This window comes from Pseudopipra pipra, chromosome 1 (assembly GCF_036250125.1).
Source record: "Pseudopipra pipra isolate bDixPip1 chromosome 1, bDixPip1.hap1, whole genome shotgun sequence".
Classification (NCBI taxonomy): domain Eukaryota; kingdom Metazoa; phylum Chordata; class Aves; order Passeriformes; family Pipridae; genus Pseudopipra; species Pseudopipra pipra.
Window position 1 is genome coordinate 23589847 of NC_087549.1, and position 122487 is coordinate 23712333.

Sequence of the window (122487 nt, forward strand, 5' to 3'; positions counted from 1 at the left end):
CTCAAGGGAAGGCCAGTTTCTGACTCAGCTTTTGCATCTAGCAAGCCCCAGACTTACTGTATTTTTTTTGCTGTCTGAGGGCCTGATCTAACAACCATTAGAATCAATAGAAAGGCTAATTGATTTGAAAGACTTTGGATAAAGCCACAACCCCCACCACGACAATCACCAGAAAATTTATCATTGACCTCAGTAAGTGCAGGATGAAATACCTGGGCTCTTGGTCAGCAGGTATTTGAGTCCACACACATAATTTATTTCATTGTAAACAATTTATATACCTAAGTGCTAGTCAGATATGGAACAAAAGCATGCTGGTTGCCAGGCTGAGAAGAGGGGTAGCTTTTAGATCTGCCTTTTCCTGCCAATGTTATTTGGAGGAAAAAATAAGCAAGTTCATTGTTTCCACCATTTTGTGGTGATAGAGAATTAAGAAATAAGTGAGATGAAAAAGAAAGATATTGAGAGCAACACTACAGAAAGAGGAGAGGTTCTATCCCTTCAATTACTCCTCAGGGGACTTTCAAAAATATAAAGAGTGACTTTTTAACTTCATGAGAAGTCTGTGTCTCAAATACAACCCAAGCTTTCCTAAGGCTTGCCTATACTGGAAAAATACATTATGTTAATTGATTAACACTTAGTGCTTAATATAACAGTCAGTATAAACAAAGACTACCACTTTAACATTTTTTGTTGTTGTTGACCTGAGGTAACCCAGCTGCCAAACATGACAGTTCTTGTCTACACTAAGTGGTTTGTATTGCCTTAATTAACGTGCTCTAACACAATGTAGTTTTGCAATACAGATTAATCCTTTGGGGCATTTATTCTACACATTTAATTTTCTGTCGCCTATCTTGAATTTGCAGACATGCGCTGCTTCTGCCATCTCCCCTCCCCTTTTTATGCTGGAGCCACTATCATTGAAAACTGAAGAGACTTTGTAGTTGTTCTCGTTTGTTGTTTCAACTTATAAACTGAAAGTTCAATCAAACATACAATCAGTTTATGCCCCTTGATAATGCTGTCATTGTAAAAATAAAGTTGATCTCATAATTCAGGAAAGATTAGTTCAGCCTAGAAAAGTATCATCAAATACCAAACATTTGAAGTTTTTGCAAAAATATTGCAGACTGTACAGCTAGGCAGTTTCTCGGTCAACTTACATAGCCTATTCCCAGCCAATAGGAAGGCACTTTGCAGCGTTTTCCCAAAATTTACTTTCCCCATTTTGTTTTACATAGAAAAGCTTTGTCCTTACAAGAAAATGAAGAAGAAACACTAAAGAAAGAGAGAAAAAAAGTGGACAAAAAAAGATAATTTTAACACTGAGGTTAAAAGCCCAAGAGGTTTATCTGGACTCCAGCAACCATAATACTCTCATGCTGCACACCTTGTATTTTAGTACAAAATGTTATTTTTTTGCAATAAGTTATTCCTCGGCACTACTGAAACCATGAAAAATCCTTAATTGTTATGGCTAGACATCACTGATTCATTTCACCATCTTCTGAAGGACGCAGATATTTGCCTGGCCAGCATTCACTGCAGTCTGAAGCGACTATTAGCTGTCTGATATATTCAGAGTTGTATTAAGTGACTGAAGGTGTGCAGCACGGCCACACCAGCTCTCCTGGGCAGTAACTTCACTGCCTGGAAATTCCTTTCAGAGAGATGTGCAGCTAAAAGGAAAAGTGCTGCATTTACATTCATTGCCTCTTCTTTTTTCGTAAAAGAAAAGAAGGGGGTAAGTGACCTAATGCACAAGTTTTCTAGGGCTTCAGGTGTGTGACTTGGAAACTTTACAGCCCAGTTAAGGTGCTTCAGCCTTACAAATGTTGAGGGAGGTGATTCTTTTCCTCTATTCTGCTCCTGTGAGACCCCACCTGGAGTGCTGCGTCCAGTCCTCAGAACAGGAAGGACATGAACCTCATAAGAGAGATATGGAACTCCTGGAGAAAGTCCAGCAGAGAGCTACAAAGTTGATCAAGGGACTGGATCATCTCTGTTACAAGGACAAGCTGAGGCAACTGGGCCTGTTCAACCTCAGAAAGAGACAGCTGAGAGGGAATCTCATCAATGTCTGTAAGCATCTGAAGGGAGCATGTCAAGAGGAAGGACCCAGGCTCTACTCGTGGTGCCAAGCAATAGGACAAGGGGCTAAGGGCAGAAACTGATGCATGGGGAGTTCCACCTGAACATGAGGAAGAACTTCTTTACTGTGCAGGTGACCACACAATGGAATAGATTGCTCAGAGAGGTTGTGGAGTCTCCCTAACTGGAGATATTCAAGAACTGTCTGGATGCAATCCTGTGCCATGTGCTCTAGGATGACCTGCTTGAGCCGAGAGGTTGGACCAGATGCCCCATTGTGGTCCCTTCCAACCTGACCAATTCTGTCATTCTGTGACCTGTTGGAGTGGCTCCAGAGGAGGGACACCAAGAGGATTAGTAGGATGGAACACTTCCTGTGAGGAAAGTGTGAGAGGGCTGGGGTCGTTCAGCCTGGAGAAGGCTCCAAGGAGACCTTATAGATTTTCACAATGAGGGTAGCAAGGCACTGGAACAGGTTACCCAGAGAAGCTGTGGATGCCCCATTGCTGGACATGTTTATGTTGAAAGGAGCTCTGAGCAGCCTGGTCTAGTGGAAGGTGTCCCCGCCCAGGGCAAGGCTTGGAATGGGATGGTCTTTAGAGTCCCTTCCATCCCGAGCCCTCAGCGCGGGGGCGGGGCCGGGCGGGCGGAGGGCGGGTCTGGGCGGGCTGGCCCCGCCCCCTCCGCTGCCCACCCGCCCGTCACGTGCGTTAGCGACAGGCGGTGGCGGCGCCCATTGGTGGAGGCGCGGGGGGCGTGGCCGGCGGCCGGTCCGTCAGCGGCGCCGCGGCCGTGACAACAAAGGGCTCCGGAGGCGCCGGGGACGCGGAGCGGGGGAGCTGCGGTCCGGTGAGTTCGCTGTGGGGGCGCCGCCGGCACCGGGCACTGCCGCTGACCCGGCTGTGATGGTGTCCTGCGCTCTGAGCGCTGAAAACCAGTAGCAACAGCGGAGCTCCCGTTTCCCTGTGCGTCCATCCCGGCTTCTCTCTGCCGGGAAGGCGCCGGGGCCGGGAAGTGTTTGGCGTTTTCCCGGCTGTGGAGCAGCGGCAGTGCCTTCCGTGCCTCCCGCCCAGCCCCGGAGCGCGGCCGGGAAGGTGCGCAGCTGCTGCGGGCGCTGCCGGGTCACCCCCGGCGCCGCTCGGAGCGGCTTTTTGGAGCCTCCTGGTGGTGGTGGAAGAGCTGTGAGGTGGGGCACGGGGGGATCAGGGTTCGGCTCGCTCTGGCAGAGAACTGCACAGTGGCTTGGGGATGTAATTTTTGGGTTTTGTTTGATTTTTGCTTAGCACGTACCGCACCTCCTTTGTTAGGTTAGGAAAAAAAAGGAAAAAGATACTTCTTTTTAGTGCAGCGATACTTTATTGTTGACATTCATTGGATATGTTATCTGTAACAGCCTCTTAATCATTGCTACAGCTGACTCAGTTCTTCCCAGCCTTATGTTTTCCTGCAGCTGATAGTTCCTGCCTAAGAACTTGAAAATCTCTCTCGGTCTCTGTCCCGTTTTCCTCCCCGAACGGTGGCCCTGGATAACAGTGTAACTTCTTGGTCGCCTTCTGACTTGCACAATAGCACATGAGCGTGGCCTTTTTAAAGGCACTTGTCCAAAAGGATGTCAAAACATCAACCGGTATCTGAATGATTCAGATGTTTTTTTGGATCCTCCTTGGGGTGGGGGAAGGGGAAAATGGGGCAAACTGCTTTTGATCTATAGAAAGACAGTTGTGGGTCAAAAGCTGATGTTTGTTTAGCTTATGTTCTCAGGAACAGTGATCTCTGCTTGTTAGAAGGTAATTACTTGATGCTGCTGTGATGCCTCGAGACTTAATATAGGAGTGTCAGCTCTCATCTTTCTACACTCTGCAACAACAAAAAGACGGCCTCTGCCTGAAGGTACCTTCAGGCTTGATCTAGGAAGGAGGCAGCACATGTGTGTGGGAGTACAGGGAGAGCCAGTGCTGATCAGCAGCTGTGCGGTGGCTTGCTAGTTAGCCTAAAAAAAAACAAACTCTTTTCTTCATAGGCCTTGTGCCAGGAGAGTGTTAGGGAAAGAAGTGGAAGGTAGCTGGAAAGCTACAGACTTCAAGCATTCACTCAGAGTTCATTTCCGTATCCGTGGTAAGCTCTGCCTATAATTGAAGTACTCAAACCTTCTCAAGAAGGTGCTTAGGAACACTGTGGGCATTTGGCATTTCCTTAGGTAACCCATCCAGGGCTTAGCAACCTTAATGGTTAAAAGTGTTTCCTGCCAGTAACCACTGAAAGCTGAACTTTACTGCAGTTTAAAGTCACTTCTGCTTGCTCTGAGTGTAGAAGGTGGCAATAAATGTTTGCCTCTTTCTTCACATAATTTAGTACTGTTGTAATTTTTGCCTTCCCTCTGTTAAGCCTTTCCATTTTTAAAATTTTGTCAGTTTTCTTTAGACTTCTGATCATTTTTGTAGCTGTCATAAAGAGAGCCCTGACGTTTCATTTTTAAGTGTGGTCCTTAAAAATAGACTTTTTTCACAACTGCAGCTGAGCCAGTTGTTTCTGGTTTTGTTTTTTCCTGTAGTTGATAGTTTCTGTTGAGGAACTAGTGTGCATAACTTCTTGAGTTTTGCTGTACCTTTCCATATTGCTGCTGAAGACTACTTTAAATTCTACTCCTATTCTTTTGTGCTATTTGAATAAGGAGGAAGCTGCATAAATGTGTACAGAAGCAGTACTGTATGGAGCAGGTGCTTGTCCTTGCATTGAAAAAGTAGGTGATGGGGTCTGGTGTCCTGGGATAAGATGACACAGGAGGCCCAAATGACCCTTTAGTGTGGCCTGAAAGTTCTAGGGTGACACAGGGATTACTGGCCTTAAATAATAATCTTAATGGGTTGTATCTTCTTTTAATGGTTGAGTTTGTCTAGTGTAGTGTGTTTTCTCTCTCTTTCTGAATGCAGGCAGTTATACTGTCTTACCTGCATATATTCTTCTCTGTTAAATTATCAAACAGGTATTTAATCTGTAATGATTCTGACATGCTGTGATGATTCAAATATTACTATGGCAAAATTAACTTGTAGTGAAATCAGTGGATATATTTCCCATAGTCTTCACTTTTTTAGCTACTTTAATGGCTTCTCCTTATTGGCTCATTTATAAATATCAAAGGCTGTAAGCATGCTGATCTGAGGTGTTTGAACATTCAGCTTCTTGGTACTAATGGGATTTTTCATCTTAATTGCCAAATGCAGAGTTCAGGCTTATGGTGACCAGTTACATGTAGATTTAGGGAAATGTATTGAGAAATAAACATTGGGTTTAGTTAGCATACATGATACTTTTCCATGCTCCTTAGACTTACCATACATGACTAGTTGGGTGGTTGCTGTGAAAACGATCCCACTGGTAACTGGTGCACTTTGAACCTGAAGACAGGATGTGCCTTCCTACTTTGTTAATTTGTAGGCAGTGGCCCTGAACTGAGTGTGATGGGAGAGAGAAGAAACGCTGCCTTAAGCTTCCTTGAGAGCCCTCACAGGGGCTTCTCTTTGTCAACAAAGGAGATGAGTTGTCTGGAGCAGAAAATATGCACTTGCCTTTCACATCCCCCTCTGACCCGGAGGAAGACAGGCAGGGAGCTGGGAGAGCACCTTGCTGAGCATAGACACAAGGCTCCCGTACAAGAGTCCTCCCCTCTCTTAGGAGAAGGTGAGACTGACAACTGAACAGACCTTTCCATGGGGAGGAGGATTGAGGGGAAGGCAATCAGCTCCCACGGGAGACCTTTTTGGTGTTGTTGGTTTTTGGTGTTTTGTTTGGGTTTTTTTATACATATCTAGCTGGGAGGGGATTGTGAATACCAGTGAACCTGCCTCTCCTCTTTGAGGAAAATATTCACTGGTAGCTCCGACTACACTAGCAAGGGGGCTTTTAACTTGTTCCCCCGGGGTTGTTACTTGTTGCTTTGTCATTAAGACCCTTGTCATCATTTTTTGCAGGTTCACATAAACTGTTTACAAGTCATGCCTCTGCATGTCCCATACCTAAGCTGATAAAGCATCTATGCACTTTAATCTCAAGTCTGTGCCACTCTGCTAGTAACAGTGTTAGCTGTGCCTTGAACCTTGGATGTAACGACCTACCAGCCAAAGTCTTGTTCCTGCCTTAGTAATGTTTCAGAGGTTAAATAACATGCTCATGGGAGAGATTGATAGCTTGTCCAGCCAAGAGCCAGAGTTCAGTGAGAAAGAAGACGACGAGTGGATTCTAGTTGACTTTATAGGTAAGATGTCTGTCAGACATAAGCTCTGCCTTTGTCATGCTCTGGCTTTTGTTTGTCTTACTTCCAGGTGAACAAACCAGTAGCTTGGAGAACCTTTATCTAAGTAAAACCAGTGTGGGATTAGAGTGTAGGGTGTCTTCCAAACAAATGTACTAAAATATGTTGAGTAAACTGGTGAGAAGAATGATGTCAGGTTTATAAGCCTGACACAGATTCAGCAGAACCACCTGTACAGATAAAGTATATTTGACTTATTACGCAATTATATAGCTTTACTGATAACAGTTGCTTCACATGTCTAACATGGCTTGCCTTTTTTCCTCTCTTGCTTTATAAAGTAAAAACTTCAGTATGTGCTAATAAGAGGTTTATTTCTGTTTTTTTCTTGTTTTTTTTTTTTCTTTTCATATTCTGTTTTTGACTACGTGCAACCTTGTTGTTTTTGACCTCCTGTGATCACCAACATCCATGGGTTCCTCTCCACTGACTAATGGTCACCTACAGCAGACACTTGCACTAATTGTTCTGTGGAGGAAGCAGACATTGTTGAAGAATCAGCCACGGATGGCTCACCCGTCTTCTCTTGTTTATCGTCTCCCTTGGAACACTTGCCGGAGGCCAGCGAGTCTTGCTTCATCCAGTTTGAGTCATGTCCTATGGAGGAGAGCTGGTTTATTACCCCTCCCCCATGTTTTACTGCAGGTGGATTGACCACTATCAAGGTGGAAACCAGTCCGATGGAGAACCTCCTAATAGAGCATCCCAGCATGTCTGTGTATGCTGTCCATAATGCCTGTCACAGCCTTAATGAGACTGGATGTGGAGATGAGGAGTTTCACAGCCCAGGTAGTCCCAGGTATGTGTGAATTCTCTTGTCAAGCAGCTCTGTTCCTGAAAATATCTGGTTTCTACTTGATCAACTTAGACACTTAATACTGAATTTTCCAGCGTATTTCAGAGCAGGTGAATAAAGCATGAATACTACACAAGGTGGTCAGGGCTGCCTACCTGCTTAGAAAAATGTTAATACAAGATGACTGTGTCAGGAAACAGCTGGGTATGCTATTTTGATACTACAATGAATATTGATGGAGCCTAATTACTCCCTTGCAGAATGTGTCCCAATCGTGTTGAACTGCTGGCAGTTCACTGTATATCCAGTAATGTACATATGAAAGCACATTGCCCCCTTCACAGCTCTATGTTTTTTTCATAACTGCTGATTAATACCTATTCACCTTGTGAGATGAAATCTAGGGACTTGGGTTTTGGGTGGGTTTTTTGGTTTTTTGGGTGTTTTTTGTTCCTCAACATAATGATAGATAAGGATAGGATTAAATTTTTCCACAAGCAGCTTGTGAAACAAAAGCAACCCAAAATATTTCACAAAACTTTGTGCTGTAAACTTTTGCTTTTAGCAAAATAAGATCAACTTGACTTGTGTGTACAGCTATACAAATATAGTATACGTAGATGTATACAAATACTGTTTCTTTGCCATTATGACCCCTCATGTGCCCATGCATTCATTGATTTTGAAATAATTGTGTTTTGTGAATCCCAGTTAATACAAAGACTGACTTTTCATCCCAGCTTATTTTTGCTTATGTCTAGAAGCAATAATAAAAAAGAGAACAAAACAAACAGAGAAAAATAAAAAGAGAAAAGATTATAGTATACTAAGTTTTGATATACAGGAAGAAATGAGTGTAGGGTGAAGTTGCTGCAGGTAGATGCCTATTGACTTCTCTGATCAGCTCCTTGCTGTATTTTAAGTTCTTAGTTCAAAGAAACATATGACTTTGAGATGATGTGCTGCTGTATAATATTGAAGTATAGTGCTGATACTATTGGTCTTTGGGTGGAGGATTTGTATAATTGGGGAGAGCAGTTTATGATGTTAAGCATCAGGGGTCTAGCTTAACTTAAACAGGGAGAAACTATGAGCACACAGCACCTTTAAAGTGAGGGTCTGAAGTAATCTGCAGAAGAACTGGAGGCTGCAAGTCATGCCCTGGAAAAAGACAGTAAACCAGTTTATCTAAAATACCAATTTGCAGTGTAACACTCAAAGTTTGGATACTGACTTTTCAGTGACTTGAACTAGGGATACTGGTATAAATTCTTCTGGAGAATAATCCTGTCTCAACAGTACAGTTAAGCTGCTTTAATGTGGGGGGAAGCTAAAGGTATGATGATCTTCAGCTGGCATGTAATTAAGTTTCTTCACACTGAATTCTGTGCTGTTGCTTTGTCAGAAGATCTAGGCTCTTATATTGGTTACTTTGGGTGGCAGAACTGGGACAAGAAAAGTCTAAAGCTGAGGTAGACTGCAGAAACTGGGAACATTGATTACACTGATTTTACAGTAAGTTTCAAAAGCTGTTTTGAAGTCTCTAGTGGTTTAATGGTTGGCCATTTAACATTATAGGGCCAAGAAAAGCTGCTTAAGGCACACTGGCACAGTAAGTACTACTGTTTTGGGACAGTGCTTTTTGTTTGATCAGGCTGCTAGCAACACTGCTTCCTCTAGAGCCTTGTCTGCCAAAGCAATACTGGTTTTAGGACTAACCTTTGTGCCAAATGATGTTACTTGATCAAGCCTAACTACATCTGCTTTAACAAGCCAAAATGCTAAGTGCAGAAAAATTACTGAAATATTAATTGGGGTGGGGTCTGAAGCCTTTAATGTTTCTTGTGAGGTCTGGCTCTATAGTGCAATTAGCAGAACACTTCTGCTTTCTAGCAGAATAGATGGTGGGAGTGCAGCAGTGAATGTATATAGTGATGGTCTGGCTTAAGACACAGCCCCTCTAAAATTCTATTTTGACAATATCAATGGAGACTTGTCAGCCTTATTCTCTCAGTGCATAGGGCTTGCTAGTGCCAGGCTACCAAAGGCAACTAAGGTACCAAAATGCTACATTTTGGAAGAGCGTGTGGCCTTTTAGCCAATTCAAACCACCTGTGCTATCCCAGTTTCACTTTATGTTGACAAATAGAAGAGTATTAGTTTGCAAACCAGTGCTGGAAGGGTATTTGATAAGCTTAAGTATCTTCCACCTGCAAGTTTAAACCAGTTTTTCTCCTTTTGTGGAGGAAATCTATTTTCTCATTTTAAATTCCTTTCAAAGCAAAAGGATGTTGTATAAACTTCCCCCTGTTTGTCAGATTAGTCATATTTTTCCATAACAAAACCACAACAGTTTGTATTAGCAGTTGCTGCCCTTTGCTAGTTTAAGAGTTTGCTTAGGAAATATGGGTTGCAATAATTGTGCTGTGGCTTCCTGGCTCCTTACAGCTTTCCCCAGAACAGCTTCGCTTGAAGTTCCACCTCCAGCACTGTTGATTGTGCTAAGGGATTGCCCCATATAGAAAATAGTAGCCCCATATTTGCAGGTACCCTCATCTGTATTAACCTGGTGTAATCCACATAGAACATATTTACAGTGCACTGCGAATTGATTGGTGCTGTGTTATTCACTTATTTCTTGATTGATATTTTAAGTGCTAGGTTTAGGACAATATCCAGTGAATAAATGGGAAAATCAGCATGTCATATTTGGCTGTTCTGCTGTGTCTAGCCTTCAGTCAGTCATATCTAGCTACCCAAGGATCTAAAAGCAAGATTAGGATATTTAAAATAAAAAAAAAAAAGGTAGAAGGCAGGGAGTATTCCCTTGCTGACAAGGAGTAATTCCCTCCAGTGTGGAGTGGTGGGAGGCAGAGGAGATCACTTCTGTGTCAGCCCCCCAAGAGTAAGGCTGCAAAGGGCATACCATGGACATGGCAGACCCGATTTACATCTACAGAGACTGCCTACAATAAATGCAATTTAAGCCCTTCCAGAAGAGTCATGGTAGTGCCGAAAAACAGACTTCCCAAGAGACCTCTTGCTCATGCCTGAGCAAGTTCCTGGTCTTGCAGACATCTTTCCTGAGCACACTCGCCAGTTGACAGCTGGTTGTTGGGTCCTGGGTGGGAAGAGAGAAGGCAAGCAGCTCTGATGCCACTGGTCTTGCACCAGCTGTAGCACTCAGATTTGGGTTTTGCTTTGCTAAAATGGCCAGGCTATTTTTAACTTTACTTTTGAAGTTTCAGGAAGTGCCAGTGATTGTTCTTTCAAGTAGGGAAGTCCTTTTTCAATATGTCAGTCCCTGCTTGCATAGGCTGCTGGTTTGTTTTTCACTGTTGCATGATGAAGGAAGGGTTTGCCAAAACTGCTGACTCTCTGCTCACGAAATTTAGAGGGCTGGTTGAGGAACAATCCTTCTAAGTTATTTCCTGTGTGTGTCACAACTGATCTATCTTTCCCATTCCTCTGCATGAACATTGTTTGGATTTACTTGTGTGGCTGGCAGTTGAAATGCACTTTCATTAGTGTGCTTCTGTTTTCAGGCTGAACCACCTATGTTCAAGATGATTTAAAACCAAACTTTGCCTGATGGATAACTCCAAGTCTTCTAAAGCTGGAGCAGTGTGACACACATTGCCTTGTGTTTCTGATGTGTATTGCATCTCGGGCTTAGGGAGCTGGGGTGGGTAAGGAGGAGCACGATAGTGTAAGTGGTGGAAGTCCAAAGGCTGTTGTGGAGCCCTCACACAGAAAGTGAATTGGCAGCACTACTCATTACTTACCAGCGTGGTAAGTGGCTTGACCTTGCCTCAGCCCAAATCTATGTCCAGTAGAATAAGGCTGCCCTTTTGAAATGCTAGGTGTTGATCTCCACGTTCTACCCTTTATTTTACTTGTCTCTCCAGTGCACCTCCTTAACGACTGATATCTGTTGTTACATTTCTAGACTGGAGGCCCGAAATGAAACAGGACAGCGTGTTCACTGCTATGTCACGGCTCTTGCTACTCGTTCAACTTTTCTGGAAAAAAACAAGAGCTTTCGTCCTACCCACTGGATAAAAGAACATAATGAAAGACACTGTCTCAGTAGAAACAGTCTCCGTCGCCAAAATCTTACCAGGGATTGCCACTCTCGGCAAATCAAGCACAACGGACTGTTTGTTCACCAGCCTTGCCAGCGTCAGTTCAATTACTGATGGTTCTTGTGGTTTTAATCTAGGGTCTAATTGTTTTTTAGGTTGCTCTTGTTTTCATGTGTAGGTAAGTGTAGTCAATCTGAAGCTGATTGTCAATCCCTCAAACACAATCATAACTAGTGTTGCATTGTTTTGAAAAGACACATAAATCTCCAAACGTCTTGCAGCGAGTTATGAATGTTGATGTTAAATATCAATGTCTTGGAAGCCTATCAGTACAATAGTTTGTGTGCTGTTTTATAAACTATGATGTATAGATGGGTTCTTAGTTAGTATTTTAAAGAAACTTAACTGAGATGGAAATCAGTTACATTTTGCATTACTCAAAATGGAGTTAGAAAAATTGAGGTTAGCCGTATGCTTTAATGACCAGTACTTGACAGCTTGTGTATCTGTCTGTATTCAGCATATATGATTACTTTCTAATGAGGAAATTCTATAGCTGCCAGTGGATATTACATAGCTGTGCTGAGCTGTTGCAAGAAGGACATCTCATCTAAATTGCCTAGTACCTACTTGTGTTAGTGGAGTCTGTGCAGGTGTGTTGGGTACTTGATATGGATATTGGAAGAGGGTTAAATGTCCCCCCAATATTGTTGCAGTATGATATGGCACCGGTGTTACAGATGTAGTACCTCACAGTGGAGTGGAAAGATAAGTGGACCTATGGGTAAAGTGCAGATGCACAACACAGAGAACTGAACTGGGTTTTACTTGGTACAGTTTGAGTTCTTACTCCTTTCTCTAACTATTTCTGTCTTTGATACATGTATTTCCCCCACCCTGTCTCATTTAATCTCTAGTCTAGTTAAAGAAAAAAGATGGTGGCTTGACTGTTCTTTTAGTCCCATCAGTAGCTGACTGCTGATGGACAGCTATTTCTGAGCTACAAGTTGCTGTTAGATTGTCTTGATATTTACAGATTGAGAGTAGCCCAAAAATAGCTAGAAGGAGGCTTTCATTAGAAGTTCTCCTAATTTTCTCTCTTTCTCTCTGTGAAAATGAAGTCCAAGTTAATGGGGACTTGAAATGAAGGGCAGTGTGAGGCAGGGAGAAGCAGATGCTGGAAAACAGTCTTAGAGAACTGAACACGGCGATAACAGGGTGTGTAAAAATTGATCAGCAGTGGTGGTTCTCCTAGCCCATTGGAGGCAGGACTGGGGCCAACAAGAAAGAAAAGCCATTGAAAACTAACAAGTAGTTTTCTTAAGAACACTGTGCAAGATGTTTTGGAAGTTGGCAGGCACTGCTAACTACAACTACAGGTGAAGTAAAGTTCACCTGTAAACAAAAACTGTGTTCCACAGCAGCCATACAGCGTGCTGAACCCTGATAGATCAGTCTGGGAAGTGGATTAAATGAGCATGGAGGTGAGGAAGAAGAAATCTGCACTGAAAGAAGGGAGGAATGATAAGTAACTTTATCCTCCTTTCTTTCAGTGCTTAATGTGACTTACTGTGTTTTCCCTTGTGTTTAGTGCCTAGGGCATTAAAGTGTTAACATTACACTCAACTGTGTCTTCCAGTAGTCCTTATACAGAAGTTGGTATAAGGAGTCACATGGGGAGTCTTTGAAATCAGGTGAGGTCGATAATGTGAATTATTCCAGACCTATGAAGTATTTTAAATTCAGCCAAATGCTTCAATTTCACTGAAGCAAAACCCCAACAATTCAGATTGACCTTGATATAGTGGTACTGTTGCACATTCTGCAGCTGGAATTGTAGTGGAACCTACTTGGCATACAGGAAACAGCATTTATAACCTCTGTTTCACTGCAGATGTGCTGCTTCACTGAAACTAGTTAGGAGTGTTGCAAAGGCATGTTGAAAAATAGTTAAATGTATAAAAGCAAGAGGTGCTTTCCTGGACACACTAGTCTTTTTTTTTTTTTTTTTTTTTTACACATTGAATTCACATGGACACTGAAAGAAAATAAAATTAGTCACATCTTGAGTTTCCAAAACAGAAATTTTGTTACTGTTCTTTTCAGCAGTATGTGCCCATGTCTATACAACAATTCTGTTCTGGTCCAAATACTCTGGTTTATCTGCAGATAGCTGTAGTTTCACCAGTCTCTTACCTGTTCACAAGTACTCTTACTTGCCCTCAGATTATCTACCTTTATCACTCCAGCTTTTTGTCTGGCTTAAACTTCCATCTCCTCACTGCCAACTTTCTAGCTCAGGAAAATTCTTTGCTTTCCTGTATTACTTTTCTTTATATAAGGTAAATACTTTCCTTCAGCTTTAATTTTCTTAAAGTGAAATGAAGGAAGATGGAGTCTCCACCTCCCTATGTTGGAAGGAGTAAGTAATCCCTTAGCTCTTAACAGGGAGATGGAGTTGAGGGCATAAGGCTCCCAGGCATTACAATGAGAGCCTTGGTCTGTTCTTCTCAGTAGGCAAATAAATGCAACTTTAGACTGCTCCTAGAATTGGGAGATACTGATCTTTTTATACTACATTACTAGATGACTTTCTGGTGATGAAAACCTATATCTTTCAGGATATAAACTATTTTGTTGCACAAAGCTGTGCTTCTCAATTTGTAGTATTGGAAACCATATTATTGTGTGAGATAGTACTGCATTAATGGCTTTTTGTTAATTTGTTTTACATATTTATGTTGGTCTAGCCCTGTTTTGTGCCTGGAGCTATTGGGCAATTAGATTTGTTTGGGTTTTCTGTTTTAATAGTGAGCTGTGTGGCTTTTTATATGGTTTTTTAAGTTGTATTAAAGTGTGGGGTTTTTTCTTGTAAAAGTGGAGGCCTTGCACTGTCTCATACTGATTGATATTCATGAATTTTGCTGAAATTGTGTTTTCACACGTATTGGTCAATGGACAGAATTGCATTTTAAACTGTGCCTTCTACGCAGCAAACTTGAAGATTCAAAAGGGACATTTCAGTTAGGATTGATACTGTACATCAGTCTATGCATATATGGCAGCTTCTCTCCAGAGCCACTTCTCTATTTGTAGCAGTCCTTTTGATATGGAAGAATGTCTGGCTCTTATTTTTAATAGTTTAACACAAGCTGAAAACAGACAAAATATAGCACTTTGCCAAAAAGTAGCATTGCTTAACCAGTGTGTATTTACTAAAGTGATCTTCTGTATTTTGTTTTCATCGTGCATCCTGTGCACCATGGGGAAACATGATCTTAACTCTCAATAAAAAATGGCCTATTAAAAATTGTCAGTCTGTTCTTTAATATTAGAGGTTGGTCAAAATCCAAATGCCTGAGCACCCCATTCAGGTAGCAGGCACAACTACTGAGTGTCTCAATGTGTGCTCTAGTACAGAAGTTACTCTGGGAATGGGTTTGCATTGCTGATCAAGTGATAACGTGCATCTGAGCGCTGTTACACATCTCTGCCAACTGCTGTGTTTCCTGATCAGCAGGTGGGAGCTCTGTAGGAGAACAGAACAGACGTAAAAACACATGAAGCAGGCATGGGGTGGGTGGAAGGTTTTTCCTGCCATGCACCACCATGAAAAAGTCTGTGTGGAAGGCTGCTGGTACATCCCCTGCTGTGAGGGATGTAGAGATCCTGTGTAAATGTCCAGGGATGGGGCTAGGGAAGCCAAAGCAGATCCACCTAGCTGAACCTGGCAAGGGATGTGGAGGACAACGGGTGTTGCAGCTGCAAATGGAACATTAGAGGAAGTGTGGGCCTGCTGCCAAGCAGGACAGGAATCTACATGACAAAGGACATGGAGAAGGCTGAGGTACTTATATCTTCTTTGCCTTGGTCTCTAGTGGTAAGACCAGCCTTTGGGATTGCAGGCCCCTGAGGCCAGTGGAAAATGCTACAGCAAGGAAGAATAACCCTTGGATGAGAAGGTAAGATCAAGGTAAGAGTGTCTTGTAGATCCCCCTGTTCTTCATGTCTGTCTTTAAGATAGGAAAGACACTTGTTTTCTTCCATCACTCAGGAATCCTGTCCATTGCTATAACCTTTTAGATAATTAAGAACAGCTTCACCATGACGTCAGCCAACTCCTTCAGCAGTCATGGATGTGTGCCATAGATCTGTGTATGGCCCACCTCTTCAAGCATTTCTTACCTTGATCTCTGGGCAGGTACTGGAGCAAATAGTCCTGGAAACCAAAGATGAACAATAAGGTAATTAGTAGTAGCCAGAATAGATTTATGGAAGGGGAAGGCATGCCTGGCAACCTGACAGCCTTAACAGTTAGATGACTGGCTCAGTGGATGAGGGGAGAGCACTGGATATTGTTTATCTTGACTTCAAGGCTTTTAACACTGTCCTCCGTAACATCCTCCCAAACTGATGAGTTATGGACTGTAAAGTAGATGGTGAGCAGGTGTATTGAGAGCTGGCTGAACTGCTGTGCTCAAAGTCGAAGCCTAGCCGAAAGCTTTTTTTTTTTCATTGGTGCTCCCTATCAGTACAGGTTCTTACACATTAAAAACCTTCATTAAGAACCTGGCTCATAGGGCAGAGTTGTTTATGCACTGAAGGGCTGTGCTGTCATTCAGAAGGACCTTAAGAGACTGAAGAAATGAGCTCACAGAAACCTTGTGGAGTTCAACAAGGGAAAATATGAAGTCTTCTACCTGGAGCAATAATAACCCCAGGCACCAAGCCAAATGGCTGAAAAGCATGTTGGCAGAAAAGCCCCTGGAGGTCCCGGTGAACACCAAGTTGAGTGTGTTGCCAGCAGTGCACCCTCGTGGCCTCAAAAACTCAGACTCCTGGGCTGCATCAAGCTGAGTGTTGCCATCAGGTGGAGAGAAGTGATCCTGCTGGTCCAGCCTGAGCTGGTGAGACACATCTGAAGGCCATGTCCAGTGCTGAGCTCCCCAGTACAAGAGAGACATGGACATACTAGAGAGTATCCAGCACGAGGCCAAGGAGATGATAATAGGATAGAAGACTGAAATAAGGGGGAGAGGATGAGAGTTAGTGTTTAGGCTGGAGAAGAAAAGTCTCGGGGGATCTTGTCAAGGTGTATAACCTGACAGGGTGTAAAAGACAACAGAGCCAGGACCTTCTCTAGCGGTGCCTGACAAATGGCAATGGATTCAAGCTGAAATACAGGAAATTCCACTTGAATGGAAGAAATAAGCTCAGTGATCTACAGGTTGTTATCTGGGCTTTTTCTGAAACTGTATGTGAATGTTTTTTTTTTCCCTCCAGTCATCAGGGATCCTTGATCTCTGTGGCTTTCCAAAAATCATGGAGAGTGGCCTTGCAAGGACATCAGCCAGCTCTCTCAGCATACTGGATACAAGTTTCTGCACTGCATGGATTTGTATGGGCTCAGTTGTTGCAAGTAGTTCCTAACTCACCCACTGAAAAAACTGGGTGGCAAAATGATCTATTTAACTGACAGCAGTGAAAAGGAATTTGTGCAACAAAGCATCCATCTTCCCAGAGTAAGCACTGAGTAAAATCTTTCCTTTTCAAATGTAGGTTTTGTCCCGTACATTTATCAAAACACCAAATCTGTGCTAAGAGCCTTACAGTATTCTGCAGAAGAAAGTTTGATCAATTATGCTTGTATAACAGTATCCGTGCAGATAACCTAACACAACTAAGTTGATACTGTTCCTCTTGAGGGTTCTTAGTTCAGGCCTAATGCAGCTTTTTAAATTTAGCTTGGACACTCTCCAACACACCGTGAACTAGTGTTTTTCAAAACTTCTTTGTGCCAAGACAAAAATGCTCGTATAAAGGGTCATATCAATGTAACTCTATCGGTTAAAGTTCTCACTTCACATTCTAGCTTTCCTGTTTATATAACTTCTTGTATGTCTCTGATGAAGATAATGTGGTAATTATGGTTCTCTCTAACATTTAACACTAATGAAGTCACTCTTTTTCCTCATCAAGTTGTTCAGTATCTGCTTTCTTTGTCTCATTGACTTCTGGTGCATGTTTATAACCAAAAAATGTTGTGACTTCTGTTATTGCATGATACTTGCAAGGAAGGTTCAGGCTTTTTGACACATGTAGAAATGATTCATCAAAAGAATATGTTGGTGCTGCTGTGGCACTGTTGTGGCACTGTTGTTCCCATAGTGTGGTCATGATATATCAGTCTTAGAGTAAATGAAACTGAACTGAGACTTAACAGATGTGTATAACATTTTGTTTCTCAGCTAGCCTTTTTCTTTATGAAAATCCTGTCCTGGAATTACTGCTGTATAACTAGTACTTCAAAAGTTCATCTCTTGACTTGTTTGAAAGTTTTGTGGACAGATTGATATTTGAACACTCAAATATCTTAATGAGGCAGATAACTATACCTTAACTTCACGAGCAAGCTAAGGAAAAGGAATAATAGCAAAAAAAAAAAAAAAAACAAACAAACCAAACAACAAAAAAACCCCAAACCAAAACAGATAAGAGTAACAAAAGTAGGTTAGTGGCCAGAAGCAGGCTTCAGATCTCAACTTGCAGACATGGGCTGTGCCATAAGTCTACATTTCTCCTGTATGGACTTCAAATTGTTGTGTCCAAGCAAGATGACCTAGTTAGACAGTATAATAAAAAATATCACTATGCCCAAAAATAAGTCTGAGTGCTAAAAGAATTGTAGATTCCCTGAAACAGGGTTCTGTAGAGAATTAGTAGCAGCAGAGAAAGGTGGGAAAGAGGAGGGAGGCCTCAGGCTTTGGGTGTTTGTGGGTATTGGCCAACAGTTGTCAATTTTTGCAAGGTGAATAAAGAAGATGAGATTAAGACAGGGGGGACTGATATGGGCAGAGGTATCCCCTTGTCTAGTCCTAGCAGTGAATTTCAGCTCTAGCTCTTCTGTCTGTGGTGTGAGTCTGAGAATGATTCATGGGCCAAGGCAAAAGGTATGAGGTTGGATACGGTGAAAAGCTGGGTCCTTCACTTGGGCCACAACAACCCCATGCAGCACTACAGGCTGGAGGAAGAGTGGCTGAAAAGCTGCCTGGAGGAAAAGGACCTCGGGGTGCTGTTTGACATGGCTGGATGGTTACAGGCTGTTTAGGAGGGACAGACAGGGCAGAAGAGGTGGAAGCATGGCATTGTATGTACAATTACATTGTATGTAATGAAGGGGCTGGAATGTATGGAGCTTACAGCTGGCAATGGCACAGTTGAGAGCCTCCGGGAAAGAATCAAGGGGCAAACAAATAATGCCATTGTCATTGTGGGAGTCTGCTATAGACCCCCCAGCCAAGACAATGATGCCAATGAATTATTCTCTGAGGAATTAAGGGACACTTCAAAGTCAACTGCCCTTGTCCTTCTGGGGGACTTTAAATTGCCAGAAATTAGCTGGGAGCATCACACAGCTGGTACAACCTGGGCCAAGAGATTCCTAAAAAACCTGGATGACAACTTTATGGAACAGGTCCTAAGGAAGCAGACTTGGAAAGATGCCCTCCTTGATCTGCTGCTTGTCAACAGAGCAGATCTCGTGAGCAAAGTGGAGACTAGTGGCTGTCTTGGCCACAGTGACCATGAAATGATCAAGTTTAAAATCTCTGATGGGAGGAAAAGTGCCAACAAAACTTCAACCCTGGACATGAGAAGAGCAGACTTCAGGCTCCTCAGGGAACTAGTAATTAAGGTCCCCTGGAAAAATGTAATTGCAGGAGCTGGGGTCCACCAGTGCTGGTAACTTTTTAAACATCGCCTGCACAGGAGCAGGCAATTCCCAAATGCTGGAAGTCAAGCGGGTGAGACAGAAGGTCAGCTTGGCTGAATAGGAATTTTCTCTTGGAGATAAGGCAAAAAAAGAAGGTCTATGCCCAGTGGAAGCAAGGCCAGGTGACATGGGAAGAATACAGAGATGCTGCTTGCCAGGGAGATGCTGCCTGTAGGGAGAAAATTTGTGCAGCTAAAGCTTAATTGGAGTTGAAGCTGCCAGAAATGTGAGTGTTTAATGCATTCTTCTCTGTCTTCAACATGGATGATAGACTGAGGGGTCTCAGTGCCCTGTGCTGGAAGGCAGTTGACCATGAACTTGTGTGGGATCTACTGCTCCAGCTGGTTCCTTGTAAATCTATGGGGCCTGATGGGATTCATCAAAGAATCCTCAAAGAACTAGCTGATGTCGTTGCAAACCTTCTCTCTTTCTGAGAGGTCTTAGGAATCTGGAGAGGTCCCAGCTGACTGGAAGCTGGTAAACGTTGTCCCGATTTTCAAGCAGGAGGACCCTGAAACTACAGGCCTGTCAGTCTCACTTTAGTACCCAGTAAAATCATAGAAGAGATTATTCTGGGAGGTATTGGAAAGCACCTGTAGTACAACACAGTCATTGGTCACAGCCAGCACACCTTCATGAGGGGAAAAACCTGACTTTCTTCTACAACAGTGTAACCCACCTAGCTAATCTAGTAAAGCCAGTAGATGTAATCTTTTTGGACTTCAGCAAAGCTTTTGATACTGTCTCTCACAGTATCCTTCTGGATAAAATGTCCAGCACATAGCTGGATAACTATGTTACACAATAGGTGAGCAACTGGCTCACAGGTTGGGTACGAAGAATTATAGTGAGTGGGGTAACATCAGACTGGTGACCGGTCACTAGTGGGGTTGCCCAGGGCTCCATCTTAGGCCCCGTGCTCTTCAACATCTTCATTAATGATCTGGATGCAGGACTCAAAAGGATACTATGTAAGTTTGCAAATGCCATAAATCAAGAGAAGCTGTTGACTCCTTCGAGGGCAGAGAGGCCCTGCAGAGAGACCTTGACAAATTAGAGATGGGCAATCAACAACCATACGAAGTTTAGCAAGGGCAAGTGCTGGATTCTGTACCTGGGATGGGACAACCCGGGATGTATGTACAGACAGTGGAATGAGATGCTGGAGAGCCATGCCGTGGAAAGGGACCTGGGGTCCTGATCGATGGCAAGTTGAATATGAGTCAGCAGTGCCCTGGCAGCCAGGAGGGCCAACTGTGTCCTGGGGGGCATCAGGCAAAGCATTGCCAGCCAGTCAAGGGAGGGGATTGTCCCATTCTGCTCTGCACTGGTGCAGCCTCACCTTGAATATTGTGTGCAGTTTTGGGTACTGCAATATAGGAAAGATATTAAGCCATTAGAGAGCATCCAAAGGAGGGCAACGAGGATGGTGAAGGGTCTGGAGGGGAAGCCATATGAGGAGTAGCTGAGGCCACTTGATTTGTTCAGTCTGGAGGAGACTGAGGGGAGACCTCATTGTGATCTTCAACATCCTCACAAGGGGAAGCAGAGGGACAATTACCATTCTCTTCACTCTTGTGACCAATGACAGGATTTGAGGAAATGGCATGAAGCTGAGTCAGGGAGGTTTAGGTTAAATATCATGAAAAGGTTTTTCACTAGAGGATGGCTGAGCACTGAAACAGCCTCCCTAGAGCAGTGGTTCCAGCACCAAGCCTGACAGAATTCAAGAAGCTTTTGGACAACACTCTCAGGCACATGGTATGACTCTCGGAGAAGAGCAGTATTGAGCACAGTCAGTAGCTGGATTGATCCTCATGGCTTCATGATCTTCATTTGTGCTTTATAGATCCTTGGTAGATTCCAAGCTCCTTGAAATAGATCCATAAAAGGATAATCAAGGAAACTGACATCAGCTGTGTAAACTTTTAAGGAAGGCCTTCACACCTTATCTGGAATATATATAGAAGTGGTGATTAGGAAAAAAAAAAAAAAGAAAACCACTGGACTAATCTAAAAGGATTTGCCAGATCCCAGCACAAATACTGCCCAGCAGTTGTAGTGTACTGCCAGAAGCTTAAAAAAAAAAAAATCTTCTCTCTTTTATGCTCATCCCTGCTAAGGAGGCATCCATTCTCTTCTCTTACCCTTTAAAATGGCAAAGCTACAAGAAAATAAGACCTGGTTATTGTGCTTAATTACTGTAATCTGGAGGTGAAAACTATGTTTGCTCTTTAATAGTGTTACACTTGGGAAAAGAAAAAACAGAAGTGAAAAAAAGATGATGAAAGTGTGGATTTACTTGAAGGCAGCCATGGCTTCTCTTTGTGCTGTTTTGCAGCAGGTGCACTCTGCACTGCGAGAAAGTACCAGTTTTTCCTCATCAGCAAAATGGCTGCAGGTGCCCTATCCTGGGTGTTTTAAAGAAAAATGTGTGCTTGAAGCATTGTTAAGTGTATGGTGCTGTGGGGTTTGGTTGCTTTTGGGGTAGTGTGGATTTTTTTTTTTTTTAGGATATTTGTTACAAAAACTCCAAGCAACTCTTGAGTGATGTTAGCAGTGACTGGAAGGCATGCCTGGCACTGAGGGTAATTTCCAGCATTGTCTTCTGCTGGAGAAGGGCATTGCAGGGTGAGTGCTCCCACGGTGGGCACTGCAGCCTTGGGGCTGGGTGGGACCCCAAGGTGCAGTGGTGGGCCTGGCTGGCAGTTGTGGAAAGCTGCTGGGCAGGGGAAAGAGTTCGTCCATGGGAGACCATGGAAGCTGTGCTCAGGAGAGGCCTGTGTTCTGCCAGGATGAATTTCTCTGTGGTTAAACACAGTGGAAAAATGGGAAGGGGAGAGAAGGGACCTTGGGGAAATCTTTTGGACAAGAAGGTCTAGGCCTATGGGGGCAAAGCCCAGGCCCCTGGGAGCACAGTGGGGTGAAGGCTACCGTTCACACAGTCACAGAATTACAGAATCAATCAGGTTGGAAAAGACCTCTCAGATCATTGAGTCTAACCTCTGACTGAACACCGCCATGTCAGCTAGACTGTGCCACTCAGTGCCACATCCCGTCTTTCCTTAAACATGTCTAGGGATAGTGACTCCACCACCTCCCTGGCCAGCCCATTGCAGTGTATAATAACCCCTTCTGTGAAGAAATTTTTCCTTATGTCCAACCAGAACCTCCCCTGGTGCAGCTTAAGACCACGTCCTCTCGTCCTGTTGCTGGTTGCCTGGGAGAAGAGGTCGACCCCCGCTTGGCTACACCCTCCTTTCAGGCAGCTGTAGAGAGTGACGAGGTCACCCCTGAGCCTCCTCTTCAGCCCACCCGTGTGCGGTGGGATGTGACAGCTGGCAGGGTGTCAGGGTGCCGGTTCCACAGCAGCGGGGTGGTGTGCGGGGGGCAGGCGGCCGGTGCCGCGGTGCCTGACAGCCGCGCCGGCGGGGCGGGCGCGGGGCGGGGCGGGGCCGTGTTTACATCCGTGCCCGCCGCACGCTGCCGCCGCTCCGCGCGCTCCCATTGGCGGCCCCGCCGCGGCCCCGCCCCGGGGCGGGCAGGCCGAGCCCCGCGGGGCGCGCGCGGCCGCCGGCGGAGCCGCCGCCGTCCCGGCGGGACGCGGGGCCGGTGGAGCGGAGCGGGGCGATGGTGCCGGGTGTGCCCTGGGAGACGGAGAGGTGCCAGGGCAGGGGGAGGCAGCGGGCGGCAGCGGGCGGCGGCAGCGGTGGCAGCGCTCCTCCCGGCGCTGCCTGCCGCTCTCTCGGGACGCTTCTGCCGGGAGAGACGGGGCGGGCGAGCGGGACGCGGAGTGTCCCGGGGGCTGCGGGGGTCGGCGCGGCCCCGCGGCCCAGGGGCGGCGCTGGGGCGAGCGGGGCGCGGGCGGGCAGGGGAGCCGCCTGCCGCCCTCGCACATGCGCAGCGCGGGCCCGGCGCGCTATATAGCGGGTTGGCGCCGGCGCCAGCTGAGCAGTGCGGCCCGGGCGGCAGCGGCAGAGGTGCGCGGGGTACTGTCGGGAGGGACGGGGGGTGGCTGGCGTGGCGATAATAATGGTAGTGATGCTAACGCTGATGGTGGTGGTTAGAATGGTGGTGATGATGGTAGTAGTGGTGGTGGCGGTACCGGCAGACCCGGTGCCGGTGTTGGGGGATGTCAGGGGCGCACTGGCGGCGGCGCGGGGCAGTGACTGGGATCGATGAGGCGGGAGCGGTGAGGCGGGAGCAGTGACCGGGAGCAGTAAGGCGGGCTGCCTGCCCGCCCGCCCGCCCGGGCAGCGTTTTGGAGGGAGAGTGTCTGAGGAGAGCGGGCTGGGGGAGGATGTCCCCACGAGCGGCCCCATCCGCAGGGGGCTGTGAGCGGTGATGGCCCGGGCGAGTGCACCCGGCGGGAGCAGCGCGGGGTGCCGGCGGGAGCAGCGCGGGGTGCCGGCGGGATCCCGCCATCGGCTGCCCCGCGCCCTTCTTGGAGAGCCCCGCGGGGGGCGGGCTGCCCGGTTTTGGAGGGAGCCGGGCGCGCTGGGGGCGGGGATGCCGGCCGAGCCGAGCCGCTTGGCGGGCTGACCCCGACCGCCGCCCGCGCTGCACCCTGCTGGTCCCCGCTCCCCCGCCTCGGCCCTCGGAGTGGGGTGCCCGTGGGGACACCCCCTCACAGCCCCAGTCCCTGCCTCGGAGGGTCCCTGTGAGGGGTGTCTTGGCAGGGGGTGGGTGTCCCGCGTGTGAGGCGCCGTCCCGGCAGCCCCTTCCTTCCCCCTCAGGTTTTGGAGGGAGCCGCACTCGCCGTCAGGCGGGAGCGCGGGGGGGCGGGGCGGTGGCCCTGTCCCCTCACACTCTCAGGAGCGGGTGGGTGCCGGATCGGCCCCGCGGGAGGGGGAGCGCAGGAGGGCGGCGGTGCCCCTCGCCCAGCCTGATCCCGGCAAGGCCGCCGCCGCCTCCCCGCTCGCTGGAAATTGGCGCGGAACCGGCGCGGCGGGAGCGCGGGCGGCGCCCGGCCCGGCCCGTCCCAGCGCGGCACCGCCAACCCGGCAGGTGTGGGGGGGAATCCACCCGGGGGAGCGGCAGCACCGGCAGAACCTGTGTCTGTGGAGGTACCTGGAATGGAGGGTGGGGAGGAGTGGAGGGGGTCACAGCCCCGTGGACCCCCCACATCCTCTTGTGTGGGAGATGTCCCTTTACAACTTCCTCCACACCCCCATCCAGCCTGAGTCACACTGGCCACTGGCACACCTGGGCACCCTGCAGCAGGACATGGAGCCGTGTGTGGTTATATACCACAGTCATCCTCTGCTCAGGGGTTCCTGAGGCCGGTAGAGTGCTTGTGCCCTTCTGTTTGAGCTGTGTAAACCATGTTGCTTTTTGTGATGAGTTCATGATGCAAAGTAGGGAACTTGGTCTTAGTTTTGTGATGATACAGTATCTGAGCTCATCTTATTCCTTTGATCCAGGTAGAGATCTTAAAACCCAAAGAAGATGTCAAGACGCAGGTAAGCTGTTAGTTTTGTGCCAAGATTATCTGTACTCATCCAACAACTGCTCTCCCAATGTCTAATGTCTTTTTGCTCTTCGCAGTAGCCGTTTGCAAGCCAAGCAGCAGCAGCCACTGTCCTGCCAAGAAGAGTCTCCACAAGAACTAAAAACACTAGACTATCTCCAGACCAGAAAAAGGAGAACAGCAGAGGTGACCTATTTGGGCAACTTGAAAAGTTTAATAATACTGAAAGTTCTCCAGTGCATTTGGATGGGACAGTCTTTACTCTGCCAAGTTATAAAGTGGGACGGGGTAGCAAGAGTTTGCCTGAGCTCTAGAGGTGGGTGTGCTGCTCACTGTCAGTGTATTGATGTGTGTCTCTTCTCAGCAGGAGATTAAGAAAAGAGAAGATGGAAAAATTGCTAAAAAACATCAATATGAGATTAAGGTAATTCAATCCTGAATACCAGATCAAACTAGGTGAGGGACTCCATCTGGTTTATGTTGATGGGTGTGAAATCATGCATTTGACACCTGAAAGTATTGAATAGGGGAAGTTTGTATCTTCAGATATTAAAAGCTGTGGGAGCTTAGCACCTCTCTAAATGTTTTTGCCTTTTTTACATGTGACTTTGTTGCAGATAAAGGATCCTTCAGTGTAAAAACCACTGCAGAGTAGGTTAGGTGTAAAAGAATAAATCCAGATATTTCAGAACAATTCCATATGCAGAGCAGGTAAGGCCTAGAGGCAAGTCTAAACAAGATCATTGCACTTGTTTTAACTTTAGGTGTGGTTTCACGGCCATTTAGTTGTCTCATAACCATGCAGGCTGTCTTTACTTCCATTTAACAGTTCTTTTGATTATTTAAATCAATTTAGGAATCTGTTTTCACTAACACGGACTACTCTTAAAACAAGTGAGGGGCTTTACAGACATTTATTTTAAAGCTGATTAGTAAAATAATATAAGTTTCTCTTGCAAACAATCTTGTTTGCGGTTTTTCTGTTCGTAAGGTAAATGAGACTTAACAGCTATGGTGAAGTGAAACTCTTCTGATTGTGGGGCTATCTTTGTAAACCTTGAGTAGGAAAAAATGCTATGTAAGTACATCAGCTGTACTTGGAGTGAAACTGCGTGTCACAACTTACCTTTGCTGAAAGGGGGAAATACTGCTTTCCTGTCTCCTTCCTGGATAGCTGGCCATGCACTGCATCCCCTGCCTTGCTCTATTTTTGGTTCTCTTTGAATGAAGCAGTATGCAGGTTCAGTTAATGTTTTGCCAGGTTAGTGAGTTGAATCAACCCAGCAGAGGGTCTGACAAGCATCAAAGCTGACCAAAGAAGGAAGGGGTGGACTTGGGCAGTGAGGACCACAGGAGAGAAGGAGGAGTAGGACCTCCCTTTTCTCTGGGCTGCACCTTAAGGTCAGTTCTGCTGGAATATGTAACTTCACTCTTGGGATACTGAAGTCTGGCTATAAATAGGTTTGGATATACTAAGGGAATCCTGTGTAGTTTACCTTGCAAGTCAACTATATAAGAAAAGTTTCTGTGTTCAGAGGCTGTTGTTGCCATTCTTTATGAATGGGATTTCTCCCCCAGCTCCACACAATTAAAGTTCTGTGTCACCATTTTGAAGGTTGTCAGCCACTACAACATTGCATGTGCTCCTTGGATTTGATATCTCCTTACTTGTATTGGTTATGTAGAGCCAAATAAGTGTTAGTGAAACAGGTTATAGTTAACTACAGTAATCTAGAATTCCTTCTCTGAGGCCTTCTGCATGAATACCTTTGCACTTCTTTCCTTTTGAGTCATTGCATCCCATATTTGGCATTTGCAGGCTGAGAGGTATTAACAGCTGCTGCTTGCTTAGTGTGGGTATCTAGCTCTGGAGCTGAGATGGGTGGCTCCTCTCTGGAGCACTTAATTGGAAGATAACAAGTTGCTGAATTTCCACTGAGAGACAGTAGAACCTCCACCCTCTCCTTTCTTTTCCCTCTGAGTAGATAAGTAGATAGGACTAGCAACCTACAGTCTTCTGTTTCAATACCAATGAGTATCTTTGCCTTTTGTACTGTAACTGAGCAACTCAAGCAACAAATAGGTTACTTGTGGGTTCATGAACTAAAGATGGTTGTCTCTGTCAAAGCTGAGTTCCCCAAATCCATCAAATCTGTTTATACATGTTCCCTCTTTACTGTGAAAGGTTTTATTGGCATTTGATTTGTCTTTCTTGGTTTCGGTGCCTGAATTGATGCTGAGATCCAAAAAGACTAACATACTTTACATATATTGCTGTTACTATAATCTACTTCGTGCCTTTCTTACTCTCACAGTAAAACCAGCATTTTAAAGATACCTTGTTTGTTTTGCAGAGTTGTTGGCCGCCCACGATAACTGGAGGCATCTCGCCTTGCATAATTATTGAAACACCTCACAAAGAATCAGTGACCACTGACTTCTCAAGATTCAAAAAGTACAGGTTCAGTAACCTCTTCATAAATCCGTCGCCTTTGCCTGAACTCAAGTAAGTTTACTGGATGCAGTAGTTGTTGATGTTTTATCAAATATGCTAAACTACTGCAATAAAATCTGTTGCATTGTGCTTGTATAATACACACCTCTGCTTGTCTCCTTATTCCACAAAAAATTCAATGTCTTAAAAAAAAAAAAGATAGACATTTTGTTGGGGTTTTTTTCCTGATCTTATCTTATCTTACCAGACAGATAATTTTCATCTTTCAAAGCTGTCCTTTTATAACTTAACACGGGAGACTCCAAGTGGTTAAGAGGCACATAATGGTTAAACGAAACTTTTTCAGTACTATTAGAACTGAGTGACCAAAAAATATGAAGCAAAATTTTCACTGAGAACTTTAAAATGTTCAGATAAACTTGTGGCAATATTACAAGTAGCTTGCTAATGCAGTACAGTATGCTTAGTGCAGTCACAATTCTAGAAAGCTTCCCTTCTCGGAGGGGTAGATTATATGACTAAATCATAGTTTTCAGTTTCAGAATTTCTTAGACATTCAGGTGTGTTAGATGAGTATCAGCTGCTATTTGTATCAGCCTGGGGTTTAAAGAAAGAGGTGGTAAATTTACTGCGATGTATTAGGGAAAACTTCTGCTGAGGTGATTGAGAAAAGAAGCAGAATGTGAAGCATTACTTTAAGAGAAACTTTCTAGATACACTTTTGGGTTTTTTTTGTTCTGGCCAAAACTTGATCAGAACTGGGAGATGCTGCCTGTTGATGTTTTGCCTCAAAGGCATGGTCAGATACAGAATTCCATGCAAGGTGTTTAATCCTCTTGTTGATAGGCATCTGGTAAAGCTGACCTCCGTCCTTTCTGATAAGCTGAATAAGAGGATAATTTACTTTTCCTGACTTCTTCACGCTTCCCTAATTGCTGTAGGAAGATTGTAATTGATTTCTCAATGCTTGCTTGCTTAAACTGGGGGACTCGTGCGTTAAACAAACAAGTATCTCTCCAGCTTTTAACTTATGATGGCAGAATGAAACTGATGTGGTTTAGAATTTGTAGGCAATACCTGTGGTCAGCTCTGTCTCTCTACTTCTGCTTGGGGAAAGGTAAATATAAAGCTCCGAAAATTTCAGTAGGAAATCATAATTTCACTGGTTAACACACTGTCCCTCTTAGTACCTGCAGCATGAGAAGTACATCTAAGAAAAAGCTGATATCAATTAATAACAAATACAAAGAAACCATATTGATGATATGGGCATCATCTTCCCAAGTAGACTGGAGTGCAAATAGATGTTAGCAATAAACAGGAACTCAGTTTTCCTCTCAGTAGGCTGCTTCTGAGCCTTGAAGTAGGCTAGGCAATAAAGGGATGGATGAGTGACTTAAATACGATCTGTAAATGTTTTTCTCAAACTAAGCTGGACCAACTTCATGTATGTCTTCTCTTTCTTAGGGGATGTGTTACCTTTTTTTATGGGGGAGGGTTTGGTTTTATCTCGCTCTTTGAACAGCAACCCAACTAGGCAAAATAGGAAACTACCTGCATGTGCAACTTTGGGAGGCACATGTTCAGGTTTAATGTCTGTTCTATAGAACTGGACTGGCTGATGATCTTCGCAGGCTGCTGTTGTGGTGGTGTAAAATGTCCCAGGCATACCTGCAGTTTTGCGATTACCGTAAAGATCTTGTAGTATGTGGAATTTTTTGTTTCCGAATGTCTGTAAACAATAAACAGTGGTTTTTATTCTCCTTTTGTGAGCTGAATACATACTTAATAATGCTTTGTGTAATTCTGTTCTGTAGCTGGGGAAACTCCAAAGATATCTGGCTGAACATCCTGATGAAGGAGAACAGATACGCTCACTGCAAACACTTCACGTCACTACATTCCAGTTTGCAGCCTCACATGAGATCGATACTGTTGGACTGGCTCTTGGAGGTGTGTTCTTTTAGTTACTTTGCCATGTGTTGTGCCTGTGAAGTAGGCAGGTAGAAGCACAGCTTTTATATAAATATCTAATACCAACACGTTCTGTTATGAAAAAATGGCAAAACTATTTTGCAACAGAACCAGTGACTGCTTCTGATCCCCTTGGTGAGCTACATCCAGGCCTTCACTGGCAGGAGATGCTGAATGTTCCACACAGGGCAGTGAGCAATAGTACTTAACTTTTGCCCTTGCCATACTACTTGCAAGGGAGAGAAATCTAATTTTGAGACTTGTAGTGAAATTGCTATAGACAGACCAGGTATGGAACTCTGACTTTACGTGTTAGACTGTATCTAAGCCGTGAAACATCTGTATCGAGGACTTGAGTTATCACCCTGTCCCTGTCAAGAGCTTCGGAGTGTCAGCCCCTGGTGCTATTTACCGACTCCATAGGGAATTTTTAATTTTATCATATGAAGAGAGCAGAAGAAAGTAGTACATCAGTGGCTGAGAGCTGAAGGTTCTTGATATAGACAGATCCCTATGTGAAAGGTCTACAAATAAATCATATCCATATTCTGATCTAATTGGTTTACTTAAGACTATTCCAGTTGTCCAATAAAAGCTCTCAATCTTGGCAGCCTATGTGAAGGAGTGTCAGTGTTGTAAATAGAAAGTTATGGTTTGGAGGTGTTTCCAAGAACTTTATATTGAGCAAATTCAATCACCACTGCCAAAAGCAATCTTTGCCTGATGCAATCCTTGCCCATCAGCAGAAGAGTCCTTGCAGGATTATCAATTCCACATCAAGTATTCCAAGGAAGCAGATGTTACAGTGGCACTCTCACTGTCTTGGTGGAGCAGCCAGTGCTAAGAGCAGGGAATTTCAAGAAAAAGGAAAGTGTTTTGGTTTTTGTTTTTTTAATAATATGGACTGAATATAAAAACTATTCTAGTTGTGTGCTTCTACTTCCTCTAAAGTGTAATTTACATACTACCATTACATTGGTTTGTTGCACTTTTTCTAAAGTCTTGAACTCTTAGGAAATCACCCAGTTTCCAAACAAGAATGTCAGCAAGGGCCTTGCTGTTGTCTAGCTTGGTGGTTCAACACGCTGCAGTGGATTTAAATCCCAGCAACTCCTAACACTGTCTTCTGTAGTATTATAACTGAGTTACCATTTAATGTTTGGACAACACACTTTTACAATAAGCATTATTATGTTTGGACAATACACTTTTACAATAATGATGCCATTTATTTATGGGTGGGCCTGATCTGTACGGTTGTGGTTCTGATTCTTCTTTGGAACAAATAACATCAGAGTAGCACAGCAATTGGCAAATATTATATCAGGTCTAAAAGAATGTGCTATTTCTGCCAACCAGTTGAATTTTTGGTGGTCAGGAAGGGTTTTAATTTGCAAATGAGCCTCCAACCTTATCTTGGGAAATAGCTAATAGTATCCAAGAAAAATAATGAAGCACTTAGGATCTATTTCTTGGATATTCTTTTCTGTTCCTGTTCTTTACTGCATGTAGATTGTAAGTAATTTATAGGTATCTAACTGTTTTCTAGTTGTGGAAGGGATATAGAGTTGCAGATAAGATGCATTTGTGGTAGTCTCACCCAAATTCAATTAGAGATTATATGAAAAAGTAGAGCTCCCCCTAAGATCTCCAGGCCTGGGCAATCTCCTCCCCTTTTTTGTTGAACTGACATTTGAAACACTTTGATACAATGCGAGTATTAAAAGTTCTCCCTGCCAGGGAAACACGCACTGGGATGGAGCAGATGGCCGCTCTTGTAGTTTTGTTCCTGCTTAGTGAGGCCGTCAGTGAGCCTGAGGGGCTGCAGCAGCGCTCCTGGCCTGCCAGCAGAGGCCCCTCCAGCAGCAGCTTCCAGGCTCGTTTGCCGTAAGCCAAAGAGTTCAAATTTTTTTTTAGTGGTTCTACCCTGGGACAGACCTACTAGGAATACAGGGGGGATTTGCTCACTGACTTCAACTTGAGGTTTGAGCCCTTAGTATTCTTAATCTAGCTAATTAGTGTGTGTGTGTGTGCGCACATTGTGGTTTTGTTGGGTTTTTCCCCTCAACAAGACTTTGAGTGAAAAACTGTACGCCATTTTTAGGAAAAATGATTGCTATTTAAATTGGAAAAAGTATTTTTTCAAAGTATGTTAGTATATCATAGGCAATTTGTGTTTGGATGGGAGCAGTGGGAAATACCTTTTCCAATCCCATACTAACCATTGCATCCTTCCACACTTAGGTATATGATGGTTTGTGTGTGCAAAAGATGAAATAGTGCACATTGTGTTTTGCTATTAAAGCTTGAATACTCCAATGTGTGTACACAGAGTTTTATAACAGAAAACTGAATTGGTTTCTTTTTTCCTGTTGTAGGTGTGTGAGGTGTATGCACTCCATCGGGAAACCTTCTATCTAGCTCAAGACTTTTTTGATAGATTCATGTTGACACAAAAGAACATTAACAAGAGCATGCTTCAGCTCATAGGAATTACCTCATTATTCATTGCCTCCAAACTTGAGGTAAGAATCTCTCTTACAGGGAGGATATTGAATTTGGAGTGACTAAAAGGACAGTGATAACATTTATTTCTTCTGTCTGAATCTTTTGAACTTGATGGTGTATGTACAATACTGAGAGTCAGAAGGGGAAATTTTTTTGTCTTCCTTCAGCTGTGCACATGTCAATCTCTTGGAGTGTAGTCTGTGTCCTCCCTTTCCTGAGCAGCAGGGAAGGAGACCACATAAACTTAAAAGGCATGCAAACGTGCTAGAAGTAGCTTTGTTTTGTTTTGTCTTGTCTTTTTTCAAATATACAGCAGTTGGCAAACAGTCTCAGGAATGGGTGTGGGACTTGAACAAAACCAAGCCTAAGTCTCAAACTGCCTGTACATCAGGCTGATATCCTTATAAACCCATTTAGTGGAGTTTTAGTCTTTTAAAGTGCAGCAATGGTGACATTGTTACATTGTGTGCTACAGCTCCGAGCCAAGAGCATATTTTTGTGTAGTGCATGGTAGGCCAGGCTGAGCGGAACACTTGGGATATTACGTTTTAATATTGGGAATCCCCAGATCTCACTGTTATTCCCAATGCTAAGGTTCTGTGCTACCTGTCCTAAGGAAGTGAATGGAGCTGTAGAGTGGCCACAGAGCCAGCTGGTATAGGAGGAGTTTTGCTGGCACGCTCTCTTTTACTAACACACCTAGCTATGCTTGGTCCCAACTGGCATGACTGGGTTGGCAAATTTCCTTGTTAACCATCTCTGCAGTATGGATTTTGCCAGTTAGAGTGGCTGGCATTTTCTCTCATCTTTCTCTAGCTTTTTAATTTTTTTTTTTAATCTGCACAACTACCTCAGCACTGACGTTGCAGGTAACCTGTAGTAGCCACCCATTTCTAGCACAGCAGTGTCCTGTACCAGAATTAGGATGGTGCATGTTTTCACATCAGTTGGAATGGCTGAGTAGAAAGAGTATAAATGAAAGGGGATTCTGATTGCTTGGTCAGCATTTATTTCCCCAAAAGCTAAAAGAGTTGCTATAACTCCATTGTGTTTTACAACATATTAAAAAACAAGTAGGTTATATGCTATCTCCTCATCCTGTGAGTTTCAGGTTACCTCACACATGAGAAAAACACTGTTGTAGCATAAGAAATGTTAACATGTTGATGGGGACAGAAAAGTATTTGCCAGTATTTTCTCAGTCTTTCTTAGAACTGTAAGACACTCTAATCTTCATTTTCCCTCCCTCTCTCCCTTTAAAGGAAATCTATGCTCCTAAAATACAGGAATTTGCTTACGTCACTGATGGTGCTTGCAGTGAAGATGATATTGTAAGAATGGAACTTATTATGTTAAAGGTAATAACTTAGCTGTGTTTTTAAGTGCTGGTTGGAAGACTGTCCAGCTGAGCCTTGTGTTTTAATGTCACTTATTTGCTTAGAAAGAGAACACGTTTAGTACGTCCCTGTTTCTGTTGTATGTGCAGTGGACCTCTGAAGCCCCTGGCTGGGGTACAATCCCTGACTGTGAGAAGTCAAGCAGGTTTCTCATGCTTGTATGAACATAAAGGCTCTTACTGGGGCAGGCTAGAAGGCTGTCAGTGTAATGCACTGCGCTTTCCAAGGTCCCTTGCTGTCCAGGAACTGGGGTCTCTAGAGAGCCAGGCAAAGACCTGATACTACTCAGTGCCCCTCATGTTGGCAAGGATCCATCCTTACCAGCACAGAACTCTTTGTAAATCTATTCTTCCTTAACAGATATGAGCTGCAGGTTCAGGCAGCTAGCCTGAAGGCTTGAGGAAATACTCTTTAACTTCCCAGCTTCTGAATGGGGAAGGTACACAAGATCCAACTGCAAAGGCATAGGGTTACATGTTTGTGCTGATCGTAGCAAACCCTGTTCAAAAAGCAGTGAGAATGCAATCTAAAGTGACTGTACTTGAAATTGTACATGATCATTAGGGTCTTTTAACGATCTGTGCAATAATTTCATAAGGAGGGGTATGTGAAGAAGTCAGAGCAGAAAACTATCCTCAAGTGGTTTAAGGCACTTAACTGTTTGGTAAATATTTGCAGGCTTTAAAATGGGAACTCTGTCCAGTGACAATTGTCTCCTGGCTGAACCTCTATCTTCAAGTGGATGCTCTGAAGGATGTCCCAAAAGTGCTGCTACCTCAGTATTCTCAGGAAAAATTCATTCAGATAGCACAGGTAGGTACTAAACTGTTGGAAAGTGCTTCTTGGAGTGATGACAAGAAAAACTTAACATTACACCTCAAAAGCCATGAAAGGAAGTGTTCCCTTGTTTACACTCACCTGTTACTTTTTAAGGAATGTGCAAGTTTGACTCTACCACCGAAGTTCATACTCAGTTTTGAGGACAAGCACCCCCGTTTCTTGTCTCCCTGCTTCACATATTTTAAAATTTTACTGTACCCTGGAAAAATAAAAATCTGTTATTTTTTTAATTACTATACATTGCAGCATTCTGTAAACAGCAGCAACAGCTCTGAGAAGGAGGTGGATAATTTAGGACCCTACAGAAAGTTGGCTGGTTTTAACTGTGTTGCCCCTAACTGTGTTTCTGTGTAATTGCTGAGAAGGCAGCCTGGGGAGTGTTTTGTCTGTTTTGAGTGTGGTTCAGTTTGCATGGGCATGTTTTGTCCCTAATCTCAGGTTTATTGAAGCTGGGTAGCTCAGTGATGTAAATACCACACTAGGTAGTATTTAAATTTATTAAAGTATTTTCTTGGAGCTCAGCCCTGTTCCAAGGCAGAACCTGTAGGAATGTGTATGCACAGCCATCTCTGAGACAGGATTATGCTAAAGTATCAGCTGTTAAAATTTGTTACTCTTCATTTCCTCAGCTTTTAGATCTGTGTATTCTGGATGTGAATTCTTTGGATTTCCAGTACAGAACACTAGCTGCTGCAGCGCTCTGCCACTATACCTCAATTGAAATAGTTAAGAAAGCTTCAGGTAAGACACCGCTATAAAGCTTGGCCTTGTTGAGCAGGGAATTCTGGAAGCTCTCACAGGCTCAAGGCAGCTGGAGTGTATTGGTTTACCAGACTGCCAAAGAGCAAAAGCTACAGGGACACTAATAGCTTGTTCTGTGGGTTTCTTTTCCCCCTAATTTCACTTCCTACCATTTCAGATGTTACAAAGACTCAAAAAAGAAGGACACCCCTTCAGAAGTGCAGTCTTTGCTAAGGAAATGAGGCAGATTTACTGTTCTTGGTTTTGGGATAATACTTGCTCTATTATTTCCCATTATTTGAGGGATCATTAGCTATATATTTGGCTACTTTTTCTCCTAAAATGTAGTTCCCAAGCAGTCATGTCTCTCAGCAGCACCCAGTGTATATTTTATAGCATGACCCAAAACATTCTGCTGAAGCTGAAAGTTGCTTCAGCCTTCCCTGGAAAGCACCAAGAACCCTTGTGACCTGCACTCACCATCCTTAGCCACTACCCTTCCATGTAACAAGCATAAGAAAATGCTGCCAGTTTCTGGGAGGATGCTTCTGAATTTCTATCTGCACTATTATTTATTGTTTTTTTTTTAAACTTATGGCCATTTTGGAACACTGCAACTCCTTCATAATGTTTAAATATATTCCTGTGTTCTATTCCCTAGGCTTAGATTGGGAGAACATTTCAGAGTGTGTAGAATGGATGGTTCCTTTTATGAACGTGGCAAAAAGATTCCCTGTGAAGCTTAAGAACTTTAAGAAGGTTGCAGCAGAAGATCGACATAATATCCAGACACACACAAATTACTTGGACATGCTGGTAGGTGGTCTATGGATGTGCAGTTCAGACAGCTGAGGGTACATTACACATCCCTTCTCCCTGCTCACACCTGGCCTGGCTCTGCTCAGCCAGTGTGGTCAGATGTGCCCAACTACCAGTGATGCTGTAAACAACATGCGTTTTACTGTAACATTCCTAGGCCATAAGTAAACACTTGGATTACCAGTACTGGAGAGGTGTTCCTAAGATAATAATCTTTACTTCATTGTGTAATGTCACCTTGGCTTTACTCAGTATCCTAACTCTGGAGTACTTGAATTGTATGAGTGGTGTGAGGTAGCACTGCTGACTAGTGACACAAAAGAGCCGACCTTGTGGTGGGTACTAACTGGTGTCTTCTTCCCCCCATTCACAGGAAGAAGTGAACAGTGGAGTAGTGTCCACTGCCCCGGGTCAGTTATCACCCCTGTCAACAGGTGGAATAATAACCCCTCCCAAAAGCACAGAGAAGAAATGAAATACAGTCAAACACCATTAACAGATTCAGAAACAGGACTTGGTGCTTCAGAACAAGACCACACTAAAGGTGACTCGTTCTTTACTGCTATTCAAGACTTTGGCAGTAAAAGACGCAGCAGGAAATTGAGACCAGCATCATCCTTGAGACTTGACAAAAAGAGTTCAGCTGAGCATTCCACCCTGCTGTCACAGGAGCCCGGACCACCTTGGTCCATTATGACACAACTTAGTTTAATTCTCACCATTCCTAACTTATTAATTTCAAGAACTTTTTTAATAGTGCCTAGTGGCAAAATTGCTCCATTCAGCTTACATGTCACACTTGCTTTAAGTTGGGCTAAATGTGCAGGAGAACTTATTGACAGCTTGTACCGATTACCACTTCGTGACTTGTTCGTTTTCTTCTCTTGCTAAGGCCAGAGCTCACTGCCTGTCAGTTAGTCCCCCAGCTCAGGTGCAGTATTACAGAGGCCTGTGGGTTAGCGGTTTATGTCTGAAACCACTCTGCCGGTGCAGTACAGCGTAGCCAGCCTTGTATCAAATTCCAGCTCCACAGGAGGCTGATAAATTTATGGCAGCCATTTAAGCCTGCCATAAACTTTGGTTTTAATGTTATCACTGACCTCAGGTAAGAGTATCAGCAAAGGACCTGCTGCTGAAGTAACCATAACTGGAAGTACAGTCCTGGAAGGAAGGAGTTCTGTCCTATACGAGCCAGCCACCAACTTGCAAAAAGAACATAATGAGAACTGGAGAAGGTATGGAATAAAGTGAGCTGCAGGTACTCTACAACCACTCCCGTCATAGGAACAGTATTTTAAACTGTGGAGCTGTAAGTTATCAGTGTTTTATAAACAGCATTAACTACTGTGTTTTTCTTGGAATATTCACTACCTCTGAGTCACTTCTGTGATGAAGGGCAGTACTGGGAAAGATGGGTATCAAGTCCTCCTCCCTCTTTCATGATGCTCCTACCTGTGCCTCATGTCCAGGGACAAGTGTTACATGACACTGAGCAGCCCCTGAAGCTGCACTAGAGCATCAGGTGCCACCCACATCCACATTACACTCACACCAACTTGACAAACTTGAATTCATGTCTTCTTCAAACAAGCCATTGTGGAACTAGCTGAAGTTGCTTCCAGCCTTCTGTACAGTTTGTAAAAATAAGGGGTTTATTATAAGATTTCATCTATTTCTAAGAAGAAAGATACTAGGCTGTAAATGTTGTATAAAAATTTAAATGCGTTTTTAAAAATAATAAAGTCTTGAAAGATTTTTTTTTCACTTCTACATGTTTTATAATAAGTTTTCCAGCATTTGCCTAGAAGTAAAGTTTTGCCATTGCTTGAAGAAACTTCTTTTTCCTTCTCTGCGCAGCAAGCTGTAGGACTTCCTCTGGATTACTGGCATTCAGCTCTGTCTGGCCAATGGCTTTTATCTTGAAACAGAAGAGGAGAGACACCATTAGCAAAAGGCCTTCCAGTAAAGCTGTTTCACTTTAAGGCATTTTCAGCACTAGTTCCATGGGTGATTTATTTCTGTAACATGCTCTGCCACCCCATCCCTACAACTTTAGAGCCACAGCTTCACAGGAGCACACAGACTCTAAAAGAATTGTGTGACAAAATTAAAACTGGAAGTGGCAATTCTTTTTAAATGTGGTTTCAGGGAAAGAAAGATGCTCTAAAGAAATCCCAGCACCCTGAGCCCCCCAGTTTAACTTACTGCTATCTGCCGCTTGTCTGTCTCGCCTCTTTTGTGGTGGAGATCTGAGGGCCAGTCAAGGCAAGTCACTTAGAGAGGAAACAGATTTATTCCAGCTGCGAACATCCAGTATGAGTGGCATTCCAGCAAAAGGATACATGTCAAATACTCCAAGATGGTGACATCCCAGATGTATTCATAGTAAGAATCCATGGCATCATGACTGAAGGACAAGGCACGTTAGGTTAACTGACACATTCACATTCTGGGTTTATGCATCTATAAACTTTGTTGTAACATTTACCTGTTCTGTTCCTGCAGTGCCTTAAACGCAGTTTTATAATCAACTTCTCTGAGGAACTGGCACAAAATAGCTACCTGTAATGAAAGACTTGCAGTGATTCTGACAGCCTGAATTCCCCCCACACTGAAACCTTCCACACACCACCTTGCTAATCCCAGTGCCTTTCTGGACCTAATCTAGTCTTAGCAAATTCTGAGCACCTGAATAGGGCTTGTTCTGACACATCAACAGTGGCGATAGCTAAGAGGAATTTACTCAGATCTGAAGGGACTGACTTGGTTTCCAGGTTTCTAAATGCATTTAACAGCTTTTAAATCAGAGCCAAATATAAGCTTGTTACTTCTTGGAGAATGAACGTTCCCACTGATCAGCAACAGCCACCTGTGGTTATCATGAAGAACAAGGCCAGGTTCCCAACACCACCCCACAGATACTGTACTGTTCCTCTAAAAAAAAAATCTGCATTATAAGAGAAAAGTAGGCCAAAGCACTCACAGACTACTACTTTTTAGAACATTTCCAAATATATGTTTATTTACTCATTAATTTCAGTCCTTTGTGTGTCCTAGAAGCAAAGGTAACAACAAAATCTACTTTACTGCAGATTGCCTTTCCAAGGAAAGTTGGATTTAGTCTTTTTAAAAAAGTTCTCCCCACTTTTTATCATCAAAATATTAACAAATATTTTACTTAATGCCATGTTTCACCTCTCACCTGGGTGTGACAGTTTAGTAAAGAGCAGCACTTGATCATTCTTTTTATCACCTAGAGAAGGGTTAAAAACACAAAACACAAGTTCTGAAATGCTCATCTTGGAACACAAACAGCAATTTTTGTGATTCTTTTTTTTTTTAATGCAAGGGACCCGCTAAATAGCTATTTACATTCTTCTAAGCCCCCTAACCTTGGGGTTTTAGCATATCCACTGATCAACTGAGCGTTCATCACTTCAGAGATGTCCCAAGGGTCAGCATGTGCTGAGGAGCAGCACCCTGTGTTTGTGTGAGGCAGCCAGGCCCTGCTCTGGCAAAAAGCTTCACGTTTACGTCCTGCCACCCACAGGAAAGGCCTGGTGGGTGGGACCAGCACTGACAAAGCTCTGACACCAAGGCAGGCCCCTGGTGCTGTGTGACAGCACAGGCGTCCCTGCTGGGACTCCTGCACCATGGCAGCCTGGCACGAGGCACAGCTTAGACCAGGCTGTGAACATTCAGGATTTCCAGATGGCATCTGAAGCTCTCACTGGCCCTATAAATGGGAACATGAAAGGAATAGTAATTGGATAGGACACCTTCCCTGGGTCTAGACAGTTCCTTCCTACTGCCTAGCAAAACACAGACTACAAGGAACGCAATGGTTTCCTAATGAACAAGCAAATGCCTGGAAAAAGGTTAAGTGACATCCTGCACGATGTCACTGGAACATGCTGTGTCTGGGATTGAGGATTCCCCTAGAACACAGAGAGATGATGGGGCTCTCACTCACAGCCCATTCGCAAGTGACAAACCACTTGTTACACCCACCTGCAAAGTGCACAGATACCTGCTCTGCTGTGCCTCCAGCACGCCCTGACAAGGGTAAACTACAATCCCACCCCTTTCTAGACAATCCTGCACAGCCCTGATGCAGCTCTGCTCAGTCAGAGTCTGGGAAAAAATACCAGTGCGTGGGAAAAGGAGCCAGTGTTGTATGGATCTCACTACTAATGTGATCCATGCTTCTTACCCTCATCCATGTTAACCGGAGCAGACAGTATTTCAGAAGCATTTAGACAGGACACAAAGTTTGCCTGCACCACGGGTGGAAACAAGCAGGCTCCGTCCATGCGATACCAGCACTGGAAGCACAGATATAAAACCCCAGAGGCTACAGGAATGTGTGTATGCGGAACAGTTTTGTCTCTATGTAGAATCAGGATGCTGACTGAATCCAAACAGGGATTTTTGTAAATCTAAATCCCACTTTAACTCACCTGGTCTGTGTACACATCTGGTGGCACCATCTTATTAAAGAAGTCTGAGCACACAGCTCCTGCCTGTAGGTAATAGTGAAGGGCTGCTGAATACTGATTCGTTGCTGCCATGGAAAAAAGCAAAATAAGGTCTTAAAAGTAAATACAGCAGTTACTTAGTAGTCAGATCAATTATTTATAGAATTAATCATATATACATATATTTCATAGCTGAATTCTACTGGGGAAGTGACTTGTGTACCGTTGTTTAAAAAGCATGGACACACAGGAGGTGGTAAAACAGTGATGGATGAATGGGAAACTACATAATCAGGAAAACTAGTATCACACACAAAGTTCTGCCTTTTGAGAAATACTTTTAATTTTTTCAGGTAGTTGATCTTGAATCCATCAGCACTAAGAGTGGAAAAGAAGTTTGCCTTCAGCGAACTTAGCACACACAGTGGCAGTAAAGAAGTTTAGTTGGTGAAGTGAGAGGAACAGCTGATGCCACCACAGGCCTCTCATGGTTCAGCATCAGTTCTACTCCCAGCTCTTCCTGAAATGAGGATAAGACCTCCAGGGGCTCTGTGGCAGGAGCAGCTTGTCCACATTGCTGCTGAAATACAGACCTGGCACATGCCAGGAGTGCTCCAACCACTGTTGTTTCAGGCACCGGATTTGAGGATCCCTACATAATGTCTCCTTCCGGGATGCTGCTGCACTTCGTACAAGCAGTAAACTGCCAGTTTATAACCCTGAATCATTCTCCCATATATAAGGTGACAGCACTGAACACTTGATTAGACCCTTCCCCTCACCCCAGGGATTATAAAGCATCTTCTAGACAAATGGGTCTCCTTTGGGAGCAACAGACTTGCATTTCTGCACTACATCTTACTGTACACCACAGACATCCTTCCAGTCCAAAAAAAGATTTGGAAACTTGCACCTTGACTCTGTGATAACCCAAAGCACTGGCAAGTAGATGCCAGAGGCACAGAAAATACCATTTTATGGCCAGAAAGGAACAATCCGGTTTGAAAGCTAAATTTCACTAAAGTGGTTTCAGCAGATAATTTAAGTGGAAGAAACATCGCTCTACCTTTGAGTTTGGCTATGGCCATGTCCTTCTCCAGCACATACAATAGGCAGTACCCTACCTGTCTGGTTGTCTTCAGGAAGTTCATTCTTCTGCACCTACCCTTCTGCTCTATTTACTCACACTATAAAGCAAGCCCCAGGAACTGACTCTAGACTGGGGAATAATTTAACAGAGCATAGTATCACACAGGCTGGGCAAGTTTTCCCCAGGCAACTGCTGCCCTGGTGTGGTCTGGATACGCTGTCATGGTGCCCAGAACCTGAAACTCTTTGTATTGTCCTAGTTCTGCTGGCTGCTCCCAGCTGAGGGGCAAGAATAAATACTGGGGAAGTGGCAGGTGAGGACAGAATGACAGGGAAGCACTTCCCATCACAACCAATACCAGATCAGGAGTTCATACTTCGTCTTTTACAAAGCCTAGAGACTTCTCTATATAAAATACAGATCCTCTCCACTCTGCTCATCTTCTGCTCCAGCGAAGCTGATCTCCAAATTTAAAAGCAACCACTATTCACAACTTTCCATTCACTTATAAAACACTCAATTGTCAGGGGTTTGCACAATTATACCACTCAAGAACCAACTGCACTACAAAAGTAAATTTAAAGTGGACTGTTAAAGTTCCCCTTACCCTAAAAGCAAGTCTGCATGACCCATTGGAAGCTTAGTCTCTCTGTGGGCTTAGACAACCTCCCAAATACACCTACACTATCCCCTCTGAAGATTTTAACCTCATGTGTCACTTAAACTTATTTTTCATAAGAGAAAATACAAGGAGGATTATGTCAAGCAAAACCCAGAGCAGCAAGGCACCCCTACACATATGCTAAAAACAGACATTGGTTTCACTTACCAAAATAAATATCTGCCTGAATAATTAACCAGAAGTGGTTGTTTGCATTGATAGTCAACGCATAGCTGACCAGCTCTTTTACTGTAACAGCTACAGCTTCGAAGTCCACTGATTGAAGACTAAAGGAAAAAAGAAAGAAAAGTAATTCCTAAATGATTGCTTTGGGCTTTTTAACCACTAATCTGATTTCCCATCTAGTTTAAGTCCAAGGCACCTTGCATTAAGTGTCAAGCAAAAATAACTCCAGAAAAGATTTAGTGTTGACTAAGACTACTGTTGATTTGTTCCAATACAGTAAATCTGACAGAATAAAACTTGGACAAAAAGTCAGAACTTCATACGTGGGTGACACTATGAAAAGATTCTGTGCAGATATGTTCAGTTTCAAGAAGTTTGAAGACAACATCTGAAACCACTATAAATTTATCCCAGCACCTGCATGAATGGCCAGAGACAGCAATCTCTGGAGAACTATGGAAATAGCTCAGCAAGGAGGGCTGGGAATGGTTTGGCACATGGTTTGGCCTTTCCCAAAGTTTACGTGCAATCTCCATTTTTAAAAATATAGGGTTTTTTCACCTTCCTGCTAAATTCTGGTAATGACAAAAACAACTTTCTTCTGCTTGACCTTACAGTATACACTGAAATCTACATCAGTAACGAGACTGTGCAGTCACACAAGCTACAAACAAATTAATCCCACTATGCATCACACACTCTCACAAGAGTAATTTTTTCCAATGCAGTTTATGAGGTTCCACCCCCACAGAGCCTCTAAACTTCATTGGAGAAACACAGTTCAATCCAGCCAGAACAAATCAATACATACCATTCGCTACTTCATATTTTGGCTATTACTGAAACACACCTCAAAAAATATGAGTCATTTCATATTAAAGTATTATATAGTTCACACAGTTACATATAGCTTAATAAAGCAAACAGCAAAAACCCCCTCAGTTTCTTCTTCTTTCTTCTTCCCCATATCTCCATTAGGAACATCAAATTAGGAGCAAAACCATCCATGCAAGCAGACCAACCTTTCCATGGACAGAATGGGGGCAGTGATGCCCTTATATGGCAGAAATCACACAACACACAGTAACTGGAGCCAAACCCATTACATAAATGCATATTTTGAAAACTGTATTTTTAATCATCATCTTACTTGGGAATGGATGAAGGCCAGATAGAAATGTGCTCTGCTGCAATATCATTCACAATGTCTTCCTAAGAAAAGATAGATGGTAAGAGAAATTACAACAAGAAACATTTCAAGAAACCGAGAAAGATTTTTGTGATATATACTAACCCGAACATTATGCAGTTTCACAAACAAGGACAATATTGTGGTTAAAACCAGTGGTTCCTGCAGGGGGGAAAAAAAAAAAAAAGAGTATTCCTGTGAACCAACCAAACTCCACTTTCTTCCCTAAGCTTTAAAACTATGTAAAAGGTTCTGACATCATTACAATTCCCTATTGAAATAGGGAAATATTTTGTTAGAAGACCTACAACACAAGGATACTGTAAGAAAGTTTCTGTAGCAAGTTTTTAATTACTTCAAATTTTCCCAAATAACTCCTTCGTATAAACTCTACTTTGGTTTTACACATCCTTATGTTTCTGTGGCTACTGCCTAAACCCTAAACTCAAGCTGGGTATACTACAACTTTCTATGCATTTACAAACCCACAAGCTATAAACAATTTCCAATTTCCCTTCTTCTTACTTCTGCTGCTTAGTATAATGCATGTAGCAGCTTCCTGCTCCTTCCAAAAGGAATGCTTTGCTTCATGACAGCTGCAGTTACTCCCAAAGTTAACAGGTCTCCACTGTCAGAATTCAGGATAATTTTTTAAAAAAGCTATTCCACACTGCTGTATGCCAAGTATAACAAATAACAAAACACCTATATATGTTAGATTTTCTGGAGTTTAACAGGAAAAGTCCAGGAAAATATTATACCAAAAGGCAACACCACTGTGACTTACCCGAAGCTTTTTGATGAAGGACAACAATTCACTCCTAAATCAGGGACACAAGTACCCATGTAAGTAATAATTTACAACAAAGAACATATGCAAACTTAAACCCCTAGAAATAGTCAGTAAAGCAAATTCTTCATCTGCCAAAATACCCCTTCACCTCTAAGTTTACAAACATAGGGTATATAAGTGAAAACGCTCAACAACTCATTCACTTTTAATAGAGTTAGTGAGTTTTATTTCTACATTTAAAACAGTTAAAAGAGGTATGATATTCCATTGAGCTATAAAAGGCATGAAAGAAAATTGCTTTGTAGCAAGTCAACCATTGACTCTAAAATGGAAAGCAAATGAATTGTACTGTAATTCCCTAAACTAGGATTGCAATAATGACCTACAGACTTGCAACAGAGTACACAGTGATCATTTATAATGTACATTGATTTCCCTGTCATGCACATCAGCCATCGTCACCATACGACAATCCAGACAAGTACAGCCTGTTTAGAAAAGGTTTCACTGCTTCTTTTCCATAACAAAAACAGCTAATAAAGAGTAGTCACTGCCCTTTACTGTTTGAACCAGAGGGGTCACAAGAGGTTCAGTACCCTGGAGTACACCTGTACTGCTTCCCTTTCCCTGCCAGAATATACAAATGAAACCTACAGCACACACGTACCCTCCTACACCCATCCCACAGCAGTGTAAGCCAAAGCAGCTGGCCCTGAGGCACACAGTAACCTGACAGGCTCAAGGGCGGCAAAGAAACAGTCAAAAGTTTGGTGGGGACACCTTTCCCAAGTGTTTAACATGGAAAGCTGTTCAATATAATCACACATTCCAAAATTTACTGTATTAGACAACTTATAATCAGGTTTGGACTTCAGAAGAGGCTGCGAACACTGAGAGGACAAATCAAGAGAGTCCTGAATCACTCAGTCAGTTCAGGCTAAGGCTGGCACTGCTCAGGTGACTGACAATGAAATTACTCCGATCAAGAATATTTTCTTCCTTCCTCTTCCCAGGAGCTTAGCTGAACCACAACTTCATTTCAAAATTGAATACATTTAGCTTTACAGAACAATTCTATTTGATGCAAAGCAGACACCTCCAGCCCATCAGCTAAACTACCCTAGAGATGCCATTGACTTTATTGGAAGATCTACACTGGTTATAATGGGAGCATAAGTATATATACAGCAGTGTCTGCATGGTGACCTGAATCCCACACACTCCTTTTCTGCCTCTGAAAAGGAAAGCCAACACATCACCACTAACACCCAACTCCCACAGTGGACAGGATGTTTACACAGGGATCTTCAGCTGCTCCCACCACTCTGATAGTGGAATCCAGACAATTTTTGAAGAGAACATGGAGTCAAACACAGAATTCAAACCATCTTTAAAAATAATTTTAGAAAAACATACCTGTACATAATGCCCAGTGTAGATTCCCTGTGTTTTATCAAACTCACTCTGCCATCATTCCCCCGTTTGTGCTGGTTGGATACACTGCAGATTTGTACAACAACTTCCCAGAGGTCTTTTGCTGTGCGTCTACTTTCTTTGGGACCTGGAAGTTCTTTGCACGTAGCAGCCAGCAACTGGCCCAGCTATGCAACGCAAGGAAAAAAATACAGCGACTGTAGTTTCTCTGCATATTGATTGCAGCAAAGGAATTAATGGTGTTTAAAACAGCTAAGCAACTGATTTTAAGTCACAAACTACAAAGCAATGTCACTAAACTTTGCAGCAGAGAACACTGATTTTTGATGAAGGACAAAGCTGGAAGATAGGAATTAACCAGACCATTTTTCCCTTCAATGGTTTCCCTAGTTCATGTTTAATTACTACAGGCTCCAGAAAACAAACTTAAATATACTGCATAAAACCTAAACCCCATAAAATACAGTTTTACAGAGACTCTCTAGAACTCACTTCACTTCCTTATAATAGTTAATCTGAACTGCAACTGGCACAATGTTATACAAAAACATTGTCAACTACTAAACACACCTGCTGCTTAGCCTTGCTTTCTTCTACCTCAGACTTAATTCATTACAGACACAAAGCCCCACACTCTTGAGCAGAAGGGTACATGCTTTGAAAAGTACAAAAGACTTCAACAGGAAAAAAGTCAATTACAGTCTGAACAAGCTTTAAGATGGAGCACTCATTACCTTCACGTAAGGATTAGTCTGAACCAGAGGTAATGGAACCTGCATGGTCAAATACTCATTCTCACACCAGTTTAACAGGAAGGCAACACATTCTTCAGCTATAACTTGTCGAAGAGGAATATCTAAAAGAAAATGGATTCTTTGCTTAACTTTTTTTTTTTTTTTTTTGAGAAAACAGTGTTGTATGAAAACAAGCAAACTCTATTCCCTCTAAGTAGCCATTTCTGTTCCACTGCTCTCCAGGGAAACACGATGCTTAGCCCTAAAAGAGACCTCACCTCTGGAAATTAAAAGCAACAAGAGTTTCCTCTAACCACAGCAGTATTACATTACTCCCTCGGGGTGAAACCCTGAGGAAAGCTTAAACAACTAGCAAAACTTCTCAGGTAAAAGTGCAGACATGTTTATCCTGTTCAAAGTCCTTTAAGTGGTACTAAACAGAAACTGGCAATGTTCAGCAATATGCAGGTATCATGAGGCTGCTCTCATTTCCAGCTTCTAAAAACGAATGACACTTTTAAAGACTTACTAAAACCAGTGTCAGAGTCACTGCTGTTTTTCCATGTATACATCTAAATGGTAAGTCTGCAATACAGAGTTGTTTCATTTTGTTGTGGGCTTTTTCCTCTTCTCTCAAGGTTTGTTCTTTTCTGCATCCCAGGAAAGACAGCGATGTACTTACCAGGTACTCTCATTTCCAAATATCCTCGGACTCTGCTTATAAGATCAGAAGGAGGACGTTCTCCAGAAGCACCAGCTCCAGCTTCATGAGTGTAAATGTCCAAAAGTAGCATTTCATTCAGCATGACTTGACGGAGCTTTGGAGAAAACTCTGTCACAAGCTCCAAACAAGCAGCAAAAAGCTGTTTTGCATGGATGAAATCCTGTAATAAAAATTATATGCATTACTGATACCTAATGGATTCATAAGGGAATATACTAAGAGCTAAAGTGCTGTTCAGCTCTATCCTGGCTGAACCAGCCTTGGCATCCATTAGCATCAGCATTGCTCAAGTATCTCACAATGACTATTTATGAATCCTTTGGACCCACTATTAAGCTTAACAGTTCCAGATTTTTCAAACAAAACAGGAAGTCTAAGCAAAAACATACCAGAAGTAACTACTGGCACGTTTGGTAGAATTTTGGTTTAGCTGCAGTTTAGCAAACTTGTCGATTACAAGGAAAATAAAACAGCATTCCAATAAATTCCTTATGTAAAACACTTAGCCAAAAGAACAGCACTTCATATCAGTAAGTCAAATCACCACATCATAATCAAAACCTTATATGAATGAAATGATCTCCAGGCTCAATTCACTGGAAAGCCACTATCTTTGCTCTGCTGATGGAACTTTGAGAGACAGAAATACAACACACAGAGCTTGTTATACCACCTCCCTCACCTCTTCATTTATCAGGTTTTTTCCCTCAAAAAGGGCTTTCCATATTTTCATTTTGTTAAGATTCAATTGCCTAAACTAGCCAGTAACCTCAGATGGTTTGCTCACCTTAATTGCACAGCAGTGCAGTCCCTTTGCCATCAGGATGTAGACCAAATCCCTAGTCAGACTGTCTTTGATTCCTAAAATAACATTGCCGTAAACATTTGGTACTTCCCACTGGGAGAGAAACGCATAGGACATTTGCACAGAAACAAGTTTTAGAATTCACATCACTGCTTAAAACATTATAAACAAGCCCCAAATATTGAAAATTACTGCCATCTAAATGCCAACTATTCTGTCTTTACATCTAATCACAAGTAACGTACTGCTCATGTAGAAATACAACAAAAACAGCTGGATACCCTTTGTTCACACTCTGAATATGCAACAATTATGATGGGGGAACCAAAATAAAAGACAAGAGACCTTAACTTAAAAAGCAACAAAAAAAAAATCTTCCTCTCTCCTGCTCCCACCTTTAATGACAGAAATTTGAACTAAAACAATATTGCTAACTAGTCAGAACACTGAAAGTAAAAGCTACAAAAACATCTTTTCTCACAAGGAAAGCCTGAGCTACAGCCAATATTTCCTTAAAACAAAGGTTACAGGTTTTGTTGTGATACTTTCACAGAATGTGAGTTTAGATAAGTATCATCATTCTTATTAAACCACCACTATGCAGAGAGGGAAAAGACAAACCACACTGAGGATCTATGGGACAATGTTTACTGTTCACTGCAGTATGATACCTAGAGACTGTAACTCAAGGACTGGTTAATGACCACATGAAACAAGTTACCTTATTTGAAATTGTCCAGAATTGGCGTTCTGAAGTCATACCATGCAGCTCGATTAAGATCTGGCGAATCCTCCAAGGATCTACTGACAGTATGAGCTGATGTTCAAGCTGGCCAATATTGACGCTTGCTGAAGCTGGAAGAAAAGCAGCCAGGTCTCCAATGCATTTCTTTTCAATGTAGATACCTTTGTTTCTTTAATATATAACACTACAATCATAACACAGTAAGAACAGCAGACACATCAATGCTTGCATAGGCCCAGTCCATCCTTCTGTGCTATTCCACAAACACCTTGTTTCCAGGATTCCCACATCCCTGACCTAAAAGGCTGCTTGCAATGTCCCCTTTTCTCACTCCAACATCTCTTGAGTACTCTTGCTACAGTAAAGCAATAGCTTTAAGATCTGCATTAAAAAGGGGGTCCTATAGTGCCTTAGTGAAAATATGCACTTTCTCAACTGGCTCAAGTCATTGCAAGACTGCATTAGAGCTGAAAAGGCAAGTTCTTCCCAGCTCCAGTCACCATCTCACATGTCCTGTGTTAGCTTTGACTTGGGCAGCTGCACAGCCAGCCAGCTATAGCTGGGAAATGAACTGGTTGAAAAGATCTGTGTTTTACTTTGGTAGGTTTAAAACCTCATTCAGATGATACTCCTGGGCCAGCTTACCAACAGTCACACAATCATTAGTGTAAAAGTCCAGAGGCAGGGTTCCCTTTCTGGGAACGGCTGCCACAGCCACAATTGGTTCAAACTAACACCACACCTCTCTCGCTTGGTCACCTGGGGCCCATTCATTTGAGCTCATCTATTATATTCACTTGAGATGCAAGCAAGTAATGGCCACCTTCTTGCACAAGCAGGACATGCATCAACAAACAACGGGAAGTCTTCTCTCTAAAAACATTCTCTCTAAACTTTTTGGAGAACAGACCTGCACTTAGTAACCTCAAGCATGGAAACAGTGAAAATTACCTGGGATATCATAAAAAGAAGTCACAGGTTTTGTGCACAGGTTGATTCGAGGAGACCTCTTCCGCATTTGATCAATGAGCAGCTTCCGTTCGTCATCTTTCAGCAGTTTTATGAACAGCTCATGAGATGAAATCATGAAGACAAACTGAAGATCTTCCATGCCCAAACACAAGTTTCTAAACAAATAAAAAAGTTAATACATGAGCAAGAAGGTGGTGCTTATTTTTCCAGTTATAAGTTCTCAAAATATCTATTGTGCTTAATTACATTGCTTACAAAGTATAAATTCATGTTATCTTAACATGGCTACATACTTGAGAAATGCTGCCATTTTTCTCTTCAACGCTTCAGAAGCATTTTCCAAATTTATTGACCCAGAACAAACCTGGGAAACAAAGCAGAAAAGAATTAAGCAGTTCCCTTTGCAGGCTTAAAATACATAGTTACAGACACTGTTAGCACCCTTACTGACCAGCTTTCTGTCTCACAATTAGTATCAGCCAGTAAACCTCTCTTTCAAGGGAGGCAACAAAGTTACCACAGAATCAAGGAATGGTTTGGATTGCAAGAGACCTTAAAGATCATTCAGTTCCAAGCTCCATACCATGGTCAGGGACACCTTCCACTAGAAAAGGTTGCTCAAATGCCAACCCAACAGTTGTTCCAGTGGCCTGGAACACTTCCAGGGATGGGGCATCCACAGCTACTCTGGGCAACCTGTGCAAGGGCCTCACTACCATCAGAATAAAGAATTTCTTCCCAATATTTAATGTAAACCTGCTGAATTTGCAAGAATTTTTTCTTTTTTAGAAATATGTTTTGGTCCTAATATGAGCAGTTGATGGAAGAGCTTTCACTTGCTTTTGAGTAGAGTACTGTCAGTCATTTTTTACCACGTCCCTTAAGAGACAAGCAAAAACAATGCTCATATTAAGAAAAGATACTAAAATAACAGCAAAGCAACAAAAGGATTAGGTCTAGTTTGAGCAATAATAGTTTCATAAAAAATTTCAGTAAGGGTAACAGTCTAGGTCTCACACATACAGTAACTCAGAATCATTTCATGACATGCTAACTATTACAACGAAGCTGGTAAGGAAACAGTGGTCCTCTTCAACAGATACTTCTATTTCTATTCTCTCTGTCTTGGAGAATTTGATTCTTTTTTCCTTGAAACCAACTATTCAACATATCTTTATATAATTTAATGATGTCAGGAATAGCAGCAATTTCAAATACAAGGTGAAGCAACAACTCACCACCAATTCTTCCCCAACACACTGAAACAGAGCTATGGACATAGATACAGGACTGATATTGAGTAATTGTACTAACTGCAAACAAGCTGAATAATGTTTGAGAAGTTACCTTTCTCTGCTTCAGAAATTTGAGCAATACTTGCAACAATAATACAGTTGTATGAGGAAAGAGGTAACTCACTAAATACCATTTTCCCTTCTAATTTCAGATGAATTTTTTACCTCCAGGAGGAAGTCTATTTTTTCTTTGCTGGGTTTCAGGAACAGCTGACAAAACTGAATATCAATTGTTCGACCCTGCAATACATCGCAGACTGTGTTGCACACGCAGACTTTGAAACAGACTTCATCCAGAGCATCATTCCTGCATGAACACAAAACTGAACATCACAGAACATCTCTGACAAACAAAGAGTGGATATCACAGCAGGTAAAAAAAAAAAATTAAAAGAAAAAAATCAGTAAAGGGGTAAAATTAAGTGCTAATGCTCACTAATTTTTTTTCCATATATGGCCACAGTGAGATACATCACACAGTTACTCCTTAGTTGGAAGACGTAGTTTAGACTATTGGCTAACAGAAATGAAGGTTGAAGTTTCTTGGATGTAAATAATTTGTTGTTCAAATATCTTGCATACTTTCCATGAAAAACATAACTAATGAAAATTGCTTTTCATCATGATTGAATAGATCATTATTTAATGTCTCACCCTTGCTGAGCTTTTTGGAAGAGTTCTCTCAACACTGATTGCCTGAACTGTTCAGGTAAACTGAGGGTTAGGTTATCTTCAAGGAATATCTTCACTATGTCCTGTAACACAAACACAGTTGGAATAGTCAATCCATAATGTAAAAGAAACGGATAAGGTAATTTTCTATCTGGTAAAAAAACAATTAAACTAACAGAAACAGCTTGTACCCATATTTAATACTAAAATTCATTAAACTACCAGAAAGGATCAAATGACAAAAAAAGTTCTCTATCATCAGAAAAATCAAACAAAGTAAACAAAAATCAAAACAAACTTGCACATCTCAGCAGCAATATTCCCTGAAACCCGAAGAATTAGAGTCTACCTGAAAATTCCATACCTCAGCTGGCAGGAATTATTTCCACTGTATAGAGTCCAAGATATTTTAATCTGCTATGTACCACAGTATGTTATATTCCTAAACATGTGGGGTTTAAAACAGTATGTTAATGGTTAAATGTAACACTTAAAATTTATCAAAATCCTTTTAAGTTCAGGTGGAATCATCCACATGGAATTACAAAAAAAACCCTTCAAAACATCCTACCTGATAGTTGCCAGATTTCATACAGCTGTGGATTTGACTATATGGAGTTGCCTGCTGGGATGCATCATCAGAAGATGAGGTAAGAACTTCACAAGCTTGACAATATCCAGCTAACCGTTCTTCATCTATGGTAAAATGAAGTGATGATGAGCCATTCTGAAAAGCAAGAGTTCATCAGATCTTAGTGGCCAAAGTATTATGAAAAATGGGTAGTTCAGAAACACAAACAGAGACTCACAATTTCCCCAATTAACAGCAAAACAACAAAAGAATGTGCATGTACGCACTTTATTTAAATAAAAATTGGAGTTCCACAATTTTGGAGATATAAATATGAAGTAAAACAAGGAAACATACCTTACTTATAAATTAAAATGTATTTTTAAAGATTCTTAGAACACAGACAATCTGATTTCCGAGTAAAAGAGATTGAAAAAAAGAATAAGAAGTGCTGTACAGTTACTTTCATCAAAAACACCACAAAGGACAGAGAATGTACAGTTTAGTCAAGTTAATATTAGTACTGGAGATGCTATTTTTACATTTCTTGCATCAATACACTTTGTGTAAAAGAACAAAGCAGCAACATACAGCAACCAATTAATATAATTCCAAACCAGGCACAATGGGAAAAAAACCCCAAACCAATAAAAACTGCTGTCAAAACCTCATGAAGTTTTTTTCAAAACTATGTGTCCCATTAACAGTTATTAAATTGCTGAAGAAGGAAGCAATAATTTAGACAAGTTTTTTATAGAAGAGTTGAATATACATGCTAATAGAACACTTGTTACCTTTGCAATCAACTCCTTTGTTTTGAAAAACTTTTCTTTAGCCTTTTCATGAACAGCTACATTTGTCGATCCTTGTTGGAAGTAGATGGCACCCAAATCATAGCAAACCTGCAAACAGCATTGATATAAAACACATTGTGCTGGGTATTTACATAATATTTTAAGTCAAGTCTTTCAGCTCAAAACATTGCATGTACTGTAAACTATTCCTAGTTTTATCTAAGGTACCAACATACACTTCACTCCTTTCCCCATATACTTCAATTGGTTTCTCTTTAACTGCAGTCTCAGTCTGAGCAATTCTGCACAAGCATTACAAAATTACAGAATGATTTCTACATAATCACTGAAAGCAATGCAATAAGCTGTCTTGTCATATAATGGTTTGCTTCAGGGGAGGGGGGGGGATGAAATTGAGAAGCTGGGGGGAAGCAACAATATTTACAGTGTTGAAAAAAGTTCTAATAATGTAAAAATGAAGCCAGTAATATCTCATTGCATTACAAAAAAAAACAAACCAAAACAAAAACCCAAAGGAACATTAACAGAAAAATATTGCAATTTACATCAAAACTATTACTTAACACTTTGTCTAAAGAAACTGGCATAAACTGAAAGCTTTAGTGCACAATGTAAGCTACCTGGCACTGTATCTCCTCTGCACTGATTTTCAGTCCAGCTGTGGAACTCTCTGTTTCTCCATTCACCATACCAGGTTCCATGGCCAATAAATCCAGAGTTCTTATAGTATGGACATAAAGATCTTTGTTTAATTTCAGTGCTCCTTCTAGGACCAGGATGGAATCAGCAGCCTGCTCTTTCAACTGTAATAATTCAAACACATTAAAAGAATTAACTTCTTGGTTTTGAGTTTAATTCTGGGTTTAAATTAACACTAGAAATGTAACAATGCAATAAAAGGATAATAAAACAAGTAGTCCTTATACAACTGTCCTGTTGTCATGTAATATCTGCTTCTATATTTCTTGTACAATAAAAAAATTCTTATATATGTAAATTCAAGAAAAATAAGACGGGAAAAGAGTCTCACCACTTTCAAAATATTTTCTGTTAGCTCCTTTTCTTGTTGCATCTGGTTCATCCTGCAAAACAGAGGTGAAGATCTCAATTATAAAGCAGACCTGCATCTTACTTTACTTCATGTTCTAGCTCACAACACTTGTCCATGCTAAGTTTTGCTTAATTATATTTTAAACATCATTATGCAGGACCACTGACTGTTTTTATCTATCTATATCTGAAATACAGAATTCTATAATAACAATAGTTTTGCATGAGAACGTGCTTCAATAAAATGGAAGTTACAAAGTTTCTGTTGCCTTTTTTTTAAATTAGATTGCTAATATCAGCAAAATATTAGCAAAACAATCATGAAGATATCAGCTTCCATAGCCTCAAGTATTTTGAAGCTTCATTATTCAAATCTTCTCAAACAAGTGTCAGGGAAAGAAGTATGTTCACATGTTTATGTAAAAATTAAAAGTATTTTTAAATTATTTCCCCATATAGAATTTTTTTATTCAGGATAAGACTGATACATATATGAAAGTACAAGACTTATAGTAAAGTAAGTAGTAGTGGTATTTTTAATCAACATGTTCAACAGACTCTCTCATAAAATTAACACAAAACACATGAAAAGTACCACCAAGATAATTCCAACTTTTGGAGAAATTTATGACATAAAAGTAAATTCCAAGGACAAGTTGTTACTAAAGCCAAACAAATTCTAGAATGCAGAATTGATTTGAAATTACAAATTACTGCCTAATGAAGCGATAAAAAACCCCTCATTATTTCTCAGAATGTGTTGAATTGTTATAATGAAACAACTATATTAAGCAAGATCACATAAGTCAAAAAGGGATGCAAGAAATATACCCTGTTTAAACTAGATAATAAGCATTCTGCCAGGGCAAATTGTCATCTCCCTTTCTGCCATGGTTTTTCATGCTGCTACAAAGTCAGAGATTATAACATTAAAAGAGTGGAACAATAGACAAGTACATATATGTATCAAGCATATCTGATAGGAAAATAAGAATATACTTGAAATAAATGCAAGTTTTCCATGTTGCTGCCAGCTATTTTAAGCAACTGTATGTTACTAACATGATTTAATCCACTTAGAAATTAAATTCCTGATTATAAAATACCCGTGAAATGCAAATAAATTATACCTGTAACTTACACATTTAACTGAGGTGGACCAGGTTTCACTTGCTTTACAGGAAAACTACTTTGAACAATGGTCCTTATGGCCCTACGAAGGAGAAAAAATTAAAGGAAGAACAACATTAGCCTCAGAATTGTAAACAGCAGATTACAGGCTTCTTAATAATAACAGTTTATAATTTCAGATACATTATACCATTAGAATACATCCTCTATTCAAGAGCACATCTAGTAGTGCAGAAATGCTCTTATGTCCATAAAAAGCTAAAAGACAGTAAGATTTTTATACTTATTAGGTGACTGTTCAAACCACCACCTTGAGTATCTTTTAGGGGAAAAAAAACAGCTGTAGAATAGTTTTCAAATCAGCTCCTCACTATAACCCACCTACACACCACAATGTTATTAGTAATTTGAGATTCTTTCTCCTTCTACATACAAGTACACTGATAAAAGAAAACATTGCTTTGTTCTATCACGATTTTAGATTATTGCCAAAAAGTAGTTTACCATCTGTTGTAGAGTAGTATTGCCATTGCAGTGGTTGGGGGTAAGCTGGACAGGTCTACATCCACATGTTTAGTTCCTGGGGGAACTTTGCTGATACACAGAAGCTCATTCAGTAGCATGTTCAATACAGGAACCGACAAGCTATTACAACAATAAAAAAGAGAGAGAGAGAATCACATACTCCATATAGTAAATCTACTTTTGGGATGTTAAATAACATACACCACTATTCAGTACTATATTATTACTTAACACTCCATGGGTCTTAAGATGTAGTATGTTTATTCAGCATAACAAAATGCTCTGCATCAGATGGCACTTGAGATCAGGTGTGTAACGCAGTTACCGGTATGAGCAGCACAGATAATGCCCAGGTGGATGGTTGCCTCACAGCTGAACTACTACTACACACCACTGCATTAGTCCATGCTGGCACCTCCCCAGAATAATCCTGCCACCTCTACAGCAGGATCCAACGAATAAATTCTTTCAAAGCAGCCATACTTCCAGAAGATAAACAACCACATTTCCATCACAAGTGGACTTTCACTCATGTAAAGCAAATGGTAAAGTTAAGACTAGAAACTGGAATAGACACTATATATACAGAGATGGACAAAACCCTCTTTGATAAAATGAGAAGACATGAAGGCTGGACTGCACCATTCCAAGCTTTTGAGGTACAGTTTAACACAACTGAAACACTATTACTAATTTAGACATTATCTGAAATTAGAATTTATCAGCTCCTCCGAAGTACCTTTGCTCATGCGAAAAATCTGCATTCTTTGCAACCAGTATTGAAAACAACCAGTCAAAATACACTTTTAACAGCTAAAACCAGGACTTCTGTTTAACAAATTTTAGGTCTTGTGTTATATCAGACTCCAGGTCTGTCATCAAGCTACCCTTTTAAACTAACCAATGCTGTTTTTACTGTGTGAGGTCCAGGAATCTTGTTTTCATTGGCAAAAGTAGAACACCATTCAATTGTTTACAACAGCATAAGTTTTAGGAAAAAAGCTTGGCTCAAGGCATTATTTTATTCCTTTTAACTACCATGACTGAAGCTTTGGGTACAATCAGTTAAAAAACAAAAGCCTGCTTCTTAATTAAAAACAATCTTAGGCTTCGTAAGCTAACAGAACAAGAACTCTAATTACTATATAGAGATAGTAAATTAGTAGTTGAAGTTACTTCAGACTGGTTCTCAAAAGACCCACCAGACAGACAAAACAATCCTAACAAAACCCAAAATCAGCCCAATAGTATCATACAGTAGGGCTGATTTTTGAATCAATATTATACCTGCATTTTAGGAAGTAAAGGGACTGACAGAAAATACACCACAAATATACTTCAAAATAAATACCTCCTGCAGGAAGGAAAGCAGACAAAAAAAGCTCTCTTGTACACGTACACATACAACAGCTTTTAAAACTAAAGTATAAATAAAACACCCCTACTGTATACCAGATACTTTTGTTTATACAATATTTTCACAACTAACTACAATAAAAGGTTTCTGTTCATTCTCTGCAGCTGTGCAGTATCTTGAAAAGGTACTGCTTTGGAAAGCAGTAATCCTGCCTCACAACGCTTCACTAAGGCAGACAAATATGACACAGCCTAACAAAACACAAAAATATTATGTGCATGTGTGTATAGGAGAACTTCATAGGTAAAAATCAAAGATATCTCATTCTAAGCCTTTTTACTGTTTATTATAGCACATTACTGAAAAAATTAATATAATACAAATGAGAAATACAAGTACATAGGAAGAAAAAAAGCCCTACCAGTAATGTTTTTTTTTCAAAATGCCTCTGAAATAAAAAAAAAATAAATCTATATAACATAATAAAGAACATGACTCAAAACAACTCTAGAGAACTAAGGCAATACAACATGATTTTTTTTTTAAAGAAACTTTAACACACTGATAGTCAATGTAACTTTTATCTAATGAAATCCTTTCTTCTTCCAAGGTGTCTGCAAGCCAAACATTTTGCTTAGTATCTTTATCAATGACCTGGACAAGGGGATGAGTGCACCCTCAGTTAGTTTGCAGACAACACCAAGTTGGGTGGAGGTGTTTGAGCTACTGGAGGGTCAGAAGGCTCTGCAGAGGGATCTGAACAGGCTGGATTGATGGGCCGAGGCCAGTTGTAAGAGGTTCAACAAGGCAAGATGCCAGGTACTGCATTTGGGTCACAACAACCTCATGTAGTGCTCCAGCCTGGAAGGAGAGTGGGAGAAAAACACCTGGGGGTGCCTGTCAATAGCAGCTTAACATAAGACAGCAGTGTGGCTCAGGTGGCCAAGAAGGCCAGTGGCATCCTGGCCTGTATGAGAATAGTGTGGCCAGCAGGACCAGGGCAATGACTGTCCCCCTGTACTCGGCACTGGTGAGGCCACACCTCGAGTGCTGTGTCCAGTTCTGGGCTGATCACTACAGTAAGGACACTGAGGTGCTGGAGCTAGTCCAGAGAAGGGGAACGAAGCTGGGGAAGGGTCTGGAGCACAAGTTCTATGAGGAGCAGCTGAAGGAGCTGGGGGAGTTTAGCCTGGAAAAGAGAAGGCTCAGGGGAAACCTTATCACTCTCTACAACTACTTGAAAGGAGGCTGTAGCAAGGGGGTCTCTTCCCCCAAGTAACAAGAGATGAGAGGAAACAGCCTCAAGTTGTGCCATGGGAGGTTTAGACTGGATATTAGGAAAAATTTCTTTACCAAAAGGGTGGTCAGCCATTGGAATAGGCTACCCAGGGAAGTGGTTGAGTCACCGTCATGCCCTGAAGGAATTTAAATGACATGCAGATGTGTCGCTTAGGGATATGATTTAGTGGTGGATTTGGCATTATCAGGTTAATGGTTGGATTTGATAGTCTTAAAACTCTTTTTCAGCCTAAATTATCCTACAACTTATGCAAGTTAGAACTGGGGTAAGCATTGCCCCTATAAGATTTTACATTACACTGCAGGCAAAGGGGACTAGAGACCTGTGTGGATGAATAAAGAACCCTGCCATTACTCAAGCGTAAGCAGGAAATACACAAGAGATGGAGGCAGTGTCAGACGATCTGGAATTAATACAGAGAGGTTGTCAGAGTAAGCAGAAATGAGACAAGGAAGGTCAAGGCCCATCTGGAATTAAATCTGGCCAAGGATGTCAAGGACTTCTTCAAATACATCACTAACAAGGCCACATCTGGAGCAGTGTCCAGTTCTGAGCTTCTCAGTACGTGAGAGACACGGAGCTCTTGGAGCAGGTCCAGCAGAGAGCAACAAAGATGATGAAGGGACTGGAGCATCTCTCTTATGAGAAAAGGCTGAGAGAGTTAGGCCTGTTCAGCCCTAAGAAGAGACTCATCAATGTCTGTAAGTATCTGAAGGGAGGGTGTCCAGAAGATGGAGCCAGGCTCTTCTGGGTGGTGTCAAGCAATAGGACAAGCAGCAATTGGCAGAAACAGGGAGTTCTACCTGAATGTGAGAAAGAACTTCTTTACTGTGTGGGTGACCATGCACTGTAACAGACTGTTCAGAGAGGCTGTAGAGTCTCCCTCACTGGAAACATTCAAGAACCATGTGGACACAGTCCTGTGCCATGTGCTCTAAGATGACCCTGCCTGAGCAGGGAGGTTGGACTAGATGACCCACTCTGGTCCCTTCCAACCTGACCCATTCTGTGATTCTGTGAAGCACAGCTCCCTGATGTGCTTAGCACTGCCAGAATGAAGTAATTCCTAACTGTTCTAGCTCATCAGACCATTCTGCAGATGACATTTGGGTGAAAAAATCCAAAGGTGGAGTTTGTCTCTTTAAACCACAGTTAGTTCAGTGATCTAGTTTGCAAATATATGGAGTTCTTCAACAAAACGGGAGCAAGACTTGTAAATTCAAGCACGTCAGAATGAGGAAACTTTGTCAGTGAAGAAAATATAACCTCCAATTCATATTTATGCAGTTTATGTGTATACATCTTAATGTCTAAGACACACTATTTTTCCTCTCTAAATTATAAACAATATTGATTTGCTCAGAGATATTGCCTTTATCAAACCCCTTTCCTAATCCACAGGTGAAATTAAATTATTTCAATTGTCGCACCCAAGATTCTTCTTAATGTAAGGCAGATACTGTCAGAGAAGGCAAGACAGATTTCCATTTGTTAAAATAAAGATTTCAAGCCACTTCAATTCACTAATTTCAGCATGAAAATGTACGGACTATACCTTTTCTCTAATACATCCAAATCCCACTTCAGATGAGCAGCAACTTTGAGAGCGAGAAGTTTTAAAATGCGGTTTCTTTTGTTATCAGGTGGTGGCTGGACTTGGTTTTGTTCATTCACTGATGGTTTTGAAGCTTGTTCCAAGAACTGAACAATCAGCTGTACAGGTGGCGGATCTGCAAAAAACCACAGCCACTCCTCAAATTCTTTGTAAATCCAGAAATTATTTTTTTTTGTAGCTATGAATGGGGTTCCTACATTCTTATCGTTTATACTGCTGACAGTGTCACCTAGTAGCCTCTAATATCCAAGGGTGTCCTGCTTATGATGACTCAAATCAGACTATTAATGTATACTTCCTTAACCTTCAAGTTTACTTGACCATGGTAACCACACTCTCAAATTTTTATTTCTTTTCACTATTTTGTATTATGTTTCAGTACTTGCACCTCCTGAAAATAAACGTCGCATAATGAAATCGCAAGTCAGCTATTGTAAAAAAAATATATATCTACTTGTAATTCTCCTCTGTATTTAAAATACATTTACAAGCAACTGCTGGTACTTCTGAATACATTTAGAAAATACTTTCAGACTGATTAAAAAAACAACAAAAAAACCCCACCTAATCTCTCCCTTACAATAAGACAGACTCTCCAATACCTTTGAGCTCTTTTGAAAAAAGAAGCCAACCTGTACTATTACACTTGCACTGAACTCCGTGAAACATAAAAGAAGTATTAATAATTTACTTAACTGCAATATAGAGTATAAGATCTAAGCTTGACTATGCTTAAATTTACTTTCTGTAGAGGCAATAATGGCCTAGGTTTTCCTGTTTCCTCTACCTCGTCATAGAATTCAGGTACTGAAAAAGATGATTATCACTTATAAACGTCAAAAGATCAGCTGCTTTTTAATATGGTCACTTTCTTATACCACATCAGACTAGATTTCTATTTATTTCAGGTCCAGAGAGCAAGTTCGGCACTGAACCTTTAGGTGGACTCCAGCTCCAGGCATTATCAAGACTCTAATAGGAGAAAACCAGCTGCAAACTGTAATGATGTTTACAAACAGCACTTCGCACCGCACAAATAAACAACCTGAACAAAATTCACATCCGCGAAAGGAAAAGCGATCTACCAGACAGGAAAGACAGAGAAATGAAGTTATTAAGTAGTAAAGATAATGTAAAGCCAGAAAAAACCGCGCTATCGCTTGCGGTAAGTGCTGCTGCAGAGCCGTGGGCAGTGCCCGGCCCCCTCTGCCCCCGACTCCCCCGGCACCGCAGCAGAGCTCCCCGCACCCACCGCCACCTCACAGCCCCTCCGAGCGATCCTGCCCCGGGGGGAGCCGGGGAGTGGGGCCGGGCCGCGCCAGAGGCCGCGGGGAGGCGGCGGCCAGCAGGGCACGCACCGGGAGAGGGCTTCTGCAGGTGCTGCTCCAGCAGCGCCTCCTCCAGCACGAACTCGAACCACGAGGTCTGAGGTGGCGTGCATGGCCGGCTGGAGGTAGCGGCTTCGCGGTCCGCCGCCTCCGCGCTCATCGCGGCCGCGGGCCCCGCAAGGAGTCCCGCAACAGCGGCACAGCGATCCCCAACCCCGACAGCGGCACAAGATGGCGGCCGGCACCGCCCCTGGAGGCGGTGGGTGCTGCGGCCCCGCCCGCCGCGGGGCGGGAACACGGCGCTTGTGGGGCAGCGCGGGCCCCGCCTGAGCCGTCGTGGTTTCGCGGCTGGGCGCCGCACGCATCCCAGGGGGACCTGTTAGGAGGGCAGTCTGACTTCCCTACGAAATCGGCGTTTTTCTTTCCGAGGTGACTCGTTGGATGCACATCCCCCGTCACCCCCCGCCGTCCCTCCACCGGCGTGTCCGCCGTGGTCCAGTCCCAGCCAGGGCATCCCCTGCGAGCCCTCACGCCGATAAACGGCACACCCTCCATCCTCATGCCCATGCACATCCTAATGCTTTATGGAAGGACAAAGAAATCAAGACCTCGATCCATGGAGAAAGGCAAATGCGAATCATAGAATCACAGAATGTTAAGGGGACCTTAAAGATCATCTAGTCCCAACCCCACTACCATGGGCAGGGACACCTCCAGGCTGCTCAAGGCTCCATCCCAGAGCCATGAACACTCCCAGGGATGGGGCATCCACAAGCTCCCTGGGCAAGCTGTTCCAGTGTCTCACCACTGTCACAGTAAAGACTTTCTTCCTAATATCTAGCCTAAATTTCCCCTCTTTCAATTTATACCCATTAGTCCTTGTCTGATCACTACAGTTCCTGATGAAGAGTCCCTGTCTGACTTCCCTGTAGGCCCTCTACAGAGTGAGCCAAAGACACAGAAGAACTTTCCTTTTTCTCATTTTCCATGAGGACAGAAGTCCATTACATGTCTTGATTTAAATGTAATTTGTTACGTTCTCTCATGTGTGCTACTTTATGTGTGCAGTTATCTGAGGAAAAAAAGTTAACTACTGTTTCAGCTTTTCTGAGTTATTGTTTAATACATCCATATAGAAAATGTTCAGTTTCAGAATATGAATTACAAAATAATCCTCTGGGAGAGGACCCATGGTCACAGAGGGGAGTGTTCCAGTCAATACCAGATTTCAGAAGCTTCTGAGTCCCTTTCCATGCTAAAACCAGTCCTTTTGGGGGGAGCGGGAGTAGGAAGAGGCAATGGAATAGGGGGTAGGTTTCCCATGCTTTCTGTTTTGAGGATCCCAATTTTTACAATGACTATCCTGACTGAAAGAGTTCAGTTCCAATTTTTGCCTGGATGCCGTTCTACCTTCTCTGTTTTCCAGCTCAGACTTTGAAGAAGGGTTCCATGTGAAAAGCAGAGTTGGACATAAAAGTTCATGGAACAGAAAATTTTCCCAGATCTTACAACTTCTTTCAATGGGTGTAAAATTGTCACAGAAGCAAAATGCTATTTACAGCTGGGATCTTTCTATTCTCTTCCCCTCATGACGGGTAATTAGAAAAAGGGTCAGACAGAAAAAATCTTACACAGCTGGGCAGCCTGTAATAGTGAGTTAGGTGGCGTGTGTGATGTCAAGGGAGAGTGTAGCTTAGGAGAATACAACAGGAGCTGACAAGAAACCAGAAATTCAAAATATTTTATATTTAACATTTTTAATAATTATTTCACAGTCTAAAATGAATTCAGTTTAAAAAACAAGAATGCCCTGCCCATTGTTACCCACACAATAGAATTCATATTAATGCTAGGGAGAAAATAATTCAAGTTCTTGCATTCATGATAATTCCAGTGAGTCATCTGGTCTACTCAAATAAAAAAGGATATTACAATGCTATTCTATAGAAATCCTACATTCCAAAGTTTTCAAGAAAATTCATGCTTTAAAAGTCTTTGCACTTCTATCATTAAATAACTGTACAGTGCATATAAAAAGATCGCTCAGATTATCACTCCTGGGAAAAGTGAGTATATCATACTACTGTAACTAAAAACTTGTATCACGTAAGTTACTTGATGTAACTTATATATAAAAAAGGACATTTTTAAAAGCAGTGTCCATACATCATGACAATGTGTCAAGTTCCTTTAACTCTGGTTACAAATTTTCATTTGAGACCTTATAGAGTTCTTTAAGCACGTCGAACTTCGACCCCCACTCTTGGAGGCAATCATAATTTAGATCTTCATCACTACTGATGGAATCTAAGGAACTAAGGCTCCCTGCTAGAGAGCATTGCCCTTCTAAGCAGTAAAAATGAATAGTGTCAGCTGGAAGACTCTTTAGATCGTTGTCTGCATCCCGTATGATTTGAGAAACATATTCCTTTAAGTCCAGGATGCTGGTAGCAGCTGATGTTGATTGTTTTTGATGTGCATGTTTTGGGAATGAGTCTCTTTTTGGGCCAGTTCGTGTCCTGGAGTGTGGAGCAGTTGTCCGCAAGGAGAAGTGGGGAATTTTACGGAGAGGTTTCTTCAGTTTATCTATATCATAAGCATTCTGGAAACAAAAAGAATGCAAATATCAGAGAGAAACAACTTAAAAGGAAACAGGTTCAAAAAAAAAATGTTTTGAAACACAGGACAACACAATACTGGATTCTGTGAATTTTCTACAAGCCGAAGAAAAGAGAGGGCCTAGTTCAGAGGGCTATGTCCAGAACATATCAAATCCCCTTGTGTAATTACAGTGTTCAGCTAAAGCAACAATGCTGTGTCCAGAGCAGCTCCGTCAAAGGCGGCCACACATGACCAGCATCGTGAAAGGTACAGATTGGGTTATAGAAGCCTTCCACTTAAGAGTACTTCAGGTTAAAAAAAAAAAAAAAAAAAAAAAGAAAGAAAAAAAAGCCAATTTGATAATGACATTTAGTTAGCTAAAAAGAAAAGTGAGGAGAGGTTGGATTTGCAAAGACCGCATTGAAGCTGTGTCATACCTGGTCATGTTCTCCACCTCCTTCTTCATTATAATTTAAGACATTTTCTCTAACATCCTCCCAGCTTTCACGCTCTTCAGGAATGTGGTAAATTCCACCTTTCCGAAACCCTGAACTTCCCCACTGACTCCACACTGTGTAGGAAACCAAGAGTGCTGGAAGAAATAAAAACACATATTTGTTACATGACATATGAAAAAGTATGATGCATGATAAAAGTAGTTATATGATTCCTGAGATATTACAACAACTCTTAATTTGACTACCAAATTTGCAGGTAAGAAATGAGTAATTCTTAATATATAAATAAATTCATGAATGTAAAGAATAATCTATGTATATTACATCATAAACTTCATTAAAAGGGTATTTTACTTACCTAAAGGAATCCATTTAAATAGAGGGCATTTTGGCCAATCTCTGGCCTTTCACCAATCCTGAGTAAATAAGATACCCAAAGTAAGTAAACCACTGTTTTAATGAAGGTTACAAGTGTAATATAATCATGGAGTCTTTACTGTTCTGAGATGGGTATGCAGTTTATCAACATGAACACATTTTTGTGGTGTTATTAACTTATCAGCCAAAGTGCACCTGAAACTGGACACAGTGTGAACATCTCCCTCTGCCCCACACACCTAATGAGGTTTCTCTGTTAATATCATGAACTTTTTAGAGAAAGATCTCTTCCTTCCTAATACGTGAGGAGTGGGTACTAACTGTAGGTCCTGCCTATTAAAAAAGTAAGGGCTCAGGTCATGTGGGAGTTTCAAAAGGATGTGGCTGCACACAGAGTTGCACACAAAAATGGAAAGCTCTTACTTAAGAAGGATTCAAAATAAGTGATTCTGAAAAAGAAAAGTTCTAAACTTGCTTGAACTGGCTTCAAAGCAAGTAAACTGTGACTATGTGCTGTTGGCTGTCTCTTAGCATCCTGAAATGAACTCCCAACTGCTGATGTCCAGGAAAGATGAAACACTCATCACAACATCCAAGGGTAAAGCAGACTTAATTTAATGGAACAAGGTACAAGATTAGAAAGAAGGACAAAAGGTGCATGATTTCCTACCTAGGAAGACAAGGAGGCACATGCTGATTGCCAGAATAGAGCCAGAGCTGAGTCCAACAGGTCTTGCAGCCTTCACCTGGCTAATTTCACACCATCTTCCCTTGTAACCTTCAGGGCACTGGCAGATAGGCTTGTCTTGGGATTGAGCCACACAGGTTCCCCCATTCCTACAGGTCCAGCGTCCACAAGTGGATGAGCTACAGTGTCTGAGCCCTGTAAGGGTGTCAGTCACTTCTACTTTCCCAGCTGGGCACCTGAACAATCAAAGCAGGTGATATCTTTTAAGCAAGCAAAGCATCTGGAGCTGTATGTTGTTTTGTGCACAGTTTGTTACTGTTTCTTTAAAACAAATTTTAACTATTTTCAAGCAAACCACAAATCCACACTGGGAGTATGAAATACATGTGAAGTCCAACTTAGTGAGCTAGTAGGCTTACAAAAACATGAACACATATTCTGTTTTCCCTATCCAGAAGACATGCAGAAGAGCTTCACTCCTTCCGTAAAAATGAGATCCATCAGTTTCTGAATAGACTATCCCTTTTCCTACAGCCATGTTCTAATCAAAGTCTCTAAAAGGAAATGGATAGCCGAGATCAATGGAAAAAGGGCTATCAAGAACTTGCTGTAAGCTTTGTAATGTTCATTTGGACCTTTGGGAGAAATGTCATTGACCTCCTTAGAATGGCCCATCTTGTCTTTTAGGACTGATTTCTGATGTGTAATTGGAGAGGCCCTGGAGGAATACTTTGAGGTCACAGACCTGCTTTCTGCAATCCAAAGAAGAAATACTACTGAAAAAGTAGAAGAAACTTCATATTGTTCTTTCACAAGCAGACTGAAGAAAGGAGTGTCCTAAGGCACACTTCAAACCATCTCATAGCCTCTTCTACTCGAGAATCACTAGGCATCAGAAGTGCTAAATTTTGGCTGAATTCCAAGAATTCGAGTGGCTTCTTCTACCAGTCCTGCATGTATTTATGCTTGGGGTTTTTTAATAGAAATGCCTGTATTTTGAGTTGCATATTTGAATAAATATTTTGAAAATTTTCTTTAAATAGTGGATATTCTCCAAGAAACTAACTGTGTAAGATAACAGTTGTTGGGCTTTGGCTCTGGCCCTGGACAATCAATTTTTGAATCCAATTTTGTGACAGTCTAATTTTGAAAGTCCAATTGTTTCATACAAATTATGATTAATTTCAACTTCTTTACAGAAAGTATATGTAAATATGTATTGTATTTACTATAAATACTTATATGTATAGAAATACGTGTACATGTTATATACATATATTTATACATCTATGTATAAAATGTATATGCATCTTTTATATTCATATATGAGTATATATATGTGTGTATACACACACACTTTATATATATACACTATAAGAATATATTCATATTTTCATACAGAGGAGAGACCAAAGCTTTGCAATCCACCTTTTATCAAAGGACATTTCACTTTCTTGCTGCCCTGTGATTCTCTCACGATGGAAAAAATGATGGAATAAATAGGCTCCATATCAGACTTGCAGAAAAAAGCAAGGCCCATCATCTCCCATGATGGGAGATGAGACAGAGAGAAGGATTTGTCCTTGGGATGACCCTCTCTGGCCAGCAGCCACAGGTAGTTCTACTGTTAGAAGCAAGTTGCTTGGTCTGAGGTACAAAGAAAGAGCTTCCCAGCCATTCCCAGATGAAAACAAAAGCATTATGTACCGGCATTCATATTTTCTCCACAGGTCTACACAAAGGAAGGGGCTGTAACAGGGCTGGCTGCTGCAGGCACTGGAATGGCATCCCATGGTGACTCCTTGCCGCCTCAGAATTAAGCCAAACTCTGTGCTTCTGCCTTCCACGAGGAGTGGCTGACCATTCAGCTGGACATCACGCATACAACCTGCATCAAAGCAGAGCAGTGTGCAGAGGAGTACATTAACTTAGCTACTTTTCCACCCCAAGCCCCGCCCCCAGCACATGCGCAGGAGACCTTAGAGCATTGTAGAAAACTCAATATATCTTTTTAAAAGATCCTTATACTCCTTATCTGTTTTATTTTAGAAGGAGAGCTACAGAACGTGTTTTTGTGCTCTGGTCAGTCTAGAGATCAACAATACTTCTCCAGGACAGCTGCTTTGTACCAACGCAACAATTCAGTAGAACTGTGCTATGAACCAGAACAGCTCCACTAAATTAATCTAGATTTAAGATCTAATCCTAAAAGTGGGGCTGAATAAGAAGCAACAAAATGGAAAAAGCTGTTGAGTCGTAATCTCAAGGCTTCAGGAAATGGAGAGAGCACTACAAATGTCTTGCAACTCTTTCTCTCATGCCAGGAGGTGTTGTGTCTGTGCCTTAAACCCTTCCCAGGCAAAAAAAGGAGTGAAGATCATAGCATGTGTATGCTACTTGGGGCCTTTGACATGAGAAACCCTGGTCTAGTGGAAGGTGTCCCTGCAGTGGCAGAGGCTTTGGAACTAGATGATCTTTAAGGTCTCTTCCAACCCAAATGATTCTGTGACTCCATGACATAAAAATTTGAAGTGCTATTTTTGAATATTTACAGGCAATTTCAAATCTTCACTAGAACCAGGTTCAATGGCAAACAGAGTTAAACATTGGCTTTGAATTTCCTAGAAAAGAAGGGGCATAATAATCTATATGGGAGTTGTTTCCTGGGTTTTAGACTCTCCAGTACACTCAAAGATGCCTCTTTCAGGCTTTAATTTCCTCCTTTTAGGAATCTGTAATATCACTTACCTTGGAAATCGTTCTCTGAATGACTGGGAAGGCGGTTTCCTAGCACAATGCTTGCCCAATCCGTTTCAAACCATCTATTTGTACCCAAGACAGAGGTGATTTCATGATCACCTCCACCACTGTTAACACGCAGGGTAAATTCATTGTTGTAGCGCTCCATGGTCAGAAGAACCCACTGGCCATTGTTTATGTGTAATGTCTTCAGTCTCAGAGAGTGATTTTTGTCCCCCAAACTGAAGTTAATGCTAAAGAAACCCTCAACCACCTAGAGGAAGATGATAAAGACCTTTAACAACAGAAATATAGTTTGAAATGTTATTACACAGTCCTGCCTCAGGAAATGGACCTGAGTTTTTAAAATGAAAATGGCACTATTGTTTTTAACTGCTTTATTCCCAGACAAATATTACCACAAGAAAACTGCAGATCCAGGAATTATCAGCTCTTTTCTTTACAGGCCACTCTTCTAACTCACATGAATCCTTTTATCAATCTTCTCCTTACTGATATCTACCTCTAAGTCTTCCAGCTGACCCTCCTGTTACAATTAGAGTAATTAACCTCTCTCTAGTTAACATAATCCAGACAGCTTTTTTCAGCAGCAACAAAACTGTAGAGACGAGTTTTATAGACAGTGCAAGGTAAATGGCAAGCAGGGCAAAACAGTCTTCCTCATTCACATTTATCACATGCACTCACATGTATATTTTGCAGCCAGTGAAACAACTAGAATTTATGCCATGAAAGAGTAATACTGAGAAGGGAAACATGAACAAGAGAAGTTACCCTCATATGGAAAATTCTTGCTCTTTATTACATTACAGAACAGATGCCCTTAATCAGAAACTGCATCTTTTTCTCTTACTAGGGTAGTCCATGACAAATTAAGAGCACTCAAAGAACAGCCTTTGGACTGCTCACCTCCAGTCGGATGTATCCATTCCCATCTGCAGAGGCCAAGCTCAGAAGGGTGCTGTGGGAGATACGAGTGCGCACCATCAGCTGGATCCTAGTGCTACGACTGCTGAGAATGCTTCTTGGCTCGTAATGGATCCAGCTGTCCCTTCCAAAAGCCCACTCTGGAAGAACTAAGCACAGCACACACAAAACCAAAGCAAAAATCTCAGAAAAAATTGCTCCCTCAGATCTCTACTCCTTCAGAATTAACCACTTCTGAATGTCAGAGTTTCAGTTCTTAAGAAATTTTGGCTACATAATCTAGCATTGTGAAAAGCACCCCCCATTGCAAAAAGAATTAAGGGAAAAACAACAAATCAAGGATTCAGAATTTAGGCAGGAAAGGGACATTAGATACTGTCTCTAACATTCTATCTGTTACAAGCTGTACATTTTACCCAGTTACTCCTACACTGGGCCCAATAAAGTGTTTTCGGTTTTTTTAAATCTGCAACATATCTTCCAGTAAAGTAGCTGGTATTGATCTGAAGAAAAACACCAAACAAAACCCAACCAAATGAAAAAAGATAATCAAATGCTTCTTTCAGTAGTTTAGTCCTGTGGTTAAAACCCTCGGTGTTAGAAAATACACACTTTACTTCTCCTTACAGATGGAACAAAAGAAGACCTCAGGGTTTTTTTAATTACAAAGAGAGATTAAGTCAGTGTTTATTATTTTAACAAAGGAAAATTCACTGAACCTAATTATTTCCTTATCTCTCTGGGGAGTCCAGGATCCAGTAGAGAGTCTGATGAAGTTGCACTGCACACTTCTGTAGAAATCAAACACCACTAAACTAACCAAGCCCTGATGCTTTTACAGAGTAGGCACCTATTTTAATCTCATTACCTGACAGCAATCCTAGATCTACTTGTTTTGGCCACAGCTTATTAAAAAACTAGAAGTTTCTTTTCACCAAATAGATGGATAGTTCAACTTAGTTACTAGAAAGGAGGAGCACTGGGTCACCAAAGCTCATCTGAGGTCAGTGTCATACAGGTACAAATCTAAAGAGTGCCAAGCTCATCCTGTGGCATTTAGTCTAGTTCCCAGGATATGAAATATCAAATGATTGAGAGACTTAATTGCTGAACTCTCTTTTTCTCACACTGTTTCTCTTCTCTCTTTCCTTTCTTGAAGCAGGTTTTCTTTTCTCCTCTAGCTTATTTCCCTCCCATTATTCTTTCTAACCCACTGTTCTCTCTTGTTCACTATCTCTGCAGCTACAGGCTACAGCTGATGAGCAGACAAGGGTTTTCTTGAGATGATCCAGTGACTCTTGTCCCCAGCTGTCTGCTCCTTGCTGTGAGCATGGCTCAGCCATTCATAAAGCACCAGTTGCACACAAGCATTTTGCAGCCCAATATAGAAGAAGCTGGAACCAATCAAAGCTTTCCTGATACACCAGGATATGACTTATGGATTTCAAGTAAGTACTTGGTTTGTCCCACAGTAGTAAGGGGTAGAAGCCAACACAGCAGTTGGGCTTGTGAACCAGCATCCCAAGGTAATGCAAAATAGAGTAAGATTTAAATATAGCCAGATATTTATAAACCAATATTATCTGTCTACAAAGCATAATACAAACAGCTGAGCTACATTAGCAGTTCTGTGGTCATTATAAACACTTTAAACAGTGAATGCTCCAGGCCTAGACCGTGCCAATTATAATTCCGGTCTTCACCCCACTGGACAGACAGAACTTCTGCTGAGCAATTTGCTGTCACACCTTTTAAGCCTTCTGTGCTAGATGGAGAAAGAAGAGAGGGTCTGGCTGCCTGCATAGGATGTTATTGTTCCATATACCAGAAGGAAAGGTAAATTCATTGAGCTGAAAGGATATGTGTAACTCCTCACCAATACTATCTATTAATCCTGATACCTTGATTGAATGCTAACTTGCAAGGGCTCCTTTCCAGCTCCTCACTGCTGCTCATCCTCACCAGTAGCTCAGCTCACTCAAACTACAGGACTGAGGGGGCCAATTCTCTTCCATCAAAAGCCCCCAAAGTTATGGGACACTAGTGCTCATTACAGACTGTTATGATCAACCTCATAGTTTGTACCTTGTACCTAGAGGGAGAAGGCAGATGCAGGGCAGGTAAAGTCTCAGTAAACACCTTTGACTCACTTCTGATTTCACCTGGACTGATGAAAGGTTTAAGATAAGGGGGACAGAGCCAGCTTCAAGTGTATGTCCACTGTTCCCTGAAATGGCTGTGGGCTAGTAGGAGTTAAATTATTTATTTCCTAAATTTTTGAACTGTGCTAAAATTTTGCACATTCTTACAGTATCTCTGGGGTTTTCATTATCCACCACAGCATGCCTTTGTTCTCTGATACATATTTCATGCTGATTTTGTACAGAATAACGTATTTGCTGCAGACAGCCCGATATTATGCCCCCACATGCCTTCACTGCTGTGGTCTAGAGGCGTTGCTCAACTTGCAAATGTAATTATCGCCATTTTATAGATGGAAAATTGGACCTGAAGATAACAAGAAAATTATGTCCTCAGGTTTAACAGGTTCATTAAAGTTCATTTTGTGATCAGCATGATCAGAGGAAGAAGTCACAACGCAGAATGTTTCACCTTTCACCACTGAGAAATAAGATACCGCAATGAAAAGGACAAAATAACCTGTTTGACCACTTCCCTTCCCTGCAAAGTAAAGCAGCTCTCAACATGGCCCTCATCTGTTATGGTATCTTTATTCAAAAAGAGTTTAAAGGATCTTTACATCTTTTCAGATCTAAATAATTCCAAGAGTACAGCAAGGTCTTATTATACTGCTCAGTTCAAAGTCATGGTAGCTTGACTTTGAACATTAGAGCAGTATGTTTGATGCTGTTCCCACAGATCCTCACCATGAATTTCTCCCTAGAACCTGCAGTACCTTTTTCACATGCTGGTCCAGCATATCCTGAGGAACAGTCACAGTGAAAGAAATCCCAACCACCAACACACTTGCCATGAGTGCCACAGGAGGCCATCCCACCACTCTGACACACTTCATCTGTAAGGACACAGCCGGGAACGCTGTTCAGGGACTCTGCAGGGTGCTCTAAATCATAGACCTGGAAAAGGTCAAAGAGAACCATCACATTGGGTGCCTACATTTAACAGCAGTAAACCCAAGAGTGATTTTTGTGGCCCTACCTTACTATCAACAATGACATTCCGTATGCAGCCAACAAATCCTCTGAAGTGCCTTTGTGAATCGTGGTAAGGCAAAGTCTTCTTAACTCCACCCAGTTGCAGGGGCTGATGGCCACTGAATAGCCTACCCATGATGAAGGGGAGAGAAAGAAAGAATTAGTGGCATGCAAAATACAGCAGCTTGGCTGATTTCACCACCCCACCCCTGCCTTTTTCCTTAGCTCTTTTGAGTAGTTATGTTGCCAGTTTTTGTTATTGGCTGTTTTGGGTTTGGATTTTTACCTTTGAGATCCCACAATCTCTCCAGAGGCTTCACAGGCAGACAGATCCATTTGGGAGTTCTTCTTAATGACAATGTCATTATCTCTAGCTGAGACATTTACGCAGTGGTCAAGAATCATCTTCACTTCCTAGAAAAAGGCATTATTTAAAACAATTGTATCCAGAGACATGCATACATTTTAATGACACATTTTTTTTTCACTTAGCAGATGGGAGAAATGTAACTAGCAATTACAGTGCAGGAAACTTTATTAAAATAATAAGACACTCCACATACTAATCTGGAAGGTTATTGCACATTGCATATGGCTAAGGAGTTATACAAAAGAAAAGATTTGACTCTACATAATCATGCCAAGTTATTGACACAGTAGAGGGAATATAACATTTTCTTGGAGTTTTCTGCCAAATCAGAACACAGAGAGACAATCTAGCAGAGTAGAAAGTCTGCCAGGCTCCTATCCCAGATGCTGTCATGTCCTTCAGCTTGTCTCATGGGAGAGGAACAGGGAGCCTAGCAGATGCCGTCAGCAGTGTTATATCAGCAAGATATTCCCTGTATGCTAAAGCATATCTATCTCCTTTGTGCTAAACATCTAAAGTCCCGTGGTGAGGCAGGGCTTTTCACTCAGAGAAATTAAGGATATCTCACTCAATCGGTCCAGGAAGCATTTAGCCCCTGGATTATCACAACTTTGTCGTCTAAGCGGCAGGTAGGATAATTAAACCAAAGAAATAGCCTGGCCAGTTTCATAAATGGATCAGACTTCTCCAGCCCTTGCTGTGCTTCACTGCTTCAAGACTAAGGGGACATCTGAACTGACAAACTTCTATCCCTGCTGTTTCAGAAGTGATGGAAGACTGATTGATAAAAGAGCTCTACAGAAGGGAGGAAGGATTTGGAAGGGATAACTGGGTATATGAATTAGTGCTTCCACAGGACCGCCCATATTTACACTTGCCTTTCCATCATTTATAATTTTAATATTGTGCCAGCGGCGATCTGCAACATTAACTTTTTGTGAGAGCTGCAGGAAAAGCTCACCAGAGCTGTGGCTCAGGGTCAGCGACGGGACACCACCAGAGAGCTCTGCAAAGGAAAGACTGTTATTGAATATGCACTGACCATGTTCCCACTCACACTCACTTGAGTGTGAGTTGAAACAACTGTTGCTGTTAGATTTTAGTTGGGAAAGTTCTTTAGACGGCTTTAAAAAAATACAGCTTTTAGCAAAGTGCCACAGGTATACAAGGTGGGTGTACTGGTGACCTATTGTGCATTCTCATTACAGAATCAGAGAATCACAGAATGTGCTGAGTTGGAAGGGACCCACAAGGATCATCAAGTCCAAACCCTGGCCCTGCACAGGACCATCCCCGAGAGTCACACCATAGGCCCGAGAGTATTGTCCAAACACTTCTTGAATTCTGTCAGGCTTGGTGCTGTGACCACTTCCCCAGGGGAGCCTTTTCCAGTGCCCAAACACCCTCTGGGTGAAGAACCTCTTTCTAATATCCAACCTAAACCTCCCCTGACACAACTTCAGGCCATTCCCTTGGGTTCTGTCACTGGTCATCACAGAGAAGAGATCAGTGCCTGCCCCTCGTCTCCCCCTCACAAGGAAGTTGTAACTGCAGTGAGGTCTCCCCCAGTCTCCTCTTCTCCAGGCTGAACATACCAAGTGATCTCAGCCAATTCTCATACAGCTTTCTCTCGAGGCCCTTCACCATCCTTGTTGCCCTCCTTTGGATGCTCTCTAGTAGCTTAATATCTTTCTTGTATTGTGGTGCCCAAAACTGCACACAATATTCAAGGTGAGGCTGCACCAGTGCAGAGCAGAGTGGGACAATGCCCTCCCTCGACTAGCTGGCGATGCTTTACTTGATGCCCCCCAGGACAGAGTTGGCCCTCTTGGCTGCCAGGGCACTGCTGACTCATATTCACCAAAAATTACTTTCTGAACCTCTTTTGAAAAATAACCTCCATGAACTAAGTAGAACCTCAGCTTCATACAAACACAAATAAATACTCTGTTAGGTGCTAACCTAAAGCAAGGAAGTATTCCTGTTCTTCAGGCTGCCCTCGTGCCACTGGTCCATGGTACAACAGAAGGCCTTCGGCGACATCAGTGATAAACTCTAAGGAGATGCGGCTCTCAAAGCAAGGCTGAAGAGGAGGGAACCAGGCATAACCATGGCCTCTGAAGCTGTGTTTTGTCTGCTGGCAGTCTGGTCCATGAAAATTTGCAGCACATTTGCATCTGTTAAATAAAAAATTAAAAGCAAATATCCACCATCCAAGAAAAGCTGCAAAGAGCTCTTCTGACAGCAGGACTCTCCATTTAAAATACAAGAGTCCATGTTGCCTAGGACACAGCAAAGATTAGCAGAAGCAAAACTTCCATCAAAAAATGTTCCCTATTGACCTGTTCATACATATAGAACTTAGATTTTGTTCAAAATGATAATATGTCTATGCAAGAATATTCTGTGAATAAATGATGGAGTTCTTGTAATATACAAAGCCTATGAAAACATCTTACCTCTTCAGCATAAAAAAGAAGAAGAAACCTGCTTTTCACTAGGCTTAGTTATCAGCTTGTTTGAAGACTTAATGATGCAAAGGGAAAGCAAAGAAATCATGGAATACCAGGTTGAAAGGGCCTCAAGTATCATCTGGTCCAACCTTTCTTGGCAAAAGAATGGTCTAGACAAGATGACTCAGCACTCTGACAGCCAAATCTCAAAAGTGTGCAATGTTGGGAAAACAACCACTTCCCTGGAGAGATTATTCCAATGGCTGATTATTCTTATTGTGAAAAATTTTCTGCTTGTGTCCAATCAGAGTCTCTCCAGGAAGGGTGTGGAAGCTAATATCACCCAGAAAAAGTGAGAAGAGGTCTGACATCTTCACTCTTATTGAAAGCTACTTGCTAGTTTATTTCCTTTACACTATCAAAAATAGATGCTTGGGGTTCTTTCTTTGATACTCTGTGGATTCTGTAGAAAAGAGTAGCCACAGCATAGCATGGCAATAACAAAACCTGTGAGTGAGAAAGCAAAGGAACAACAGAAATGGGCAGGAGGACAGGGAAGGAGATCAGCTGGTCTCCTATTTCTTAGTTTCTGCTTCCCACACGTTGCTAGTACCTACTGAGAGCAGAATGACAGGGGTAGGATGCAGGAGAAGATCACTCACAAAACTACTGAAAACAGAGAAGAAGCAAAAAAACTTCGGAATTGAGCAAGTGATGGGTGGCAGAGCCTACCATAGGTTTCTGGGTAGCAAAATTTCCATAGTTGATTACATTGGAGCAGCAATGTCAGACTCAGAACTTTAGAATGACAAGGGCTTCTGCAGCTTCGGTCTGAGTCCTGTCAAGGGTGCTCTGAAGAGGCTGGTCAACATTTCTGCTTTCTGGGTTGGGATGATCATTTTTAAGCAAACATGCTTAAGGCTGACTTCTGGAAGGGTACTACGCTCATCATTTTTTTCATCTTTATTCTATATTATCTATGAGATCTAACTTTTGGAAGAAAATAATGAGGCAAGAAATGTGGAGAAGAGGTTATTAAGTGGCGTAAGAGATGTGATTAAAATGTTGAAGAGCATTAAAGTAGGCTGGACAAAATGAGAGCATTTTGCAGGGTGGCATTAATGAACGGGTGCAGCCTGGAAACTTCCCAAGGTTTTCCTGGAGACTAGGATGAACCTAAGTACATATCTGAAAGTAGAGATTCTTTTGCAAGACCTGTGCATGAAGTATAACAAAACTCATATCTGCTACAGTGAGAAGACACACAATGATGCTTCTGAAAGCTTCCACTCATCCTCCTTACAGACTGAACTAGATGCATTCTGTTTGCACACCAGACAAAGCTTTACCAACCTGTAGCCCAAATCAGTGTCCGTGCATGTGCCACCATTGAGACAAGGGTTTGTCTGGTATGAGGAGCAGGAAAGATGAGGACTCTCCCGAGCTGCACAGCCACACACAGCATGACTCAGGACTGTCACAGACACCAGTGAAACACTTTCAGTTGTAGTTACAGTTGGTACATGTTTCTGTTCATGCTTACTGCTGCATCCGCTGCTGTGAGTACAGTTTGCAGTCACACATTCATCAATGCCAATCTGGGTGATATTTATATCCAAGATGCTTTCCAGCTGTGGAGAACAATTAGTTGCATTCATCTCACTTTTCCACAGAGAGAAAACTCACTAATGACAGCAATGAAAAGCAGAAGTCTTATTTATTTTCAAAACTGGTTGCTGTGCCACTTCCTTCCAATCTCACCCTATCCAGCCAAAGGCAGCTCAGTCTGGCATCTGTTAAGGTCAAAGCCAAGGTGTAAGTCAATTATAGCATGAGTATACACTTAGGGGGCAAAAATACTGTCATATTCATTAGAGACCAAGTGGATAAATTTCAGTCACTGATTATTCTGATGGATTATTTACATAGCATCTGAGCTGTATTTTTTATTTGAACTTCCACCTTAAAAATACTGGGAGAGTGGAAAGGCATTGGACAATGAAGAGATACCTTGTCTGGCAAGAGTGAGTTGGTTCAGAAGCATTGATTCTAAAATTATTTCTAATTTCAGCCTCTGTGTACCAACAGATACAATTCCAACAGAGTGAGTCATTTAACTCTTATCATGCTTGCTTTTTTTTTTTTTTGCAAGAGGGGCAGGAACTTTACTAAACTGTCAACACACATTTCCAACCTGGTTTTCCACTGGAGAATGCCTCTTTTATTGCTTTGCCCTCTTGGCTTAGAAAGTTGAAACTTCTGACTGGTTTGTGAGTCTCAACTACAAAACATTTCTATGTAGAGGACTAAAAACTGAAACATTAAGGCACTGTGTAGAAAGGCAACACCCAAAAACATCCTTTATATGGAATTTTACAGTCTTTTTAATAGGAAAAACATGTTCACAATCCTAAAAGCTCACTGTGTTTGGGTGACTTTATATGTCTTTATAGGCTGGCTTTGAAAACATTCATATTTGAAACTTTTAGTATGATGCTAGAAGATTGATTGACTTTACTGGTTAAAATGATCTATTTTTCTCATACATTACTCCCTCGGTCATTCTAAATGTGCATATTCACTAGGCAATGTACATTAGCTGAACAGACACAACGAGAAGATGCTGTGGTTTTATATATAGGATGGATACCTACCCATGCTCTGGAGGCTGCCACATTGCCATTGAGTTTTTCTGCTTTGTAATAAGGTGGACCATAAACAGCAAACCAAACATCAATCCCTTGGGTTGGACTTGGACTATTTAATACACTGAAAATGTGAACGTTTTCCAATTGGACTGATATAATTTCTGAAAGCAGCTTCCTCATCTGGTAGTATTTACTCTGTTTTTCAGGGGATTGAGATATGAACTCCTCTGGTGTGATACCTGTAATAGAAGTTGAAAACCTGAAATACATGTATCTCACAAGTGTTGTAGAAATGGAAGAGAGGAGCACCACAGAATGTCACAAAAAATGGACTCAACTGCAAATTCAGGAGTACTTTCATTGTTAGGCTCTGAAATTTTCCATGCTGGCTTCTGCTAAGGGTGTATGTTCTGAAACTTTTTTGATTTATATTACTTTCTTTTTTTAAATTATTTTTTTTTAAAATCAGAAACATGTTTAAGAAGATTTTACTTTTCCAAAAAGGTTGAAACAATTTGTTGTATTTCAGGCAGATACTTGTTCAAATAGTTTTTCTTCTGAAATATGAATTGCTGTTTTGTTAAAAGGTTGGTGTAGAAATCAGACAAGCTTTTTCTTGCTGTCTTTTTTCTCCATAGATTTTCCTACTCATGCAGCATCAGAAACCATGCAAATAAACATGCATTTTCAAACCCTTACCTAGAAAACTATTAACTCTCATTCCATGTCTAGGAGCATTAGAATTCTAAGTATCACAGCAGTAAAATTAAAAAGGTAGATTTCAGTACTACGATCTTACTGTACTTGATCACATTGCTTACCGTTTATTCGTATGGAACCAGCATTATGGAGGGCATCATCTTTGATTTCCTTCACTATAACCTTTACAGTTGAGATAACATCTGGCCAGACTCCATCAATGACTCTAACTCTTATGTTGTATGTTCCTGGTGGGGTTCCTTCTTTAACAGTCAGCAAACCTGAGTTATCATTAAGGATAAAGTACCTGTAATAAGAGTTAAGCCAAGGAACAAGCTATGAGAAGTTCAAAAGCTAGGTACTAATTATCATCACTGATGGTTTTTTCTGATTCAGCAAGGCCAAGTGCTGGACCCCGCACTTTGGTCATAACAACCCCATGCAGGGCTACAGGCTGGGCACAGAATGGCTGGAGAGCAGCCAGGCAGAGAGAGACCTGGGAGTTTGGATTGACAGGAAGCTGAACATGAGCCAGCAGTGTGCTCAGGTGGCCAAGAAGGCCAATGGCATCCTGGCCTGTATCAGGAACAGTGTGGCCAACAGGTCCAGGGAAGTGATTCTTCCCCTGTACTCAGCTCTGGTGAGGCCACACCTGGAGTACTGTGTCCAGTTCTGGGCCCCTCAGTTCAGGAAGGATATTGAGGTGCTGGAGCAGGTCCAGAGAAGAACAACAAGGCTGGTGAAGGGACTGGAGCCCAAGTCCTATAAGGAGAGGCTGAGGGAGCTGGGGTTGTTTAGCCTAGAGAAGAGGAGGCTCAGGGGAGACCTCATCACTCTCTACAACTACCTGAAAGGAGGTCGTAGCCAGGTAGGGGTCAGTCTCTTCTCCCAGGCAACCATCAATGGGACAAGAGGGCATGGTCTTAAGCTGTGCCAGGAGAGGTTTAGGTTGGGTATTAGGGAGAAATTTTTTACAGAGAGAGTAATCAGACATTGGAATGGACTGCCTAGGGAGGTGGTGGATTCCCTGTCCCTGGAGGTTTTTAAGATGAGACTGAATGTGGCACTTAGTGCCATGATCTAGTAACCACAGTGGTGTTGGATCAAGGGTTGGACTTGATAATCTCGGAGGTCTTTTCCAACTCAGCTGATTCTATGAGTCTATGATTGTATGATTGTATGATTAGAGAAAGCAGATGTGTTCCCTCATGAAGGGACACAGCAGATAAGAACTTTTTTGCATTGCTTCCTGTTGGCTCCTAGTAACTCTTCACTAGTATATCATGAAGATTTCTTTCTGCTGCTATGCTATATTAACTGTGTAGGAAGACTAAGGCCGCAATAGCCATAACTTTGGAAACAGTGCAAAAGCCTAGTGCAGATACATTCATTGAGAGTGACACCTCTGTTGAAACCTCTGAATGGCACATGTACCTCTCAGTCCTAGTCGCAATCCAGACACTCCTAAAACCAGTGGTGGCATGGAAACAACAATTCTCCCTGAGCTTGGATGAAGGAATCTGGAAGTCAATAGGTATTTTTTCTATAGTGGCTCACTGATACAGATTATGGGTATTACTGAACAGGAATTTAGAACAGTGTTCTGGCCCATCAGGCAACAGGAAGCAGCCTGGTTTGGCATGCAGCATTATTTATTGCAGCCTCACATTCAGAAGGGCTTTTGGAGATCTACACACAGAGTTGTCTAACCAAGAAAATGTTTTGCAATTCTGATTTTTTAAAAAAAGGCAGGGTAAATACTTGTTACGATATGAGGGTGAGGGGTTGGGGGTGGGGCAAGCTTTCTAAACAACTCCCATTTTTCTCTCCAAATACCTTGATGTTTTCCCTTCAAATTGGTAGATTTTGTGATCCCAGTCATCAGCGTCAGGGGCACGGACCTGGCCCAGTACAGTCGTGGGGAGAATACCTAAGATGACACAGCATGTAAGTGTCACAGTCAGACTTCTCACATGTACACAAACAGGTTGGTTATTTAAGTTTTACTTTAGACTGAAGTCTAACACCTCTACAAAAATATCTGCGATAGTCCCCAAAGATGTGTACCAGTTTGCAAATGCCACATGGTGCCCTGCTTATTGAATGTTTGCTGTACAGCTTCATAGATTTAATTCTACAAGTGACTGCAATGAAAAGCAATAGGAAAGAAAAAAGAAAATCCACCTCTAAAAATTTTCATTGTTTTATCTGCAGTATCCAACCAACTTACAAAGTGACAGAGATTGGTGTTCAGCAGGATAAACAACCAAAATGCAGACTGTGTTATAAAGGGAAAAAAAAAATGGCAATTTGGAGGAAATTACAGCAAGACAGAGAGGATGTCCAAAATACAGCAATCAGGCTTATTTTGAGAAGATGGTGAGACTTTGGGGTGAGATGGAAAGCAGCATGTATTCTGCTGGTTTTGCATCCTCTCAGCAAAGCTCACAAATTGTTATATTCTGAATTTACAAAATCTATGTCTAAGGAAAGGTCAACAGCATCTACTCAGAAGCTTCTAGTGTGTCCACGATAGATAATCTATTTAATGTGCTATCAAACCACAGGATACACAGCAGACTAGAAGAGGAAGGAATGACCTGAACCAACATGGATGCAAGCACCCCAAAATCTTTTTACCTGTGTGATTTATTTTGCTCTTGGGCTTATTATGTGGGCACACTGGATCACAAGAAAACTGCTAACTAATTGCCAAAGCAAGAAGGGAAAGATGCTTCTTTCACACTGCCTGCAGCCAGCATTCACAGAAAATTCCACCATAACAGCATTTGTCAGCCGAAGACTTAAGATGAATGTCTCAAGCAGTTTACGTGTGCGTTCAGCTTAAGTGTATTCACTAAAACTCAGTTCAGTCTGCAGGAGGAAAAAGTCTTAAGGAGGAGAAAGAAGGTTCTCAGCATTCACACTCATCTCTTTTCAGCAATATTATGAACTTTGGTCATTTTTTTCCCCTGAAAAGTTAATGCTGCTGGAAAACTGCACCTGAAACCCAGAGATCATTACTCAAGTCTGATAGAAACATGTAAAGAATAGCAGTCAGTTACGCTCTTCCTTCAAGGCTGGCTTGGTTTCTTCCACAAATCAAGTGGCCCATAGTCCTATTCTGCACACCTACTGTTCTTTGTTGGGCTTTAAGCAAACTTCAGTAGCATCTCTACTAAGATCTTAGCTTATGTGGAACAGGACAGAATCCTGTTGCGAAACTCACAGCTGCCTCTTTTGACCTTACTGTCACACTTTGAAGCAAACGTCAGGCAGTAATTTACCGTCATAGCTGTAAATGAGACATTCCATGTGGCCAGCAGAGTGTGGGTGGTCATTTTGGTCCCCAATATTCACAGTCAGCGTGTTGGTGGAGCTCATTGGTGGGATCCCGCTGTCTGTGATCAGGATGGGCAGGTAAAACGCCTTGTGCACTTCCCTGTCAAAGGTATGCAGTGCAGTGAGTAGTGCACTTCCATTGTGGAAGTCCTGCAAGTTGAAGTTACTCAGACTATCAAAATCGCCGAGAAGGCGAAAGGAGAAAGGTGCTCCGTTCGCAGCAGTGTCTCGGTCCTTTGCATACAGCAGCGTGGAGGTCTCGTTCATTTGGACAACCTGTGGAGAAGCTGTGTTTTCCCAGACCACTGGGTTATAATGAGCCTCAAACTCTGGCCCATTGTCATTTACATCCTGCAGAGTCACTGAAACAGTGGCACTGCCAGTCAGAGGGGGCTGCCCCATATCAGTGGCAATGACAATGAGTTGGTACTGTGTCACCGTCTCATGATCCAGAAGCCCTGCAACCATCAGCCACCCATCATTAGCCAAAGAGAATTGGCCACCTGGGTCAGACCTGTGTAGCAGGTGGAAAGAAAACCTTCCATTCAGGCCAGAATCCAAGTCAACAGCAGAAACCTGAACAACTTTGGTGCCAACTGGCACATCTTCCCCCAGTGCAGCCACTTCATAGAACTGGGGGTAGAAGACAGGAGCATGATCATTTGAATCCTCCACATAGATCACGCAGTAAGCAATGCTGAAGAAATTCATGTCCTCTGCTTTCACAGTCAAATTGAATACCCTCTCATGAGGCTTCTCAAAGTCAACCTGTTTTCGCAGCCGGATAAACCCACAGTTGTTGACTTCATCTGTCTCAATGGAAAACTTGTGGTCATTGTCCCCATCAAGGATGCTGAATGTCACCATGGCATTTTCTCCTTCGTCTCTGTCCACAGTAGACACCACTGCCACTTCAGTGTTAATGCTCGCGTTCTCAGATACAAAGGCTGTGTAAATCCTTTGCAGGAAGACTGGAGCATGATCATTTACATCAGTCACCAATATAGTGGCAGTGCCTGTCCCAGTGAGCCCTCCTCCATCTCTGGCCTCAACCACTATGAGGTACTTGTCTTCCTTCTCCCGGTCCAGGGACCCAAGCACAGTACAGATCGTGCCACTGACTGAGTCAATTGAGAACAAGTCCAGATTAATTTCATTTTTGACGTTCTGAATGATACTGTATGTTAGCACAGCATTCATACCAGCCTTTGGGTCATCAAGGTCCACTGCTGTCATTTCCATGACAGGACTGTCAGCCGGTGCATCCTCAGGGACGTGGCCCGTGAAACAGCCATCCAACACACAGAGGAAAAGGGGTGCGTTGTCGTTCACATCCCTCACTTCTATGATCACATCTGCAAAGCCAGTCAGTCCTTCTCCACTTTCATCTGTTGCAAGAACAAGAAAGCGCCACGTTGATCTTTTCTCACGGTCTAACCTTTTATTTGCGCTGATCTCACCTGTGTTCTCATTGATGCTGAATTCACTACCGGCCCCCTGCCCATGCAGGGAATAGTTAATGGCATTTTGATCTGCTGCTTGGTCGGGGTCTGTTGCGGAAACCTGGAACAAGCCACAGCAGGGTAGTGTTTATGTAAAAGAAAAGAGGAAATCGCTGTTCTCTTATTGATGGCAGCTGGTATTGTGCTGGCTAAACAAATACCATGCATTTTAACAGCAAGCATCTATTGGTTTGCATCATTCAAGTACTCTTTCAATAAACATCATGCACACCTAGAGAAACAAAAAGATGACATTTAGACAGATTAATATATTCTATTTCCCAGTATATTTTGGAAAGAGGAAATAACTGTAGGAAGAATCAAGTGGAAATAACAGCAGATCTGATGAGCAAATGTTTCTTGTGAAACTCTTTGGATCTCTAATACAAAGACAAGCAGGGGCTGTTTCTCTCTGAGCAAACAGAAGGCTGTGAAAACAGGCTGTACATCCAAGCTTATGAGCAGCACAGGCCAGAGAGAACTTCCAGCTCCTGATTTCCATCCAGAGATTGTTTGTGACACTGCTAGTTGGGCGAGCCAGGAATTGCTCTAACAGCAAAACAATGAAAATGATTGATTTGGAGTCAAAACCCAATCCCTGGTAATGTTTATTTGGTAGTATGCATTACATGCAGGAGGTACACGTGCCAATCATGCTATGCTTATACAGTCACTCAAAATACGCCAACTCTGCTTTGTAAAGGAAAGCCATCATATTTTTCAGCATTTAGAATCACAGAATTTTAGAATTAGGTTGGAACAGATCCTTAAAATCATCAAATCCAACTGTTATTCATCTTGATCAAGACAGCAAGTCCACCACGCAAATTCTTTATTCTGTTCTTTACAGAAAGTTGCTAGCTAAGTCCTAATATCAGGTAGGCTTCACCTACCCTAAAGAAACTATTTTTTTGGGTTTGTATGAATGGATGGGATTGAGCTGAACACAAAGTCAGGTTTTGCCCTGCTTTGTGCAAACTGCTTTACCTTTAGAACAAGTACAGGCAGATCTGTGAGCTCCTCCAAGACACCACCCTGGTACTCATTCTGAGTGAAGACTGGTGCTTCGTCATTCTTATTGACAACATTGATGATGATAAGAGTGTGGTTTTCCCATTTTCCATCAGAAGCTACAAGCCTGAGCTCATAATGTTGTTCTTGTTCATAATCCAGAGGTTGAGCAATGAAGACAGTTCCAATCTCAGGTTCCACATCAAAAACTCCTTTCAGATTTCCTGATGTGATCTGATACCTTAGTTTGGCATTTGCACCTACAACAGAAAGAAACAATTGCTGCCTGTTCACCCTATGAATGCTTAATCCAGCTATGCACAGTGGACACATATCCAAGAGCAACCTTATTTGCCTGGACTGTTATAGTGTGTGTGGGATAAAACAGACACAGCCACAAACAAAATGATATGTGTATGTAATTTGAAGGGTTTGTGTGTGGTAGATTGTGGGTTACATCTGCATTTATATATATTTGCAGACAGGGACAAGCGTCTGTTGATTGATAATGAAGGAATTGTATACCTCTAATTTGTTGTTCATTCATTTGCCAATAACAAAAAAGTAACATACTATTAAAATACTAGAAGCTACTTTTACTCAATGTTTCCTAAGCTTCATTTCAAACTCCAGTATTCCTTAAATTTTTTTTAAACCACTGGGTGGTGCTAAAATATAACAGAAGTCCTCTGTTTTGAGCAAGAATTCATCTCAGAATAACATTCCACCTGTACAACAGCAGCTGGTTGATTGTTGCAAAACTTTTAGGAACAACAACAAATTGTTTAGTGCTTCCTGTTTACTTATTTGAAAAGGTAAAAAATTCCTGACATTGCATTCCAGTATAGAAAATCATTTCCCAAATTAAATAGGCAAACTGCTAGGAGTAGAAAGAACATTCAGCATTTCAAGTTATAGTCAGCTGTGGATGAGAAAACTAGAGCAACCAGTATGTATGGTAAGAAAGTGAAAAGGCTGTGCTCAACATTACTGCTTGGAAGAGCTTGGCTGCCTTTGCAGCAAGAGTTTGAGCATCACTTCTACTCACTTTTGTCAAATTCTCCCAAATGCCGCAGCTGGTTTCAAATGGCCTCTTAACATCTCCCTTGTGGGCACTAAGAGGCACAGGCATTACAGCACTGCCAGTGGAAGGAATGACCAGCTCATGAAAGCAGCAAAAAAGCCACAGCAGAAGCAAAGTCAGGGACTGACTGATGGGATATGCTGTTGGACTGCCTCAGCCCGTCTGTAGGGGCAGTTTCACACCATTATAGCCAATGTCAGTGTGAGCCCAAACAGAAAGTCTGGCTTTCCTTTCCTTCCTGACTTCATTTCTGACCATGTCATCCCAGATTATCCATTGTTTGTCAGATTCTTCCACAAGCATATTTAACTAATTCACCATATTCACTAAATCATCAAAAAGCGCACAGGTCTAGTTTTCTTACAATGATAGTAAGTAAAATTGACTCCCAGAAAGATCTAGAAAGCACAGGATCTGGCAAAAAGCAAGCACATGCTCAGGAGTGAGTTTTTATGTTACCTGTTATGAAGTTACAGCAGCATTGTGATTCCAGGTGATTTCATTCTGTCCCAAACAGATTGCCAGCTAGCTTAACCTTTGCAGTGAAAACCTGAGCACCTAATAAAAGAAAATGCTCACATGTGCCCAGAACTTCTCTCCTCACTTTTAAAAATGCTTGAAATCTGTACTCATCTCCTGGATGCAGAGATTTGTTTGCCCATGAAGGAAGTAGCCCTACGCACAGCACAAATTAACACTAAGGACTTGAAAAGATATGCAAGGTCCACTCACCCTCATCTTCATCATCTGCTACTGCTGTCACAACAGGACTTCCAACATCCCTGTCCTCATCTACGCTGACCTCATACACTGACCGAGGAAATGCCGGAGCGTTGTCATTCACATCACTGACAAAAATCCTTACGTAGGCTGTGTCTAAGAAGGAGATGCAAGAGGAACATGCAGACTAGAAATGGCAGAGATGGAATACCTTGTGTTATTCCAGACAGCTCACATACCCCCCAAGTCTATAAAAGTTAAAGAACTCAACCTCTGATATCTTTTAACCAATACAGAATTCCTTACTAGTTTTACCTGTGTTGGGCTGCCCATGAACACCAGGTCTAGCAGATTCTGAAGAGTCCTGAGACTGAACTTCAATCAAGTAAGAGGCTCTTTTCTCTCTGTCAAAAGATACACAGGTGGAAATAATTCCTGTCTCAGGTTCAATGGTGAAGAACTGGTAATCCTCATTAGAATCTTTCAATATTAAGTAGCGAACCTAAAAAGGAAATAGTTAAGAGAAGTTAACATTTTTGATTTTCATTTATATGTCCAAGTGTTGTGACCTCCCCTTCCTCAGCAGTCTTCTGGTTCTGTCTGCAAAGTAGCAAGACACTGAGGAAGGACAGATCATGTGAATATGATTTTCTAAGTCTTTTGCTCATTTTTATATAAAAACCCCAGAACTTTCAGACAGAAGAACACCTGAAGAGGTGATATCAAGGCCCATCAAGCCCAGTATCCAACCTCCAACAGGGGCAGTAGGAGCAGTTAAGAAAGACCATGAGTAACAGGGAACAAAATGTATGGAATGACATCTTCCCTGGTGTCTCCTCAGCTTCTAGCAATCCACTGTGGTTTTGATCTCAAAAAAAAAAATAAAATTGGAGCTAACTGATAATTTGGGTCCTGTTCAACAGGACTGAATAAATGAAAACTTCCACTGATTAAAGTTATCCACATTTTTGCCTTTAATAAAATTTGCTCTCTGAAAACAAAAACATTTCCATCCCCACCCCCAGGTCATGCCCAGAGCACCACCAGGCAGTTCTCCTACAGGTTGCTCTTCAGACGTTGCAAAATGACAGTTCCAGAACAGCAGATCTCCACTAGCCAGAGTTTCTTCACAGAAGAGCTAGTAACGTTTTTGGAAGTGGCTCAGGAAAATACACAGAAAATGAGTAATTTCTTTCAGAATTCTGCTTTTTCCTAGGGTTGGGTCATTATGACAATAATGGTCAAATGTTGGTTTGACCAACCATTTGACCAGTGATGATGAAATAAAATGCTTTTTAATTGGTCATATTTAAATGGCAGTGAATAACTGACAACAATCACTGACAGTCAATTAAAAATGAGCTGAAGAGGCAGGAGTTTGGAAACATGGCCTGCAGCCACATCCACTTGTCTTGTCACAGGAGCAACCCTGCAAATCATGCAGCAGTGCTTTATCGTGGTTGCTGGATCAGGATTAGATGCTATGATGAAGGATCTGAAGATAGTGAACAGCATCTTCTCTGCCTGCCTCCCAAATTATGCACATCAGGCACATGCTAGACGAATGCTTGACAAGTGCTGTAAGAAGTGTTGGTGGCTCATTATCCTGTCATCTGCTGGCTACACATTCTCACTAATTACAATACTAAAACTTGACTATTGGGAGGAAAAGAATTGGATGTAAGGTCAAACCTCTCCATGTAGGCCAGAATCCAAGTCCGTGGCTAACACCTGAACCACTGATGTGCCAACATCAGCTCCTTCTGGCACAGACACCTCATAGTTAGAAGACATGAAGAATGGAACATTATCATTGACATCTGCAAAAGGAGGTGATGAAGATCATGATAAGAAAATATTTGAAGACTTTGTTTTACTGTGCTGATTTTTTTCCCCCTGCAGTTGCATTTTACTTGGAGAAAGAACTCACATTGTTCATAGCAAGAAACAATCCTACTTTGGGTCTTCCCATTCTTGTGGTAGCTGACAGGAGGCATTTTTAAAGACATTGAGCAGCTTCTGGGAGATAGTGGCCTAATCTCAGCTAAGATACTAGCTAAGGATTTGACCAGCAATACTCTTACACTAAGTCCATGAATGCCAGGACCAGGACCAGTCTGTAAAGAGCTGGTTATCTACAGCAGTAGGTAATTTCAGTATTTTAATAAGATTAACATACAATGAAAATTAAAATTGCAGACTCTATAGAGTAGTCAAAGAATGTGTTTCCTGGCCTTTGCAGGGCGGTATAGCCAGTGTTATGTTAGGCTATAGGACCTAATGATTATTTAGGGTGCAGTTGCACATTAGCCTCCCCTCATCTGACTACTGGCCAATGTCCAAAGGAAGCATGCTGATCTTTCCACTCCTGTCATCCTGCTCTAAACCATGGGATCCCCCTTCCCACAAACTGGATCACGTGGCCCTGTGTTGACAGTGCTCATTTGGTTGCTCTGAGTGAGACTGAATTTCTTGAGAGAAAAGGCTAGATGTGACCTGACACACTCTGCAGCTCTGTGATCATCAGATCCAATGCAAGGGATGTGGTGAAATTGTGCAGGTGAGGGAAAGGACGGGCTGATCTGATAGTGGTGACCTGCAGTCAGGTCAGATTACACACAGGGCAAAGCCATGTTAAGCTCGTATCAGTGCTGGTCTTGCTTGTCTTCCTTGCCTGACCCCTGTGGAGACCCAAACCAAAAAGGCATACCCAGTATTTTGGAGGGCCAGTTTGTGGCACATTTTCTCCCTAAAACCGCTGTGTCGGACAAGATGAGCACAAGGGACACGCAAGAGAACCACGGCAGCACTGACTCAAATCCATTTAAACTGCACTGGAATCACATCCTCCTGCTGAACCCATGGCAAGTTGGTCCAGGTTCCTCTTTGTCTGTAAGGTGACTAAGCTCAGAAATGCTGCACAGTCCCCTATATCTTTTTGCACTTCTCACAGTTTAACAGCCACATTTGAAGGAAGCAATTTTCCTGTGTCGTGGCATAGTGCCAAGACAGAGGAGCTGTAATGACAGTTCCTTGGCTCCATCTCTCTTTGTCAAGGGCAGACAAAAAATTTAATATCTCATTCTGCAAACCCTAAAGCACACATTTTGTTTTACTACTGCCATGTGATTCCGTTGATTCTAGCATCTATTTGCAGGATGAGTGTCTTAAGTTAATTTTTTTTTAAGTTGTCAGTGTGGGCTCCCATAAATCCCAATTTTCTTTCTCTCTTATGTGCATAATTGCCTGTGGAAACTTCTATTCTAAAAGTCTATTTATTTTCCCCTATTTTACAGAAGAGAATATTTCTTGTTGGAGAAACGTTTCAGCAAATTCACTGAGCAAGATAAGAAAAATAAGATGATATAAAAAACTTCCTTTTCTGTGTGCTTGTGCATAAATAAAGGACAATTCTGCATATGACATTTTCTGGTGGTTATTTCTCTCAAAGTTGTTTAACTTGCTTTGTTCTCCCACTAGTGTATATGTGTATGTGTAAACACTTTTTTGTACAAAATACTAAGTGACTCAAAAAGGATTTTTACTTGTAAATAAAATGAATTTTCTGACAAATTCTGATACCAATAACTGCACTATAGGAAAAACTTTTTTAGTTAGGATCTATAAACTACAAAGAGGCTTCACTTATTCATATTTTCATCTGAATGTCTACTATCAAAAGTAACTCCATTAATGCTTCAAAAAGCAGGGATTAATATCAGATTTATAGTTTTATGTGGATCTACAGGAGTAGAGCCTTACCAAAAGATGCTGCTATAAGGATTAAGTTTTTGAATATTGCACCTATTGTAAGGACCCACATTTTTATTTCTAGAGCTTTAATCTCAGTGTGCAATAGAAAATTCTGTTTGTAACAAAAAACCCTAAACAGATATCCAACACAAGCCCAGCCTATCTGTGCTGTTTCAATAGCACAGACTCTTTCCAGTAATACTCATTTCCTTTCAATAGCTTGGGAACAAGTACTAGATTTCTCCTCCTATCAAAAGAAATTCTTTCTAATTAGATTTATAGAACCAGTTGTCTAAACATTCAGACAGCCCATTTTTGCACTACCACATTTCCACATTTGATGGTGGTACTTAGAAATCATCTCAAATAGACCTTTCTGATGACTGCACAGCCTTTTACAGTACAGAAATGTACAAAGCCTTCTTAGGTGGCTTGGCATTTCATAGATGTTACCTTAATTCATGACATTATACTAAAAATTACAAGAATATTGTTCTGAATAAACTGTTCAAATAACAGCAAAACTTACCTGTTATGTTCACACAAACAGTGGCAAAGGAAGCTAAAGGAGTCATTGCTACATTTTGTGCCCGGACTGTCAGGATGAAAAACTTAGTTGTCTCAAAGTCAAGTGGTTCAGCGACTAGAAGAGAAGCAGATCCATCAGCTCTGTTTGGCTTCAGATAGAAACGAACTGGCATGTTAGTCTCTGGAACTTGACCCTCCTCCAGATTATACGTAACCCTGGGATCACCAAGAGGGGATGTGGCTTTGATGGTCTGAAGAAGAAAAGAGCCACGACATATGTTCGTGAAGCACAGGATTGCAAATGTTACATGTTCAGTTTGATGGCAAGAACACACGTGCACGTATGTCCTCCAAGAACACACACGCCTATATGACTTGGATAACAGACAAAAGAGAAACAGTTTACAGAGCTGAGTTTCATTTTACAACATTTAGGTTCGATGCAGGTCTTTAATCAACAAGAAATTTACCTGCCTGTAAGTGCGCCAAGCAAGAACTGCACCACTGGCTAAAGGAAATCCCTTTTTTCTCCTCCTTCCAAAGAAAAAGTGATCCAAAAGGAGACCATTTCTCCATCGAGTTGTACATATTACCCATCAAGTTACAGGAAAAGAACCTAAATTGTTTGCAACTGCTTGGATATTACATGTAGGAGGAAGAAGGCAGGAATTATCTGGCAATTTATGGAAGACACTGTCCTTAAAGAGTAAGTCTGTATGGGTTAAAAAGGAATTGATTTGAGTTAAAAAAAGCTCAAAGCAAATTACAGTCATTCTATGCTCTAGTGCTGAATGAGAAAAGCTGCAGGAAAGAGGCAGGCAGGTAGCACAGGCCACTGAGGATGGAGGAGCTGGCCCTCTGTGGGAACACCCAAGGATTTCCCACGTTGGCAGGGCACAGATTTTGCTTCTGTGGGAGCGCATCCTGGTGGCCATTGGTTTAGTAAGTCATTGGGAAAACTGCTGCCAGCTGAAATGCCAGCCTATTCTGCAACAGGTGCTCCTCACAAACTCTAACAGGACACACAGCAGTGAAGGCAGATAAAGGAACTGCGATTGAGTAAGGTTGAAGAGTGGGCAGAACAAAACAGAGGAAGAAGTCGAGATGAAGAGGGAGGGAAGTAATCACGTTTTTAACATACCACTATCTTGGTGTCACGAATGGTGTTTTCAGGGATGGTTACCCAGTATCTGTTCTGCTCCCACCGTGGTGGCTGGCTGAGTGCATTAGTGACAGTGACCGTCAGCTCCACTGTGCTGCTCCTGTTGCCGCCATCTGTCGCTACAATATAGCGGCTAATGCGAGTTGTCTACGAAACAAAGAAAACAGAGTATATTTGCAAACCATTTTGTACAAACCAGGAGATTGCAATTAATGGATTTGCAATGGATTTGGGGGGTTGGAGGTTGCTCTGTTCCAAGCAGAGTCTCATATTACCTGGGGTAGTGGGCAGTTCACGTACACCCAACCTGTGCTGGGGTTGATCTGGAAGTATTCCACTTGATGCTCTAACATTGAGTATGTGACAGCAGCATTCACACCCTGGTCACTGTCATGAGCTGCAACACGGAGGAAACTCATCCCCACTGGAGTGTCTTCGCTAAGAAAGTCTTTGAAAAGACAAAGGTAGTGTCAGCAGGTCTGATCTAGTTTACCAGGCTGTGTGTGTAAAGAAATACTCTTGTAAAACGTCATAGTCCCATTCATGGCAGATTAAATGTTTCTGTAATGAGGCAGGTTACAAAGTATTGTCACCAATAGAGTGTCTGAAATCCTCTTTTAACTTCCCTGTCCCTCTCCCCAGCCATGCTGGGTTGTTAAGCGAGCTGCTGGTGATGCAGATTTACTGACACTGCTGCTGCCAGCACTTGTGTGTCTCCACAGCAGCACTGCCAAACCCCACAGCTGGTTGCATGCCTGCTGCTTCGGATCACAGCCCAGGCTGCTGTGCCCAGCTGATGATAAAGGCAGGTTGGCATCAAAGGGAATTCTGTGTGAATTGAGTTAATCCTAAATATGAGTGGTGGCAGCAGCACTGCCAGTGGGAGGCAGTAGGTAATCACAAAGCATGAAGACTCAGGTCATGCCAAAGAGGCCTCCAACATCCCAGTGTTTTGGAGAAGTCCCCCAGGGCAAGGGCAATGATCATTTTATACCTGTCTCTTTCTTTAGGTCTCACTCCCTATTCCCAGCAATACAGCTGACACAGAGATCATGTCTTTGTGCCTACAGTTCTAGGCAGACCGTTCCTTCTTTGGACTTGCTTGTATCTAAAAATCTGGTGGCAAAGAGTCACACATTTGAAGTGTTCATTGCACAAAAGAGTAATTAAGTTTGTCTTCCTAAAGCCTGATTCCTGGAAGGGACATCAACAAAGTGATGGGAATTCATGAGCAGTCAGTTCCTACTCCATTCTGCAAGGCACAACTTTATATGAAGCTATTGCATCCCTGCTGGCCGTCTTTCTTCCACACTCCCATTTTTACACTGCTCTGATCTGACTTCGGTCTTGTTCTTCCCTCCATTCTCAGCCATTCAGTCCTAGTTCCTTCTCCAAGCAGCTATGGGTGCTTGCCTGGTCATGGTTTTGAGACGTTTCCATGTAGTAAGGTTCCATCAGCTCAGTGTATTGAAATGGTCCTGACAGGGTGAAGGCTGATGCAGTTGGGTTTAGACAACCCAGTCAGTCTATTTAATCATGGCTTGTTCAGAAACTGTTTCATATCTTTGATCTCCCTTGTATGTGTCTCCTTTAGCATTTTTGAGGTGGGACAATCAGAGCTGCATACTACCTAAAGTGGAGCCGTCATGTTTTCTGTTTTGGCTTTCTCCCTTAATATCTACAGTCTGTGGCAGTGGAGCAGTAAAACTTTAAACCACAACAACTACTTTCTTCATGGACAACAATTAACTTCTCTTAACCCCTGTGTAATTTAATTGTCCTAGGATTCTTGTCCCTGTTATGTCAGTAATAGCTAAAGCTAATCTCAAAAGAGATTACCAGCACTAAAATAGATTCATGAAAATTGAATTAATTGCTAAGAAACAGTGTAAAATACCACTTTTTGTGTGTTTATGCTGTGTTTAATAGTCAAATTCTGTTAAATTGCATTGTAAGAAAAAATACAAAATTACTTGAAAGGGCTGTACTCTCTCATTTCATGTGCTTTGCTTGCTGCTGGCGTAACTAACATTTACTACAGCATCCCTACTGCAGAGAGTTAAGCATTTCTTTAATGTCTGTTTTGCAGGCAGATGATAAGATGCATGGCTAAATCAGGGATTTGACCAACATCCTAGTGCTGAGGAATAAAGAACCAGCAGTTTCCAGAACAAATAGAAACCTCTGACTAATGGCATTTGATCTTGTTAGAGAAGGAGCTATTTTTAATTCTGTGACGTACAAGCATTGATTACTTATGTATAGATGCTGGCAAAATGCTATGCATAGTGACCTCATTATCTGCAGTTTCGCCATCTCAAAGTGCTTCCTTTGCTTCAGGACCTTTGCTGGTACCTTGTGTTCATGGAAAAAGAAAGAAAATCTGCCCATTCCTCAGAAGTGCTGAATCAATCATAATTATCAAATGCAATCTCTCAGCTTCACAGCTTTTGAAGTAAAAATACTGGGCAGTTTCACCTGAAGGACATTTGACAGTAGAACAGAAAGGTTCATCTTTGCACTTTGTCTTTACCTCAGTGACTTGTCTGCTCTGCTCAAAAATATTTCTCAGAGATCATTTCTACTTGATTTCTCAGTGCTGCTTTGGCCAGGCTTGCAGAAAACACTGGTAGGAATGTAGAAATTCCCAATCTGCACATTTTAACCAATTTGGCACTTGGAGTTAGTCTCTGCAAAATACTCTAAAAGATTTAACACAATTTTCTTTCTGTTCCTCTGCATAACTCTGAAGTGTGGGTGTATATTTTGCCTATTTCCTAGCAGGTTACTTCTCCTCCTTGTCAAACATCCAATCTGTTTTTTAACCCTGCTAAGATGCTGGCCTCTGTGATGCTGAAGACAACTTACTTGTGAGCCACCTTCATTTTAGTAAGGCATTGGTCACCACTTTGCCCTCCATGACATTTCCATGCAACTCGCAAACATCTACAAGATGGAGTTGTCACATTCATCATCAGTTTTGTGCCATTTTGAGGCAATTATGCAAGGAAGGGCCTGTTCTAGTCCAACAGCTAGAGAGTATGCCCATCATTTGTGGATGACATTAGAGGGTCCGAGTGTAATGAAGTGCAGGATTCTGCTGGAGAAGCATCAAGTCAAATTAAATGAAAGACAAATGAAAAGCATATTGTGTGGGGATGAAAAAGGGAATGTCACCGGGGTAAACGGGAGAGGCTAGCTCAGGAGTACAGTTACAGGTGTCATAAGGGGCTCCCAACCAAAGGCAGCCTAGAAACCAAGGATTTCAGGCTGTTTGGCAAGAGATAAATGCCACTTCAGCCTATTCAAGCAGAGGTGCTGTGCTAAAGAGACACAGATGACAACTGCACTTCTAGTCAGGGTTGATGAATTCCCAGCTAGGATGTCATGTTTTGTTTTGGAACATAAAATAAAGATTCAGTGTGGAGAAAAGCTGGGCTGGGAAAAGCTGCAAAGGGAAGGGATCAGATCTGCTTCATCTCTAGGAGTGAAGACAATGTTTTTGAGAACTGCAATGAATAAAGAGGACTGATCAATTCTGTACATTTGCACTGGTGATGGTTTAAGCAGTGACCGGCTTAGTGGGTAACAGAGGAAGACTGGTCACCTAAAAAACTGACCACTAGTATAAGGAACTACTAACCAGGCTCATGCGGCAGTACTGGGACAGGTAGTTAAGCAACACTCACACTGATAGCGGCTGTTCTCAAACTTGGGATCGTTGTCGTTGATGTCAGCGATGAGGACGGTGATCTGACACACGCCGATCAGCGGCTCCTGTGCCTGGTCAGTAGCAGTAACAGACAGCATATACTCCCTCTGCTTCTCCCGGTCAAAACTCTGCATGGTTCTGATGACTCCTGGGAACACAGACACTCCCTGTTCTGTATGTCACAGCCTCGGGACTGAATTTGCAGAGAGGGATCTGCACATCTCCTGCACAAGAGGAAGCTCTGACCGCACGCAACACAACTGTCAAGCTTAATCTACACCAACCCTGCAATGCACATCTTGGACAAGACCAAATTCAATTCTCCCATCTCTCCTCTCCTCATATGTCACCTGCTGCCAGCAGTCAACAGCTTTCTTTCCTGCTGCCCTGATAAGGAGCTTCAGTATGAGCACCTTGTGATCTCATGGCTCTTGGAGCACAGAAGGGTTTTCTCTTTCTCATCAAAAGGTCTCTCTTAGTTTTATTCCAATGACAGTCAAGTAACTGAATCAGCTCATTACTACTTTGAGGAAGAGTCGCACCACGGAAGGCACAAGTGATGTGGCCAAAGTCATCTCTACTACAGGAGTTGGAGGCTGTCTCATTAAACAAGTTAAAATTGGGCAGCTCCATCAATCACATAGCTCCATGGATAAATCAAACAATTTTCTCCAAATTTTCCACTTTTTCTCCCTACTAATCAAGTCTCTCCTTGTCTCTACTATTTTCTTCTGGTTAACAGACTTCAAACTGGCCTTCTTGAGATCACTTCCAGACTTACATGTCTACTATGCTCAGGTCCAGAGGTCTGCAGCTCTATTGTAGGCCCTTTCAGTGTCCTGTACAGTCCTGGACATGCCAGTACCAAATTTTACTGTTTTAACTGTAGAAACTTCAAAAAAATTTATGACTTTGTCATTCGAAAAACATCATACATCAAGACATCATTGCCGTGTTTTGGTATGAGGGTTTTGCCTGCACTGCACTGGATCTCCTATTTGTGCATGAGATGAGAAATAAACTGTGGCTATATGGAAGGGAAGAACAAACTCAGGCTGTCTAAATCACACTTTCTGCTCTGCACTTTTATAGCTACACTTGATCCAATAGGAAGGTAAGTGACAGGTTTTTATCTCCTTATTGAACTGGGGTTTGTTTCCCTACTTAATTTGTATTTGGGGCCCCCAACATAAGAAGGAAGTGGACCTGTTGGAATGAGTCCAGAAGAGGGACATGAAGATGATCAGAGGGCTGGAGTATCTCTCTGACAAAAACAGACTGAGTTGTGGTTTTTCAGCCTGGAGAAGAGAAGGCTCCATGGAGACCTTATAGCAGCCTTCCAGTACCTAAAGGGAACCTACATGAGAGCTAGAGAGGTTCTGTGGGCATGTAGTGATAGGACAAGGGGTAATGGCTTTCAACTGAGGGAGATTAGGATGAAATTCTTTACTGTGAGAATGGTGAGGCACTGGCACAGTTTGCCCAGAGACGCTGTAGGTGCCCCACCCCTGGAACTGTTCCAGGCCAGGTTGGATGGTGCTTTGAGCAGTCTGGTCTAGTGGAAGGTGTCCTTGCCCATGGCAGGGGCATTGGAACTAGATGATCTTTCAGATCTCTTCCAAGCCAAACCATTCTATGCTTCTAATGATTTGAATCCTTACAACCTTAATTTAATCTAATCTATGTGCATGGCTAACCTTATACTCTGAACATTATCAAGGGTTTATCCTATAAACTGTTACAGCTAACCCTGCAGTTACACTGCTAAAGCATGAGCCCACATGAACACACTCATACAGTGGCATTTTCATTACAAAAAAATGTAATTTTCATTTTATCTCAGCAACCCGAAGCTACTGACCTGTGTCTGGGTCAATGCTGAAGCCTAGGGAAGCTCCGTCTCGGTGCATCAGCCCATACTTCACCTCTCCATTGACGCCAAGGTCTGCATCATAGGCTTCTACCTGTAGCACGTATGTGCCTGGAGGCTGATTCTCCAAAACCCAGGTGCTGTCACTGTAGTAAGCGCACTAAAAATACACCCAAACATCTGACCCTAAATATTACACAGAGCCACATGAAATTGCTGCACAGCGTCAATGTTTTTTTTTCCAGCAGGCCTGAGAAAAACTCAGAAGAAAATCACTATTATTACTTACACTTACAAAAAAATAAATCTCTAAGGGAGAAGAAGGAACAAAGGAGAATGGAGACTTTACATTTTCTGTATGAAGAAAGCTGACTGCTGTTCACTTACAAGTTCATTCTGCTCTGCACACACAGTCCCTTCAGCCAGCCAGAAATTACTAGTAGCTAAGGAGAGTCTAGAACTCCAGTTACAGATGGGAAAAGAGTATCTGTAGAAAAACATCTTACCTCTCTGAAGACAGGCTTGTTGTTATTAATGTCATTAACTCCTACAATAACCTCAGCAAAACTGCTAAGAGGGGTGGGTCCCCCTGAGGCGTTGTCATCTATCGCAGTGATGTTCAGGGTGTATTGTGGCCCTTTCAGGTTGGGTGGTGGGTTTCTGCGGAGCTTAATGATACCTAAATTTGGAAGCATAAAGTGTCATTTTAATTTAGGGAGTAAACAAACAAAATCAAGCGAGCATCACATTTCTCTGCCACTGTGTTGTTGGTTCAGTTTGTATTTTAGTTGCAAAGCATAGGAATCCGTCATCCTAGTCTGCACAGCCTTAGGCCAGGATTCTAGGTTTTGGTTGATAGTTGTATAACAACTATCATATCAAAGAACTAATCCTCACTGATACGAAGCATTCCCAATTGCAGATTATACGAATATGGTGCTTTCTTATGGTTTTTGACATACAGGAGAAGCAGAGTCAACAGAGATTAGATGGTAAATAACAGTGTTCTAAAACCTCTTTCCTTACCTTTCTGGCTATCCAGTTCAAAGTTGCCCTCCTCATTGCCTCCTGTAATCAGATACAGCAGCCCATCTCCATCAGGGTCCTCTGCCCGAACAGTAGCCACCAAGGTGCTGGGACCAGCATCTTCCGAAAGGAAGGTTCTGTAACTGATGGACATACAGGAGCAATGGCAGCATGTACAGTATCAGATGAACCATTGCCATGGTAACCATTAGACAAAATTATAAATTCCTTATGAATGTGTTTTTTTTTCACGCTTTGGACATGCATTCATGAAATCTTTAATTGGCTTAAGGTGCAACTTTGGTCTTCTTTGTTCAGCATGGGGTACTTTAGTAAGTAAGTACTAATCCTGCACTTTTAGTATACATAAAAAGTGCAATCCTGCACTTTTAGTATACATAAATTCCGAAGATCTTTTGGAAGATATCAATATGCACCATACTACACTGTACTGCAAATCAGGATCACATACTTCCTAAAGCTGAGAAAGAAAAAGGACATCTGTCATGATGTGTTTCTTATGTCCCTATATATTAATGGAAAGCCTCAGATACTACAGAGATGAATGTAAATTGATGTTTTGTAATTAAATATATGTATGTTTTGTATTTAAAATATGTCCGTACTTGAAAGCTGTGCAAAGAATAGAAATTGTATTGATTATCGACAGGAAAGAAAGAGGCATCTTAAACAAACAAGGCCTCATGAAATTAGCTTACAATACAATCTGTTGATGGTAAAATTAAGTTTTAGTGTTTGCTAACTACCATTGTTATCTGTCATCTATTTATACATGGATAATCATTTAGAGATCTAGAAGTCAACTTCATCAAAATCATTCCCTGCGTAATCAGGTCTCTGATTTATTCTGTTCTCCCTCTGTAAGTATAAAGTGAATATACTGGTATCACAACTGGTGTATTTTTTTTAATACAATCTGGAAATGAAAGTCCAACTACTAAAGCCTTTCTATATAGAAATTACCCTTCAGTTTCAGTGGTACTTATAGTTGCACAAAACAACAAGTGATCGTTCAGCCAAGCATTATTAAGGTTACACATATGAACAGCATCTTTTAAACCCAAAGCAGGAGTTCACGAAGCCTTACACAGGCTGGGAGAAGACGGGAGCCTCATCATTCACGTTGGCCATTCGAATCCGCACAGACGCTGTCCCTGTCCGAGGAGGGTGTCCTTTATCAACAGCTATCACCACAAACTCATACATATGGTTTGCTCGCTCAAAGTTCAGCCTCTGGTTAGAATTGATGACCCCGTGATGCGTGATGGAAAAATCAGTGCTCTGGATGAAGTAAGTGATCTCAGAGTTGGAGCCAGAGTCACAGTCTGTTGCAAGTACTAAAGAGAACACATTTAACAGACTAGTCATACTGTAAAAGAGGTTTGGTTATGCTATTTCCTATAAAGTCAACTCTTTGTTTTTGAGAACAGGCATCACCTAAATCTGTTTCATCCGTAAAATCTTTTTAATGATTAGAGTCTGGGAGCTTAGCAGGAGGCTGGGAGTAAAAAAACAAAACAATTCTTCCATCCCCTTCAACACAGCCTGAGTGATCACAGCCAGGTGAGTTTGCAAAAGAGCTGTGATCCCAATACTGCACAACATGTTTTGTACAAACAGCAGTCAACAGTGGTAATTACCACACAATCAATATTCATGTTGGTTGAATATTATCAGTCATAAACTGTGTAGTCACTCTCTCTGGGGGTGCCGTTCAAATTTAATTAGCTTCCAGCTATGTTACAGATAAAGTACTTTTTAATTACCTGGTGCTTCAAGGTACAAAGAGTGATTAAACATTCCTCCCCGGTAACTGTTTATTCGGTATGTTGGGTGTCCCATCTGCTCAGAAGCAGCAAATCAGCACAACAAAGAGCTAGGGCTCACAGCATGGCATCAAATGTGATTTTTAAGAGTGGGAGCTCACCTCTCCAATTACCCTGCAATTTTTCTAGCCAAACAGGATGCTTCACATCATACCCACACTGGTATTAAACAAACTCCTTATTCTACCAGTAGGATGCAGCCACTACAGTAGCATACAGACTTCTGGAAGCAGACCAGTGACTGCAGTACGTGGACACCCTGGCAGGGAGCTGCAGCATCATCCACAGATGAAACAACAACCTGTCTCTATCAGAATATTAACTCAAAATAGGAAATGGGGAGAGAAAGATTTCAAAAGTACACAAATAATGTTCTACTTATTTGCAAAAAACCTCAGCTACATCTGCCTGTGGAAAGTTACTCATCTTTGTGTACAAGGACATTTAGGGGGGTTGTAACACTTTGTTTAAAATCTCTCCAAATCCTGCTGTGTAAACGTTTGTGTGTGTTACAGATTACAAAATCAGGGGCTTTAGAGTTGATCACTCTCTTGCTGTACTGAAAGACAAAATATATTAAAAACTCAAGAAAGTTTGAAATTACTGTGACTTAAATCTGGTTAAGTATTGTTTTTAGAAAGACATATTTGAGTTGAAAAGTTCTGATTTAGTCTACAGTCATTCGTGAGCCATTGTAACCATTCACAAAAATATATTTTATGAGCTTAACTATCATATTTCCTTTCACCCATGTTCCTTTCACCCAAATAGGGAATGTGATACTTGTACATGACAGGAACAAGCCTTACTTCCAAATAGCAACTCGGAATTCTATTCCCATTCCATTTAATTCCATCCTGCAAACTGATGTGCATTGCAAAGATATTTTGAGGATCATATAGCAGCCACAAGCAGGTCTGTGCTGGCTTTTCCTGTGTTCTGAGCTAGCTTAGTGCAATCTAGCTCCAGCTCAAAGCCTCATGTGTTAGTACAAAGTTGCCAGCTCCAACTCTAAGCCTTGTTCTGCTGACATAGTGATGAGGCTGAAGGAGTACACTAATCCCTGCTGAGAACACTTCTCCATGCTTTTCTCATCATAGCAAGTTTGCATCCAGAAATCTTAAAGCACACACAGTGAGCACAAACCTGCCCACAATGACTAAGTAGATGGATTGACTCAGCATAGCATCTGCACTACAAACATGACACAAGCCAGACTTCGAGTGTGCTAAAATAAAAATGGTTGACAATTAAAACCTACATTTACATTACTAACAGTTTTAACAAATGCCACATATCACACTACCTTCTTCACTGCCATCAACAGCAACTCACGCATGCCCAGAATGGCAAAGGCTGTCTCACATTTGTATTTATTTTTGTTTGTGGGACATTCTGAGGTTGCAAAATCCCACCCCTCAAGGAACTACATCCAAGGTAAGAGCTGTTTGGGTTTTTTTTCCCCCTGAGATAATACTTTTTTTGGCAGTCAGGGTTACTGGCACAGATCTCATTCAGCACAGGGTACAGGTGACTGCCCATACAACTTCCTTGCAATCACTAACAACCCTGCCCAGCCCTTCAACAGCAAGTGAATGTTCATACACTCATTTCTACTGACTGTCACTATACTTCCACCTCACATTTTCTTTTCTAAGATGGCTCTTTCTCTTGAAAACTTGCACATGTGGCAAGACAACAAAATGGGATGCAAATGCACGGCTTTGCCATTCTGCTTGCTTTGGACGTTGTGCACACATTTTCTCCCTGCAACTAAGAGCATTTTGATCAGCTTTACAAGTTTCCTGAAGATAAGAGCATTCATCTGTTTAAGGAAAATCACATGCTTAGGAATTTTAGGAGTTGATCATCCGGATCAACTTCTTGTTTCCCAAGAGCCATTAAACCAAAAAATGAAGTACAAGAAGCTCTGAACTCTCTTGGTAAGCACTAGAGAAAGCAGACCCTGCAGCCCCCTTATACCAGGAAGCTAAGTTTCTTATCACCACTGCAACCTGCAGAGTTAAGCTCCAAATTTAGGAAATTTACACTACTGGCTTCAGAAGACATGTTAGACATGTAAATTTTTGCTAAGTCTTGCCTTGACACATATCCATTTTCACATAGTTCATAACCCTCAAGGTCTCAGCCTGTCTTCCCACTACTACCCCAGTACCTGCCCCTCGTTTCAGTTTGAATGCTGACAGTGAACCTGTAAGTGTTCTCCCTGTTTCAGGCAGAATACAGCTATGGCATGTATCACAACACGTCAGACTACATCAGATCTTTAGACATCTTGAAGGCATTTAACTGACACCAGTAAAACAGGCTGGAGAATGGGCTTTTGTTCCCTGCCTGCTGGTCTCTCAGGACTGACACAAGAGATGCAACATCACCCAAGTTCACTCTTTATTTGTGCGACCATGGTATTTCCTTGAAGATTTTTTTGGAACTTGGAGCTAAAAATTATTTTCAACAGCTCTGATCTTTCAGCATGACACTATTCTAGCCTCTAAAGCGTCATCTGTGCACTCAGGTTTTATGTGCAAGTATCACTCAGCTGTGTTAAACACAGCAAATGTGGGATGATGACTGTTAAGCCACAATCATAAATAAAAGTTCACAGGCTTTCCAAAGTTTTCTCTTTTAACACTTTGCAAGTCAGTTATACAGCATTAATAACTATTTGATAAAACTATCTGCCTATCTAAAAAAAAATTCTTTTCCTCAACTCTTTTTTTCTTAACTAGTTGCAGCTGTGTCTGGGACACAAAAAGATTACCAAGATTAGTTGAAAGACAGCTACAACATTTAAAGGAAACAAGCTATGGCAATCCACTAAGTCACTGCCTATCAGCTGCTTTAATGTCTCTTGGGTACCACAAGAATCTTCCTTGGGCACAGTACAGTGATCCTCACATGAAGACACTCACAACTCTACTTTCAGGATGTCTAAAAGCCATCTATTACCTCTGAGAAAGCTGCCATCCACGTCTTACAAAGGCAGTGAGCACTTCCTCGTGGCAAGAATACGAAAACGGAACAAACTAGCAGGTCTATGGCAAGACTGAAATGAAAGGCAATGGAATGGTCCTCACCTTGCAGTAGAGATGTACCAACAGGAATGGTTTCAGGAACATTGTCTCTGCTGTAAATAGAGCGCTGGAATTCAGGAGAACAGTCATTTTCGTCGGTGATATGGACCATGACCTGAGACAAAAGGACATGCTGAGAGGAGATTTTAGCTTCTACACTTCAGAAAATGGGCACCTTGTTCTAGACACTGCCATGGCAGTCAGTGCTTTTGGTCTCCCATCCTTACACCTCCAATACTATTTTTCTTGCACTACTCCTGTATCACAAAGAATTATTTTCTTCTCCAGTTCCAAGCAGATGGGAGGCGAAGCCAAAAAGAAATAACAAAAGGTATTTGCAGAGCGTAGATCTGAACCTAAGTCAGACCCCAGCTTTCTTCCTGTTCTGTAAGGTCCCCTTCCTCCCCAACATCCTCACAAGTGTCCTAGGCTATCCACCAGTGTAACTGGTTCCACCAGTAAACTAACAAAGACTGCAGGGACAGTGGGTAGGATGTGAAGTGATTCATGTACCTCAGTCACACTGCTGAGAGTGCTCTCAACTTCCATGGCTTTCAGTAAGAGATGATAGAGATGGTGTTCACTTTCGTAGTCCACAGGGTGGGTCAGGCTGAGCTCTCCGCTCTCTTGCCTCACCCTGAAGAGCCCAGAGGGATTTGTCAGCAGAGTGTACGAAAGAGGCTGGCTCTGGAAAGAAACAGCCTCAACAACTGCTACTCTGTAAAGAATGAGAGAACAACTCTTTGCTTCCAAACAACAACAATAGCTGTCTCCTGAGCACCTAGAGGAGGAAGATGATGAGGAGGAAAGGTGTCTTGCTCCCTCTCTGTTGATGCTTGCCTCAGCTTGCATTCAGACTAGAAATCCCTATGCTACAGAGAGTTGACCTACCCTCTCTTCTCTCACCAAACTTATCTGCTGACATAGCAGGGCTGGGATAACAGCCCATTTTAACCCCCACTAACATTAAAACATCTTTTTCTTTCCTATTGTACCCTTCTAAATACTTGACTAATATATCTTCAGTTTCAGAGGTAAGTGACCTACTATACTTCTGGGTTTTTCTGAAGTTGTGTATTCAGAAAAGGAACAGGTTCAGAGATGGATGGGAAACTCATGAAGCACAGAGTTTTTCAGATCCTGCTGTCCACCTTGGCAGGACATGAAAGATATGTTTGCCTCCGTACAGTGACTTAGGTTTTGAAGCTTCATCTCTCACACCAGTCTCTGACCATCATGACAATACATTTTCAGCTCATCTCACTGGAAGCTCCAGAGAAGGAGAAAAATTTCCCTCCTCCTTCCCATTCAGTCCCTTTTAAGGACTAAGTGGGGCATCTCCAGCAATTTTTCCTACTTCATCAGCTTATTTTGAGGTTTTCTACTCCTTAAAGGCCCTATGGCACTGCTCCACCTGCTACTTGGTGCCTTAAAGCCCATTCTGCTCTCAAGCAGCTGAATAGTGACAATAAAGCCAGAGCCAGCTCAGGAGCATCGCCCCACTTCGAATTGGCTTAGCTACTCTTCAGGCAACAGCAGAGCCCCTTGAAGACTCAGCTTTATCTATTTGCACTTCACACTGGTGCTGTTATCTCAAGAGTCTGGCAACAACTTGTCTTTCTAAAAATTTAAGTCAAATGGGACACGAACAATTCCAAATCTAGTTAATTAAAAGTCTACTTTCAAGCATTCATTTATATCTCCAGGAGATGCATAGCCAGTAGGTTGGCTGTTCAAATTCACAATGCAATGTGCTAAGACCCCAGAAACATTAAAATAATTCCAGCATCCCAGACTACATCCCACGTTCCACACTGGAGACTCTGGAACACCAGATCAGGCATAACTTCTTTTAGAAAACACAATGTTATTTTAAAAGTGTAATAGGCAAATGCATACCTGTAGCCCTGAGAAGCAAAACTACAAGTTTCACTCTACTGTGCTCTCTCTAAATTGAAGCTCCTCTCAGACTGCAGGGAGGGAGCTCACCTAACAAAGTACAACTTACTTCTCTCCTGCTGGAGTGTTTTCAGGCACGAACACACTGTAGGACATGTTAGTGAACTGTGGAGGTCGGGACCCTGCCAGGATAGAAATGGAGGCATAGGGGCTTTTGTTGCCGTACTCATCGGTGGCTTCCACAGTAACCACATACTCCTTGTTCCATGTCAAAGGCAAGCCAGTCGTCATGATGATGCCAGTACCCTTATCCACTTGGAATCGTTCTTCACCACCTGTCAATACATTTACAAAACTGGTCTGAGAAATGCCCCACGGCAAGAACATTTCCATCTTCACCATTTTAAGGTAAGCCATCCACAAATCATCTGCCTGTGTCCCTGCATGCATGTCTTTTTTCCTCTCCAGTTGTGTACCTTATCTGTCACCCACACTGCGTTCTGGTGACCAGTGCAGTGTAAAAGAGACAAGAACATGTAAGAAATGAAGCCTTAAGCTAACAGTAAGGCTGCAATCAATTTAAAAATACAAGTAAAGCAAAGAAAATGGCAACAAGAAAGATTCCCATCCATGTAACTGTTACTTAAAGCACTTACAGCTTCTACTTTCTGTACCTACTGTATCTTTAAGGATTCCCCAAGGGAAAAATCTATCAATTAAATTGTAAAATGGGAACTTGCTAAGAAACATCTGCAACTCAACAGAATTTTACCTTTTTCTTCAGAATAGACCTACCTGCAATGAGTGTGTAAGTTATCCCAGCACTGGCATTTTCGTTGTTACTGTGATGTGCGACAAGCTGGTAGATGAGAGTGCCCTTTCGTGCATCTGGATCCACACGTGCCAGGTAGGGGTATGGGTACATGCCCCAGGACAGGAGTTCGTCTTCTGGGGCAAAGAGTGTCACATGACAGAGGTACCAGTCATTATCTGCAAAAGATGCATGGATTTCTGGACAGCTTGCTCACAAACTTTAGTCAGGAATTTTCTGATCTTATTCATTAATATCTGTAAAAATCTTCCACTGCAAAGAACTCATGTAGAATTAATTACAGTATTTTTACCTCTAGGGACACCTAAGTTCAAACCTTTTGGACTTACATCAAGTCGCTAATAGATGCTAAAGGTTTATATGGGCTTCTTGAAGAAATTTTCCTGAGCACATTTGTGTTCCAAAGGAGGCTTTGGGATTTGACTTCAAATCAAAATGAATATATTACTGAATATATAAAATAAATTTGAATGAAAAAAATAAAATAAATGTAGAAAGGGGGGAGTAGAAAATACGTATGAGAAATGCATGTCTTCTGTCTGAAAAAATATGATCACATACTTGAACAAACTGCACTGAGGTTTCAGGTCTGTTAAGGACTACACCACTGTCAAAAGAAACACCCACCAGTGTACTTGTGTCTCATACAGGAAATCCTTGATCTCTGCCTTCAGCCAAGCCACATTTCACACAGGATGGAAGAAGACAGGAGCACATGGGCAAAAACAGCACCAAGGCAAGAAATAAGCCAGAAATTCCAAATAATTTTAACTGTAGACCTCAGGGATCTGATACTAAATAAAAGACTACTCATAGATAGAGACATGTGCTAATATGCAAGACCTATATTGATGAGCAGCCTTACCCCACAGTAAAAATATATGCTGGGCAAATTTCCCAGAGGTCATCATTCCCAGGAAGGAAAGGACTTAATTGAAGTTTTGTGGGGTTTTAAAAACATATAAAATCATTTAAGACATGGTTTCTTCAGCTAAAGGAAATTCTTAGATTATGTGGTTTCTGGTTTCCTAATATGCCAACACTGCTTACACAGGAACATTGGTTAGTTTGTTTTTTCTCTGTATTGCTGTGTAAGACAAGGCACAACCCACAGCATGAGCCAGTGGCTCATGAGAGCAGCTGTAGCAGTCAGTATTTTATCTATAGCTGAGAGGTGGGGCTGAGAAATATGCCTTAATTAAGCCAGCTACAGACAGCATCATTTTGGTACAGCCAAATAACAGAAGGAAAGCTTTTAGGCACAGAGCATTTAAAGATATTTTTGTTCATTCATTGGTCTAATTCAGGCAGTTCTAATTTCTGCAGAGGTAAATATCTAGGCAAGCATTTTTCCCATTTAGTCAAACCTAGAGAATTATTTCAAAAATTATAATTATTCTGATTATTCCTTAATATTGCTTCATGTAGGTGATCCAAGTGTTAAATACAAATTAATAAGGAGTTCCTAATCCTGCTGTAAGAATTGTAAAACCCAGTTAAAGTCTGCCCTAAAACAGAGCTTTTTGTTTCAAAAAAGACAGACAAAGGAAAAAATTTCACTGAGTTCAGGATGCCATATCAGGGGAAATATATGTGTGGTTCAAATTAACCATAATCTTCTGGACTTTTTTAAAAAAATTCACCTTCCCTCTCTCTGAAATGTGTATTTAAGTAGAAACATAGAAGAGTTTAGGTTGGAAAAGACCTCTAAGATCATTGAGTCCCACTATTAATGTGGTACTGCCAAGTCCACAACTAAGCCTGGGAATCCCATCCCTGGAAGTTGATATGGCAGTCAAGGACATGGTTTATTGGTGAACATGGTGGTGGTGTTGGGTTGACAGTTGGACTTGATGATTTTAAAGGTCTTTTCCAACCTTAATGATTCTGTGATTCTATGAAACCATGTCCCTAAGTGCCATATCCACATACCTTTTAGATAACTCCAGGGATGGTGACTCAACCACTTCCCTGGGCAGCCTGTTCCAATGCTTGACCACCCTTTTCATGAAGAATTTTTTCCCTAACATCCAATCTAAACCTCCCCTGGAACAACTTGAGGCCATTTCCTCTTGTCCTGTCACTCGTTACTTGAGAGGAGAGTGACCACTCCCTTGCTACAACTTCCTTTCATGGAGTTGTAGAGAGTGATACTGTTCCCCCTGAGCCTCCTCTTCTCCAGGCTGAACAACCGCAGCTCCCTCAGCCTCTCCTCACAGCACTTGTGCTCCAGACTCTTTATCAGCTCTGTTGCCCTTCTCTGGAGTCACTCCAGCATCTCAATGTCTTTCTTGTAGTGAGGAACCCAGAACTAGACACAGAACTTGAGTTGCGGACTCATCAGTGCCAAGTACAGGGGAAGAATCACTGGTCTGATCCTGCTGGCTACACTATTTTTGATACAGACCAGGATGCTCTTGGTCTTCTTGGCCACCTGGGCACACTGTTGGCTCATGTTCAGCCCTCTACGAACCTTGGTAAAATTGTGACACTTAGGAAAGCCTCGGATCACCTCCTCATGGGATGGCTGAGGTTGGCAGGTACCTCTGGAGGTCATCCCGGTCCAACCACTCCCAAGCCAGGCTACCTAGACCTGGCTGCTCAGGACCATGTCCATATGACTTTTGAATATCTCCAAGGAGGGAGACTCCAAAACCTCCCTGAGCAACCCGGTGAACTAAAGTTCTGGGGAGTGGATTTCAAGAAAGATGTGGACCAGCTGGCAAGTGTCCAGAGAAGAGCCAAGAGCACAAACAGAAAACATCAAGAGAGGTGGAAAGACCTGGAGATTTTCAGGAGACTACAAGAGATATGCCAACATTACTATAAGATGCTGAAAGACTGATGTATGAAGTCAGTCAATTATTCCCTAACCTGCAAACCAAAAAGTAACAAACTCTCATTCCCAATGAAAAGATTGGCATTAGATGCTTTGGGTGGGATCTCGGAGCATGTTTTTAATTATAAGGATAATGGAGCATTTGATAGTGTCCAGAGAGCTGAGACAGCATCCATCACTGAGATCTTTAAGACCTGACTAAACAAACATCTTCTGGCAATCACTTTGTTGTTGCAAAGCCTGCCTCTAGGCAGGGGCACAGTAGCAGCAAGACTGTTAAATCCTTTCCATCATACATTAATTTCCCTGCCTTTCAGCTTTTGCATCTCATTGATTTCTGAGGCATACATGTCCACATGTCACTCATTCGCTTGCAGCTTGAGGGAACTCATAGCATAAACATTCTTTGGACCATGTGTTTTATTTTGCTGTTTGCTTAAGGGTAAGAAGTGAGGGAAGGAGCAAACACCACTCTAGAAACATCCAGCACCACACATGAAAGGAAAGACATGGGATGAGGCCAAACCTGGAGGGCTGTGGTACAGCAGCAAGGAGGAATGTCTTTCTGCAGCTGAGACCTGGCTCACTCCTTCATGCCCTCAGAATTTATTTCAGATTTTCAGGCTTGAAGCTGTTTTCTTCATGCAAGTAAACAAAATTTAAATTGAAGCAACCTGCAAGCATGCTGACAAAACAGCCTGGGTTATATGCACACAGATTAGAGCTCTAATTCTAACAGGGAATAAATGGAAGAAAAGATAGTTACAAAGAGCAGATCTTAGTTGGAGCAAGTCCAAACCCCTAAAAAAGCGGTGTTGAACATGGTCTGGAGACTAAGAAGGGGTCAGTCAAACAGCACGAAGTTCCCCTATCACACAGAAAGAGCTGTTCAGAAGCAGCACTACCAGTATGGACATTTCTGTCCTGGTAGTTCCCCTTTACGCACACATCAGATGTGAGAAATTCAAGAATTTTAAGGTGTTACAGACACATGACAATCAAATACTATGGAAAATTATCACATTGACTTGGAACAAATCAGTGAAACAAAACCAGTCTGGATAAAGTAGATATTTTCCCCAGCAATGCATTATTTTTTTCTGCTGCCATAACTGGAAAGACGTTAACAGATCAAGCCTCCAAAATCAATAATGTTTTATTTTGTTCCTGACACAACCACGGCATCCGATTAAATCAAAATGCAACATCACTATGTTGCAGCTCATCCATTTTGTCAATATGAATCATCCACTGAAAGGAAGGAAATAATCAGGAAACCAGGCTCTACAGCCTGTGAAACAAGACAATCAACAGGATAAAACACCTGGCACCACACATCGGAAAGAGTCTTGGTATGATCGGTCTAGAAGATAATATTAAGGAGGGCTGATTTCCCTGGAGATATTGGTGTATGCCCAAGGCCTCAGCTTTAATTTGTGCTAACATTTAGGAAAGGCATGTTAACAAAAGGATGTCAACCAGTCACCAGTTAAGAGGAACCTAAGTAAAAAGGTTAGGATGTAGAAAGTGCAAGAATGGGGCAACTCACCACACAGCCATCCAAGCAGTGATGAGCTGCGAGGTTTCTGCCTTTGAGGGCTAAACACACTTCACCAGACCAGAGCAGATATACCTGCACCATCCTTAGACAAGAGCATGAAAGCAAAGAAAGAACTGGAAAAGGTTTTGAAACTGCAAGCGTCTATTCTTGCAAGTCTGTATCAATTCCTCGTTCCTTTAATCATTTAGTTTTCTCCCTCAACAAAAGGAGGAAACTTGATAGAGGTAATTTTCTTTTCCTGAGATGAGGATTAGAGCTGCACTGGCTGATGTGGGTTTGATGGAACTAATGTTGGGAAGTTGAGAAGTAAAAAATGTGCTTCTATGCCCTCTGTCAAAATGAATCATTTGAATTTAAAAGAGACATCATGGTATTTGAAGAAGTTTCTGAAGTACCAGGCTTGACAGGACACCAAGGTGGGATGTCTACAAAGCCCCTCATTGTGCTGTCAGGCTACACCACTAGTCTTCAGTGGTAGGGCAAGATATCAGGAGTTTGGCTCATTATTGAATCACAACCAGTAAATCTACACCTGACAAATGGTTACTATAATGCTAAAAGACCCTTGTCATCTTCAGGACTGAAACACAAAATTAGTTTCAAATGAGCTGTATTTCCTCAAATTAAAAATTGCAGCCAGAGCATGATGCATTAACACTGCACTTGGACGTGAAATAGGCGGATCCACCCCCTATTTCCAAGATCTGTAGCAGAAACCAGACTGTCTGCTTGCCACAAGAAATTGGATTTTTTTTTTTTAATGTTTAATGTTATAGTCATCAGAGGTTAAAACGTGCAGCTCATGCTCCAGTCTCCTAAAGATATGACAGATCTGAGGAGCCTCAAGAAAGATCAAGGGAAGGAAAACAAAGGGGATTTGTGCACAAAGGCAAGAGAAAACATGAGACAAATTGGAAACCACAATCCTTTGAATTTAAGGATACTACATTTCACACCTCCTCCCCAACACAGAATAATTTAAAGATAAGCCACTGACAATGATGAATATTTCCCTTCCCTTAGGTAGCAGCCCTATCCCCTTGAAGAGGCTCCAGTGAAGAGGACAAGGAGACAAGACTGCCTGCTCTTCTGGGGAGCAGAGAAAAGGCCTCTGGCTGCCATCACTGACATTTCTGCAAGTCAACAGGGCTAGAAAAGTGTTGGAACACCAAGCAGAGTTAAATAAACCACAGGCGTGAGGGCTTAGGCTTAGGCACTGAGTGGCAGCTTATATGCTCCTTTAAAGCTAAAGACAGTCAATTCTCTTTAATTTTTAAATTTTTTTTTCTTTCAAGCACTTTTTACTTTTCTCACTCAGATTTTGTAAGACAGTATAGATGGGAATAATCTACTTAAGGATATTTAAACTTAAAAAAAAAAGCAGTAATTAATCTTTAAGCAGAGTTCATTATTACTCTTAGAAATGCTTTTTACCATTTTAGTGATACTTCTAGTGATATTTACACAGTCATGCTGTCCACTGTGCCTCTCTCTCCTGCCCAAGCTTTTGAGTCTGGTGGCAAATTCATTCTTACAAACTTGAACATCAGCAGCTGGCCAGAAGATGGGCATCCCTAATAAAGGTGTTCACTGAGGAAAAGGAAAAGAGAAAGCATCTTTTCCTAGGTCTCGAGGAGTAGTCCAGTCAGCAACACCTATGATGCTCATGCCTCTGCCCCAGCACGAGCTGTCCCTCCCACTGGCAGAAGTGCAGGGGCATGAAGGAGCTCTCACAGCAGGGAAAGCCTTCATGACACAGATTGCCCCTTCAAAATTAAAGGCTTAAGTTTATGAATTTCTCTTCTCCAATTCTTACAAAAATTGGCATGGGGAGGACTTTTAGTATAGCTACTCTGTCTGAACATGACGTGTCAGCTCCACCTCAAACACTGATGAGATTCCTGAGGGTGACGTTTCTATTAATTAACAGATCTGGTCTCACAAATACACCTAAGATTTGGATACAATGCTCAGGAGTATCATATCCTCTTGCAACACACTGCGGCACTGATTGGACTTACATTGGACCAAGCACAGAGTGCTGTATCTTGAAGGCAAAGCAATACCCTTACCATCACAGCTATGGCAATAGGCCTGTTTATTCCCTTGGCAGTCCACAAACAACTACATCAACTTGTGGATGAAGAGCCCACAGCCACAGTACACCTGGGCAATGTGATTATACCAACTGCCTCGTCTAAAGCTGTGAGAGTGGGTTTCAATTTTCCCTTCTTGGTTAACCACAACCAGCAAGCTTGACAGAGCAGCATGCAGAGATCACTTTGCATTATTTTCATGACTATTTCTTGATATACACCAGCCCCTGGGCACGTTTTCTACTCATACATCCCCTCAACAATTTTAGGAGGCAAGGTCTTGCTTTTCTCAATACTACCTGTAGGCTCATCCAGTGGGACCATGGAGCTAAAAGGCAATTGCAGGTGCTACTGCACACACGAGTAACAAAGAGAAATCTTCAGCCAATTTTTCACTTTTCACTTTCTGCACAGCTACTGCAGGTACCTCCACCGCATTGGGTGTTTGAGACACCTATGACATTTGTTGGGTAGCAAAGACATCACTGCAGGCAGATATCTGTACATCACAGGAAAAGCTTCAGGCAGATGTGGGGAATAGGACTTCAAAATCCATCTTATCTTTACTGCTGCCACTTCCCTAGCCTTTAAAGCCTGATTGTGGTGTCATCCTCTAGTTTTTAAAATGTTTTAATTTTGTTGTTTGTTTCCAGAGGAAAGCTCTGAAGCACTCTCAGACCTGTGATCATGGAAGTAGCACCAACAAAACCCCCAAACCAAACAAAAAAGCCCCCAGTTGCTGAGCTAAAAGTCTAGTAGAGTTGAAGAACAGGGCTAAGAAATTGTGTTCCTTCCCTTTTTGAAGCATGATAGACAAAGTCCTAAATGTAAAGCTTCTACACAGTGTGCACCAGTACCTATGGCCAGCATCAGAAAGGACAGCTGTGGGGGCAGAGGAGGAAATAGTTGTGCAGCCACACACGTCACACCCTGTGCAAGTTGGTAACAAGTATGAGGACTTGGGTAGGTACTTGCAGGTGTGCATGAACAGAGGAAGACTTAGAAGAGGAATGGACCTTCAGCCCTTTCAACTCTTCCTCACCACCCCCAGCCTTTCCACAGGCTACACACTGTTCTGAACTCCAGGTCTGATTCATAACTACACTCATGCACAGAGCCCAGAGCAGCAGGGAGGATTCAGAAGGTTATTGTAGTCTACATTCAATTTATTTCAGTGTCTCAACTGTTCACATGAATACCCTGTCTTCCTAGGACTACAGTTGCAAGAAACAGTGCACTAAGATACTATCTGACCTCCTGTTTTGTTATTTTTTTAAGTGCCAAAAAGCCTTGCTTTTCCCGAGAAAAAAAAAGAACAAACCAAAAAAACCCAAGCCAAACCAAACTAAAACCAAAAACAAACAAACAAACAAAAAAACCCCAAAACATCCCCCAAAAAACCCCCCACAAAACCCCCCCACAAAACCCCCAAACCAAACAACAACAAAAACCCAAAACAACCACCCCCCCCAAAAAAAACCCCAACACTTCCAAAACCCCAAGACATGCTCCCCTGGAGAAGCAGCAACTTTGAAATGCCTAAGTGCATTCATGACTTACGTAAGAAATGGCAATTAATAAGGGTCCAATAGCTTTGTTTTTCAATTAAAGAGACGATTAAAAGTTTGGCACACGCTCCATAATATTGATTACTATGTGATTCACTGTTAATTACATTTAGTAAGAGGCACGAGGAGAAATGAGGAGCAGACCAAAGTTAATTCTGTTTGACTTTTGACAGTTCACCAGGTCTCTTCAGATAAAAAAAATGGATGCTCAAATCCTCTCAGCATTTCATCATAATTCTGTAAAATAAGCAGCCAGAAAAAGATCCCAAGTTTGTTACTGTACAAAGTTATGAGATAGTTTTGATTTTCAAAGTAGCTTAAAGGAGTGTCTAAATGACCTTGTCCCACTTGATCATCGAATTCCTTTCTCCCTGGGGCTCATCTCTCATCAATACATTATCAGTGCACAGACAGTGGTAAAAACATGCTGTACACCACCAGATTGGAGAGGACAACACAACTAATCATTTGTTGAACACTGCTCACAAGGTTATTTGCTTTCATTATAAATAAGCAAGATGGTCAAGCAACATGTCCCCTTTCCAACTCCATCTTTAACTTGAATGAGAAGTTCTACTTTAAATATTGGGTGACATGTTTAAAGCTAGTACCTAGAAATACTGTGCAGAGTTTTTCTAATGTTAAATGTTTGTCACTTGCACAACTCATCACATTCCTGAAAGAATAAGTTTCTCAGGCAGGTGGCTCCAGGATTCTGAGACCACACACAGCACATGATGGTAAAGGTCACAGCCCCCAGCATGTTCCAGCACGTTTATTTTCCTCCCAGCTCTATGTTTCACATTTTCTGAGCACTAGGCTTAAAATCCATTTATAGAAAACATTAAATATTCCCTCTACAGTAAAGTTGCAAACATCTAAGAAAAAAACCAAGCAAATAATACAAAACAAACCCAAGCAAATGATAATCAGTAATGTTACCAGACCTGATTTATAGCTACAAACACACAATAAAACTTACTCTGAATAATACGAAAGTAACACATGGAAAGGATGGCTTATGAACCCACAACACATCTCGAGTTCAACACAGTTTAAGAAGTTTATCAAGTCTAACCATTCTCCTTGCTGTGTTAGTAAAACCATGCATGCTATACAAGCTGTCGATATATAGAGGACTTAAACAGTTGTATAAAGGTATCTCCATTTAGTTCTGCACACCAACTCCTAGGATTCTAGACTAAGATAATTTTGAGGTTTTGCTTGTCCTAAGCTCATTGACATTTATTTTGCAGTGACTCCTTTCCCCTCCCATGCACTGCTCTGCCAGAGTTGTAGCTGACCCCCAGCATCATTCGGCACAGTTCAGCGACCAGGCGCAGAGGGCTCTTCCAGCGCAGGGGGCTGCAGCTGCAGGTCTGAAAGCGTCCACACCACAAGGGCAGTGTCACCTCTCCCTTCCCAGGTCACAGAGGACCACAGCGGCAGAAAAGGCTTTCTGCTAACTGCTCCCACAATAGACAAACCATCTATCCTGGTGTGCCCCCTTTTTTAACAGCTTTAACCATTTGTTAACCCCTGAGCGGACGCCTCCAGTCCTACTAAAGTGAACCTACTGTGACAAGAATTCCTTACAAAACAACATAACCAAAACACCATTCCCTACGTTTTCAGCTGCTCCTTCAAAGGCAGGACGCAAAAGCTCTGAGGGAGGTACCGGGAAAGAGCCGGCACATTTCCACACCTCCTACCGAGCCCGGGGGGCAGCTCCCACAGTTGCCTGCGGCTTCCCGCGCCCCAGGAGCGCAGCATCGCTGCGGCCGCGTCTCCTCAAGTGACAAGTGCCCGGCACGGCCGTGCCTGATCAGCATCCTCCTCCCTCGGAGCGACCCTTCATCCCCACCCATCCCTTTCGCGGCCATCCCGACCCACCTGGGCCAGACCCGCGGGGAAAAGCGACCCCGTCCCCGCCGCCCGTCCCGGACCGCTACCTGCTTCGCCGTCGCGGTGCACCTTGACCAGCACCTCCGCCCGGCCGCCCGCTCTCAGCTCCCGCCGCAGGTAGAGCCGCCCCGACGTCCTGTCGACGGCCACAGGGGCGTTGCCGGGAGAGACCAGCTCGAACCAGCCGCCGGCCGCCCGGTCTCCGCTCCGCGGGACGGTGAAGACGGTGTCGCCCACCTTGATCCCGCGGGGCAGTCGGGCCGTGTAGCGCCGGGTTGCGGGTCCCGGCGGCTGCAGCGAGCGCGGTCCCCGCCGCCGCCCCAAGCCCCCCGCCGCCCCCCGCCCGCGCACAGCCAAGCGCAGGCACCGCGCGGGGCTGCGTAGCGGCCGCGGCCGCCCGTGATCGAGAGCGGCCACGCAGAGGCGGAGCCGGCGCAGCCCCAGCAGCGAGCCCACGGTCAGCACCTGCCCGCTGCGGGGCACCACGAAGAGCAGACGGCTGCCGGCGCCCGGCGGCCAGGGGCGGTAGGTGAGGCGCGCGTTGGCGCCTTCATCACCGTCCGAGGCGCGGAGCCGGGCCACCTCCGTGCCCAGCGGGGCCAGCTCGTCCACCTCCAGCGGCCGCGCCGGCGGCAGCCGCGGCCGGTGGTCGTTGCGGTCCAGGACCCGGACCTGCAGCAGCGCCTCCCGGGGGGACCGTCCCGCCCGCCGCCGCAGCCAGAGTCCGTACTCGGGCTGCGCCTCCCGGTCCAGGCGCTCGGCCGTGAGGAGCAGCAGCAGCCCCAGCCCGCTGCCCGGCCACCGCTGGACAGAGAAGCGCGAAGCGCCGTCTCCTTCCAGCGCCCACTCCCCGGCCGGCTCACCGGGGCCCAGCAGCCTCCGCAGCGGCACCCGCAAGCCCCGCACCCGGGTCCCCGCCGGGCTGTTCTCGGGCACCTGCCCGGAGAAGCGGAGCAGGCGGGGGGAGCCCCCGCAGCCCGGCCCCGCCGCCCCGCCGAGCAGCGGCAGCAGCAGCAGGACCGGGAGCAGCCCGCAGCCGCCCCGCCGCACCCGGCCCATCCCGCCGCTCCCGCCGAGCCGAGCGGAGTCCAGCACCCCGCGAAGCCTCTCTGCTCCGCTCTCGCCGCGAGCACCCACGGCACGGGCAGCCCCGGCCAGTGACGGCCATGGGCGGGGACGGGGCGAGCCCGCCCCGCGTGGTCGAGGGGGGCGCCCGCCCGTGGCAAAGCCTACAACGTTGCCGGGCCAATCGCTCATCTTCCCCCTTTCCACATTGCCCGTGACGGTAATCGGTGAGCGATCTCTCCCTGTCCTTGTCTCAGATCATAAACCTTCTGTTATATGTTCTCTCTCTTGTCCAGTTTCGAAGGGGAGTGATGGAGCAGCTTTGGTGGGTGCCTGGCATTCAGCCGGCGTCAAACGTGCCACATGCATCCAGCTGCTTGCTCCCGCTCCTCCACAGGTAGAGAGGGCACAGGATAAGGAACTGTGCCTTCTAAGGAGGGGGGGGGAGGGGGGCAATTTCGGGGAAAACGGCAGCCTTCTGCTCTCCTGAGCCTGTATTTAAAAAAAGCCCCAGTCAAGCTACAAGAGTGACCAGTAGGAGAAACACAGGAAAAACCACTGGTGCATAAAGGATAGTGGATATAAGTCTTGGGATATTTGAATCATTGAAGAATAGTTGTGACTCAGTAGAAGTGCTTCTCTGATGTAAGCTGAGCTTGTCTTAGAAGCATGGCCTCTTAGAAGTGCACATTTAGGTTGCTGCTCTGGAAGGAAAGATGCAATTTTAGCAGAAGGAGGAAGAGCAAACCATGTTTCAGCATACAATACGAACACCACCACCAATTATCACTTTTAACATGTCAGTCTTTGGGCAAAATATTTTTGGAACAAGAATAGTGTGTGCTGTTGTTGAGAGCAACACTAAAATGGTCCTTTCTAAACTCAGCAAGCAAACGTATCAGTTCTGCTAAACGTGCATAAAACAGTCTGGGCATGGGAATCATTGCATTGGTTAATCTGTGATCAGTGGAAGCATGAATCCAAGCCAGACCACTGCAATGTCAATCGCTCCCTGCTACTCATCAAACCATCTTTTTACTAATAACAAGATCAACAGTATCTCCCTTCACACTATGACAGTAAAAGCTCAGGAACAGCCTTTTGCCGAGCCTCTGCATCCAGCTGGCCAAACTGTGTCAGCGTTGTTCCAACAGAAACATCCCCTCCTCCTGTTTTGAACACGGGTTTGCTAGTTTTACTAGAAGGTTGTTAGGAGGGCAGGGGTGTTTGTTCCCAGCTGTGTTGTAACTTCAGTGATGACATACCTAGGCTGGAAGTGAAGCTCTGCTCAAGAAAGCCAGAACCCATTTCACGCAGCTTTAGTCAAATATTACAGGCAACAGTCAAAGGTGACAACCAGCTGCTAGATCTGCACCTCTGCCACTCGGGGAATTACCAGTGTAAGGAGAGGTAATCATTGGGAGATCACATCTGTTATTACAAGCTGTTGGCCTTTATTTTTACCGCAGCAAGGGGAAGGGATGATAGTTTCTAAAATTCAGCATCATGTGAAATCTCACACTGGGACCGCAAAGTAAAACCGAATGGTTTTACGGAATGGTTTACCAGTAGCAACAGGAAAGTAACCATCAAGATCCATCCATGGTTAATGTGCTGTAGCAAGCTTCGAGTGTGTTATCTTTGCTCTTTGTGCCATAATTCCTTCCTTCACAAAGGCACTAGAAACCTCATTAACTTACAACACTTAATGAGCCAGCCAGACCATGCAAACAAATGTTCAGTTTAGGACAAGCTTAGATCAGTATGGAGACACAGTGCAGCATTCCCTCTTCTAAGTGTGATGCATCCTTATAAAAACTTCCAACAAGCAAATTAAATCCTCTCAAAATCAAGTACCCATTTTCATCCTACATTACACTTTCCACTATCCTTTCTATTCTCTTATATTCAAGCATTTAGAAACATCCAGTTTTGCCTACAGCCTGTGAAGTTATAAACTGGATTTTATTCACAGTCTCCCACCTATGAACCCATATATTGTTAATACATTAACACAGCATTTCGGTGATGCAAATTCAGGCTTCTGCTGCATGTCACTCCCATTGCCCCAACTAAGATGTGTTAACCAGAGCAGAAACAGCAAAAACTGTGCCACTGCAGACACTCAGTAACACAACTCTGTTATTTGCAACATTCAGTTACACAAAACCGGTGCTATGACAAAACAGATGTATATATATTTGTGGACGAAGATCCTAGCAGATCCTACCCTACAATTTAAAGAGATACAAACAGACTTGAGTGTAGCCATATTTTCCAAAGGAAAATATGTTCTATATGTTCCCGCAAAACTGAAGCAGAATCCACAGAGATTGATAGAGGGTTAATCCAAGAGGTGATCTCAGTAAGGACAGCAGAGATGGCTCTTGACTTTGATAGGAAACAACACAGAGAAGAAATAAATACATATTATTATTTAAAATAAACTCCTTAGGTATCTTCAGGACACTGCCAGCTTCTATTGCCAAAGAATCAAAATTAAGTTTTGGGATTTTTCTCTATCAAACCTTATCTAGTGAACTGAGGACTGTGAAATGTAACCATTAAATCTAAGAACTGCTATTCAGAGGCCAAACTATCAGCAAGCCCAACAGCCTTCCTCTGTCCCTCCCTTGCAGCTGGGACAAGTCCCTAGAATGCAACCAGCAGTTTGGACTACAGCTCAGATTGTCATAAAATGGGTCAACCAGGGAGGAGGAAAAAAAAAAAAGAAATAAAGAAAAAAAAGCAGCAGCATTTATCCAGGTGCTAACAATGCTGAAATAGATGCAAATGACAGTGTGTGTGTTTCAGAAATAAGTTTTCATGATGAAATGAAAAACAGACTTAATGCACCTTTCTAAAATTGCATAAATGGTTTAATCACTTCTGGCACAGTGATTTTGTATTATTGCCTGGAGTTGAAGTCAGATCAGCCACGGAAACCACAGGCACTCTTTACAGCATCCAGCAATTACTCCAGGGAGACCACAGCTTCTGTGCTTGGGGTCTCATTGAGAGCGTAACGTGGTGCAGTGAGGAGAAGGCAGCTGCATTCTTACCCATCCTTTGTCAACTTATTTCAGAGGGGAGAATGGCTTAAGGCATCACTTCATATTCACCCTCATTTTACAGAATATTCTGGTATTTATTTCAACAGTGTAAAAAAAAAAGTCAGTCTTAGTATGTTTTGGGTCTTTCTATAACCAGTCAGTACAGTACCAGCAGGAGTCAAGTCTCCATGGCAGACAGTACAGCTGTAACTTTGAAACAAAGAAGAAGAAATTCCAAGGCATTGTAAAGCTGCTCAAAATTCTGAAAGTAAATGTATATACTGATGGTGTGTTATAACATACTGACTAGTTCTGTAGTACTCAGGATTGCTTTACATTTGCATATTATATACATGCAATTTAATTCATAATGAGATGCATCTCATCACTGTTAAAAAATGTTTATCACATTTGTTATCTAATCAACCTGAAAGCATAGAGGGATTGAAATATGATAGTCTGAGTCACAGCAAAAATGGGAAAATCTAGGAAACTTGGTCCTACAAATAGATTACAGAGCTACCACTTAAGGAGCTATGTAATAACCCAAACCAACAGCAGTTTTACCTAACACATCTGAAACATCAACAGAATATGTATTTTATACAGAGATAAATACACATATAAAATACATACACACATTTTTAAATACACTTATTTATAGACACATATCAATACAAATTCTATTATATATAATAAAATATTATCTATTTCACAGCTGGTAAGCATTGTCTCAGTTTTGCATAAAGACATGGAACAGTACACAAATGCCAACATGTATTTCATGTTACTGGGAAGCTCCATTCCCCTTTCAGCTAAGCAACCATGAGGCCTGGCTGCTTGAATGGATAAACCTGAATACTTCAACATCAGCTCATTTCCTGACTAGTCTAAAAGAAAATAGTCTGATGAATGTTCAAACTCAGAACCACTATAAATTAAAGACAGAAATACATAACTTTTTTCAGGTGCTAAATGATCAGTTTTTGGAGAAGCACTTCATAGATTATTTCTACCATCTTTGGAATTTAACTAAAATAATAGCAAGATTTTCATATTACATGCTAAATTATTACAAAGTAATCTGCATTTAAATATTTCACTCCTATTAATATTATCTTATAAAATGACAGAGGGCTCCAAAATATGTAATCATGATCTGTAAAAGTTTAAGACAGATAATACATTAGTTGATTAAAAACAACTAAATCAGTAAGCATTTGACGTTGCATAGCAATTTATTTCCAGGCGACATCTTTGCTGTAGGAAGATCTTAAGGGAGAAAGTCAGAGTTCAATAACTCCATATGAAGCACCTCATATTTTGCCGCTCATCCTCACACCAGTTATGTCTCAGCAGGAAGTCACAGTCAGCACAACATATGGATCCAGTCTGAGCAGGCTGCTAATCCTCAAGAGTTGCAAGACTATTTATGCTGCCCATCATGACAGAATTTGAGCTACAGTCTTCCCTTGACTTCTCAAAAGAAAGCATAAAACAGTTTGTGTCCCAAACAATCCACAGTTTCTGAACTTGGCTTTTATTAATTTTAATTTTTTTCCCACAGAAAAAAAAAATTGTTACAAGAGAAAAATACTTACTATGTATACATAATTTCGATAAAAAAACTGTCCAAGACAACAAACAGGATAAAAGGAATTGGATTCCTTAGATTTGTTATGAAATAGCTGCATGTAGGTAAGTCCATATGCCATACATGCCACTGCTAAACACCACTGTTAACAAGTAAAGCACCACCAATAATTCTTCTGTGTTACTGAAGTAACAAAGTTCAAAACTTTGAAAGGCATTAAACACCCACCTATTGTCCCATTAAATAAATAGGTAACCTTAAACATCACTGAAAGGCAGAACTACATACATCTAACTGCACTGAAATCAAAACCATTGCCAGATTAGTTATGTATTTAAACATATTGCTGAGGTACAAAACAATCCAGAAGACCTTTAGGCATCATTAGCTCTGCATTTGGCATAGTTGGAGTGTGGCAACATAATTGTGATTTTTTTTTAGCTGCAGTGATGAAGTAGAAAAACATTATTGAAATAACACACACTGCGTGTCTTACAATTCCCACCTTCTTTCTCCCCCTAAAGTTAGTTTTTAAAAAGAGTACTAAAAGCATGTGTCATGGTTTGAGATAGTCCCCAAATCCAATTCCCTAGCTCCATCCCCCTCCCACATCTCAACCTAATGTGAGATGGGTTTTTCCAGACAAAACACACCAGACTCAAAGTGGGGGAAAGGGAATATATTACAATGACTGTACAAATAAATATAACATCACATTATACACATGATCACAACTATCTCTACCATGACATATAGTATTTACAGTGGATCAGGTCTCCTCTCCCCTCCAAATAAAAGTCCAAGAAGAAAAGAGAAAAGTCTTTCTGTCACTTCCTCAGGCCACAGTTCCTTCATTTCAGTTTTTTGTGGCACTGGTTAGTGTCCTTCATTTTCCTGAGGCAGCAGATTTAAGTGTGGCAGTCAGGATTTTTGTTCTTACTTTGTGGAAATTTCAACCCCGAGCCCGAGCCTTCAGGGGATTTCCTTGTAGATCTTCACTCCTCTTGAGTTAGAACATTGAAGGCAGCTTTCAATTCAGTCTTACCAAAGCTCTTCTGCTCTGTCTCATGCATGCAGCAGTTGTGGCTGGCTTTCTGCCAGCACCCACAAGGGAGGTATCCAAGTCTCTCTCTCTTGGCCCCATCGCCTCACAACCGAGGGGTCTTCCATGGACTTCGTAACCCCAGACAAGGTCGTATCACCACGTCATATCACGAAGACACAGGGGAGTCTTCGTGACGGTCTGGTATCTTCAGGAGACTCAGCTCCTTGCTTGCAGGGCCTTTGTGCCCTGTCTCTCAGGCTGCCACCAGGCAGGAGTGCGAGGGGGGGGAGAACCAAGGTCAACTCCCCCCGCATTCCATCTGGCTGTCCCGGTCCAGCTCCGGGACGCTCTGAGCTTCTCAGCTCCTCTCTCTCTCCAGTGCTGCATACTCCAAGGCTCCTCTAAAATAGGAGTCCATGTCCCTCTTCTCCAAGAGGGTCTCCAAGGGAGTTTTGGGGGATCTGGTACAGTCTCTTACCCCAAAC

General features: G+C 42.4%; 4 protein-coding genes across 19 annotated transcripts; 2 read left to right on the top strand and 2 right to left on the bottom strand.

Moving 5' to 3' along the window:
* Positions 1-2845: 2845 nt before the first annotated feature.
* Positions 2846-14600, top strand: TP53INP1 (tumor protein p53 inducible nuclear protein 1). 5 transcript variants are annotated; one of them, XM_064648446.1, is made up of 5 exons: positions 2846-2946; positions 6069-6352; positions 6857-7208; positions 8784-8817; positions 11155-11305. In XM_064648446.1, the coding sequence occupies exons 2-5, from the start codon at positions 6241-6243 to the stop codon at positions 11170-11172; spliced, it is 516 nt and encodes a 171-aa protein (XP_064504516.1). In that variant the 5' UTR covers positions 2846-2946; positions 6069-6240; the 3' UTR covers positions 11173-11305. The 5 variants fall into 5 exon arrangements, with proteins under 5 accessions (XP_064504516.1, XP_064504534.1, XP_064504501.1 ...); XM_064648464.1 differs by having other exon boundaries at positions 6860-7208; XM_064648431.1 differs by lacking the exon at positions 8784-8817 and having other exon boundaries at positions 11155-14600.
* Positions 14601-22626: 8026 nt separating this feature from the next.
* On the top strand, positions 22627-39830 carry CCNE2 (cyclin E2). 5 transcript variants are annotated; one of them, XM_064648562.1, is made up of 12 exons: positions 22627-22723; positions 24485-24523; positions 24609-24717; positions 24896-24955; positions 26886-27037; positions 28804-28939; positions 31339-31485; positions 32731-32826; positions 33544-33678; positions 34335-34446; positions 35108-35262; positions 35639-39830. In XM_064648562.1, the coding sequence occupies exons 2-12, from the start codon at positions 24510-24512 to the stop codon at positions 35738-35740; spliced, it is 1218 nt and encodes a 405-aa protein (XP_064504632.1). In that variant the 5' UTR covers positions 22627-22723; positions 24485-24509; the 3' UTR covers positions 35741-39830. The 5 variants fall into 5 exon arrangements, with proteins under 5 accessions (XP_064504632.1, XP_064504650.1, XP_064504660.1 ...); XM_064648580.1 differs by having other exon boundaries at positions 22629-22723; positions 24612-24717; XM_064648590.1 differs by having other exon boundaries at positions 22629-22723; positions 24612-24717; positions 24899-24955.
* Positions 36968-60981, bottom strand: INTS8 (integrator complex subunit 8). 3 transcript variants are annotated; one of them, XR_010429057.1, is made up of 28 exons: positions 60766-60981; positions 59348-59522; positions 55115-55255; positions 54621-54692; positions 53460-53511; positions 53050-53232; positions 52409-52516; positions 51615-51770; positions 51026-51126; positions 50537-50678; positions 49370-49440; positions 49056-49231; positions 48081-48214; positions 47342-47452; positions 46513-46714; positions 45831-45952; positions 45079-45263; positions 43657-43690; positions 42975-43031; positions 42831-42892; positions 41663-41781; positions 39726-39829; positions 39479-39590; positions 38468-38518; positions 37754-37827; positions 37608-37672; positions 37471-37514; positions 36968-37183 (listed from the first exon to the last, which is right to left on the bottom strand). XR_010429057.1 is itself a non-coding variant. In XM_064648527.1 (27 exons), the coding sequence occupies exons 1-27, from the start codon at positions 60893-60895 to the stop codon at positions 37067-37069; spliced, it is 2988 nt and encodes a 995-aa protein (XP_064504597.1). In that variant the 5' UTR covers positions 60896-60981; the 3' UTR covers positions 36968-37066. The 3 variants fall into 3 exon arrangements, 2 of the variants coding, with proteins under 2 accessions (XP_064504597.1, XP_064504608.1); XM_064648527.1 differs by lacking the exon at positions 39479-39590; XM_064648538.1 differs by lacking the exons at positions 39479-39590; positions 55115-55255; positions 59348-59522; positions 60766-60981 and having other exon boundaries at positions 54610-54672.
* A 1492-nt stretch (positions 60982-62473) lies between these two features.
* On the bottom strand, positions 62474-116442 carry LOC135411196 (neural-cadherin-like). Of its 6 annotated transcripts, none has more exons than XM_064648487.1 (33): positions 115293-116442; positions 105240-105434; positions 104554-104779; positions 103059-103182; positions 102549-102660; positions 98712-98961; positions 97604-97746; positions 97084-97256; positions 96569-96737; positions 94685-94855; positions 91271-91443; positions 90975-91142; positions 89835-90084; positions 87245-87372; positions 85868-86054; positions 85565-85708; positions 83725-84008; positions 81181-82798; positions 79730-79823; positions 78016-78200; positions 77201-77433; positions 75900-76177; positions 74056-74270; positions 72972-73099; positions 72010-72137; positions 71728-71851; positions 71465-71645; positions 68530-68696; positions 67609-67873; positions 66568-66748; positions 64843-65096; positions 63774-63928; positions 62474-63337 (listed from the first exon to the last, which is right to left on the bottom strand). In XM_064648487.1, the coding sequence occupies exons 1-33, from the start codon at positions 116302-116304 to the stop codon at positions 62936-62938; spliced, it is 8517 nt and encodes a 2838-aa protein (XP_064504557.1). In that variant the 5' UTR covers positions 116305-116442; the 3' UTR covers positions 62474-62935. The 6 variants fall into 6 exon arrangements, with proteins under 6 accessions (XP_064504557.1, XP_064504552.1, XP_064504543.1 ...); XM_064648482.1 differs by having other exon boundaries at positions 72010-72133; positions 72968-73099; positions 103059-103263; XM_064648473.1 differs by having other exon boundaries at positions 103059-103263; positions 115293-116387.
* Positions 116443-122487: the final 6045 nt, after the last annotated feature.

What these genes read in the sequence shown, in the direction of transcription:
- CCNE2 (XM_064648562.1), top strand. An exon ending in TGTTGGACTGGCTCTTGGAG is followed by an intron (nt 28,940 to 31,338) that starts GTGTGTTCTTTT and finishes TTCCTGTTGTAG; the next exon opens with GTGTGTGAGGTGTATGCACT. An exon ending in TGGAACTTATTATGTTAAAG is followed by an intron (nt 32,827 to 33,543) that starts GTAATAACTTAG and finishes AAATATTTGCAG; the next exon opens with GCTTTAAAATGGGAACTCTG.
- LOC135411196 (XM_064648482.1), bottom strand. Translation starts at nt 116,304, where the DNA reads ATGGGCCGGGTGCGGCGGGGCGGCTGCGGGCTGCTCCCGGTCCTGCTG. An exon ending in GCACCGCGACGGCGAAGCAG is followed by an intron (nt 105,435 to 115,292) that starts GTAGCGGTCCGG and finishes CATCTTTTGCAG; the next exon opens with ATAATGACTGGTACCTCTGT. An exon ending in TTCAGAGAACGATTTCCAAG is followed by an intron (nt 66,749 to 67,608) that starts GTAAGTGATATT and finishes GCTTTGATGCAG; the next exon opens with GTTGTATGCGTGATGTCCAG.
- TP53INP1 (XM_064648431.1), top strand. Translation starts at nt 6,241, where the DNA reads ATGTTTCAGAGGTTAAATAACATGCTCATGGGAGAGATTGATAGCTTG. An exon ending in GATTCTAGTTGACTTTATAG is followed by an intron (nt 6,353 to 6,856) that starts GTAAGATGTCTG and finishes GGTCACCTACAG; the next exon opens with CAGACACTTGCACTAATTGT. An exon ending in CACAGCCCAGGTAGTCCCAG is followed by an intron (nt 7,209 to 11,154) that starts GTATGTGTGAAT and finishes TTACATTTCTAG; the next exon opens with ACTGGAGGCCCGAAATGAAA.
- INTS8 (XM_064648527.1), bottom strand. Translation starts at nt 60,895, where the DNA reads ATGAGCGCGGAGGCGGCGGACCGCGAAGCCGCTACCTCCAGCCGGCCA. An exon ending in ATACTACTCTACAACAGATG is followed by an intron (nt 54,693 to 55,114) that starts GTAAACTACTTT and finishes TCTCCTTCGTAG; the next exon opens with GGCCATAAGGACCATTGTTC. An exon ending in TACTAAACTGTCACACCCAG is followed by an intron (nt 37,828 to 38,467) that starts GTGAGAGGTGAA and finishes CTTTCATTACAG; the next exon opens with GTAGCTATTTTGTGCCAGTT.